Consider the following 115179-nt stretch of genomic DNA (forward strand, 5'->3'; position numbering starts at 1 on the left):
TTCCAACATGCTATTGAATCGTTCGGTCTGGCCATCCGTTTGGGATGGTAACTTGAGGACATCCGGAGATTGGAACCCAGGAGCTTGAACAACTCTCCCAAAAATAGTCCCGTGAAACGAGGATCACGGTCACTAACTATACTTTGAGGCAATCTCCAATATTTCACAACATGCCTAAAGAACATCGTGGTTGTTTCTTCAGCGATGCACGCCTTAGGGGGGGAAATAAAAGTCACATATTTCGAGAATTGATCGATCCACAATGACAAGGATCGCACTTAACGCCCCTACCTTCGGTAACCCAGAGATAAAATCCATCGAAATACTCTCCCATGGCAGTGTTGGCACTGATAGCGGATTTAGCACCCCTCCGTCCTGGCTTCTGTTTCTCTCCCTTATCTTGTTGGCAAATGAGGCAGGTCTTCGTATACTCCATCACGTCATCCTTCATTTTAGGCCAGTAATAACTCCGCTTCAATAGACATAAAGTTCTATGCCATCCCGGGTAACTCGCCCACAAGGTATTATGGCACTTTTGTAGGAGAATCTTCCTCAATCATGTCGCCTTCGGAACAGAGATCCGATGTCCCTTCGTGAATAGAAGTCCATCTTCCATCCAAAACTCACGAGTCTTCAACTCTAAAACCAGCTGTTTCAGAGTTCTCGCCATTGAGTCTTGGTCGAGGTGTTCTTTCGCCTTAGTTCGAATATCTATGACAACTGTAGTAGTGGACAAGTGAGCAATCATATGCAGTGTAGACAAGACACACCTACGGCTCAGGGCATCAGCGACCTATTCGCTGCTCCCGGTCAATAAATGAACTTCACATCGAACTCCGCTAACAACTCTTGCCATCTAGCTTTTCGGCTGTTGAGCTTAGGTTGAGTCAAGAAGTGGGATGCCGCGGTGTTATCAGTCTTGGCGACGAACCTCGGTCCCAAGAGATAGTGTCTCCATCCTCGCAAGTAATGAACAATAGCGAAGAGTTCTTTCTCTTGAACAGCATACCGAGTCTCGGCCCCATTCAACTTTCTACTCTCAAAGGCCACTGGGTGACCCTCTTGGAGGAGTACTCCCCCAAGGGCATAATCAGACGCATCCGTCTCTATTTCAAAGGGTTGTGTGATATCCGGCAGTGCTAGTACGAGCTCTTGCGTCACCCCTTCCTTGAGCCTCTCAAAGACCTTTTTCCTGTCGATAGACCACTCCCACTTGATATCCTTTTTCAGTAAATCGGTTAGGGGACGACTATTTTTGAATACTCTCGAATGAATCTCCGATAGTAGTTTGCTAGCCCCAAGAAAGAGCGAAGCTCAGACACGTTTCTTGGGGTGCCCCAGTCCTTGATGGCTGTAATCTTATTCGGATCCATTCTAAGTCTCCATTTTCCCACGATGTGGCCGAGGAAATTGACTTCTGGTTGGCCAAACTCACACTTCTCCTTTTTGACAAATAAATGATTGTCTCGTAGTTTTGCGAACACCAGTCTCAAGTGTTGTACATGTTCAGCCAAAGAGCGACTATACACAATGATATCATCCAGGTACACCACCATACTAACCATTCGAAAGACCCATATCTCGTCACACAAGCTGTCTTCATTTTATCTCCTTCGACAATTCGAACTTGATGATAACCAGATCTCAGATCTAACTTGGTGAAGTACACAGCACCCTGTAACTGATTGAACAAGTCCGCTACCAGAGGAATGGGGTAGCGATTGCTCACTGTCAACTTGTTTAAGGCCCGATAGTCGATACACAATCTCAGACTACCGTCCCGTTTCTTTTGAAAGAGCACGGGGGCGTTACGACGGAAGTTTGTCAAAAGGGTCTTCCGGGAATGGAAAAAGTAAACACAGAGGTACCATATGTAGAAACTTGAAATGAGGGATACCATGTGTAATATGCCAAAGTTCGAGGGTACCATGGAAAATTTCCGTTTTCTGAATGATTACATAATACTTATAACTTATATAGTTATATAGATGAGGGAAAATACACTTAAAAGACTAAAATACCCTCCTAGCTAATAATACAATGCGCATGATGCTGTATTGTAATTTATTTAGATTTTTATAAATTTAATTTGTTAAATGGTAATGTTTAGAATTTTAAATTTTAACCGTCGCTAAATTTTTATATAAATATCCTTGCATTTAGATAAGTATATTTTATAATAATTTTAATTAGTAAACCCGTGTTATTTTGTACGCTACGAATTTAAAATTAGCTTACTTAAAATGATAGTATTACTTAAAAGTAGTGACAGATCTTGAAGTAAATAATAAAGGGGGTCAATGTTTCAGTTACTGATTTTATGTGTGAATATTTAACACAATCATCAGCTCAAGGGGGCCGACTCATAATTTTTCACGGTAATATGAAAAATCAGCGGAAAAGTCGGAGACTAGATCCCCTTCCCATATCACCAAAGTCGTCCACTACCTAGAAGAGTAGAAGACCGTCAAGGCGTCAAGACACCCGATAACATTTAGAACCAAAACATAACGAGTGTTGTGTACTTGTATTGTTGAGTACGCCGGTCCGTTTCCGGAATGCAAAAACGATGCAGGCAGTTCACCTTGCGTCTTCCCTCAATTTCTCCCCATTTTCATCCTCAATTACAAATTCATGGCGATTACCCCAATCTCATCCACCACATTCAATCTCAAATTTCAACCACCTCAATCTTCAACGCCCTAATCTTCGTTTCTCCAATCCAAAATACGCTCGCTTTCGGATAATTGCTTCCGCGGCTACAAAAGCTGATTATTATACTACTTTGAATGTCCGTAGAAATGCTACTTTGGATGAAATTAAGTCCTCTTATCGCAAGTTAGCTCGCAAGGTTCGTTTCTTTTACATTCATCTTTCTAGTATTCTCTCCGTCCCAATCATTTCTTTACCTTTAATTTAAATATTAATCGCAAATAATGTACTCCCTCCGCCCCCAATCATTTGTTTGCCTTTACCTCCTTGTTAAGAATATGAAAGGTAAAAAATGAATGAGACGCCTCCTTCCCAATCATTTGCTTACTTTCAATTAAAACATTACTCCGTCCACTCATTTGTTTACCTTTGATTAAAAAACCCCGGCTAAGAATATAAAGGGAGTAAAAGGTAAACAAATGAATGGAATAAAAGGAGTAACAATTTTGTTTCTGTTGAATTTGTGTGTGTTTTTCGCCGAAGCAAATCATCTATCATTTGTTTTATTCAGCGGATTTCAATTTCGGCGAAAAATGTATGCAACTGTAATATACTGCAAATGAATTATGATATGCGAGAGTGATTAAATCAGAATAAAATGTATTTTGCATAAGTTCAACGAAAACTTGAGTGTGCTTTAGTTCTAGGGTGCCGAGATATTGTGGATAGTTGCAAAACTCGTGTGTGCTTAGTTCAAGGAAAACGCCCGTACTATTGCGGGCACTAGCGGAGCCAGGATTGAACTCAGCTGGAGGGGCGAACGGTAATGGTGTAAGGGGAACTCGATTTTTTTTTTGGAAAATTGTAACTAAAATCTTTGAAATTTCTCACCGTCAGCCCCCCCAGCTCCACCACTGATTGTGGGTAGTCGCAAGACTTTTGTGCAATATTGCATTAGGGCGTGTCATACGGTCATGTGTGTAAGTAGATACATCTGTAATTTTGTGGACAGTATAGTACTATATGCAGCTAGCATCTTAATTCTTAGTCCCCATTCTGCGTTCTTAGTTCCAGAGTTGTGTCACGCGTATCTCTCGTGTATTGAATGCTTCAGTTCTATAAGTTCTAAGATTCTCTGGGTTGTTGGAAAGAGTTGTTGATAGGAGTGGTGAAATGACAATACTGAACGTCTGAACTAATGATTTAGTGGTTTATTATTTACAGTACCATCCAGATACAAGTAAAACACCTGGTTCTGAGGAGAAATTCAAGGAAATCAGTGCTGCATATGAGGTACTTTTAATTCTTAGTCTTGGAGAAATTTGATTGTTTGATATCTTAGAGAAAGAGATGTGTTGATTTGGTAGGATTTCATTCCAGTGAGCTTTACTCAGTGTGCTCTTTAATTTATACTAAAATGCTATCACAAAATTTGTTTATTTTCCAAATTTTACGATTTCTTCTTTTCCCAAGATCTGTTACTTTGACATTTCATCATTCTAAGTGAAAATTTTAATGTTTCCTAAACATAGTCTTCCTTGACACTTCGACACCATTTCATGTCCGACACTTAAGTCACAGTACATAGCTTGGAATTTACTCCAACATTGTGTATTCGAATATTTACACTGATGTTGGGAGAGCATTTAAGATGGAAAAACGCACTTTTTGTCACACTCTTTTGGAAATTTGCAACCTCCCAAATGTCGTTGACCCATAGGTGTAAACAAATGATACAGTGTATGTGGGGGTATTTCTTCTGTAAAATTCTTCTGAAACAAAAAAAAAATGCTTCCTTGTTATGCTCATATCCTTATTCCCTACATCAGTTTCGAAAACAAAGCTTCTATTGAATTTTTGCTCTTTTTGTGTTGACAATGTTGCTTGGCGAAATTAATGTTGAGCACTTTTGCCAAGGTGATCCATTATAAACATCTCTTGTGAGATGTGACTATTAAATAGGTATGGTGATGTCACATTCATTCTTGTAGATGTCTGTGAACTTATGTGTATGTGCCTCTTTATGGTTAGAGTTGATGGGGGAAAATACTTGCTTGGTCTTAGGGTAGGGGGTTGTAGAGCGCTTACAAGTTACACACTTACACTACCTAAGCTTGGGATGACAGAAGTTGAATTTGAAAGAAAACTTTGCATCAAAGCATTAACTAACATTGAAAAATATTGAAGAGATACAAATTCAAGTTATAGAAACATTATGTTTATATGACTGTATCGTTTTCCTTATTGATTTATCTAATGTAGTCGGGCCTCTTCATCTCAAAATAAAAATTATTGAGGTGGTACTTTCTTTGTGTGCAATTTTAGGGCTGAGCAAAAAATCCGATTATCCAAACCGATCCGATATCCGATCCGAAGTTTTGGATATCCGATCCAAAAGCTAAGTTTGGATCGGATATCCGATCCGAAATCTTTGGTTTTGGTTTGGATATGGATATTAGTATTAAAACATTTGGATATCCGATCCGATCCGAAACTATAGTTTTCTTGTATAATTTCGAGAAAATACAATTTTATCTGATACAACAACTTAATTAAAGTTTAAATATTAGAGAAATATGTAAGTGGTACTTCAATTTTATGTCGAGAAAATTGGAGTAAGAATACTAAAGAAAATCATCATGTAAGACGATGAATATGATCGTGTTTCAAACTTAATTTTAAAGTAAATTCCAAAATATGGATATCCGAACATTGGATACCCGTAACATTTGGTTTGGATATGGATATCTGACTTCAGAAATTTCTAATATGGATATCCAATCCGAACTAGCACTTTGGAGCGGATATCCAATCCGTGCTCTGCCCTAGTGTGCATTCACTTGAATGAGGAATCATGTTTGGTCTTTTGATTGAACGGGATTTGTTGATCAAATGGGTTTCTGAAACCCAACTTGGTTGTCTACTTATCTAAATATATTTTTGTAGAAGATATAACTATAATTGTTGGAAAATAAGGGTAAACAACTAAACACTGCAGTGAAGGTCTCCATTATCATGTTAAATGTGATTGCCAAATGAATGTTCAGTATTCATTCTTCAAATTTTAACAGTTATCTAGCTTAGTGGAGTTATGGAAGATAAATTTGACTCAGCCCAAGTTTTCTGGATTGAAATCATAGCTGTGATCACCTTCCATGCCAATACGAATAAATCATTAACGTCTGAAATGTAACTGAAGGGCTTAACATTTCAACCAAACAAAAGCAACATATCCTAGTTCTTATTATTCTGATGTGTTGTTGTACCTGCTATTCTTATCCTTATTTGTGCTTGTTCTGAACTTTACTAGTACAAGCTTTCAATTTTTGAAAGTAAAACACTGTGCTCATATGTATTTTGCCACCTTATTCTTCATAATTTCATATACGGAGTATGTTTTTAGAGCCATCACGTTTGAATGAACCTTGATATAGGACTGTTAATAGTTTGGTGTTATATGTATATTGAATGGTAGATTGTGAACATGAATGTTTAAATCAATTTGCATCTTCTCTTTTTATGGACTTGCATTTTTTCTTCTTCTATAGATTAGGTGGCAGATTTCAATTAGTGTAATTGTCTAAGTTTGTCCCCTTTATTATCCTTTTAGTAAAGAGCTTTTTGTAGGTATTATCTAATGAAGAGAAAAGAGGCTTATATGACCGCTTTGGTGAGGCAGGTCTACAGGGGGAGTTCAGTGGCCCAAGTTTTACCGAGCAAGAAGTAAGATTCACCTTGTCAGTATTAATCTTTAGTCTTCATGTTTGAGGTATTAGTTTTGCAACATACCACATGCATGCATTCATAGTTTTGTAGGTCTTAAAGCACTGAGTCCTTCATTGAAAGGACTTGCTAAGGGGCATCCACAATGGTTGTTTCATTTAGCGAATTGGATTTATATAAGAAGCTCTTGAGAATGTTTCCATTGATGGTCACTCCATACGCAGGGGTAGGTTATTCACATAGAAGTTGCTTATTGTAGGCTTTTAATAGATTTGGTTTTGAAACTGATACTCTGAGATGATTGGCAATAGGTAGAATTTGAAGTGGAGTTTCTACAATTGTTCATGTCCTAAGTACTTATAGGACACTATATGAGCAAAAGACATCAATTATATTACACAAACTAATGTCTTTACGTTGGCTAGAAATTTCTTTTCGGTTTTGCAAATTTCCTGTTATGTTGAGAAGAGGAATGAGATGTTCGCAGATGTAAGATTTGAGCGACAGGGAGTTGGGTTGAAATTACAAAGTGGAAGGGATATATTACTATTGTTTACCACATTTGTAAGATCAGACAGGCTGAATTGTTGCTCATGGTGAATCTCTCCACTCAGAGCGATTGTTTTTCATTTTTGGTGTCACACATAATTCCCTTCTTTTATACTACTGGACCCATGGTAAAAGAATGAGACATCTCTTGCAGTCATAGTTGCAGTAGCGGTTGCAAAGTGAAAAGAAAGCGTTTGGATGCCATGAATGTAACATAACACATCGCCACCGATGTGACCGTATTCTAAAAAAATTTCACCAAATAAAGGGAAAATGTTCGAATGTCTCAAAACGATTTGATTCCTAATTCTTAATTCCTATATGGTCTATCACTCTATCTCAAACAACACGTAAGGGTGTTAACTTCATCCTATAAATGAACTAAACACTTGTTAGATGAATCAAAACCTTGGTTTGATACCTGATTACAGTCGCATACCAATCTGTGAACCAAAAACCACCATAATGACTTCTCTGCCATAGAAGTCTACGTAATCCTGCCCAAGCTTCCTTGTCAGTTGTAGGTGTTGGTCTGTCATGGCTTTTGTTGTCTCTTTTTTCTCTCTTTTCGGTGTATATATTCTGCTCTTAATTAATGATGCTTTAGACGTTCTTATAAGTAAACGCACATAATCTTTCTGTGGTTAATGTGCTGCTGACTGTTTTATTGTGTACCTGACTCATTCATTAGGTGGACCCTTTTGAAGTGTTTGATTCAATTTTTGGTGACACAAATGGTTTCTTTGGAGGTGAAGGCATTGGTCAAAGCAGGCAGAATCTTGATATCTGGTAATGGTTGTATGCGAATATTTCCTATTTTAAGAGTCAGTTGGAAGCAGCCTCTCTGTAATCACACAAGGGAGGAAAGTTTATTGTACACATGAGACATGACCATCCTAACGGGGATTCGAGCAGGAGCTTCTAGAACACTACTATAACTCCTAGTTTGATTGAGTTGGAATCGTCCAGATAGGGCACTCTGAAATTTGATATACAGCATGAAATTCAGAACCAAAACCGTATAACATATTCTGATGTTTTCCTTGAGAATATGGAACAATAAGTAGTTACTACCGTTTTCCATACATTTAAGTTTCACCCTCTTTATTGTCTTTTTTAACAACTCCTATTCTTAATGGCTTATCCCTCATCAGCTTAATCACTCTCCGCTCCAAAAAAGATGTGGTTCAATATATATAGACGGGTATCCTTTGTCAATTTCATGTGAGGGGTGATTTATATTGGAATTTTAACCCCCTATTATATCCTAGTATCCTACCACTTTCATTTGTTAAATTTTCTGTTCATTGAAGAAAGTATGCTTGTGTTGTCCTTTTGATTTAGTTTTGTACGTTTCCCTCCTTGTTTCTCTCACACTGTCTTGATACATACCTTAATTTTAAATATAATCCATTTTTCATTCTTATATAGGTCTGACATATCACTAACCTTTGAAGAGTCAATTTTTGGAGGAAAGCGAGAAATTGAAGTACCCTGCTTGGAGAGATGTGCTGTATGTGATGGGACAGGTGCCAAATCAACACATGGCATTAAATCATGCTCTGCATGTGGAGGTAGAGGAAGAATCATGAAAAGTCAGAGAACACCATTTGGTGTAGCTTCTCAGGTAATTCTATGATACTGATTGAATGGAAACCCTGTGATGTTCATTTTACATATCAAGTATTGGGAACAGTGCAAGACATATTCTACTCTTTTTACTTATTAATTGCTGCAAATGGATATAATTGCTGCAAATAGATAGGACGGACCGTCTGATATGGATGTTATATGTAGAGTAAATACTGCTAGAAGATGGAGTATAGTATGTATTAATCAAACATAGTGTGAAGGCTTAGAAGATGCAGGCCTACAGGCATCACTCATACTATGGTCTTTTTACCTTGCTTCCTTAGCCTTAATGTAGTATGACGCGCGATTCTGAGTGTAGGTTGTATTTATCCTTTTTTTTATTTGCTGATAGCCTTTTTGACATTCCTAGGGCACCATGGTACTTTCTCCTAATTTTTGGTATTTCTACAAGCATAGTTGCTATGTCAAGAACTTAAGATCCCTTCACATCAACACTAGTGAATCAGGTAACATTCAAGTGTTTTGAGTCTTACTGTAGAACCATGTAGGCAGAACCTGCGTCACTTCTTTAGTAGCTTGTTTTAATGTTTTTCATTAGATATTTGAGCTTCAAATATCTAATGAAAAACATTAAAACAAGCAACTGAAGAAGTGAGGCAGGTTCTGCCTACATGGCTCTACAGTAAGACTCAAAACACTTGAATTACTAATAAATACAAGGTCTTCCTGCCAAAAAAACTCTCTCCCCCTCCTCTCTGAAAAAACCCTGCCTCCATCCATCAAATTCGGGGCTCCCATCGATAATTAATCGATGGTAAGCCCCAAAACTGTTTCATCTTTCAATTAATAGTATGCGTATGTCATTTAATCAATAAGAGTCTCTCTTTTTGGGATCATCGTTTTTCAGTTTTTTCTGTCCTTTATTTCGGGAGTTTTCCAGTTAATCCTGGATTTAGTTTCAATCAAAATATAGACCAAGAGTAATTCGTTGATGGTTCGTCGCACATTACTTCAATGGATACAAGTTATTTGTCAACCATCTATGGAACTAGTAAGAGGTATTTTTCCTTTTACAATTTATCATACGAAGGATCCCCTCATCAAAAGCTGCATGAAGATAGCAATACGAGGCCGAGCCGAATTGTTAGATCATGGTTTGAGATCCCTAGTTTACAAGAAATTTATTTTCTTTGGTTTCTAATAGATTCGTTTTCGATTATAGTTATTCTTTGTAAGTGTCGTATGACGTTCTATTAATGAAATTATTCTTCTATTTCAAAAAAAAGGGACAGGGCCTAAGACCTCTTTGTTCACAAATACATATCCTCTTTCTTTTTTATATTTTTGGATTTTGAGGTGTGCGTTTACCCATGGACGGTTCTAAAAGATGATTCATATCAGCCGACCCCAAATCATTTTAGGATCAAGGCTCTGATGTTGTTGTTGTTGTTGTTTTTGTTGTTGTTGTTGTTGTATTAAGTCGATGGAATCTCAAAATCATCGATATTCTGAAGTATCCTACTATCCATATCCTATCAGGCTTTGTATAGCAGGAAATAACATAACATCAGTCTCATAGTTCCTGTACATAACAATCACTTTTTTGTACCATGCTTTTATGTAATGGTCCTGATGTTGGATACTTGATGTCCTTTTAAATTTAAGGGTATATATGTTTCAGGTCTCAACATGCGTAAGTTGTCAAGGGGAGGGTAGGATTGTGACTGATAAATGCCTGGAATGTGGTGGTTTGGGAAACATCAGATCTATACGAAGGATTGATGTGGTTATCCCACCTGGTGTTGTTGATGGAGCTACTATGCAGCTACGAGGAGAAGGGAATTATGATGGTAACAGGTGCAATCTTGGTTCGCATTTCTGAAGACACATTTACCATCAGATGCATTCATTTTCTTCTGTATGCAATTTGGCTAAGTAGTAAAGCAATAGCTTCATCTAATATTTGCAAGTAGATGGTAAATTAAAGCCACAGTTATCTTATACTTATCTGATAAAGGCAATCAAGTTTCTAAGTAATGGATCTAATCCTGAAATATATCTGCAGCCAGCTTAGATTTATTGTGTTTTTTGGAGGATTAGTAAACCAAGTTCCTTATGAAGTGTTTTTTGGGGGGATTAGTAAACTAAAGCGTATCAAGCAAAAATGTGGCCGTGCCTATGTTGCCTTAAACTCTCAGGGTGTACCTGCAGCAAAACATTTAAATATCTGTTTCGTCTTTTGAAAGTGATTATTTATATGGTTGTATTAGACTCTCAAGTCTCAAGGGAATATAAAAAAGGTAAATGTAGAGATGATGATGTAAGATGGCAGAAAAAGGAAAAAAAAAAATTTACATGTGTGCTATATGGATGCAGGAGAATTTCTGGCGATCTTTATTTGGCTCTTCATGTTGAAGAAAGACGTGGAATATTGAGAGATGGTCTCAATCTCGTCTCCAGAGTCAGTATCACTTACACAGAGGCAATTCTGGGAACTACCATTAAGGTATACTTTTATTAATTTTCAGTGTGTAAAGTGCACATTTTAAATTGATGTACTGTGTGTCCCTATTTTTTTTAGCCTTTGTCTTTCCAATTCATTGTGGTTCACATTTAAGAGTAGAACCACCTAATCAATCCTTATGTTAAAGGTGCAAATATTAGACTGTCGTTTGGAAACTTTCCATGCATTGAGTAAAGCCTTTACCAAATCCTTTACGTGTTTGGGCATGCGCAAAAGTATAGTGTTGCATGTTATGATAATCGACCAATTAAAGGTGATTTTTTACAACTGAGTTTTGCCTTGAATTTATATTATGATTTTATGTCTGGTATGTAAGCAATCACTTTTTTTAACAAGGATATGAACTACTATCCAAGACCACATTACTTCTGGGTTCAAACTAGGGCTAATGAGACGAGACAGCTCGCGAGCTACTCGAGATCGGCTCGGTCAAAGCTCGGCTCGTGCGAGCTTGGCTCGTGCGAGCTCGGCTCGGGCTCGGCTCGAGAGCTTAACGAGTCAAGCCGAGCAAAGGCTGGCTCAACTCGAAAAGCTCGCGAGTGGCTCGAACTTGTGTGATTACATAATATATTGCTCATATTTTATAAAATATTTTATCATGATTATATTTTTGTATCATACATATATCAAATGTCTCGCTGATTTGCCAAATATTTTTACATATAACTTTTGAGCCTTGGTATTGAAAAAATCGAAAGAAAAAAAATAAGAAAATAAACAGTTTTATATAGGCTCAATTTGGGCTCGAGTTTGGCTCGAGCTCGCGTTAAAGCTCGCAAGCTTTATAACGAGCACATTTTTTTCAAGCTCGAGATCGGCTTGAACTCGAGTTTTTGTTCTTGAGCACAAGCCGAGCAAGGCGAAGCTCGGGCTCGGCTCGGCTCGTTAACACTCCTAGTTCAAACACATGTTCACAAAGAAATTTATGAGTGTTATGACCACTTGTAAAATGGGAGAGAAATTGATAAACCTCCCAAGGCTTGGGTCATACACTCATACCTCATGGCGAAGCTCATGAGCATGTGTTTATCATTGGAACCCACAAAAGAAAATTATTTCCATGATTTGAAATCCTTATAAAAGCCCCAGTATAGGCTTTTGAGTACTCCAAATCTATAATTTAAACACACTTTTTCATTGACGAAGAAGATACTCCATAAAACAGAACTAGACGTAAACCATATTAAATCTCTTGGAAGTTTGATAAAATATGTACCCCTTAATATCCCTTGCTCTTGATGTGAAAATGTATAAAAATGAGATCATGAATGCAACTCTAAATTTAGTAAAAATTGCATCAATGATCTTATTTTGGTTGATCAACCACTGAGATCTCCTTCAATACTCATTACCTCCTGACGCGGTAATAGTAATTGGAAAGATAACAAAGAAAATTAACTCATCAAACATAAAATCACCTTCAAAATTTGATCAAAAGGTATCAAAGGTAAAACCAGATTGCTTGTATTAGATTCATCTTTTATAATACTGATGGTCATCTCCTAAGTTTGATTATACACTTGGACCATCTAAAGCAGGTCCAATTGAAAGTGATTCATGGTCGCCTAATTCGTAGTACGCTTACATACATGATACACACTTCTTACATTGTAATACGGATAATTTACACCAAAAGTTTTAATACGACGTAATTCAGATACGAAAATTTCGGTGGAATCGATCCAGGAAGTGAAGGTGCTTTATGATGCTGGTATCTTATACGTGATGGAGTTTATAGTATATACTTTATAGTAAGGAACAATGCAAGCTTATTGTTCCATGCTCATGATTCTATGTTTATTTCTCTAGTGTAGTGTGAAGAAAAAAGAGTCAATAATTGTTTGTGCTTCATGCATTGTATGTTATTACACATTTTTTTTATTATGCCATAATAAGGTTTCGTAAATCTGAACAATAAACGTTTTCAACACCAGGGTAAAACTGTGGATCTTATCTTTGATATGCCAATGAATTCTGTTTAATATAACCCCGGTGTTTTGTAGATTTTGTATTCTCCATATGTAAGATTTATCCATCCAAAATACTCATTTGTATAAAAGAATGTGTATGGCAGAAAATTAGCACAATGGGGACAAGATATTTCACAAATTATAAAAAAAAAAACTCCCCCGTTTCCAGACTTGGTGTTCCCACCAAATGGACAACAAGGAAGAAATTTCTTGGCAGGAAGACCTTGTATTTATGAATATTAAGGAGTTTCTGAAATATTAAGGGTGTTCCCACCCTCTTTTGCTGTGTTTCTTTCTTTCTCCTTCGATTCTGGTTCTCTAAAAGATTTGCTTTATACTTCTAAACTAGTTCTCTCACCTGTAATTATGAAATGCTTTGGAGTATATGTTACAGCTGTCATTGGGGAAGTCTACTTTCTAAAGAGAGACAAAATGGCCTCTGAAAACTGTGTATTTATTAATTTTCCTACCTTTTTTTGTTCTTCGAAATTCCATAATACTTTGGTACATTTTTTTGCAATTAAATAGTGATCTTGCTTGAAGCTATAGCCTAGTAGGAATATATTAACAGAAGTAGAAAAATCTTGGTAGAAGTTTAATTATTACGGAGGACTTCTAGTTCTCTGTTAGTCTGTTCACTATTCTTATTAATGGTCATTGTCGACGCCAAGTGTAGGTCGAAACTGTGGAGGGTTCAAAGGAACTCCAGATTCCTCCCGGAATTCAGCCAGGAGATAAAGTAATATTATCACAATTGGGGGTTCCAAAAAGGCGTGATTCAGGAAGAGGTGATCATGTCTTTATTGTGGATGTTCGAATCCCAAAAACAGTCAGGTTTGGCTCTGCAAATTTTCGTCATTTTAAGTCTCTTTTCTCCCTAGTAGGATCAAGAGTGCCTTCGAGGCATTGGGGTAATTGCTGTAACATTGTTCTTTCTCCTTTTCTGTTAATACTTAACACGTGAAGAAGATGTATGAGAACCCCTCCCAAGAAATAGATGTGGTGAAAGAGCAGGCTTCTATAATTGGCTTATGTAGGAGTCGGTTGAGCATTTACAGATTCATAAGATTGTCTTGTATAACATCAAGGATTCAAGGCTTTCATCTCATGGAAGCTCATAATTTGAATTATGTACTGCCATGGCTAGAAGAGTTTTTGTTTCATAAAATTTCTCTTTGTTTATCCGTTATATTTGCTGAGGCTTTGCTCATTGGTGTCATATTTAACTTGCAATTTCATAATGCCAGTGAAAGGGAACGCAAATTGCTTGAGGAGCTTGCTATTCTGAGGGGTTCATCTGATGACTACACAAATTTTATTCATGGTAGTTTCAATTTGTTCCAAATACAGCGGACTTGGTTTCTACTTTCTTCAGTGTTGAATTGTTTGTTAGATTCTCTTGACACACATTCATTATTTTCTTGAAATTGACAGGCAATCAAAACAGAAGTAACATGACCACGGAGAGGATAAACCATTCATACCAGAAGAGTAAAACTGGTAATTCTGTATGGAATTTGGTGGGACGGCTTTTCCAGTAAGTGCAATATTACTCGCCTTTATTTCTCTCATTTAGTAGGTAGCTTATTGTCAGTGTGTAAGGTTGCCATACTTGGTTCTGTTGGTTAGTTCTAGTCGTCTCCATGCATACTTCACCAGTTCACCTGCATAAAAATATAAAATAACTGGGGATCAGCTAAATTTTGTGCACTATAGTCTATATTTGAGGAAGCCGTGTCTGACATTTCGTCTGACCGAGAATAAAAAATTTGAATGTATGGGCATATTAGAGTTCCATATCCATAGGAAGGTGCAGGTTCCTAGATATATAAAATTTAAAATGCTAGCAAAATTTTATTCAGCTGTCTTTAAAATTGATTATACTAGTTTTTAACGAGATTATAAAGCAAGACGTTCAAATTCATCCATCAGGATCAGTTTGGGAAGGTGAAATACTTGCCATATTAAATCCAGTTGGTCGTACAAAGATAAAATGGGGGAATGAAATACGGAAACAATCTGAATAATTCGTAGTTAGTCATCACTAAACAAACACTTTAGTGAACTCAGTGAGTGAACTAAACTGTTCAGTTGCTTGCTTAGTAAGGTTATTACTTATTACTCTCTTCTCCATTTCTGCAATTCTCATAACACTACACTACTACAGGAACACTTATTAATTTGCATGAAGAAATGAAAAAAGTTGGTTTGATTGAACCAGAATTTCTTATTGTGAACATTCTGTGCCGGAACAGCAAGGCAAATTGGTGGTGCTTTAGGTTTATTTATTGATATTTTATGTTTTGGTGAGGAATTGGTCTTGCATAAAAAGCTTCAAAAGAACTCCGCACGGGTGGTTGCTATGATATTCTTGCTGCGGGAACTATTAGAATCGTGGGTATTATTACTTATTAGGGAGTTCGACGGAATAACTTATGTGCCATGTTCTTCACCTTGATGACAAGGGTTACTTTGTGGGGGGAAGGAGGGTATGGTATGAGTTTGTATATTCGTCACAACTAATGCTAGGTTTTATTTTGATAAAGCCCTGGTGTCATATTTTCACGAGTTAATCCCGACCATTGTTCATATTTTGCAGGGGAAGGGACTCACGAAAAGGCTTTGCATCCGCAACTATGTCTATGCCACCGTCATTATGGAGGCATGGCGGGATGGATCCCTGGTTTTCAAGTCCGTGGGTTGTTTTCTTTTTGCTCAACTTTGTATTCGCAATAATATCTAATCTTACTCGCAAATGCTCCCAAAGCAGTAAAAAGAGTAATCACCCTTCGGGTGGTCATAGAACGTTGTACTGACCTATCATGTAGTAAATCACTTTTCAATTTTCACCATCCTTCATTTTCACTGCAAATTGATCTTTGAGCTACATATGTCGAGCGGTATCATAGACACAAAATAATGACTTTTTTCCTTTGTTTGAATATGACCCTTGTTCACATGCAGGCGTATATAGACCTGACAAAACAACCCGAAATAATTTGCCTGCATACTGTATAAGTTTACAATATGGCTAATTCAGATAAAAGATCCCTAGAACATGAAGTCGGACTTTGATTATCATCGTTTACTTCCATCTGCAAAACTACTTGACGATCACATCCTATATCTAAATTTTTTTAGGTTAAAGAGTACGAGAAGTCTTCCAACTGAATAAAAAGGCAGCCCGGTGCACGATGGCGTCCCCGCTAGGCAAGGGAGAGAATAATAAGTCTTCCAACTGAATATATCGATAAATTTACAACAATCTGTGCATTAATTTTATCAAATTCTGCAGTATGTAACTAATCATCTTCCTTCCTCTAATGAAGAAACGGATATAGAATTTACAGAAAATTCTTCCAAAACGCTGCTCCCAGTCACAGTAGTCTTGGAACTACTGGGATTAGTATTAGTAAAAGCAGAAGAGGTAGTATTTTTCCCAAGCCAACGGCGACCATGAACCCCAGGTTTTCCGGGTTGAGGTAATGTGAATGAGTCACTGCAAAGCTTCAGATGGACAGAGCTCATGGTAGGCCTATCAGAAACCGTCGCCTGGCAACATAGCAGACCAAGCTGAATGCACATTGCTGCTTCGTCCGGGTTGCACTTGGCAAGGGTTGCATCAACCAATTCCAGCGCCTTTCCTTCTTGGTAGAGCATCCACGTCTGCAGAGAATTTAACATGCGAGAAGTTAACAAACAAAAGACACAAATTATCGTGTGTCGATAGCAATAGCGAATCCAGAAAAATTTCTTTCCGGGGTCCTGATTAATATTTAAAATCTATATACACATAAAAAAGTTATAAATTTATTTTTTTAGCCTGAAAATTAGACAAAACACGCAAAAAAAATTCTGTTTCCGGTGTTCGCGCACCCCGGAATGATCTTAGTAGATCCGCCGCTGGTCGATAGTCAGTTTAACAGTGAAAATGAACTGATCAATATGAAATGCTTCACAGACTTTCACAGAACTTACATATCTTAAGAGATCTGCCTTCTCTGCACCAAGTTGGTCGGCAAAGTTTTTTCGTCCGCTCACTAACTCGAGCATCAAAATTCCAAAACTGAAGACATCTGACTTCACGGACAAGTATCCATGCATTGCATATTCAGGAGCCATGTAGCCACTGCATTCAAAGGTACAGTTTCATATTCAGATTTTCCAACAACATACCAACTACGACAAAAAAACAATCGCAGTTAAATTAACAGCTTTTTTTTCCTAAAGGAAGTGTCAACAAAATAACTTACTAAGTACCAGAAATCTTAAAAGTATCCAAATGTGTGCCATCACCGGGAAATAACCTGGCCAACCCAAAATCCGATATCTTAGGATTTAAATCCTTATCTAGCAAAATATTGCTGGCCTTAACATCTCTATGAATAATCCTCTCCGGAGCTTCTTCGTGGAGGTAAAGAAGTCCTCGAGCTATTCCAATAATTATTCTATACCGTTTAGCCCAATCTAGGGCTACTGATTTATCTTTATCTGTGAAAATACAGTACATTAGCTTCATACTGAGTAGTTAGTTTCAAGTAATTTAGATTTTGCAGAAAGTTTTAGAGCCTAGAAATTCTTACTAAATAGAAAATAATCAAGGCTTTTATTTGGCAGATACTCATACACCAGCATTTTTTCATCTCCGTCTATACAGCAGCCGAGCAAAGTCACCAAGTTTTTATGTTGAGTCCTTAGCAGTAGTTTCACTTCATTGGTGAACTCCGTCAGGCCTTGTCTTGAATACACTGACAGCTTTTTCACTGCTATTTCCCGTCCATCGGGTATGAATCCCTGATGATAATAATAACTAGATTTTAAGGTTGCAGCTTGTATTTATTTTGGAAACCCGGACAATATGGCGGCACAAGGATTAAGGAGTAAAGAAACTTAAAACTTAAAAAAGAACTCATATCAGAAGAAAGCAGGAGAATGCAGAACCTAAACTGTTAAATTATGGTGCTCAGCCAAAAGTGCAGAACATCTTTAAGCACTACTGTTAGAAGTATTGCTTCAAAAGAATCTTTTTTATCCCACATTGATAAATTATGTTGGACTAATATAGTTTATAAGTGATCACCTATGTTGAACTACTAGATGTGTAGTGGTAAAGGGACCATACCACCACACACGCGCACACGCCCGGCCGGGCTCTGCGCTGGTTTTCCTAGACAGATTAATTGCACATCTAGATCCTTCCTTTAACCCTGGGGTTGGTTGCCAAGAGGGGCAAATACAACTTTAGGGCAGTGATTCCTATCACGCGACTTGTATCTTTGCCGGTTCTGTAAGTTTTGGTCGGGACTACAACCGAGTATGCTCCATACAGCTTAATACAGTCAAGGGTACAACCGAGTATGCTCCATACAGCTTAATACAGTCAATGGAGCATAAGGAACATCAGAACAATTCTTACAAATGGAGAAATTTAATTCAATACTATGAAATAAAAGTCATCTTGCTTCAAACAGCTTAAGATGTACTAATACTTGATACTTCGAATCTAAGGAGTTTACTCACCATTATTTTCAAATTTCCTTGTACATCACTCACAAATACGATAATCTATCATATTTGACCCGTTTTAAGTTTAAGATGGATATTCCTGTCTTAAATAAGAATTTGTGTAAAAAATTATAGAAGGGTTGAAGGACAGCAACATAAAATAGTACCTTGTGCCAATCATTAGTTTGCATTTTACAATTTAAATAAAAGCTAAACAAATAAATGAAACGGAGTTGAGAATACCTTATAAACAGGGCCAAAACCGCCACGACCCAACAAATTCAAGTCGGAGAAGAAATTAGTAGCATTCTGAAGAGTAGTGAAGGAGAAGAACAAATCAGAATTGTCGAGAGCTTCAGTAGACACAGAATCATGACGGAATTTGTTGTTTATGCAATCCCATAATCTAGATAAAACTACCCCCATTTTTCTATATTTTTTGTTTATGCAATCCCATAATAATACCGTAAAAATTTCCTCCAATTTATTGTGTATAACCGCGTTTGGACTTTGATATTCTTGCCGTACTGTTTATCATATGTTTCAGCAATTAATAATGTTCAGTTGTTCTAGTTAGGTGCTGACTAATTACTTAATTACTCTAACTACTGGTTAAGGGTCCACCTTTTGACCGAAGTCAAGAATTCGATTTTCATTGAGTTAAAATATAACCTTGTTGATACTTGATAGGCGATCTATAAACACCACTTTAAATATTCATAGAAGTCGGTGGTCTATCCTGACCTTAAAATGAGTAAGACTTACCCTTAAACCTAAACTTTTTTTTAATGTAAAAAATAAAATAAAAAAAAGTAGATTCTATGTCAGTATACTAATAATAATCTCAAAGGTTGGAAGTTGATATGAAATGATAAGATGATGAAATGTTGAAAGGTCAATTTGACCAAAGGCTGCGTGTCTTTCTGTTGTGGCTGGACGTTACCAAATCATGAATTTGGTCAAGCAATCCTCCAGCAGAATTTATTCCGTTGAATGACTTGAATCGTTGATAATCCGAAATGTCTATGTCTCCATAATCAATGAGGATTTTCTGTCTCATTTAGTGTCCCATTTGGTGTCCTACTAGCTTCTAACACCTCAATAAATTAACAAATATATTGTAATATTTTATTTTGCCACAAGTGATGTGTCGAAATGTAAGTGGTGTGACACACACAATGGGACACAAAAGTGGGACAGAGGATCCTCACTGATCCACAATAGTCTCTAATAGGGATGAGAATGAATTAGATGGGTTTTGTTGTTTAAAGCAATTAACTTTTTTATTGGATTACCGATTCATATCTAAAATTAAAAATTATAAGCAATTCAATATATTTTTCACAAAACCATGCCGATCCATAGTATAATCTAAAACTCGATCTTTAACTTAATTTGACTATATAAAAGTTCACTTAATATGACAAAAAAAATGAAGTTTTTAGTTTCTAGTTCAATCGGGTTTGGGTGTGAGTGGATCAGTAATGGATTTGGTTCGGATTTTCCAATAGTGAATTTGATATGAAATTTTTAAGACTAAATTATCAATTATACCCACGTTTAATTCCATTTTTTATACTTACTCCCACGTCAAATTTTTTTAATGATTTACACCCGAATTAATTGCTCAGTTTATATTTTGCACCCAATAACATTTTCAGGCCATATCTCCGTCAAAACAATAATTTTACGACGATTTTGCCCTTCCTTCTTTTATTAAACATTCTTTCTCCTCATTCATCTTCTTCTTTATCCTTCTCCCTCATTTTCCCCAATTTAATTTTCCCCAATTTGATTTTCCCCAATTTTATTTTCCCCATTGATATGGTGGGCTTCTGACTTAAATACGACTAGTATGGATGCCCGGCTTCGCCCGGGTTGCCTCTATTTAGCATTAAAATATATTTTCAATTAACTAAAACTACTTTAAAGTTTCACAACTCATAAATTTATTATTAACATATTTTTCTATGATAGAGAGTATATCTTAAAATTATAATGAAATAAATTATGAGACAAATTCACAACTCCCGCTATTAATATTTTACTTAAATCGATTGTTTAGCTAATTGTTCATATATACTTTCTTTTGTTCTTAGTATTGTTGTTTTTATTACATTCGTTATTATTACTAACTAACATAATTTTTTTTTTACTCTTTAAGTATCTAATGAGTGATTACTATATCCAAGGTTACTTTTATTACTCTCACTACTCGAAATAAATATATTACATATATGCATTAAATTAATTCAGTCGAAATAATTATGGAATATTATATTTTTTGGAAATCTAGCTTAATTTATTTACCTTTTTATAGTTTACAAAATATAATGTACTTTTTAGTAGTTTCCAAAATATAATATACTCGAAATAAATATATTTGTTTATGTTAATGTAATTAACATCTTTATACTAATTAATACCATAAGTGGGGCATATTTATTTTAAGGAAAATCACCATATATCGGTGTTCTCTAAATTCATACTTCAACCAAAACTATATAATATTTACATTGAAGTCCCTTGTTTAGGTCCATCGCACGGTGCTAGTAATTTAAAACTATATAGTATAATTAATTTGTATAGATTTATTTAATTACATTGAAGTCCCTTGGTTTCTGGAATTAATATATAGTATTGATTGGTATGGTGGTATTGTCGATTGGGCATTGGTATTTACATCCAGCTATGTTCTTTGACGGGGATTCAGTGCTTGGATGCCATTATGTTGAGTTCTTTGACGTATTTGGCAAGGCATTTAATACCACTCTCAAGGGAATAGTTGATCGAAAGAATTTACAGGGCAATAAAATTGATGTGATTATTACCACATTCTCACCGCACCATTTTGAAGGAGACTGAGATACTTTTGGTGTTTGCCCTAGAACAAAGCCATTCACGGAAGGCGAGAAGGTTCTTGAAGGTATGGATGCTAATATGAGGAAATTAATAGGGAAAATCAAATTGGGGAAAATCAATGAGGAAAATCAAATTGGCAAAAATGAGGGAGAAGGATAACGAAGAGGATGAATGAGGGGAAAGAATGTTTAATAAAAGAAGGAAGGGCAAAAACGTCATAAAATTATTGTTTTGACGGGAATATGGCCTGAAAATGGTATTGGGTGCAAAATATAACCTGAGCAATTAAGTTGGGCGTAAATCATTAAAAAAAATTGACGTGGGAGTAAGTATAAAAAAGTGGATTAAGCTTGGTTGTAATTGATAATTTACTCAATTTTTAAATAGTAGATCGAGTATGAGTTTTAAAAAACTCTTTTTTGATTAGATTTTTTCTTTTCACATTGATTTGGTTTTGACCTCAATTGTCATTTGCCGTTAATAAACGTCTCGTTCGCCTTGCATCTGTTCATTGTTCCCTAGTTCTAGTCCCTAACATATATCATTTGTACAATCTTCAAAATTTATTTCCCTCGGTTTTGTTGGTGGTATTGTGAATGTTGTTTATATACTCCTTATATTAATTGAGTGGTGATTTTCGCAGTTTATATTTTACTCATTTTAGTACACTTTTGACAATTTCCCTCTTCTCATTTCCCCCTCATGTCCTGGTGTACTACTTCCAAATGAAAAAAAGAAAAAAGAGAAAAACTCCTATATACAGTACAACCACCATCAATCAAGTCCAATTACCACTAAACACCACCAGTCCACACTCCACCACCACCCAACCTACTGTCGAATCTCCGCATGCCTGTCAGCCACCATGCACCGCCATAGTCAGACCAACCTTTGCCGGAACACCGACCATTGTCGTTCACCCTTACCACCACCCTCGCCGCCAAACCCACCACCACCCAACAACCCCAAACTAAAATTTCTTACAAAAACCATAAAAAAACATTGACTCAATTGATAATTCGAAATTAATGAATTAAAAACTAATTCTATAGACAAATTATCACCTAGAGACTATAATTGAAGGGATTGTTTATTTGATAAAATTGTTTTTGTTCCGGGTGTAATTCCAGAGCAGTTATTTGTTACCACACGTGCTTGTAGAATGACGTCTTTGATTGAATCCTCCTTTCGGATTTCCTGAAACAATGAACAAACTGAGGGCTCGGCTTTGTACCGAGCGAACTCACTCCGACGCTCAAGTCAGTAAACTTAAAAGGATTAAGTCGTATGTTACTTGGCGAAGTATGTATTGTAGAGAGATAAGGAAGATATTACCAGATTATGAGGTGTTTAGGTTATTTTTCGGATCCTTTCCTCAATGAGGGTTGAGGAGTATTTATAGACTTTCACCTTTTGTCACGTAGTGGCCAAGTGGCCAAGTGGCTAGTAGGTGGAAAGACTGATCTACCCTCGGCCGAGGGACCCATGGCAGGCCGGCGGGCCCTGCTGACTCGCCGCCGAGGGGTCTTGGATATGAGTTCGCGGATATGTGCCCTACCGGCTAGTTGTCCCAGCCTGAGGCACAAGAGACAGCCGACAGTGCGTCGGTTAGGCTGTCTAAGTCGTTGACTTGCTGTAGATATCTTTGACCTTGCTCAATATGTTGACTCGGTCAGCGGGTGCAGAATATGCCCCATCAATTTGCCCCCAGCGTAGTCTATGCCGTGGTATGGACCTTCGATGAGTGTTGAGCGTATTCTGCGCAAGTTTTGGTCAAATTTCTGCCCCCCCCGGCTTCTTCTACCTCGGCTTGGTTCTGCTTAGGCCGTACCGTATCATATCCCCCCTCCACATGGATGTGTAATGGACATCAGATGTGGAAAAGAAAGTGGCGCTGGCCGAGACCGAGGTTGTGAGTGCCGTGTGCTTTTGATTGCCCCCAGCCGGCGCTGCCAAGCTTGGTTGAATCAGCGGGCCGTTGGGCAAGTAGATACCAAGGAGCGTTTTGAAGAAGATACGTCGATTGGCATTCTGTCAAGGAGTGTGTTGAAGAAGCTTTGTAACTGTTTGTCGATTGGCATTCCATGGCTGCATGCTTGTGTAGACACCTCGTTTCTGCACCTCTCGCAAACCACCCGGTGATGATTGGGCCGCATGTTTGGTTCGCGGAACGATTAGTGACAGTTCGTAAGATTATCGTCAAGTGATTGCTCAAATATTAATGTCAACCTCTTAAAAGTCATCTACGTCCCGATACGGTCGTTTTGGCAGTAATTAGAGTACATTGAGTCCGGTCAAAAACCGTCTCCATTTTCTGATAACTGTTAAATCCCGAGTCAGAATGTTCTGGAATGTTCCGGATATTTCTATTCCATATTTCTCAAATTTTATCTTTTGGCAAATAATATCCCGTAATATTTACATAAAATATTTAAAGATAATCGAATTATTTCCGTCCTACCATAACTCAAACGCGGAAATCTTTCTTAAGCAGGAGGAAACCTCCTGGGAATAGACGCAGCAGGTGCTGCGCCTCTTCCAAGAGACGCATGTGGCTCGCTGCGCCTCTTCCCAGTGCCCTCTTTGCATGATTTACGTATCTTTTTCATATCTTTCCGAGATTCACTTCCAAAGAGTCTCCGAAACCCTATTCCTTCACGTGATTAGTATAAATAGGAGCTTTCGTTCCTCATATTTCTCACGCGAGTGTCCGCCCTTCTCTTCTCCCTTTGCATTCTAGACTTTGTTCTTACTAATTGGCGCCTACGTGCTTGGACTTCCGACCACGTAAGCTCGGATCTTTCCGGGTACCAGCCTCTCCGTTGCATGACCGACCAATTTGACCACTACACTCAATCAATCTAATTAATCAACTTGTTAAATCGTTTTCCTCTTTCGAGGGCACTCTTTCCTTGCATTCGCGTCGAGCATCACTAATCGATCTTCTTAGTTCTTCTCGTTCCGTCAACATGTAAGTCTGAGGGTGTATTAATCTCTCTTTTATTTATTGTATTTTAATTATTGTATAACAATTGTAAGGTTTATGTCGAAAACACCATTAAAACCGATTTCTAAAACCGTCTTTAAAACCTTTTTTGCGGATTTCCGGTGAGGAGAGACGTCGAGAAAAGACGCAGCAACCGCTGCGCCTCTTGAAGGAGCGCAGCACTGCTGCGCCTCTTCGTGAGGCCGCCGCAGATTCGCTTCTTTTCTTCTTCCTCCGTCCCTCGTAATTCGTCTCAAATTTATTTCTTTTGTTTTGTTCGTCTGTTAATTCGTTCACATGATAGTTTAATAATTCATATGTATATTATCCGTCATCATTAACATGTTTAAATCGTCATAAATCCGACTCAAATCCCTAATAATCAATATTTGCGGGTTTTCGTCATTAAATTCAATTCGAGTTTTAGATATTCAATTCGTTCATATTGGGTTTCTGGGATTCATTGTTGATATATTTTCACCTGTTTGTTCATTAATCCGTCGTCGTTCATCATGTTGAGTTATTAATTCGTTTAGTTAGTTAGTTTAATTAATCATTCATTAACATCGACCCTTCACATAATTAATCCGTCTTATTTCCGTTTTAACCATGTTTTACTGTTTTATGACCTCAATCATATGTAAATAATTCATTAATCACTTTCATCCGAGTCTAAAATCGAAATCAATCCATTAATTTACCAATTAACATTAACGGTTTGCGATTCGGCTACGACGAGAACTCACCCTTGGAACAGGACGCAAGAATCGCTGCGCCTCTTCCAAAGGGCGATGTCGTCTGCGCTGTTCGTGGTGAATTCTGTTCCTGAACTCCTTTTCTGCTTTGACCTAGTTTAATTAGCTACGTATTAATCAACTATTATCCGTAATATCACGCTAATTCCTGTTCGTTAATTTATTCTTCTATTCTTTTATTCTTTTTTATCAAATCATCCGTTTTAAAGGTACTTTCGACATAAATCGCCTTTTCCAATGTAATTATTGTAGTTTATATTTCATATTATTATTATTTCATATCATTTGTATGCTTCACATGTAAATGAACCTTAAATCCCAACTTCGACATTAATTGTTTGCTAATTACATGTCAACCGACTTAATCTAATTCTCACATGCTAGGATTAATCTAATGGATGTTGCATTGCATGCATATAGCCGACGATATATCGAGTACGAATAACTTCCCTAATCATTAGTAGAGGCCGCTATCGAGGCGGGCGGGATTAGGTGTTCGATCAAAAGAGCTTCCTAATACGTACCCTCACCCCTTACTCCAGATCTCCGTGAGCACCCGTGTTCATTGGCATCCACGAGAGTCATTCTAGACATAGAATGCTAAGGGTAACGATTGCTTAGTGTTCATGTCACTACTTTGTGTCTTGACATGACACGAGGTATTCGAACGGTTCCAATTTCCCATAAAAATTGGTGGCGACTCCATACAAAATGCAAACGCTTGTTTTCGAGCCTTTTCACCAAGCGCCCCCGTGGGCGGCCCGCTGTCCACAGCTTGACATGTGTCTCGTTGCTGATTGGTTGACGTTTCATGGGCTTTGCCCTGATTGGTCCGTCTTCGTGGGCTTTGCTCTATAAATAGAGCACTATGCCCCTTAATTTTCGCACAAAGTTCAACTTCTCAAAAATTTTTCTTTCTTAGATTTTCAAGGGTTTCTTTCTCTCCTAATCTTCAGAGTCGTTACTTCAGCGTAGCACTTTTTCCAAGGTAAACAAACAAATTTTTCAACTTTTAATTGTTTAAGCTTCTTTGTTGTGAACATGTCTTCTGCTGATGCCGGACCTAGTAAACCTGCGCCGGGGGGTTCCCCGACGCGTCTTGATGAAGAGGAGGCACTAGCCGCCGTTCCAATAAGGTCTGGGGGCCCTAGGTCTCCTTCTCCTGAAGTTGATCCAAAAGCTCTGGAGGATTGGGAGGATGATGATGATGATGATGACGGTGATGATGTTGAAAGGACTCGTCCTAATGAGGAGAGGCCGTACATCATGGATCACGGCGACGCCTGTAAGGTCTGCCCTGACCGTGCTTGGACCCACAAGTTTGCCAGTTGTTCTGGTCCTGACGTTTTCGAACGTCACTTCTCCTTCGGCAGGGAGTATAGTATTGTTATTCCTGCGGAAGGTCAGGCGGTCTGTTGCCCTCCTTCGGGCTGCATCGGCGTATACATCAGGCACCTGGAGTACGGGCTCCGGTTTCCGCTGAATGAGCACGTTATGGCCATAATTAAAGCCATGAACGTCGCCGTGGCCCAACTGCACCCGTTGGCCATTAGGACTATAGTCGGCTTTGTGTGGCTCTGCCTTTTCAAGGGGGAGGTGCCGACGGTGAACTTATTCCGCCGGCTTCATCACCTTCGGCCGTCGGCCCCTGGTCGCGTTGGGTGGTACATCGTGCAGACGGAGCCGGGTTACGTCTCCGTTGATAAGCTTTCTTCCTGCAAGGACTGGAAAGATCGGTGGGTGTACGTTGAGGTTCCGGAGGATTATCCACTGCCCCGGTCCTTCCAGCACCAAGTCAATTTGCGGTGCGAGAGTAAGGCGGAGCATGACAAATGGGTCTCCCGGAGTAAGCTTAAGATGGACGCTAGCAAGGTCTCTCTTAATTTGGATGAGAAGCGGGCGATGAGGCTGTTTGAGGCGGAGAAGAATGGGGTGCCGAAGGGATGGATGCCCCCGACGCAGATCATTCTTCAGGATGAGCTGCTCTGTCACGTCGGCCTCATACCGGCCCTCGAACGGAGTGAGTGGGGTCGGTGTGAGGCCCATCTCTGCTTTTAATGTTTCTGTTTTTTGAACTTCGATTTATTTCTTTCACTTAACTCTTGCTTTGTTTCCTTTGCAGACCATTTCGGCCCGGACCTGTCTGAAGATATCCTTAGGAGAATGGGGCTTGCCAAGGACAAGACAGTTGTTAATTTGCATCCTAAGGCTCAGACCCGTGATCGCAGAACGCCGCCAAATGATCTCATGGATCAGCAGCTGAAGGTCCTAGATGTGAAGGCGGCCCAGACGAAGGTTGCTGGTAACATGCCGCGCCGAACGCGGAAAACAAAGCCTTTGGCGGCGACGGCGTCGACATCAGTTCCACCTCCCATCCCTTCAGTCCAGAAAGAGACGGTGGAGGTCGTTGATATTACCGCCGAGGAGGTGGTCACCTTGGCAGTGGAATCTCCTCTCTTCCGCAGGAGGAAAGAGCCTACCGCTGCCGCTGATGCTTCTGCTTCTACTGCTGCTGCTGCTGCTACTGCTGCCGGCAAGGAAATGCGTCCTCCGACCAAGAAGGCCAAGCCTGGTACAGATCTATCCTGTGGCTCAGACTTAGCCGGTTCATTAGGCGTTCCTGATGACAGGCTCTCTGGCATGTCCATGTATGTTGACACGGATGCTTTGATTGAATTTTTTGTAGATCAACCGCCGTCGTCACCGGGCACACTTGTTGAACGGCGTGCGAGAAGAAAACTGCGAGCAGCAAGTGGTCAAGATGCCACCGTCGTCACCTCCTTCCCTCAGCCTACCCCCATCCAGATTAGGTCGGAGGGCCTAAGTTTGGCCAGGATGCTGTCGAAGTGGGCTGATACGGCCGGTGCTCTTATTGTGGAGCAAGAGAAGGCCATTGCTGAAGCTGCCCCACAGCTCGAGCGGCTCAGGCTTGAACTCGACGCTGCGAACAAGGAAGCTGAGAGGGCCAAGGCTGAGGCTGCGGAGGCAGTCCGTGCTGAGAGAAAACTTAGGGAGGACGCTGAAAAGGCAGTCCTCGCTGAGAGAGCCAAGGCCGAGGCTGCGGCGGCTAAAGCTGCTAAGCTGCTGGAGGGGCGTGACCACCTTCAGAAAGTCGCTGACTTTAATGCTCTGAAGAGGGACGAATGGAAGGGCATGTTTCAGGCCCAGGGGAAGGTGGTCCGGAATAAGGATGCTATCATCGCCCAGAGGGAGGAGGACATTGAGACGCTCCAAACCGTTATCCTCCCTAACATGTGCGCCCAGTACCGGGACCTGGCCGAGGAGGCCGCCAGGGAGGTGATAGGGGAGCTCTTTCTTGATGGCTCCTTTCCGTGGCAAAAATTCGACGAGCTGTTCGATGATAAGCTCGAAGCTAGTGAGAAGGCCGCGGAGGCGAAAGCTGCTGAGGAGGCAAAGGTGAAGAAGGAGGAAGAGGAGGCCGCAGAGAAGGCAGTCCTTGCTGAGAAGGCGAAGGCGGCCAAGGAAGAAGCTGAGAGAATGAAGGCGGTGAGGTCGCCGAGGTCAAGCTTCCAAGACGCTTTCTGGTCGCCTACAAAAGATGATCTTGCCGACGTCGGCGATGGCGGGCGGGCAGCGAGAACGAGCATAGGGAGACGGGCGGTTGTCACCGGGTTCCCCGGCATCTCGGATAGTTTCATTGTTCGGGGCCAATTATTAAGCCTTTCCTCCCTACCATCTTTTGGCGCTTAAATGATATGTCTGTAACCTTTTGCTCTTCTTTTCCTTGTTTTTTGTAAAGCTTTGGTAGGTTGTGCTTTGGCTTATCCCTATGGGGACGGCCGTCGTATGTATTCTCCTCACTTGTAATCATTTTTAATAAAACTTGTTTTTTTTTTTGGGCCCTCGGCTTTGGCCGGGGCTTTGATCACAATCCTTCACTTGTCTTCTTGCGTTATTAATTGAGCGCTTTTTTCGTTTTTACCTTCGGCCTGGCCGAGGCAGTTAGAATGCGTATCTGTTGTGTTTAACGTTTTTTAAACATGTTGGCATGTTGGTCGCTTCCTCTTTCACTCTCGGTCTGGCCGAGGCGTCCGATTTGCGCTTCCCAACCGCCGCTGTGAACATGTTAGCGTATCGACCGTTGTGTCCCCTGCCAGGCCTTCGGTTGGCCGAGGCGGCTAGAGGTTACGGCGCGACAGCGTTCGTATCTGTAGACATATTGATCGCTTCCTCTGCCAGGCCTTCGGTTGGTCGAGGCGGCTAGAATTGCGTCTCAACTGTACTTATACGTTCCTAAGGCATGTTGGTCGCTTTCGCGAGTATCAAGCTATGTTGGTAGTGATCGCCGTGGCGTCTACTTCTTGGGGTGACTGCCCGACTTGGGCCGTGGCGTCTACCTCGATATGACTACGGAGGGGATAAGCACTTTGATGGAAAACTTGGATGATTCTTAATTAGATATAAACATGCGTTGGGGTGCCAACAATTGTTTTGGACACCTCCGCCGCTATACAAAGTATTTCCTGAGATTGTCAGTGTTCCAATTGCTCATCAAAGGCATACCCTCCATGTCCGTCAGCCGGTATGTACCCGGCCTCATTTCTTCAACCACTTTGTAGGGACCCTCCCAGTTGGCCGTCAATTTACCATGAATGTTTCCTTTGTTGGTGGCGGCCGACTTTCTTAGGACTAGATCCCCTACTTTTAAGTCCCTTTTGTGGACTCTTCGGTTGTAAGCTCTTCTCATTCGGTTTTGATATACTGCTAAGTTGAGGCGTGCTGTATCTCGGCTTTCTTCGACCAGGTCTAGGGAGGTTCTCAGACCTTCGTCATTTTCAACCGGGTTAAAGGTGGCCGTTCTGAATGTCGGCACCGTTGCTTCAATTGGCAGGACTGCCTCGGACCCGTAGACTAAGTGGAATGGTCTGTACCCCGTTGCTTCTTTCTCCGTGGTTCTAAGGGACCACAGGACGCCGGGTAGCTCATCGGCCCATCTTCCCTTTAGGTCTTCAACTTTCTTCTTCAAACCGTTGAGGATTGTTTTATTGGCTGCCTCCGCCTGTCCGTTGCTCTGTGGGTGGCAGACGGAGAAGTATGCAAATTTGATACCAAATTCTTCCAACCAACTCATTATTGTGTCACTCCAAAACTCTCGGCCGTGGTCAAATACCATGACTTGGGGTAACCCAAAACGAGTTATGACATTCTCCCAGATTACCTTTCTTACGGCCGTCGTCGTCTTCGCAGGTACCGCTACAGTTTCAATCCATTTGGTGAAGTAGTCAATGGCGACAATCAAGTACCTTCTTCCTCCGGACGCCGTTGGAAATGGCCCTAGTAGATCCATCCCCCACTGTGCAAAAGGAAGGGGACTAAGCACCGGCTGCAGGTCTCGTGAAGGTGCATGTATCACCGGAGCATGCATTTGACAGTTGTTGCACTTTTTGGTTTTGGCTCTGGAATCCTCAAGCATGGTGGGCCAGAAGTAGCCGGCTCGGAGAGCTTTGTGGGCTAGTGTTCTTGCCCCCATGTGATGACCACAGATGCCTTCGTGAATTTCTGTCAGTATTAGCTCTGCGTCGGCTGGGCCGACACATTTCAAGAGTGGCCTTATAATGGACCTCCTGTATAATTCCCCTTCAATCACCAAGTACCTTGCTGCGATCCTCTTTATCTTCTGTGAGAGGCTGCGGTCCTCCGGTAATTCATTCGTCAGTTTGTACTTCATTATCGGAGTCATCCACGTCGTCTCGGCCTCTATGTCGCCCACCATGCCGACGGTCTCAGTAATGCTTTTGGCATTCCTGATGTCCACCAAGACGGTTCGACCGACATTCTTGATGGTTGAACGGCAAGCTTTGAGAGAGCGTCGGCTCGGTTGTTCTCGACACGGGAACGCATTGTATCCGGAAAGATTTCAATTTTGAAGTGTCGCTTTTACCCTTTCCAGGTATCTTACCATCCCGTCGTCTCGAGTCTCGTACTCTCCTCTGATTTGATTAGCCACTAAAAGTGAATCTGTTTTCAAAATGATGTGCTCCGCCCCGGCAGCTCTAGCTAGCTCGACTCCAGTTATCACCGCCTCGTATTCGGATTCGTTGTTTGAGGCCGAGAAGGTAAATTTCAAGGCGTACTCAAACTCGTCCCCGTTTGGGCTGATGATGAGTATGCCGGCTCCTGAGCTGTTCGCCGTGGAGGACCCGTCGGTGTATAATTCCCATACTCCGGGGTTTTGCTCTTCTTGATATGTGCACTCGGCCAGGAAATCTGCAAGTGCCTGTCCCTTTATCGAGGGACTCGGCTTGTATTGAATGCCGAAGCCGGATAGCTCTACTGCCCATTTTATGAGCCTGCCGGATTGCTCAAATTTTTCCAATGCTTTCTCCAATGGCTGGTCGGTTAAGACCGTCACGGGATGTGCGTCGAAGTAAGGTTTCAGTTTCCTTGCGGCAACGACGAGCAAAGAAAGGTCGCTTTTTCAATCAGCGGGTAATTTCTTTCGGCGGGCAACAACGTATGGCTGACAAAGTAGATTGGGTGTTGCTGTTTGTCTTCTTCCCTGATGATCACGGCACTGACCGTGGCCGAGGTAACTGCTATGTATAGATATAGCGTCTCCCCCAGCATCGGCCTGGACATGGTTGGGAGAGTTTGAAGATGAGCTTTCAGTTGCTTGAACGCTGTGCTCTGTTCCTCCCCCTAGCTGAAGTCTTTATTCCCCTTCAACACCTTGAAGAATGGGGTGCTCTTGTCGGCTGACTGATATAGGGATTTGCCGTCACTTCCCAATCAAAAACAATTTATAAAACCAAATAAAAGTAGTATTTATTCGGGTGTCGAACACGAAGATGGCGGGGGTTAGATACTTGGTTTGTTTAAGTCTTTAGTTTAGTCAAACAAAATAAGATGTTGATTTATCTAAAACTAAGATGCAAACAAGTTAAATTAAACTAAATGGGATTGTATTCAATTGATGGAAGGCTAAGGTCTTTGGGTTCACAAAGGGCAATTAGGGGGAGAAACAAGGTCTAACAAGAAAAGGGTAATAATGGTGGTCAAGGGTTTAAGACTAATTTCTTAGTCACCTTAAGCTCCTCAATAAGTTGTCACTTGATCGAGATGAACTAGCTACAAATAAAGCATAGAGACTACCCAATAGCATGAGCACCAAGACGGATCGAATGCATCAAAGAGATGTTCTAACTTTCATTAAAACTCATCTATAAGCACTTCTAAAACTATCTAATAGCACAATGCACCAAGGTAAGCCAAACATGTTAATGAAATGTCCAATTTTCATTGAGGCATTTCCACAAACACTTCAAATGCATTAAGAGTAGAAACCACATAATCACCCAATTCAAAAGGTTAACAACCCAAATTCATCCCCTTAATTACCCAAATTCCCCCATGACCTTAGATAAGACTACTCACTCATGTTCATGGGTGAGAAATTACCAACAAATTCCAACAAAATACAAGTAAACATTGCAAACATGATAAAGACTAATACTTTTGATGAATAACAATTAAACAACATAAGAAATGTAAACAAATGAAAATAATGTAAACAAAAGATGAGAATTGTACCAACAAAGAGGAAAGTAACAATCTTGGACAATAATGGAAGAATGAATTTCTTCTAATCTTCAAATACAACCCAAAATACTAATTGTATACTAATGAGAAAATGAGGAACTTGAATGAACAAAGGAAGAATTAAACTAATAATTAAAGAAAGATTGCAAATTTTATTGAATGAAAATGAGAGAGGAAATATTAGGGTTCTACCATTGTTGAGAGAAAGATGAACTAATACTAGTCTAATTTTCTAATCTAATTTCCTATATGGTCTAATTGGTAGTAGTCTAATGTGTTGTTTTTATACTACTAGTCTAATTAATAATAATAATAATAATAATAATAATCAAAATCTAATAATAATAATAATATAATAATAATAATCTAATCTCACCTACCAAACATACGACACATTACAAACCCAAAACATAACAAAACAACAAAAAAAAGGGGAAAGGGGAAAACGACAACAGAAAAACGCAGCTACATGGGTCTCAGCCGGCTCACCGGCCGCCGGTTGTGAACCGGCACAAAACCCTCTGTAACTTTGACATGAAATTGATAGGATTTAGAGCCGGTAAGGGTGTCGGCAGACGGTTGACCGTCTGAGAGCCATTTGCTGAATTGTTGCGGATTGAGAGCCGGTGAGGCGGCGGCGGTTGGCGGCTCGAGCCATTTGAGGCGATGGTTGATTGGTGATGGAGAATTGATGGAGGCCGAAGAAGGTGATGAAGGTGGTTGTTGAGCTGCTGCTGCTGTTGATTGTTGATGGAGGTGAATGGTGATGGCGGTCATGGTGGTTGGTCGTGCGTGGTGAAGGTGAGGCAGAGATGAAGGTGGAGACGAGGTGGTTCCAACTGTGGTGGTGTTCATGGTGATGTTGAAATGGTTACGAATGGTGGCGGTTTGTAATGCTGCTGCTGGCGGTTTAATTTGCAGGTAGGAGACGGGTTGATGGAGATATTGATGGTGATCGTTGATGTGGGGTTTGATGGTACTAAAATGGAGGATTGGTTATGGTTTATGGTGAAGGAGGTTAATGGTGGTCGAATTGGTGAAATGGTGCAGATGGTGGATTGATAAAAATGGTGGAGCTCGGATTGGAGCTGTTGATCGAGTAGTGTGAATGGTGGTGAAGGGAGATGCAGGGAGTCATGGTGTCGGGTTGATGCAGAGGAGTGATGGAGGTGTATGAATGTTGAATTGATGATGATGATGAATGGAGATGGCAGGTGAACGGATTTGGGACAACAACAATTGAACACTGCTTGTTGAAGTCAAAATTGGCTTTGACTTTGCTTATCATTTGACTCACCATCTTTTCTTCTATATTTAAATCCATGTTAATTTCCGCCTTGATCCGATTAACTTCTCAAACTCCGTCTTACTTTCCCGTTTCACCTACACATTGAATTAAAATAATAAAATAGTAATAATAATAATACTTATATTATATAAAATCGATTAAATATTAAATAACTAATGAACACCTAATTATTATAAATTAGTGATTAAATGAGCTATTAAACAATTAAGCACACAAAATCGAGTCGGAATAAGCTATAAATGCGGGGCAAAAAGAGACTAAAATACTACTCATCACTGACCGAGAGATAAAACGGGCCAGAGCCGCCATCCTCCCGGTCAACATCATAACCTCTTTTCGATTCCGCGGCTCCGGCAGGTCCAGGATTGCTTGGACTTTCTCTGGATTGGCATCAATTCCCCTGGCGCTGACGAGTACGCCGAGGAACTTACCTGCCCGGACACCGAAGTTGCATTTCATTGGGTTAAGTTTCATCTTGTATTTCCTTAGTGAACAAAATGTCTCGTGTAAATCGGCTAAGTGCTCGCTGTCAGACTTGCTTTTTACAATAGCATCGTCGACGTAAGCCTCAATGTTTCGCCCTTTTTGATTTTGGAACACTTTGTCCACCAGTCTTGTGTAAGTTGCGCCGGTGTTCTTCAAACCGAACGGCATCATTTTATACATGTATGTGCCGTTACTGGTGATGAATGCGCATTTAGGCATGTCTTCCTCGGCCATGAATACCTGATGATACCCTGAGAAGGCGTCCGGCCAGGCTCAAGATAGTGTAGCTGCCGTGGCGTCAATTAAACTATCTATTCGAGGCAAGGGATAGCAATCTTTGGGGCACGCTTTATTAAGATTGGTAAAATCTACACACATCCTCCACGCCCCCGATGACTTCCTCACCATTACAACATTAGCTAACCACTCAGGATAAGTACAAGGCATGATAAAGCCCGCCGCTAGTAATTTATCTACCTCGGCTTTGATGGCCTCATCCTTCTCTACCGAGGAGTTCCTCATCCTTTGCTTGACAGGGCGAGCGGTGGGGAGTACGTTCAGCTTGTGAACAATTACCTCCCGGCTCACGCCTGGCATCTCGGCCGCTGAGTAGGCGAAGACGTCTTTGTTCTTCCTCAGCAGGTCTAGGAGAGCGGCCCTGAATTTTGGCTCCAGGTTGACACCGACGGTTACGGTACGCCCTGGGTCAATTTCCACTTCTTCGGTCTCGGCTCCTTCAACCATGCCGACGGTTGCATCCATGAGGTCGCCCTCCTGTTGTAAGGATGGGCTCTTCCCCTTCTCTGACTTCTTTGCCACTTTGAGGGATTGCATGTTGCACCCTCTGGCAGATATCTGGACGTTGACTACCTCGTCCTTCTCGTCCTTTGAGACGAGCTTATGCGCTTCCCCCCGGTCCGAGACATACATCAGTGTCAGGGCCCGGATGGACATCACTGCATCGGCCTCGCTCAGAGTGACTCGGCCTATGAGAACGTTGTAGGCGGACGAGCCGTCAATGACCACGAACTCAGCTAGGACATTCTTAGCCGCGTTCCCCTCGCCGAACATCACTGGCAGTCTGATTGACCCCAGGGGTACCAGGCGAACCCGGAAAAAGCGTACAACGGATTGGTGCGGGGGCTCAAGTCTTCAACCTTGAGGACCGAGGTTGAGAAAGCACTCCCGAACATGATGTTCGTGTAGGCGCTGTGTCAATCGGGCACCTCTTGACTAGGTGGTTGGCTATGTCCAAGTGGACTACAAGTGGGTCATTTGTGAGGGCGATGACTCACTCGTAATCCTTCTTTCCAATAGTCATATCGGGGATGTTGGAAGCGGGGATCGCTGTTTTGGGCACAAAGTTGATGGCCTGATACAGCTCGTTCAGGTGCCGTTTGTGCCCATGAGCGGACCCACCGTTCTCGTTGCCCCCAATGACAACATGGATTACTCCTATCCGTTTAAAGACGAATTTCTTGTTTGAGCCGCCGGCATCAGTCTTTTGGCCTCTGGTAACATATTTGCCGAGGCTCCCCTTCCGGATCAGTTCTTCAATGGCATTCTTCAGATGCCGGCAGTTGTCAGCTAAGTGTCCGGTGTGGCCGTGGTACTCACAGTACTGGCTCGTGTCACCGTCCCCCCTCGCCTTGGGAGGCCTTTCCCACTTCTGACCCTCGTTCTTGCTCAGGGCGAAGATCTCGGCAGCTGATACAACCAGGGGGGTGTGATCATTGTACCGCTTTTGGTAGTACGGTCCCGAACTCCCCCCGGCGCCCGCCGAGTTCTGTTTCCTGGCGGACCTGTCGGACCGTGACCTATTATTATCACGGCGTCTTTCATCCGGGTTGTCCTCCCGGCGGCTCTTACTCTCTGAGTGCCCGGTCTCGCTGGGGCCTACCCAGGTTTTGTGGTAGTCCTCCAACTTAATGGCTTGATCGGCCATCTTCCTGGCGGAGTCTAAGTTCAGGCCTCCGCACTTGATGAGCTCGTTTTTTAAGTCCCCTCTTGGGAGGCCTTTCATCGTCGTCACGGCCGCCACTCATTGTTCACTCACGAATCTGCTGAACCTTGGCGTCGAACCTCTTCACATAACTTCGGAGAGACTCGCCTCCCTCCTGTTTGATAGTCAGGAGATCCGATGTCTCGACGGCCCTCCTCTTATTGCAAGAATATTGGGCCAAAAATATGTCCCTTAGGTCGCCGTAACAGTATATCGACCCATTGGGTAGCCCCTTGTACCAGCTTTGTGACATCCCATGCAGGGTCGTTGAGAAGACACGGCACCAAACCTCATTAGGCTGCTCCCATACCGACATGTAAGACTCGAAAGCCTCGGCATGGTCGGTTGTGTCGCTTTCTCCTTTGTATGATATGGGTGGCAACTTTAGCTTAGTCGGCACCGGGACCTCTAGGACGTAGGGGTTGAGGGGCTGTCTGACCACGTGTCGAATGACACGCGGCGATCGGCTCCTCGCATCCCTAGTCCGGCTCCTCTCCCCGTGGCGGGAAGGGCTTCTTCTCCGACTCTGGTGAGTCGGGCTTCTTCTCCGACTCTGGTGAGTCGGACTTCTTTCACTCCTCTGGGGCAGGCCTCGTCGGTGCTGCGGCGACGCTGTCCTCCCGCGAGTGCGGGAAGGACTCAGGTCTACCACTAGCACTCTGGGCTCCCCCGGCGTCTTGACAGGGTCGGCTTCCTCCAATGCTCCGTTCAAGTCTCTCGGAGTCACATTTTGGGCCCTAGTCTCCTGTGCGGGTGCCGCCGCTCTTGTCGGAGTGACAGTGTGAGCCGGCGTGCTACCCATTAGGTCCGGAGTAGCCCGGTTGTTGCATCAACCACATGTCCCATGATGGTGACTTGGTCGTGACGCGGTGTATCGGTATTATTGGCATCCCGTACGCGGTTGAATTACTCGGCCGGTGGGGGGCTGCACAACTCCAGAATTGTGGGCGGTATCATCTTGGCAGAATTCGGTTTCGTCGGTCACGAATACTTCTTGTTGTTTCGACATCTTCTTAGCTTTTTGGGTGGGTTTTTGTTTTGTGTTTTTTTGCTTGGGAATGAATGTGACTAGCTTCTAGTATCTTTCCCCACAGACGGCGCCAATTGTTCCGGGTGTAATTTCAGAGCAGTTATTTGTTACCACACGTGCTTGTAGAATGACGTCTTTGATTGAATCCTCATTTCGGATCTCCTGAAACAATGAACAAACTGAGGGCTCGGCTTTGTACCGAGCGAACTCACTCCGACGCTCAAGTCAGTAAACTTAAAAGGATTAAGTCGTATGTTACTTGGCGAAGTATGTATTGTAGAGAGATAAGGAAGATATTACCAGATTATGAGGTGTTTAGGTTATTTTTCGGATCCTTTCCTCAATGAGGGTTGAGGAGTATTTATAGACTTTCACCTTTTGTCACGTAGTGGCCAAGTGGCTAGCAGGTGGAAAGACTGATCTACCCTCGGCCGAGGGACCCATGGCAGGCCGGCGGGCCCTGCTGACTCGCCGCCGAGGGGTCTTGGATATGAGTTCGCGGATATGTGCCCGGTGCTAGTTGTCCCGGCCGAGGCCAAGAGACAGGCCGACAGGCTGCGTCGGTTAGGCTGTCTAAGTCGTTGACTTGCTGTAGATATCTTTGACCTTGCTCAATATGTTGACTCGGTCAGCGGGTGCAGAATATGCCCCATCAATTTTATTAGTAATTGTATAAATTAGGTTTAGAACTCTTTTTTGTTTAGCGGTATGTTATAAAAAAAAATGGGTAAAAAGTATTGAAATGAGTAGAAAACGCACAAACACTAATGAACCATCGACTGCCAACCCCAATGAGATGGAATGTGTACATTTGGACCCATCACTTGTCCTTAAGTAAGGACAAAAGCACAAGGCCTTGTTACTAGGTAGTGGGTGGAATCTCTTATAAACATATCATTAGCTCCTCAATTTCCCGGTGTGGGACAACTTTTCTCTCAATATCTTGGGGTGTTACAAACTCCTCCGCTTAAAGAACACAACGTCCTCGCTGTGCCTTAAGCTGACAGCAGCCAAGCTCAGAATCCTCTCCCGCTAAGTGGGTGACCCGGTACTCCTGACCACAGGCTCACCACACGGTCGCAGGATTGCTTTGATACCATTTATAACAACCTGACCCGCCACTTAGTAACAATGCCTTGTGCTTTTGAGCTTCAGCGAGGACAAATAATGAGCCTAAAGGTACACATCTCATCTTATTGGGGTTGTGTTACGACGGTGGTGGGTCGGGTTGTTATACTCCGAGTCAGACTAAAGGTAACACTTGTTTTTGAGTGGTTTTTGAGGCGGTATTTTGACCGTAGTTTTCGGCATATATACGTGACTTTTTTGTAAAAAAAAATAATTTTTTATGAAAAACTTTTTCATAACAAGTCTCTATATATAAGTTTCGTCTTTCAAAACTTTTATAATTTTTATAATATTTTTAGTCAAAATTTTCAAAATTTGACCAATAAAAAGTGAATGTTACATTTAGGATCGGAGTGAGTACTAAACTGCGACCGCCGATTCACCAATCACACTATGGATCAAGTTTCAACTGAACCACCCCAAGTCCCAACCAAGCAACCAACAAGGTGACGCACGTTCGTCGTACCTTTAATTAAACCATTATTACTCCAGCACTGAGCATCAATCATTTTCTCAATCTCCATCGAAAAATCCCCAATTATCCTATCAATCAATCAACAAAACCCAGACAACTAAACCCTAAAATGTCAAATTCATCAATAATGGTCACCCTTTTCCAACGAACCTTAGACGATTTAATCAAAGGAATCCGTCTCCACACACCCGAAACCTCAACACCATTATCAACCTTCATTTCCAAATCCGTCGAAGAAATCCGTCGCGAAATCAAATCAACGGACCCACATACTAAATCAACCGCACTCCTCAAACTCACTTACTTACACACCCTTTACGGCGTAGACATGTCTTGGGCTGCATTTCATATTGTTGAAGTTATCAGTTTTCCGCAATTCAGCTTCAAAAGAATCGGTTACATGGCCGCAACTGTGTCGTTTAATGAACAAACTGATGTCGTCCTCCTTGTGACTAACCACTTTAGGAAGGACCTCAGTAGTCCGAATGATTTTGAGGTCAATCTTTGCCTACATTGCCTGTCTATTATCGCGACAACTGATTTGTCGCGGGATTTGTGTAATGATGTGTTTGTGTTACTCTCTAGTTCTAGGAGTTTTGTGCGAAAGAAGGCGATTGCCGTCGTCTTGAGGGTTTTCGAGAAGTACCCTGATGGAGTTAAGGTTTGTTTTAAGAGATTAGTTGAGAATTTAGATAGTTCTGATCCTCATTCTTTGTGTGCTGTTGTTGGTGTGTTTTGTGAATTGTGTTCGCGTGATCCTAAAGCTTATTTGCCTTTAGCCCCCGAGTTTTATAGGATTTTGATTGACTGTAAGAATAATTGGGTGTTGATCAAGGTGCTGAAGATTTTTGCTAAGTTGGCACTTTTAGAACCTAGGCTTGCTAATAAGATAGTTGATCCAATTTGCGAGATTATGAGGGGTACTATGGCGAAATCTGTGTTGTTTGAGTGTATTAGGACTGTGGTTGGTAGTTTAAGTGATTGTGAATCTGCTGTTAAGCTTGCGGTTTTGAAGATTAGGGAGTTTTTGAGTGAGGATGATCCCAATTTGAAGTATCTTGGTTTGCAAGTACTTTCGGATCTTGCTGTTAAGCATCCGTGGGCTGTGTCGGAAAATAAGGAGGCTGTTATTAAGTCTCTTAGTGATGTTGATCCTAATATTAAGCTTGCGTCTTTGCATCTTATTATGGCTATGGTGTCTGAGGATAATCTAGCTGAGATTACCAAGGTTTTGATTAGTTACGCCCTTAAGTCAGACCCAGTGTTTTGTAACGAGATACTAAGATCGATACTAGTCATTTGCTCACAGAATTATTATGAGATGGTTTTTGACTTTGATTGGTATGTATCGCTTCTTGGTGATATGGCCAGAATCCCATATTGTCAGACTGGAGAGGAGATTGAGAATCAGCTTGTTGATATTGGTTTGAGGGTAAAGGATGCTAGGCCAGAGCTCGTCAATGTTGGTCGTGATTTGGTTATTGATCCTGCTTTACTCGGTAATCCCTATTTGCACAGGATTTTATGTGCTGCTGCGTGGGTGTCTGGTGAATATGTTGAGTTTTCGAAGAACCCATTTGAACTAATGGAGGCATTGTTGCAACCACGTACTGATTTGTTGCCACCGTCTATTAAAGCTGTTTACATTCAGTCTGCACTTAAAGTTCTGGTCTACTGTCTCCAATCTTATATGTGGGACCAGGATGAGGTAGGACTAGATTCAAAGCCTGTATTGCATGAAAATTCCTCTTTCTGTGCGCCTGACGGAGATTTCTCGTGTCAAGAATCAGTTAATAAGTTGTTGAATCTTACCAAATCCGCCCTGGAGCCACTGTCATGGAACCATGATGTTGAAATACAAGAGAGGTCGAGGAATGTTCTTGGTATTCTAGAATTTTTGAAAGAAGGAATTATTGCCCCTGTTCAGCAAGAAGATAGTAATGGGGTGAAAGACGCTAAGTCCGCAGAAATCACTAAACTGGTTTATGATATGTTTGCTGAAGAAATTGGCCCGGTATCAGTAAATTCTCAAGCAAAAGTTTCTCTACCTGATGATCTTATTCTGAAAGATAACCTTAGTGATTTGGACACAATTTACAGTGACCTGGTACTTAACCCACCGAGTTCTTTCTCTCTCGGTGTTTCTGATTCTACTGAACAAAGTAAAGAGGATATGGATTCGTCATCAAAATCTGAATCTCTGCTATCACAGCACCGCAAAAGGCACGACTTGTATTATCTTTCTCCAGAGAAGGATGAGTCTGTAGTGAATGATTACCCTCCTGCCAATGATCGTAAAGATATGGACAACGAGGTGGATGAACTTGTGAAATTGACAGAGAAAACTCTTCTTACGAGGAAAAAGTCAAAACTTGTAAAAACTAGGCCAGCTGTTGTGAAACTAGATGAGGGTGACAATTTCATACCTACAAAGAAGAAGCTTGAAGCAACTGAGGACTTGCTTTCAGGGGCTGTGAGGGAATTTCTTTTAAATAATGATGAAGTGTCTACTTCATCGAGTCGTAGTGAAGCTGCTAAGGAATATGGTATAAGCAAAGGGAAGGAAAAAGCGGCAAGTAAAATTAAAGACAGATCAGAAATTTCTGAGATTGAAAACCCAAGCTATAGAAGAAGCAAGCATAAAACACATGGTGATGGTGAGAATGATAGCAGAAAAGAAGATAGAAGCCGGAAGGAAAAGAAAAAAAACAGTCACCAACGTCGCAGTAAACACAAAGCACAGCAAGAAAAGGGTAACATTGTTGTACAATCATCGCCAATTCCTGACTTCCTTTTATAGTGAAAGATTCATAACGGTGTTACCTTGTTTGGAAACTAGTGAGCTTCTTTGCACATACTTAGTACTCCTTTGATATTTTTGGTGTGCTATTTTGCTCTATTTTTTCTTTTTCTTGATTTCATCATGTCTTGTTGCTGCTGTTTGATGTATGCGGTGCTTGTTATGTGACTCATGTAACGTATATTGTGAATTATTTTACATGGAAATAATGAATTATAGAAATCATGTTTGGGTGGTTTTCACTATTCATTGCCTTTTTTCGTCTAAATGTTCTCCGTTGCCAATTGTTTTGCCCTTGTTTGTCCGGGGTTTCAAATGATGCCGAGTAGAGAATATGAGTACCTTGGTAGATTTTGAGTAGAATTTCTATATTGAGTGGCACTGTTGTTTAATCTGTTGCAAGATTGCACCAATGCTGTCATGGTTGATACAGTTTCAAGGTGAATTACTCTGTTAGTTTGCTTAAAGAGATGAGCTTGCTAAACATGCACTTGACATTTATTTGTAGTTACTGTTTTTCATAATAATGCTCATTATGTGATGAGTCAGAGGGTTTGATTTTTTTTGCAGTCTTACATGTGACTATGTGAGACTAACCTATTAACCCTATAATTTATCTTTTCCATCCTAATAATTCCTGATTTTCATTGCTCATGTTTGAGAAGGAAATGTTTCTGGAGCACAAACTAGGTGGTCGGCAAATATGTAATGTGGTTTAGAAATGAGTAAGGTAGTAATATTTTGAAACCGTCTCAAGAGAGTCGAGACAAAGCAAACAAAACAGTGTGTGGATTTTGGGAATTTATTCTGGAAACAAAACTATCTATTGATGCTACCACAAACGTTAAAATTTGACATTGGCTACTGTCAAATTTTTTGGTGGATAGCTGCATCTCTAAGTGAAGAGATACAGGACTTATATCGGCTGAGAACTCTTACAAAACCGCTAAAAGAGCTGTCGACTTTCTGGGAATCCGGGAGAATTCGACAGAAATAAAAAGGCATAAAATAACAATTCAGATTGGCTAATCAAAAGCTCTTCTCAACTACCTTGAAAGCTTAAATGGCTCAGCAAAAGCTCCGGGAGGAACTGTTGTCTGACCAAAACTGTAATACTACCATATCTTATTTTGAGACTTTGGCTGCATGTCATGCTTCACAAAATAGTTGTGTATAACACACGATATGATATTTGCAGCCGAGTAGGAGTAAAGCTAACAAAATACGACCACCACAACTTACTAACCTCGGGTTCAACAGAAGAAATTAGGGGCGAACGTGTTCTGCATGATATTAGAGCTCTCATTCTTTCACAAATCTGTATCTGTTGGGGTTTATCGCACCTAGGATACTTGGGCTACAATGAACAAGCATCGGCTATTCAGGACTCGGGAAGTGTGAAGACTATCCTGAAATAACAAAACTGGAAGTGATTTAGCAACGAGAACAGCCTAATAGGGTTGACTGTTGAGGTATGTCTTTCACTTGTTTATTTTTCTGGTTTTGTAAATGCTTATTTTCTGGTTGTTCTCGTTGCTTGTAAACTCACAGTGCTTTTTCATGTCACACTTTCAGTTTGATTTAACCAGGATAGCTATTAACAAAAATAATTGTAGGTTGTAGCTGAAATAATCAGAATTCAGTGTGTGTCGTAATATTCTAGATTGTGCATCGTTTGTATTGTACTACTACAAAGTGTTTCCACACCGTTATAATGTTGAAATTTCCAGGAATATGCTTTCAGCACAAAGCTTTTCGTTGTGCGTCTTTTTTTCTTTTTTAAACGATCATTGTGCAAAATGAATAGTAGACATCGTGAGAGCATGAAGAGCTAGCAGTTTAGGCTTGAAGCAACTTAGGACTTGCTTTCAGGAGCTGTGAGGGAAATTCTTTTAACTAATGAAGAAGTGTCCAATTCCATCTACTCTTAACAAAGCTGCTAAGCAATTTGGTAAAAAAGCTGCCATTAAAACTGAAGACAACTCAGAAATTTTTGAAATCGAAAATCCAAGCTATAGAAGCAGCAAGCATAAAACACATGGTGATGGACTGATGCTGAGAATGTTAATGGTAAAGATCAGAGTCGGAAAGAAAAGAAGAAAAAGCAGCCGTCATCAATTCCCAACTTCCTTCTAAAGTAGAAAGATTCATAACGGTGTTACCTTGTTTGGAAACCAGTGAGCTTCTTTACACCTTAGTACTCCTGTGATATTTGTGGCGAGTTATTCCTGTATTTTTTCGGATTTCATCACTTGTTGTTACTGTTTGATATGGGTGGTGCTTGTTAGGTGATTCATATAACGTGACTAACGTCTATTGTGAATTAATTTACGTAGAAATTATGAATTATGGAGTAGGGATGAAGTTTTGGATGGTTTTCATTGCCTTTCCTCTTCTAAATGTTCTTCATAGCCAATTGTTATGTCCCCGTCTGCCCAGGTTTTCAAATGATGCTGGATGAAGATTATGAATCCTTGGTAGATTTTGAGTAGAAATTCTGTATTGAGTGGTATTGTTGATGAAGTCGTTGGGAGCTTTTGCACTCAAGTTTGTCCAATGCTTTCATAGTTGGCGCATTTTCAAGGTTAACTCCTCTGTTCCGAGTTCTGAAAATTCGCGAGGTATCCTTGATATTTGTTACCAAAAATGACAATGATAAGTTGTATAGAAAATGCCAAAAGTTTTATCTCTATTTTCACTATGTGCCAGAGGTGGCAAACAGGTCGTTCGGGTCTGGTCGTGTCGGGTTCGGGTTAGTCGAATCAATACTTAGCGCGAGCTTGGGCCGGGTCGGGTAAATTCGGTTTAGCTTTCGATTTAATTTCGGATTATCTTTCGGGTCGAGTTGGGTCGAGTCAAATCATGTATTAGGTCGATTCAGGTTACAGGTCATCTCGGGTTGGATTCGGTTTTGGGTTGGCCTTACTTGGGTTACGAGTCGTAATCGAGGCGGGTCGGTTTCTGGTTGCAACATTTTTGGGGCCTGTCGGGTCAGGCTTGCTCGGTTTGGATCGGCTCCATCGAGTCATGTCATACTTGTCAGCTCTACCATATGATAGTATTTAAATCCGTTTTATAGATAAAACGAATATTACGGCTTAAGCAAAACCTATTGAAATTATAAAGTGAATCCTATTTCATAGTGAGTACATTACCAGTCCGTCACAAACTGAAGACGGATAATGTCCTCTCACAAAATGCAAATAGGAGGACAAGTGGGGTATCCATTTTCCCCACTTGCTCTCCCACCTACATTTTATGAGAGGGTCACTATCCGTTTTCAGCTTGTGACGGATAGTGTCCGTCGAGAATTTGTGATTACAAATAGAGCACCAATTTCATGGTCGTCCCTTTCAACTTTAAATCTAATGCTAGAATCAGATAAGAGACGTGTTAAGCTCCCCTACCTTTGTAAAGAGAGAAAATGGCATGCAAAAACAAAATCAAAAGCAAAAGCCAACTCTAATTGGCTATTAATTAAATCATCGATTACAACTTATCAAGTAAGGAATCTATTTTATCGATTTAAATCAGCATTTATATCTCAAACACCAACACTTTCATGTTGTTGGCCGACGACAAACTCAAATTATGGGGCAAAATTCTAAGAGAAAAATTTACGGAGTTGATCTTATTTAGGACGATGTTACATTAATATAGTTGGTAAAAATAATTATTAAAAGAACTTATTTTATGATAAATTTGTCTAAAATCGTCATATATAAACTTTTCAGTTTTAAAATTGCGAATTTAATAGTTTATCCAAGTAAAATAATAGAAAGAAATATTTTTTACAATAATTTGAGTTTTTTCGAAATTTATTATTAAGATTGTTATATGGAGTATATTATTACTAACACGATGGAGTTGGATTTTGTAATCAGGAAACCAAAAATTCTCGATGAAGCCAATTATTAATGAAATTACATAAACTAGTAACAAATCGAAATTTTCTCATTGTTTAGGACAAGATACAAGGAGGGCAATCAACCTTATTAATCCTTTTTAATTCCGTCACTAATTACTCGGAATCGTCAAGAACATATCAAATAACAAAAAAACACACAAAAAAAGAAAATATTTCGTCTGTTCCAGTCATTTGTTTAGCTTTGGTTTTTCACAAAATCAAGAAAAGAGAATATGGTCAATTATTAGATGCCAAGTGGAACAAATTAAGCAAATCAAATTGTCCGTTAAAAATATTTCTAAAATAAAAAGGTAAATAATTAACCGACACATTCCAAAATAGAATAGTTACACGGGTCACTTCATTGCATTGACTTTCAACCCATTTGGCTCATTACATTGTGGAGGCTGCTAACAATTTTAGACCAAGTGAATTAAAATCCTTCACAAATCACAATACTTGGAACTTTCTCATTTTAGAAGCCATCTTTTGTTCCTTTCTTATAACAACATCCTTTAAATTTCATAATTCTTCCTAAAAACCATCTTCATAATTCTCAACAACAATGAAGAACAATCACAATAATCATCATCATCTAACTCGATCTTCTTCGACACACAAACTCCTAAATTCCCAAATTAACCTCAACAACATTATTTCATGTTTCGTCATTTTTGCCTTAGGTATTACCATTGGTAGCACATTCTTTGGACACGACTCGTCTCTGTATTATACTTTTCCGTTCACTCTTAAATTCATTAATAATTTCTCGTCTTCAACATTTTCACCCTCGGATCATATTCGTGTTGTGAAGAATGAAGTTACAAGTATTACGTCCACAATTACATCGAATGTTACTACTACTAGTAATATGACAATATCAATGGAGACAGTAAATTCGTATATGCACACGATGGAGGACGAGGAGTTGTTTTGGAAAGCGTCAATGGTACCGAGAATTGAAGGGAAGGATTATCCGTCAAAGTTTGTAACACCGAAGATTGCCTTCATGTTTTTGGTTAGAGGTCCTTTGCCATTAGCTTTGTTATGGGAAAAGTTTTTTAAAGGAAATGAAGGGCTTTTTTCGATATATGTTCATTCTAGTCCTAATTATAATGGGAGTTTTCCTAAGAACTCTGTTTTTCATGGAAGAAGAGTTCCTAGCAAGGTTAGTGTCACTCTTTACTTTTATTGTTAACGGTTATTTGACGCGTTTTAATCTTTACCAGTTTATAAGCTGACAGAATCATGTTTATAACTTTATACACAACTAAATTCAAGAATGATTTTGAGAATTGTGAATGTCTTTAATTACAAATTAGATTATACTCGTAGTATGATTAATCATTAATTTGATGAATTGATGAATTTTTTTTAGTGTTTTTCTTACTTGAATTGGCTATATTAGGATAGGAAAGTGTCAGTAGTAGCGAATGTTTGTGAGCATAATTCTCTTCTTTGCACTATATTTTGGATCTGGTTTTTACTTAGTCAAGTCATTAGTATATTGTTATGTGTAATAATTGGTTTAGTTAGTTAAGCACAACAAATAAAAAGAATTATTATGTAGAACATAAAGAATTATATTCGGCGTGAAATTTGTGCATGCAAACACTCTTACAGTTCAAGTGTCCAACCATAAATAAAACCTCTATAAGACCCTAGTTTAGCATAGTTATATGCCCCATTTGTCATAATTATTTGTTATTTTTAATAAAATATTTCTCATAGAAATAAAAAAATGGTATACAATAATTGTGACAGAAAAATTATTTATCTTGTCTACAATAGTTGACGATGATGAAGATGCTTTTGGCGACAATAGTTGTTAAAATGGGCGATCAACTTAAAACAGCCCATTTATTAGTTCACTTCAAAGGCTACAAACGACATTACATAATTGTCGCCAAAACACATCTTCATCATCATCATCAACAAATCCTGTCTAATTTTAATAACCATTGTTTTGTTTATCATCATTTTTCTTTCTATTAAATGCGAATTTAAGATTAAATCTTTGTAACCTTGTCACCCTATCTCCCAAAACAGGAAGTCTTGCTTAAGACGGGTCAGAGCAAGTGACGGGTAATGTCACTCACAAAACGGATAGGGGGGACAAGGTGGGGCACCCCCATGTGCTTCCCTCTCTCCTCTATTTGGGTCATTTGTGAGAGAAAATGGTATCCGTCACTCCAAAGTGACGGATACGTGCCGTCACAAATGAGATTTTGTGCTCCCAAAAAGAGCAACCCTAGCTGTAAATTTGTTGGTAACTAGTGGCATCCACCACCCGAAAGTACTGCAAACAGCCCGCCAATAGCGTTGTCGATCATTTGTTGGGTATTGGGTGTGTGGTGAGGGAAAACTATAGAGTTGGATGACTTTTTTTATCCATAATAACGTTGACAATACCATTTTCTAACGGAAAATTAGACGGAAGTAGACCTGTACTCGGGTCGGGTCGGGCGGGCTGGGGGAGGACCGGGCTCTCCTGGTCAGACCCAAGCCAGGCCGGGGGGCTTGGCCGGGCTGGGATATGCTTGACCCGGGCCAAGGGCGGGTTGGGCTTGTGCGCCTTACCAATTTTTTTTTATTTTTTATTTATTTTTGCTAAAATGGTGGGCCGGGCTAGAATTTTAGGACCCGGGCTAGGCCCAAGCCAAGGCGGCCAAGACCGGGCCGGGCCAGGCCAGGCCAAGTTGCATAAAATAACGGGCCAAGGCGGGGCGGGGCGGGTCAGCCCGTGCTGATGGCCAGCTCTAGACGGAAGTAGAGAATGAGGTCCTTAACCGAAAACTCCCATAGTTTAGGTCCTTAAATGAAAAAGATTGCATAGTTCTGAATTCTGATTGTCAACCATTTTTTGGTTTGAAATTAACCAACAAGCAAAGGTGGTAATCCACGGCATATTGTAGTTCTTCTTTTCTAACTATTCCGTCACTTTTTTCCGTTTCAGTTATTTATTTATCTTTAATTAAAATAATATTTACGAAGAATAAAAAGATAAATACTCCGTAAATAAATGATTGGAAAAAAGGAATTATCAATTTCGTTCTCATTTCTTTCTAGTTGTGCTTACATAATTCTCACATTTCTCTTTGTCTATGAAGTGAGTTTGCTAAATAAATAATACTCCCTCCTATTCTCTAACATCTTCCACATTTCTTAAAACGGCAAATTCATTAAGATTTTCCGTTTTCCTTATTTGGCTATTGATGGTTATCAAATTAAACCTCGCAAGTGCACGATTTGTCGTTGTACACTTTTGAGGGGTCGATCCCACAAGGAGTTGCTAGACTACTAATCGTTCTAATTCCCTTGTTTAGCTAAGTCAAACGATAATAGGGTGATGGTAATAATCTAACACTAAACTAGCAAATTAAGAAGCAATTAAACAAGGCAAGTAAAAACAAGCTAAAAGAGATTAAGTTAATCAAATGATAGGAAAGGCTAGAACTCGGTTCTCCCACGACTATTCGTAATTCCACTTAGCAATTCCTTAGGCTAATCTTAAGGGGTAGAAAGGCAAGGGGCCAAGTGGGAGATGACTCTAATTCGCCTACTAACTCCCTCTCGGGCTCATAATAGGACACTAGCTCTACCCACCAACCCCCCTCTCGGGTTCGAAGGTCGGAATCCCTAACTCAACACCCAACTCCCCCAAAAACATGCATTATTTATTTATCTTTAATTAAAATAATATTTATGAAGAATAAAAAGATAAATACTCCGTAAATAAATGATTGGAAAGGAGGATTTATCAACTTCGTTCTCATTTCTTTCTAGTTGTGCTTACATAATTCTCACATTTCTCTTTGTCTATGAAGTGAGCTTACTAAATAAATAATACGAGTATTAATATTAACCATTGTGTAATACTCCGTATAATGTTGGATAATACGAGTAATTAGTAATTCTTCATATGTTGATATTGTCATGTCTTGTGTAAAGGAATAAATGCTTGAGTGCTTGAGTTAGTCTTGATATCTTGGTGGTCTAAGTCGTTGATGCCGGCAAATTCTTGTTTATAACCTTTATAAATGGATAATAATTTAGTTTTCCTGTATACCAAATCAGGCCTTTTGGATACATCAAATACAATTATTTTTGATAAAATGTTTTATGTAAAATGTACATTCAATCACAGTTTACGTGTATATCTTCCCATTACATAATGCATCCCTCTAAATCAAGTTTTTGTTGCTCAATTTAATTAGGTTGTTGAATGGGGAAAATTCAACATGGTGGAAGCAGAACGACGCCTACTCGCAAACGCACTTCTCGACATATCAAACCAACGATTCATCCTCTTATCGGAATCATGTATCCCACTCTACAACTTCTCCACCGTCTACACATACCTTCTAAACACAAACAAAAGCCACGTCGAAGCCTACGATCTAGCAAGTCCAGTCGGACGTGGCCGATACAGCCATCGCATGATGCCAAGCGTAGCACTTTCACAATGGCGAAAAGGGTCTCAATGGTTCGAAATGGACCGTCCTCTCGCAATCGAGGTTATTTCCGATCAAAAGTATTTCCCGTTGTTTAAAAAGTATTGCACACATTCTTGTTACGGAGATGAACATTATTTGCCTACATTTGTTAGCATCAAGTTTTGGCAAAGTAATTCTAATAGAAGTTTAACGTGGGTTAATTGGTCTAGAAATGGGCCTCACCCTGGTGAATTTCAAAGACCGCACGTGACTCCTGCGTTGTTGTTGAAGTTGAGGAGTAATAGCACGTGTGAATATAATGGAGAAAAGACAAATGTTTGCTTTTTATTTGCTAGAAAGTTTATGCCTGGTACTTTAGTTAGGTTATTGAAATTTGGTCCTAAAATTATGAAGTTTAACTGAACTTGTAAATTGTTTTATTTTTTTTTATTTTTTTTGGGTTTTTAATTTTGGTTAAATTAGGGAAGAAATTTGTTTATATGATGTAACTCAATTCTTTTATTGTAAATTTGGCTCGATATTAGGCAATACTCGTATAATCGTATTAAGGTCTTGTTTGACTGTCATACGGGAATTAAATTCCCATGATTTTGCAATACACATGAATTGGCCAATTTATGTGAGTTGCCTAAAACTCGTTTGGTTGACATCTATCATTTATATCAGTTCTTTTCGAACTTTTTAAGTTTTTTTTTTTAAAGTCTTGCTTCACCCCTTATAGTCTTCTTCTGTCCTCCATTTTCAACCTTCTTTTTTTTTTTGATAAAATGTAAGTAATATATCAAAAAGGTAAAAATGGTAACCATACATGGAGAAAGGACCATAAGTCTCTCGGCTTAACTGGTCCACTCCAGACTTAACAATGAGAGTTAGGGAAAGCCACGAAAATCTACACTCAGCCCAAGACTCAGCCCAACCAGGAAACAAACCAAACCATCCTTATTTGGACAACAAATCCAAATTAGGGACAACAAAACCTAATTAAAAATCTTCAAACAACTTCATCTTGCAGTCACTTCTTCGTCTTCAACAAAACCGTGTCTTCACCCAGATCTGCTATTGTTAATGATTCGTTGTAACCAGCGATCTTTGGTACCATTGTTAAGGTCAATGAATCTCAACTTGAGCTCTTCAACATGGTTAAAACGAGCTTATTCGGTCTAACCAGAGTGTGTTCAATTCTGCCCAAATTCCTTTGCCTTCATACATGGTAAATACATGCATTAATAACCGCATTCATCACATCAAACTGCGTTTTTGAGCCTTTAAACCTCAATCGCCATTGAAGAAGATTCGAGTTTAGGATGATGATTCCTATCCAGCGTCCAGAAAGCATGATGATCTCTTGGCTATATGGACAAAGAAAGAACAAATGTGCCATGGTTTCTGTGGCACCCCGACATAAGCAACATGTATCTACCTCACTTATGCCCAATTTGAAAAGTTTGTCATTAATATTCATATTACCGTGTTGATATATCCACGCCATAAAACCGTGTTTGGGGATCGTCCATTTGTTCCATATCAGAGTCTTCCATTTGATTTTTTCCCCTTTATCTCTGAGAAGCTCATACCCTTTGGCAATTGTATATATCTGATTGTTGTTCCATAATTGTTGTTGATATGAATCCTGCAGAAGCATTTTAATTTGACAAATTTTCCTCCAGTACCAACTGGAATTATTAGTAGGAGAATAACTTTGCCAATCTGCCCCTTTTATGTATGTATGATTGACCCATTTGACCCAAAGGATGTCAGATTTTGATGCAATCCACCACACCAATTTTCCAATAGCTGCCTTGTTCCATATAAGATCATTCTTCAGTCCTAGACCCCCCTCATTCTTGGGTTTACAAGCTTTTTCCCAAGAGACTAGAGGAGACTTCATATAATCAGGCCCTCCATCCCATAAGAAATTCCTACATATGGCTTCAATTCTAACAATGACACCAAAAGAGGGCAAAATGAACATCCGAGCCCGAGAATTGTGGAGAGTTTTAAGAACGCTTTCGAACAAAAACCAGTCTTCCAAAGATAGGATAGTTTCCTTGCCCCTGGACAACGTATTCTCTCGACCACCTTGTCTATTAGAGGCCTACAATCAACAGCAGTTAATCTAGTGGTCTTAATAGGGACCCCTAAATATCTGAATGGTAGACTTTCTTCGACCATACCAGACACTTGTAAAATGTCCTGTTTAAGGACATTGTTGACCCCATTAAAATACGCATTAGATTTACCTTTGCTCATATTTAGGCTCGAAGAATCGGAAAACGTGGAGAAAGTTCTCGAGAATAGTCATCATTGAATGAGCATCTCCTTTACGAAAAGGAGTAAATCGTCTCGCAAACATTAAGTGAGTCAGTCTCATTGGTTTGCAGAGAGGGTGAAACCTGAAATCCTTAGTATCAGTAGTATAATCAAGCAGTCTTGTGAGATATTCCATGCAAACAGTGAATAATAAAGGGGATAAGGGATCCCCCTGTCTTAAACCCCTCTGCCCTTTGAAGAAACCAAACACATTCCCATTTAAGTTTAGTGAATTGCTAGGTGTTGTAACACACTCCATTATCCACTTTCTGAACTGATCAGGGAATTTGAGAGCTATAAGCATTTGATTTAAGAATTCCCATTCAATTGTGTCATAGGCTTTTTGAAGATCCATTTTGAAAAGACACCTTGAAGAAACAGCTCTCTTCTCATAAAGTCTAATAATGTCTTGACATATCAAAATATTTTCCATTATGCTCCTTCCATGTATAAAACCCCCTTGATTCTGTGAAACCAGATCAGGCAATACAATGGCTAGCATGTTGCATAAAATTTTTGAAATGCATTTGTAGACAACATTGCAACATGCAATTGGTCTATATTGCAAAACAGATGAGGGTCTTTCCACTTTTGGGATCAGGGTAATCAATGTATTATTAATCTGCTTAAGCAACTGATCGGAATCAAAAAAATCAAGAATTGCATTGCTTATGTCCTCCCCTACAGTCTCCCAAGTATCCTTAAAAAACTTGCTAGAATAACCATCAGGCCCAGGTGCTTTATCATTTGGAATATTGAACATAACCTGTTTAATCTCTTCATGTGTAATTGGCCTCAAAAGTTGCTGCTTGTGTATCTCAGTGCAGGTGCTCCCTCTTTGAACTATGAAACCCTTGACCTCAGTAGTACTAGCTTTAGACCCTAGCAACATCTGGTAATAATCCAGGAATGCTTTCTGGATCCCCTCTTCCTCTGTGTATAGATTAAGTTTGTGATCAGTAATCTGCTGAATATAATTCTTGCTCCTCCTTGATTTAATCATTCCATGGAAATATGAAGTATTAGAGTCTCCCTCCTTCATCCAATGAGCCTTGGCCTTTTGTTTTAAGAAGGCCAACCTTGCTGATTGTAGGTGAATGAAATTCTTATGTGCTTCATGTTCCTGCTTTATCAAGTTCTCATCTCCTGGCTGCAAAACCAATTGTTTTTGAAGCTGATACAGAAGGGTTTGTGCTATGTCAGATTTACTTTCCACATCTGAAAAATGAGACCTGTTAATATTTTTAAGAATTGGTTTTAGCATCTTCAGTTTCCTGACCACACCATACATTTTAGTCCCAGCAATACTCCTATTCCACTGAGTGCTAACACAACTCTGAAAATCAGGAGCACTACTCCACATATTGAAGTACTTGAAAGGCCTATTTGTACCCTGACCTCCCTTAGTCTTACTGATCACACAAGGGGTATGATCAAAATGTCCCTCAGGAAGAAAATTGGCATAGTAATCTGGAAGGTTGACAGTCCATTCATGATTAACAAACACTCTGTCTAGTCTACTGTAAATCCTTGTCTCAAGAGGTTGCTTATTATTCCAAGTGTAAAAAGCACATGTGGCCTTCATATCACTTAAGTTACAGTCATCAATACATTGTTGAAAAGGGATTGCTTCAGCATCTGTAACATTGCCCCCCAACCTCTCATTTGCCATTGTAACACAGTTGAAATCACCACCAACAGACCAAGGAATCTGGATTTGACCTGCCAATCTCCTAAGATTATTCCACAATTCCTCCCTTTCTCCAACTCCATTAAAGGCATATACAAAAGTAATAAACATTTGGAGATGAGTAACCCTATCTGTCACCAACATATGAATATATTGTGCATTATATTCACTACTACAGATACAGGCTATAACAACGGTCAAAAACCGTTGTTATATAAAAAAGCGGACGTTGTTAAAGCGTCCGTTGTAGAAGGTTTTAACAACGGTTAGTTTTCTTAAGGAAACCGTTGTTAAAACTATTAACAACGGTTTTAAGTATAAAAACCCGTTGTGGAAAGTGTGACTCAATTTTGGGGGGAAAGTTATAACAACGGGTTTTAATATACAAAACCGTTGTTATAACTAAAGACAACGGGTTGTTTTAAAATAACCGTTGTTGTTTGTTCTTAAAAAATAAAATAAAAATTAAATTAAATATTACTAGATGCATGCATAATTACGGTCGTTAGAATTCGATGCATGCATTATTACCTGACATCATTGTACATATGAACGGATAATATGGAATGAGAAGGGTTAGTAATAAGATTTGAAGCAACATTATTGAGAGATATGATGATGATGATTATGGCACAACTTCCTAACATATATATTAATTAAAAAGCAAATCAACCCACACATTGCTTAGTATATAAATACATTGCATATCTCAACTAACATTTCCATTATCTCAATATATTCATATCTCCAAACCCTAACTGCTAAAACAAACTCTACTTAATCTTTCAAAACAAACTCAAAAAACTCCAACAAAATGAATGATTTCATCCTTAAGACTCTTACCATGATCGAGAACAACAACAACTTCATCCGCCGGTTCCTCCATATTGAGGAAAGTTTCAGAGCTACCTTGGATGCTCGATCCGCACCGAAGTACGCCAAAGAAGATGGCTTGACGGAGCAAAGAGCAGCGATTGCGGCTATATGACGATATAGCAAATCTTTGAACGGAACCTCCAAATAGCCAAGGAGGAGAGGACGGATACGATAGAGCAGAATAAGATCCTCTATGAATATATAAGAATTGCATTTTTACATATGTATTTTTTTTTTAATTTATGTATTTATAAATATATATATATATATATTAATTATGTTTATCTTACTTCTTCATCTTGCTTCTTCATTGTTTTACTAACTAATTATGTGAACAATACTTAAACAAATAACATAATGGTCGATACAAACACATACATGCAAAAGAAATAAATAGAAAAAGAAAATAATGACGATGAAACTAACAGTGACGGCGAGATTTACCTGATAAATACAGAACGTAATAGACGATGAAATCACAGTGACGGCGAGAAGATAAAGGGACGATGAGAAAGAGAGAAAAAGAGAAAGAGAGTGTGTATGTGTTTTGTGTTTGTTTGTCTGCTGTGTTTGTGTTTGTGTATTAAGGGTTGTGTTTTGTGGCTGCAGCAGACTTCTGTTTGTGTGGTTTATAGTATGGAAAGTATTGACAACGGTTATTAAACAACAACCGTTGTGAAATATGTTTTAACAACGGGTTGTAAAAAACACCCGTTGTTAAATAAGTTTTAACAACGGGTTCCAAAATCAACCGTTGTGATTACTTTTCACTAACTTTGCGCCAATTTTGCGCCAAATTATTAACAACGGTTGTGCATGTGTGACCCGTTGTTAAAACTAATAACAACGGTTTTTATAACCATACCCGTTGTAATTTATTTTAGTAAAATTCGCGCCATACATTCTACAACGTCTATTGTGATTTTCGTGAATACTCGTTGTTAAAGGGGCGTTGTAGTTGCCTGGATTTGTAGTAGTGATTCCAAGAAAAGGACATCATACACACTAGGTTTCCAAAGGACCCATATTCTACCACCCTTATGATATGCAATATTAGTGGACACACACCAGTCTTGAAAGACATTATAAATAATTTTATTGAGTTTTTGAGGCTTAATCTTGGTTTCAAGAAGACCAAACAGCCCAACCTTATTATTAAGCATAAACTTATGTACAAAATTCTGCTTCCCCTCCTTATTCATCCCTCTAATATTCCAGAATCCAAAATTCAACATGGGGATAAGTTAAAAGGATCAATACCAGATATGCCAATGCCTTGTTTAGGGGAACATGACCCTCTTAACACCTCTTTGTATGATGGAGTGAGATTATCATCCTTGTTGACATTTAATATACCCTGTTTAGTAGCCCTAATATGTCTGATAGGCGCTATTGAGCTTGCTGTGGTGTGGACAACGGGGGCCCACGGGGGCGCTTGGGAGGAAAGAGAAACAAGCGTTTGCATTTTTGTTAGAGTCGCCACCAATTTTTATGGGAAATTGGAACCGTTCGAATACCTCATGTCATGTCAAGACATAAAGTAGCGACATGAACACTAAACAATCGTTACCCTTAGCATTCTATGTCTAGAATGACTCTCGTGGATGCCAATGAACACGGGTGCTCACGGAGATCTGGAGTAAGGGGTGAGGGTACGTATTAGGAAGCTCTTTTGATCGAACACCTAATCCCGCCCGCCTCGATAGCGGCCTCTACTAATGATTAGGGAAGTTATTCGTACTCGATATATCGTCGGTTATATGCATGCAATGCAACATCCAAGTTTTAATTCTAACATGTGAAAATTAGGCTAAGTCGGTGAACAATTAATTTAACATACAATTAATGTCAAAGTCGGGATTTAAGTTCAATTACATGTGAGAACATACAAATGATACAAAACAATAAATATTACAATGAAGGAAAATTACAATAATGAAAATTACAATAATTACAATGGGTTAGGCGATTTATGTCGAAAATATCTTTAAAACGGATAATTTGAGAAAATGAATAAAAGAATAAATTAACGAACAGAACAGAAGGCGATAATACGGATAATAGTCAATTATACGTAAGCTAATTAAACTATGTCAAGCAACAACGGAATTCAGGGACAGAATTCAACCCGGAACAGGCGCAGCAGAGCTGCGTCCTTTGGAATAGGCGCGGCGATTCTTCGCGTCATTCTGTTTCGATGGTCAATTCTCGGTGAAGTTTTAATTGCGTGTTGTTAATATCGTTGGTGATTTTAATGATTGATTAAATTATGATATTCGGATGAAAGTGATTAATAGGTTATTTACATGTGAATGATGGTCATAAAACAATAAAACATGGACAAGACGGATGCAAACGAATTAATTACATGAACGAATGATTAATTAATGGATTAAACAAACTAACTAATTAATTAGGTTAAATATGACGAATTGATAACAAATATAATGATGAATACGACAATAAACAGATGAAAATATGTCAAAGATCGAATTCCAGAAACTCAATATGAACAAATCGAATTTCTACAACCCGGATTGAATTTAATGACGAAAACCCGCAAATATTGATTACTTGGGATTTAAGTCGGAATTAATGACGAATAAAACGCGTTAAATTATGATAAATAATATACATGTGAAATTAGTGATATGCTATTGTGACGAAGAATTAACAAACAAACAAACAAATAAGAATTTGACGAATTACAGAGGACGAAGGAAGAAGAAAGGAAGCAGGAACTGCGGCAGCCTCACGAAGAGGCGCAGCAGGAACTGCGCTCCTTCGAAGAGGCGCGGCAGTTGCTGCGTCCTTTCTCGACGGTTTATCTTCTGGAAATCCGTAAAAAGAGGTTTTAAACATGGTTTTAGAAATCGGTTTTAATTGGTACTTTCGACATAAACCTTACAATTGATGATACAAAAAGTAAAATACAATAAATAAAGAAGGATTTACACCCTCAGACTTACATGTTTGACGAAACGAGAAGACTAAGATATCGATTAGTGATGCTCGACGCGAATGTAAAGAAAATGCCCTCGTAAGAGGAAAACGATTAAATTAATTTAATTAAGTTGATTGATGTGGAGTTGGTCAAATTGGTCGGTCATGCAAACGAGGCTGGTACTCAGAAGGATCCGAGCTTACGTGGTCGAATGTTCAAGCACGTAGACGCCAAAAAGTAAGAACAAAGGTCTAGAATTCAAAGCGAGAAGAGAAGGGCGGACACTCGCGTGAGAAATATGAGGAGCGAAGGCTCCTATTTATACTAATCACGTGAAGGATTTAGGGTTTCGGAGACTCTTTGGAAGTGAATCTCGGAAAGATATAAAAAAGATACGAAAATTACGCAGAAAAGGACCTGGGAAGAGGCGCAGCAGACACTGCGTCTCTTGGAAGAGGCGCAGCACCTGCTGCGTCTGTTCCCAAGTGGTTTCCTCCTGCGGAAGAAAGATTTCCGCGTTCAAATTATGGAATAAAGAGATAATTTGGTTTTCCTTAATATTTTATGTGAATATTACGGGAAATTGTTTAACAAAGAATAAAGATTATGAAATATTTATAAAATATGGAATAGAAATATCCGGAACATTCCAGAACATTCTGACTCGAGATTTGACGGTTATCAGAAAATGAAGACGGTTTTAGGCCCGGACTCCAAATGTACTCTAATTACTGTCAAAACGACCGTATTGGCATGTAGATGACAACTAAGAGGTAGACATTAATGTTTGAGCAATCACTTGACGATAAACTTACAAACTGTCACAAATCGTTCCGCGTACCAAACATGCGGCCCAATCATCACCGGGTGGTTTGCGGGAGGTGCAGAAATGAGGTATCTACATGTGGCCAGGTTAATTTTTTGAACAGGAGTGATTTCACTACTCTCCTTTGTCTCCTGTTGTTGTACTTTACTCATGCTTACTATAGTATTCTCCAGGGTAATTGCAGGTTGGGTTGATGGAATGGGCTCCCTTGCAACAATAACCTTCTTCTGTATGGGCTTCCATACCTTCTGGATTGGTTTAGCATGCTGGCCAGGTTTGTTATTTCTGCATTTCTCTTTCTCATGTCCTATTTGTTTACATTGAAGACAAACACTAGGCTTCCATTCATATTCGACATTGATCTCAATGAGATTTTGCTTTTCATCCATGAACTTAATGGAATTTGGGAAAGATTGACCTAGTTTTAGTTCCACCATCACCCTAGCAAAACCAAGTCTGGTTTTTTGATCTGTGGCAGTGTCACTTTTCACATAGGTCCCCACTAAATTGGCTAATTTAGCCAGGCTTTTACCCCAAAATTTCAAAGGTAAATTATGGAGTCTAATCCAAGCAGGAACACTTTTGACCTCTTCTTTAGTCAACTCAATATCAGGTATCCAGGGTTTGATTATCATAGGTTTATTGTCAAAAAGAAAATGTCCACTTCCCAGGTCAGCTTGTTTCATTTCCTCGGTATTAAAGCGTGCTAAAAAAACCCCATTAGGCAAGAATGAGATTTTGTCAACAGTGTACTTACTCCATATGCGTTTCAGGAATCCTTCCAAGACTTGCCAAGGCGGATTAGCACCAACAATAAAGCCATATAATGCCTGCTTCCAGTAATCCAGTTCACCTTGAACGTCCTCAACAGTTAATTGCAACAGATCCTCAGGCTCATCTTCAATAACTTGCAAAAATTTCCGTCTGTGCCTTTGGAACCAAGCACCATCAGGATCTTCTTCATCTCCAGATCCCATTTCCTCATCAATGTCCTCTACCATTCTCTCATTCAATGGAAGCGTGGGGATACCTGTGATATCATGAATCAAACGTTCTTTTTGTCCCTCCTCAACGTTAGGACCTTGTATTTTCTTTAATTTTTCACTTCGTAGAGCATTTGCTGTAACAGATTTTTTATTGCTATGATTATTAGACGAACTCTTTTGTACGGATTCCTTTGCCATTTATGAATAAAAGACAAAAAATTCACAGTCCCTATAGATGACGGCTTCACATCTCTCTTTCTCTCTCTCTCTCTAGGGTTTAAAATAATGTTTAAAATATGAAGCATTTTCAACCTTCATAACAAGTGCAGAGTAAATTATGCATTTCACATTGCCAAACCATCATAACCGGTTGTTTTACCATGTTTCTTTTGTCAGTTATAAAATGTCGGGAGTAATTGATATCGTCACCCCGAGTTCCTCGACGTAAACCTATACGAGGTACAAAGGGTAAAAGTATTAGGCTAATTGAATTTTAAAAATCAAAAAAAATCAACAAGTGTTCGTTGTGTATACACTGCGTGACCAAGCATGTACTATATAACAAGTAAATGATGCAATAATGGCAATATGTACTCCGTATTTAATTCCTGGGTAAGGCGTGAACAATAGGTACTAGAAGTCCAGAGTTCTCACACCATACATGATACTCCGTGTTCAAATTTTTCAAATGGAAAATTGATAGTTACTGATAAACCTACTTTGAGAAAAACTCTACTAGTACTAACTACTAAGTCGTAATAACCGGTGTTCTTCTATGGGCACACCCCTTTAAAACTACTAGACATAAAATTCTGATAGCTTGTTATTCCTCGAATGCGTCATCATAGTCCAGTGAGGGCATTATAGCCGCTTCATTGGATACTAGAGTTCATATTTAATTTATGGGTAAGACAAATTAAATAAAGAGAAATTATTTGTTACGTATTGTATTTTTGTCTTGTAGATGAAGAACGATCCTTATAGATGAAAAATTATGTAGATGAAGAACCCAATAAAATGATGAAGAAATGAAATTACGATGAAGTTACTCTAATGTACATGTAAAGTACTAAATAAACTATTTTCGTGTAAAATACTCCCTCCAATTTCTTGTAATGTTCCCTTATGTTTTTGGCACACGAATTAAGGGTGATAATAAACAATGATATCAAGGACAGCTGAGTTTATGAGATTGGAGAGAGAAGGTCTTGATTAATTAAAGTAAAGAGCTTCTAATTAACTAAAGCCCTTCCCTCCAAAAAAATTAATTTCGTGGGCCATATTTGTAACAACAACTTGCTTTTCATTTCAGTTCATTCAACATTTCCAGAAATCCAAAACAACTTGAATTTCCACAAGTTCCAGATTCTGCAATCTCCATTTCTCATACATTTCCAAACCCAACTAAAAATTTCAGCTTAAATAAACTAACAATCTCTTACATTTAAATCTAAAATTGCAAACCGTTACGTTGAAAATTAGAATTTGAAAATTACAAATTCGTTTAACTTCAGATTTGCATGTGGGGTCATTCTTCATTTCTTGCCTTCCTTGTGAGTTGAGCATTCATCAGAACTGTATAGATCAAGAGGACACACAAGTGGAGCATTATATTCAAAATTGTCACCAAATTTTTATTTTTGCACCATTTTCAAATTTCAGCTCATTTAAATTATTGCGCCAACATCAAGCATTATTTTGTGCAAAGCTAATTTTTACATCAGCTATATATAGAAAGGCTACTGTATTTGACTGTTCATTTATAAGCAAACAAACAAAATTATGCAAATTTATTAAATACAATCAACATTTATGAGTAAACTTCCAAATCCCATTAAATACACAAATGTATAAAACCAGGAACTTGAGTAACTTAGAGAGGCAAAAAATAGTTCAGATTCTACTTGAGAAGTGCAAGAATGGTAAACCAAGAAAGAGGTCAATGTTAGAGGTGGCTGAACAATTTGGAGTTACAAGAAAAACAATCACAAATTTATGGAAGAGAGCAAGGCAGCAAAGAGATGCAAGAGAAGTAATAAATGTCACAAGCAAGATCAAGGGAAAGAAGGTAGACCAAGGATTGTGTTTGATTTGGAGAAGTACAACAGCATTTGATCTGGGTGAAAAAACCACACGACTAAGGGTGGTTGTTGCTATGAATTGTAGTCAATCAATGGTGTCCAAGTGGGTAACTGACAAAGTTATCAGGAGTCATACCAATTCATTAAAACTAGGTTTGACAGATAAAAATAAATTTTCTAGGTTAATTTTTTGTCTTTCCCAGTTATGTTATGATCATATATGCAGTAAAGTCATGTTTAAATTGTAACACCCCGGCCCAAACCGGGTCGGGAGCGGTTACTTATGATAGCTCACCAGACTGTGTACATAGCCCACAGATCAACACGGGTCCTTTATAGCGCATTTTGTCCTCACTCATGCGCATCCCGGAAACCTTCCCAGGAGGTCACCCATCCTAAGACTACTCCCAGCCAAGCACGCTTAACTTTGCAGTTCTTTCGCATGGATAACCATAAAAGAAAGTACACTTTGTTGATATGAGTAGTACTTCCAATCCCTTTAAGCACTAATCATTTAAGCCTATCACTGGACCTCTTCAATTACCGTGGGGTGTTACATAAATTAAAGATCAAAGTAATGTTATGTTATACACATTGATGAAAAATGGTTTTACATGACTAAAGATGGTCAAAGGTACTACTTATCACAAACAGAACCAGATCCTTATAGAAGTGTTCAGTCAAAAACATTCATAGGGAAAGTTATGTTTATGTGTACTGTTGGGAGACCACAGTTTGATGCAAATAATGATGTTATCTTTGATGAAAAGATTGGAATATGACCATTTGTATATATGGAACCAGCCAAAAAGAATTCAAAAAAATAGGGTTGCAGGAACAATGGAGACAAAACTTACAGAATCAATCACTAAACTAGTGGTGAAGGATATGATAATAGGGAAGGTGCTGCAAGAAATCAAGAGGAAGTGGCCAGAAAATGCAAGTAAAACCATTTACATTCAACAAGACAATGTACGTCCCCACATCAAGAACTCTGATGCAGATTTTAGAGAAGCAGCAACAAGTGATGGGTGGAATATACAGTTAGTACAACAATCCTTAAATTCACCTGACATGAATGTCTTGGATTTGGGGTTCTTTAGGGCCATTTAATCACTAAAGACACTCACTAATTCTTACAAATTAGATGAGCTGGTGGGAGCAGTTACTACAGTATTTAACAATCTTGAAGTTATCAAACTAAATTATGTGCTCATTACAATGCAGGGTTGTATGCTAGAGGTGTTACAACTCAGAGGTCACAATAAGTACAAGATACCACATATGCACAAGTCAAAGTTGGCAAAAGAAGGAAGACTCGCACGGTATTTACAGGCAGACTTAAATCTGGTTAAGGATTGCATTAGGTATGTTCAGAATGTAGCAGAAGTAACTGAGATTGCTGAACTTACTGAACTGATAGATTCAGTATCAATAGGTTCACATGAATGAAGCCAACAATCTATGCAAGCAACAAGCTATTTTTGTTAAGTTACGGACACCAACCATCATTTGTTTTGGTTGATTGATGTACTCATTTTGTTGACAAGTGATGTAAACGGCGGAAGAGAGGAAGAATGAGAGATGGCTGCAGGATAGATTTATGGTTAGATGAGAAGTTTCTAGACTATGAAAAGGACGGCAGGGATTATGGCTAAGAAGGTTTAGTATTGGGCTGGGTTAATTAGCTTGTATAGATTAGTATGGGGAGGGGGTAATTAGGCTGGTTAATTGTATAAAATGTGGGCCAATTAGATGGTAAGTCATGTAAATCAGAAAAAGAAACAAGGGCAAGGTTGTAATTTCACAGACGAAAAATTTACTAAATGGGTAAAGAGTGAACAACAATGAAATTGAATAAAAAAAAGGAAAGGAAAACATCACAAAAAATTGGAGGGAGTATATTATACTCCCTCCGACCCAGACGAAAGGTAACATGGTGAAAAATGGGTTATTTAAGAAAAGGGGTAAAAAGGAGGGGCAAAGATTGAAAGATTGGTGAGTGGGCCAGATGGGTAGTGGGTATTATTAAATGGGTTTAGGTGAGTTAAATAAGGAGTTAGTGGGTGGGCCACATGATGACATTTGTGTAAATATAAGGAGGGTATAAGGATTATATTGTCCAAAAATATGCCATTTATAGTATGTTACCTTTGGTATGGTTCGCCCATTTTAGGTAACTGTTACCTTTGGTCTGGGTCGGAGGGAGTATATATAAATTTAGAATTTTAGTTTAGTTAGAGTTATTTTAGTTGAAAATATATAAAATTACATATCTACCCTTACACATTGTCGCAAAACGAAATTTATATTTTATTTTTATGTTTCATTAAATATGATGCGCCTAAATTCAGTGCTACCGGCTGCCCCATATCACCATCCTTCCTTTTTTATTTTATTTTTTGGTAATAACGCAGGCATGCAACATTATGCTTTATATTTATAAATAAACAAATATATACAACAGTTGTCACCATTTGCTCATTATCAACGGCATTTTCCTCGAATAATTGACCTTTTATCATTCTGCACCGACTGCATCAAATTTCAACGAAGAGAGATCGAATAATGGCGGAAGAAGGACAAGTCATCGTATGTGGCTCCCAGGAAGAAGTGACTCTCAATCTTGACAAGGGCCAAAAGGAGCACAAATTGGTAATTCTCTTCTTTTTTAAAAAATTGATGGATTTTTTTGGTAGAATATTTGGGGAAGTATTTATGTTTGTGAACTGTGTTGAATCTAATGTTTTGGGTTTTTTTTTTTTTTTTTTATTTGGTTGATTTTGGTTTGGCTCTCAGTGGTCAACTGTGTTTTTCGTGAAGAATAATTGTGATGTTGTTCACTTGATGTTGATATTATGTGCAATCTCCGGCCCGATCATTTGTTTACGAAAGGTAAATAAATGATCAGGATGGATGGAATAATTTCAACAATTTTAGGGTCTGCCTAGCTAGAAGTTTTTTCAAATCATAGATTTTGGCTGTTGTATTTGATTGTCGTTAAATTGTTGAGTTGGTAATTGGTATACTATGTGTGTGTATGTATATGGTAGTTTAATTAACATTCTCCTGCGAGTCATGTGTAACTAGGGTTTGACTTTTGAGTTTATTAAACGCCATAGATGATGGTTGAGACCCAACTATTATAAATATTCCTATTACGCTCCCTCACTCAAATGTCCGTTGGGCTTGAAGAGTGATTAGTTGTGCACCGGCTCCCCCGTACAGTGTGCCGGGGTTCCACTTCGAGTTTTTGAGGGGTTTTGAGGTTGTCAGGATTCAAACACGTGACCTATGGTCACACTGGCTCTGATTCCATGATAGATGAACCAACTCAACCAAAACCTTAAGTTGATGGTTGAGGTCCAACTATTATAAATATTCCTATTATGGCCATCTATTTCGGTGGCTGATTGGGCGATCAAACCCCGGACTAGCCAACGCCCAACGGGGTGGCCTAGGTGTGAGCACAAGTTGGTGTAATAAAAGTTGAGTGTCGGGTTTCTGTATAAATATAATTACTCCGTTCCAGTCATTTGTTTACCTTTTCATTTGAGGTGTCTCATTCATTTGTTTACCTTTCTATAGTAGGAGTGTTTTTTATGTATAATTTGATCATCCATACGCATCATGATCCACTTGTCATTGAATACACTAATCACAAGTAGTCCCCTCCCATTTCCTTAATAATTGCGCCAAAATCAAAGGTAAACAAATGACCAGGACGAAGGGAGTACATTAAACTAGGTTATATTGACGTGATCATCGGTTTCATTGAGATTGAGGGTCTCATGTGGTAGTGTGTATATAATGACAGGTTATGATTTTTTTCACTGCTTCCTGGTGTGGACCTTGCCGTTTTGTTGCACCAGGTGTGGCTGAATTGGCTAACATGTACCCAAATGTCAGATTTCTCAAGGTTGATGTTGATGATTTGCCGGTACGTTTTTGCTGCTTATTATTTTTTGCAGAGTTTTTAATTATATGTAGTGTTGATGTTTATTGATCGGTTTGCTAATTGTCTCTTGTAGGATGTCGCTCGAGCATGGAATGTAAGAGCTATGCCGACTTTTACTTTCCTGAAAAACGGAGAGAAAGTTGACGAAGTGGTTGGTGCTACCAAAGTTGCACTTGAAGACGCCATTGAAAAGTATTCGGAGGGTTTAGGTGGCACTACATCAACTTCTGCAATATAATAAGCTGGGAGCTTAACAATGGTTTTCTATGAGCATTCTTTACAATACATTTTGTGTGTTTTAAACATGATTTCTCCATTTGTGGCTGTGACATTGAGACTGGGTGTCTTCATGTTGTAATGTTATAACTATATACATTCCTTGTGTTATTGGGCGTCTCATGTGGTTGTGTTACAATCCCTGCGGGCTGCGGCATGTACATCTTAGCAGGTGCTCTAATTTGTGTTATTCAATAAGTCTCCCTTAAGACGATATTATCATCTTAAACTTAAGACGAGTAAGTATCATATTACTTCTGTACTAGGTAGCACGGACACTCCTCTTAATCAGCCGTCCCGTGTCCGACACCGTGTCCTTGGTATTTGGACATCATTCGGGGTGAATGATGTTCTTTAGACGAGAAATAAGTTGTCGAAAGAGATTGATTAGAAGATGACTTTGGGTGGGAAATGAAAATTAGTTATAGGCAAGGCCAAATTTTACCATCACTTATTTAAATTTAATATCAAATAATTTTAGCAAAAAAAAAAATCGAAAGTTTATAACTATAAAATATATATTTTATTAAATTTAAATAACGTATCCCGTGTCCTAAATTTTATAGGATGCTGTGTCACGTATCCGTATCGTGTCCGTCTCCATATCCGTATCCGTTTTAATTCTACCTAACTTATGTATATAAGAATGTACTAATTTGTGTTATTTGAATGCTAGACAAAGTTGGTACTCATCATGTATTTACACACACACTAACGATATGGCCTATGGGTAGATGTCAATGAGTCATATCCTCATCAAACCTAAAAGAATGCTAGACAAACTTAATACTCTACTTGTATTTTCTCGATTCTATTTACCTAAAATAAAAAGGGTATCGATAATCTTATTTTATGAGAGATTTCATGATACTCAAGGCAAATGTAAGGGTTGAAATATATATTCATTTAGGAAAGCAATTCATGATTCTTGCGTTATCCAAGTTTCATTTGCCAATTTGACATTCTGACGGAGTTCCAACCACCATACTGGGGTGTTTAAGGCCATGGGCAACCACGGGCGGCGGAACCGGGCCTCCGCTTTTGTCAACCCCAAATTTACAAGTTTTATTGATAAAATTTAATACAAATCTCGATATATTGTACATGTGCATTCATAGTTAGGGCCTCATATTTTTATGGTGCACCGGGCCTCCATTTACTTTAAGACGCCCCTGCCACCATATATAGCCAACGTATGACGGATCTTCACAAGTTTTTGTTAACTTTAACCAAATAATTGGACTCATTTGACATGTCTATACCCGATCTTTATTTATGAGATAAAAAATCAAAAATCATATTCAAATTAATTAAATAATTGTTTTTTACCTGGTTTCTATGTCTCGGTTATTCATTTATATTTAATCACATAACACTCATAAATAAGTAAAAGATAAACAATTGCTCAAATTTGTTATGGTTCGATTAGAACACCTTCACAAAAAAATGAAAAAAGGTAAATAAATTATTGGAAGGGAGGATTTATCAATATCGTTCTCAATTTTTTCTACTTGAGCTTATATAAATCGCGTACAATCCTAGGCCTGGATGTGGACCATTCACATCCAAACCTAGGTCTGAACGTGTATGTCGAGCTGACAAGTCTGACCCGACCCGAACTGAGCAAACCTGAGAATTTCCAACCCGAAACCGACTCGACTCGACCCGACCCAATGACAACATGTAACCCGATACGACCATGATCAGTGGCCCAAACCCTACCCCGACCCGATAATGACCCGGCCCAAGACTGACTCGAATAAATTGATGACCCGACAATTATTAAGCTTAATACGGAGTATTGATCAAAATTAAGGTGATTAAGTATTTAGATTGATATGTTTGACAAATAATGAAATAATTAAACTAAATAATGGTTAAAAATCTAAATTTAATGGTCAATAATTGAATTAGTGCGATAAAATAACCAGTCCTGATAATGACTCGGCCCGACCCGATACATCATTTGACCTGAAATGACCCGACCCAATAACGAACCAACCCGACCTGAAAGGGTAGGATGACCCATTATGACCCGAACCAACTTGAACTGACCAAACCCGACCCAACTGACCTAATTGCCACCTCTACGTGTTTGTTCCACGTCCAAACCAAACCGTCCGAAAGGGTAGGATGACCCGATATTAGTTGTTAGTTTCAATTTATCTATTAAATTGTTTGCCGATAATTTGATGGAAATGTTTGGGTCAGAAGGGGCAAATTAGAAAATTCATTACATTGTCGACGTTATTTAGTAATTTATCACGTGAAGTAGCAACTCTTAGAAAATTTGATGGAAATGGTTAGTGCTTAGTGTTGAAAAAGCCCAGGAAATGATTCATCTCTTTGAAAACTATTCTAAAGCCCACGTAGCCTAATAACTAGCTTGGTCCATCCGTGAGTGGGTTAATTGGTCTAGAAATGGGCCTCATCCTGGTGAATATAATGGAGAAAAGACAAATGTTTGCTTTTAGCAACTCTCTTATAGACCGTCCAAAGTTAACATATACGGAGTAATTGCATTCATATTTCAATTTTATTTTGATTACTCGATATCTTATAGTGAATACCGACATATTTAAATATACAAGTTATCAAGATAAAGTATTATGTTACCAAAATAATAATAAAAAAAATTACAATTTATTAACTTATTTAGTTGGGCTTTGTGCCATTAGACTAGTCTTTTGCTAAAAATGGTCCTATAGAACAATTAGTGGTTTGCTTTTTATTAGCAAGAAAGTTTGAAATTTGTTTATATTTAACTCAATTCTTTTATTGTAAACAATTTATTAACTTATTTAGCTGGCAAACTTGACTCGACCCAAACAAATCCAAATCGACCCGCTTGGAACCCGGTTTGACATAACCCAACAAATTAACAACCCGAAACCAACCTGACCCAACCCTTTTCGATCTGACATCCGAACCAATGATCAGTGATCCGAACACGAATTTGAACCCAGTCTGACCCGATATGAACTTGACCCCATGTTACCTATTAGATTGATGGCCCGACACTTATTAAGCTTATTATTGATCAAAATGAAAGGGATATAGTGCTTAGTTTGATACGCTTTACTTAATACTCCGTAATAAAGTAACTATTTGTATACGTATATGGTATAATTTGCGTGCAACAATCGGAAGTGTTCCGGGTATAATTCCAGAGCAGATATTTGTTACCACTCGTGGCTTGTAGAATGATGTCCTTGCTTGAATCCTCCTCTCGGTCTCCTGAAACGATGAACAAACTGAGGGCTCGGCTTTGGACCGAGCGAACTCACTCCGACGCTCAAGTCAGTAAACTTAAGAGATAAGTTGTTGTTACTTGGCTAAATGTATATTGTAGAGAGATAAGGAAGATAATACCAGATGAATAGTGATTCTTAGGTTAAATTGTCGATCCTTTCCTCAATGAGGGTTGAGGAGTATTTATAGACTTTCACCTTTTGTCACGTAGTGGCCAAGTGGCCAAGTGGCTAGCAGGTGGAAAGACCGTTCTACCCTCGGCCGATAGACCTATGGCAGGCCGGCCGAGGGTCCTTGGATATGAGTACGCGGATATGTGCCCTACCGGGTTGCCATGCCGAGACCAGGTGACAGCCGATGGCCGCGACGGCTAAGGGTTGTCTAAGTCGTTGACTTGTTGTGGATATCTTTAACCTTGCTCAATATGTTGACTTGGTCAGCGGTGCAGAATATGCCCCATCAATTTGCCCCCAGCGTAGTCTATGCCGTGGTATGGGCTCCGATGTATGTTGAGCGTATATTCTGCGTAAGTATTTTGCAAAATTTTTCTGCATCGGCTTCTTCTACTGCATCGGCTTCTTCTACTTCGGCCTGGTTCTTATTAGGCCGTACCATATCCCCCCTCCACATGGATGTGTAAAGGGCATCCGATGTGGAAAACAAAGTGACGCTGGCCGAGACCAGGGTTGAGAGTGCCGGTTGTTTTTGATTGCCCCCGGCCGGTGCTACCTAGCTTGGTTGATCATGTGGCCGGCGGAGAGCAGATACCTAGGAATTTGTTGAGGAAGGTGAATAGGCGAAGAGATGTGAACGGGCGTGTTGAAGACGCTTGGTCACTGTTGCATTGATTGACGTTCAACTGTTACAACGATTGACATTCCGTGGTTACATGTCCGACACGTGTCTGTTTGCTGATTGGCTGACGCTTCATGGGTTGTGCCCTGATTGGTCCTTCTTCGTGGGCTTTCCCCTATAAATAGGGCAGTTATTCCGTGAAATTGGCCACCAATTTCATTCTCTCCAAAATTTTCTTCTCTCTAAACTTTCAAGGGCTTCTTTCTCTTCAAATCTTCAGAATCGTTGCGTCGGCTAGTGCTTTTCTTCAAGGTAAACAAACAATTTTTCTCAATCTTTATTTTGTTAATTGTTGCTACCATGTCTACTGCTGACGCCGGGACTAGTACTTCTGCGCCGGGGGGTTCCCCGTCGCGTCTCGATGAGGAGGGGATACTAGACGCCATCCCGATAAGGTCTGGGGGCCCTAGGTCTCCTTCTCCCGTAGTTGATCCACCAATTTTGGAGGAATGGGAGGATGAGGATGATGATGCTGATGATGGTGAGAGGACTCCTTCTGATGGTGAGAGGCCGCCTATCCCGGATCATGGCGAGGCCTGCACGACTGGTCTTGACCGTGTCTGGACCAATAAATTCGCCACTGTTCGGTGGGACTCTTTTCTGAGGCCATTTCTCCTTCGGTGAGGGGTACAAAATTGTTATCCCTGAGGAGGGTCAGGCGGTCTGTTGCCCTCCCCCTGGTCATATCGGCGTATATATCAGGCACATGGAGTATGGGCTCCGGTTTCCTTTGAATAAACACGTCATGGCCATCATCAAAGCTATGAACGTCGCTGTGGCCCAACTGCATCCGTTGGCCATGAGGACGATAGTCGGCTTTGTGTGGCTCTGTCTCTTTAGGGGGGAGACCCCTACAGTTAACTTATTCCGCCGGCTTCATCATCTTCGGCCGTCAATCGCCGGTAAAGTGGGGTGGTACAGCGTGCAGACGGAGCCAGGCTACGTCTCCATGTCCAAGCTTACTTCTTGCAAGGACTGGCAACGGCGATGGATGTATGTCCAAGTGCCGGAGGACTACCCATTGCCTCGGTCTTTCCAGAGCCCTGTTTACTTGCGGTGTGAGAACCGGGGAGAGTATGAGGAATGTATCTCCCGGGGTAAGGTTAAGATGGACGCTTCGATGGTCCCTCTTACTGCGGATGAGAAGCGGGCGATGCAGCTGTTCGATGCTGAGAAGGGATGGCTGCCCCCGACTCAGATTATTCTTCAAGATGAGCTGCTTTGCCGCGTCGGCCTCATACCGGCCCTCAACCAGGGTGAGTGGGGTCGGTGTGAGGCCCATCATTGCCTGTTATGTTCCTGTTTCAGAGCTTTGTTTTACTTCTTTTATGTAACTTTTGTTTGATTTCTTGCAGACCGGTTTGGCCAGGATCTGTCTGAGAGGACCTTGAAGAGGTTAGGGCTTGATAAGGACGAGAAGGTCGTTCAACGGCATCCTACGGCTGACGCGCGTGATCGCAGACTGGCTCCCAACGAACTCATGGAGAAGCAGCTGAAGGCATTGGATCCGGCGGCGGCCCATGCACGGGTTCTCGGAGGCGTGCCGAAGAGAGCAAAGAAAGCAGCGTCCAAGTTGGCGACGACGTCAGTGCCGACTCCCTCTCCGACCCCAGCGGTTCAGAAGGAGCATGTGGAGGTCGTCGATATCTCCGGGGAGGTGGTGACCGTTGCGAGGGGCCCTCCTCTTCCAAATAAGAGAAAAGAGCCACCGTCTGCTTCCACCGTTGTCGAGGAGAAGAGTGACTCAGCCGACCCTCCATTCAAGAGGGTCCAGACTGGTACGGATCTAACTTGCGGTTCGGATTTAGCTGGTTCGTTGGACATTCCTGATGACAGACTTTCTGACGTGTCAATGCATGTTGACATGGATGCTCTGTGTAAATTTTTTGTAGATCCACCGTCGGCAGTCGCCGTTCTCACTGATCGGCAATTAGGGAAGCAGCCTGAGAAGGCTATTGAGAAGGCGGGTGATAGAAATGTCATCGTTGACTCCTCAGTTCAGAAGATTCCTCCCACCGAGCTTGTGGCAGAGGGTGCGAGGATATATAAGAGGCTGGCGAAGTGGACCCAACTAGCCGGCTCCCACATCATGGAGCAGGAAAAGGCCATGGCCCAAGCTGGGCCACTGATCGCAAAGCTTAAGCTTGATCTTTCCGCTGCGAAGGGGGAAGCCGGGAAGGCTAAGCTGGATCTCCTTGCTGCCAAGAAGCGTGTGGAGGAAGCTGAGAAGCTGTTAGTGGCCGAGAGGGCCAAAGTTGAGGATGCTGATGCCGCCACCGCCAAGTTGATGGAGGAGCGGGACAGGTATAAGGGCGCTCATGACGCCGTGGTTGCCAAAAGGGAAGAGTGGAAAGATCTGTTCCATACCCAGTCGGAGGCGCACAGGGACACAAGGGCTATCCTTGCTCAAAAGGAGAAGGATATCGAAATGCTTCAAAATGAGCTTATCCCTAAAATGTGCGCCCAATTCCGGGACCAGGCCGAGGAGGCGACCAGGGAGGCAATCAAGAAGCTCTTCCCCGAAGGCTCCTTCCCTTGGGATAAATTTGACCATCTTCTGGATGAGATGGCCGATGCTGCGGAGAAGGCGGAGGCGGCGAAGACGGCTCAGATAGCTGAGGCCAAGGCGGCCTATGATGCAAAGGTGAAGGAGGCCCAAGAGGAGGCTGAGAGGCTAAAGGCACTTGAAGATGTCGAGCCTTCTCCTGAGCCGGCCACCGAAGATGCTTGCTACACCGATGGAGGGCAAGAACAGGCATAGGGAGACGGGCGGTCGTCACCAGACTCACCCGGCATCTCGGATAGCTTTAGCTGTTCGGGGGCCAACTATTGAGCCTTTCCTCCCTGCCATCTTTTGGCGCTTCAAATGATATGCTTGTAATCTTTTGCTTTTCTTTTCCTTGTTTTGTTGTAAAACTCTTGGTAGGTTGTGTTTAGGCTTATCCCTATGGGGACGGCCGTCGTCTGTATCCTTCTTCTAATCATTTTCAATAAAGTTTGTCTTTTTGGCCCTCGGCTTGGCCGGGGTTTTGATCACAATCCTTCACTTATCTTCTTGCGTTATTAATTGAGTGCCTTTGTCTTTACCGTCGGCATGGCCGAGGTAGTTAGAATTCATATCTCAACTGTGTTTAACGTCTTTTTAAACATGTCGGTATATTGGTTGCTTCATCTTTCACTCTCGGTCTTGGCCGAGGCGTCCGATTTGCGCTTCCCAACCGCCGTTTTGGACATGTTATCGGTCGTTGTGTCCCCGTCGCTCTCGGCTTTGGCCGAGGTAATCGGGGTTACGGCTCGATAGCGTTTCTTCTAGCGTATCGGTCGTTGTGTCCCCGTCGCTCTCGGCTTTGGCCGAGGTAATCGGGGTTACGGCTCGATAGCGTTTCTTCTAGCGTATCGGTCGTTGTGTCCCCGTCGCTCTCGGCTTTGGCAGAGGTAATCGGGGGTTACGGCTCGATAGCGTTTTTTTCTAGCGTATCGGTCGTTGTGTCCCCGTCGCTCTCGGCTTTGGCCGAGGTAATCGGGGTTACGGCTCGATAGCGTTTCTTCTAGCGTATCGGTCGTTGTGTCCCCGTCGCTCTCGGCTTTGGCCGAGGTAATCGGGGTTACGGCTCGACAGCGTTTCTTCTAGCGTATCGGTCGTTGTGTCCCCGTCGCTCTCGGCTTTGGCCGAGGTAATCGGGGTTACGGCTCGATAGCGTTTCTTCTAGAGTATCGGTCGTTGTGTCCCCGTCGCTCTCGGCTTTGGCCGAGGTAATCGGGGTTACGGCTCGATAGCGTTTCTTCTAGCCACGGAGGGGATAAACACTTTGATGGAAAATTTGATGATTCTTCATTAGATATAAACACGCGTTGGGGTGCCGCCAATAGTTTTGGACACCTTCGCCGCTATACAAAGTATTTCCTTAGGTTGTCAGTGTTCCAGTGGCTCATCAAGGGCACACCCTCCATGTCTGTCAGCCGGTATGTACCCGGCCTCATCTCTTCAACCACTTTGTAGGGACCCTCCGATTGGCCGTAAGTCAATTTACCGTGAATATTTCCTTTGTTGGTGGCGGCCGACTTTCTTAGGACTAGATCTCCTACTTTTAAGTCCCTTTTGTGGACTCTTCGGTTGTAGGCTCTTCTCATCCGGTTTTGGTATACTGCCAAGTTGAGGCGTGCTGTATCTCGGCTTTCTTCGACCAGGTCTAGGGAGGCTTTCAGGCCTTCCTCATTTTCGACTGGGTTAAAGGTAGCCGTTCTGAATGTTGGCACCGTCGCTTCAATTGGTAGGATCGCCGGACCGTAGACTAAGTGGAAGGGAGTGTACCCCGTTGCTTCTTTCTCCGTGGTCCGAAGGGACCACAGGACGCCGGGTAGTTCATCGGCCCATCTTCCCTTAAGGTCTTCAACTGTCTTCTTCAAACCGTTGAGGATTGTTTTATTGGCTGCCTCCGCCTGCCCGTTGCTCTGTGGGTGGCAGACGGAGGAGTATGCAAACTTGATGTCAAGCTCTTCTAACCAGTTCATTATCAGGTCACTCCAAAACTCTCGGCCGTGGTCAAATACCATGACTTGGGGCAATCCGAAACGAGTTATAACATTTTCCCAGATTACCTTTCTGACGGCCGCTGTGGTCTTTGCCGGTACTGCTACAGCTTCAACCCATTTGGTGAAGTAATCAACGGCGACGATCAAGAACTTTCTTCCTCCGGAGGCCGTTGGAAACGGCCCTAGCATATCCATCCCCCACTGTGCGAAAGGAAGGGGACTAAGCACCGGTTGTAGGTCCCGGGAAGGAGCGTGTATCACCGGGGCATGCATCTGACAGTTCGTGCACTTCTTGGTCTTTGTTCTGGAATCTTCAAGCATGGTGGGCCAGAAGTAGCCGGCTCGGAGAGCTTTGTGGGCTAGTGTTCTTGCCCCCATGTGGTGTCCACAGATGCCTTCGTGGATCTCTGTCAGTATCAGCTCCGCGTCGGCTGGACCGACACATTTCAAGAGTGGTCTTATTACGGACCTTCTGTACAGTTCCCCTTCGAACACCAAGTACCTGGCGGCGATCCTTTTTATCTTGGCCGAGAGATTGCGGTCCTCCGGCAACTCACTTGTAAGTTTGTATTTCATTATCGGAGTCATCCACGTTGTCTCGGTCTCTATGTTGCCCACCATGCCGACGGTCTCAGTGATGCTCTTCGCATTCCTCGATATCTACCAAAGCACGGTTGGTGACATTCTTGATGGTTGAGCTGGCAAGTTTTGAGAGAGCGTCGGCCCGGTTGTTCTCAGATCTGGGAACGCATTGGATTTGGAAAGATTTCAATTTTGCTATGTCAGCTCTCACCCTTTCTAGGTACCTTACCATCCCGTCGTCCCGAGCCTCAAACTCTCCTCTGATTTGGTTAGTAACCAACAGTGAGTCTGTTTTCAACACAATGTGTTCTGCTCCGGCAGCCCTAGCTAGCTCGACTCCGGTTATCACCGCCTCGTATTCGGATTCGTTGTTCGAGGCCGAGAAGGTAAATTTTAAGGCATACTCAAACTCGTCCCCGTTTGGGCTGATGATAAGGATGCCGGCTCCTGAGCTGTTCGTCGTGGAGGAGCCGTCGGTGTAAACCTCCCATACACCTGGGTTTGGTTCTTCTTGATATGTGCATTCGGCCAGGAAATCTGCAAGTGCTTGCCCCTTTATCGAAGGCCTTGGTTTGTCTTCGAATGCCGAAGCCGTGAGAGTTCCACCGCCCATTTGATGAGCCTACCGGATTGTTCGAATTTTTCCAAAGCTTTCTCCAATGGCTGGTCGGTTAGGACCGTCACGGGATGTGCGTCGAAGTAGGGTTTTAACTTCCTCGCGGCAACGACGACGGCGAAGGTCGCTTTTTTTCAATTAGTGGGTAATTTCTCTCGGCGGGCAACAGCGTATGGTTGACAAAGTAGATTGGGTGTTCTTTGTTTGTCTTCTTCCTCGATGATCACGACCGACCGTGGCCGAGGTAATCGCTATGTATAGGTATAGCGTCTCCCCGATCGGCCCGGGACGAGTTGGGAGAGTCCGAAGATGAGCTTTCGATTGCTTGAAAGCGTGCTCTGTTCCTCCCCCCAGCTGAAGTCTTTATTCCCCTTCAACACTTTGAAGAATGGGGTGCTCTTGTCGGCTGACCGAGAGATGAAACGGGCGAGAGCCACCATTCTCCCGGTCAGCATCATAACCTCTTTTCGATTCCTTGGCTCCGGCAGGTCTAGGATTGCTCGGACTTTGTCTGGATTGGCGTCGATGCCTCTGGCACTGACAAGCACACCGAGGAATTTACCTGCCCGGACACCGAAGTTGCATTTCATTGGGTTGAGCTTCATCTTGTATTTCCTTAGTGAACAAAATGTCTCGTGTAAATCGGCCAGGTGCTCGCTGTCAGACTTGCTTTTCACAATAGCATCGTCGACGTAAGCCTCAATGTTTCGCCCTTTTTGATTTTGGAACACTTTGTCCACCAGTCTTGTATACGTTGCGTCGGCGTTCTTCAAACCAAACGGCATCATTTTGTACATGTAAGTGCCGTTAGCGGTGATGAATGCGCATTTAGGCATGTCTTCCTCGGCCATGAATACCTGGTGATACCCCGAGAAGGCGTCCAGCAGGCTCAGCATGGTGTAGCCTGCCGTGGCGTCAATTAAACTATCTATCCGGGGCAAGGGATAACAATCCTTGGGGCACGCTTTATTAAGATTGGTAAAATCTACGCACATCCTCCATGCCCCCGATGACTTCCTTACCATCACAACATTAGCTAACCACTCAGGATAAGTACAAGGCATGATAAAGCCCGCCGCTAGTAATTTATCTACCTCGGCTTTGATGGCCTCATCTTTCTCGGCTGAGGAGTTCCTCATCCTTTGCTTGACAGGGCGAGCGGTGGGGAGTACGTTCAGCTTGTGAATAATTACCTCCCGACTCACGCCTGGCATCTCGGCCGCTGAGTAGGCGAAGACGTCTTTGTTCTTCCTCAGCAGATCTAGGAGAGTGGCCCTGAATCCTGGTTCCAGGTTGACACCGATAGTTACGGTGCGCCCTGGGTCAACTTCTACCTCTTCGGTCTCAGCTCCTTCGACCATGCCGACGGAGTTATTCATGCGTTCGCCCCCCTGTTGCAAGGATGGGCTCTTCCCCTTCTCTGACTCCTTCGCCACTTTGAAGGATTGCATGTTGCACCCTCTGGCAGATACTTGGACATTGACTACCTCATCCTTCTCGTTCTTTGAGACGAGTTTATGCGCTTCCCCCCGGTCCGAGACATACATCAATGTCAGGGCCCGGATGGACATCACTGCGTCGGCCTCACTCAGAGTGACCCGGCCTGTGAGGACGTTGTAGGCAGACGAACCGTCAATGACCACGAACTCAGACATAACGTTATTGGCCGCATTTCCCTCGCCGAACATTACCGGCAACCTGATTGACCCCAGGGGTACCAGGCCGGCCCCAGAAAAGCTGTACAACGGGCTAGTGCAGGGGCTCAAGTCTTCAACCTTCAGACCGAGGCTAAGAAAGCATTCTCCGTACATAATGTTTGTGTAGGCGCCTGTGTCAATTAGGCACCTCTTCACCAAGTGGTTGGCTATGTCCAGGTGGACTGTAAGTGGGTCGCTGTGAGGAGCGACGACTCCCTCGTAGTCCTTCTTCCCAATGGTCATATCGGGGATGTTGGAAGCGGGGGTTGCTATGTTGGGCACAAAGTTGATGGCCTGATATAGTTCATTCAGGTGTCGTTTGTGCCCATGAGCGGACCCACCGTTCTCGTTGCCCCCGATGACGACATGGATTACTCCTATCCGTTCAGAGACGGATTTGCTATTTGACCCGCCGGCATCTGTTTTTTGGCCTCCGGCAACGTATTTGCCGAGGCTCCCCCTCCGGATCAGTTCTTCAATGGCATTTTTCAGATGCCGGCAGTCGTTTGTCAAGTGGCCGGTGTGGCCGTGGTACTCGCAGTACTGGCTCGTGTTACCGTCGCCCCTCGGCCTAGGGGGCCTTTCCCACTTCTGACCCTCGTTTTTGCTCAGGGCGAAGACCTCGGCGGCAGATATGACCAGGGGGGTGTGATCATTGTACCGCTTTCGGTGGTATGGTCACGAACTCTCCCCGGCGCCCGTCGAGTTCTGTTTCCCGGCGGATTTGTCAGGTCATGACCTATTATCGTCACGGCGTCTCTCATCCGGGTTGTCCTCCCGGTGGCTCCTCTTCTCTGAGTACCCAGTCTCGCTGTGGCCTACCCAGGTTTTGTGGTAGTCTTCCACCTTGATGGCCTGGTCGGCCATCTTCCTAGCGGCATCTAGGCCCAAACCCCCGTACTTGATGAGCTCGTCTTTTAAGTCTCCCCTTGGGAGGCCTTTCATCAGTGTGAAAGCCGCCAGCTCGGGATTAATCTCTCGAATCTGCTGAACCTTGTCGTCAAACCTCTTCACATAGCTTCGTAGAGACTCGCCCTCCTCCTGTTTGATAGTTAGGAGGTCCGACGTCTCCACGGCCCTCCTCTTATTGCAAGAGTACTGGGCTAAAAAGGCGTCCCTTAGGTCGGCGTAACAGTATACCGAGCCGTCGGGGAGCCCCTTGTACCAATTTTGAGCCATCCCATGCAAAGTTGTTGGGAAGACTCGGCACCAGACCTCATCGGGCTGCTCCCATACCGACATGTAAGACTCGAAAGCCTCGGCGTGGTCGGTTGGATCACTATCTCCTTTGTATGTGAACGCCGGCAACTTTAGCTTGGTTGGCACGGCGGTTTCAAGGACATAGGCACTGAGGGGCTGTCTGACCACGTGTCGTATGACATGCGGCGATCGGCTCCTCGCATTCCTAGTCCGGCTCCTCTCCTCGTAGCGGGAAGGACTCCTTCTCCGACTCGGGTGAGTCGGGCTTCTTCTCCAACTCTGGCGAGTTGGGCTTCTTTCGCTCCTCCGGGTGTGCCTCGTTTTGTCGGGCGGCGACGCTGTCCTCTCACGAGTGCGAGAAGGACTTAGGTCTACCACGACCACTTTGGGCTCCTCCGGTGTCTTGACAGGTCGCCTTCCCTAGCGCTCCGTTCAAGTTCCTCGGGGTCACATTTTGGGCCCTGGTCTTCTGGACGGGTTCCGCCGCTCTTGTCGGTGTGACAGTGTGAGCCGGCGTGCTACCAATTAAGTCCCAGGAGACCCGGTCTCATTTGCATCAACCACGTGTCCCATGATGGTGACATGGTCGGCGGCAGCGTGGCGATCTGGTATATTTGGCATCCCGAATTCCGGTTGGATTATTCCGACGGTGGAGGGCTGCACAACTCCAGAATTGTGGAAGGTATCATCTTGGTGTAGTTCGGTTTCGTCAGTTACGAATACCTCTTGTTGTTTCGACATCTTCTTAGCTTTTTGGGTGGGTTTTTGTGTTTATTTCTTTTTTGTTTGGGAATGAATGTGACTAGCTTCTAGTGTCTTTCCCCACAGACGGCGCCAATTGTTCCGGGTATAATTCCAGAGCAGATATTTGTTACCACTCGTGGCTTGTAGAATGATGTCCTTGCTTGAATCCTCCTCTCGGTCTCCTGAAACGATGAACAAACTGAGGGCTCGGCTTTGGACCGAGCGAACTCACTCCGACGCTCAAGTCAGTAAACTGAAGAGATAAGTTGTTGTTACTTGGCTAAATGTATATTGTAGAGAGATAAGGAAGATAATACCAGATGAATAGTGATTCTTAGGTTAAATTGTCGATCCTTTCCTCAATGAGGGTTGAGGAGTATTTATAGACTTTCACCTTTTGTCACGTAGTGGCCAAGTGGCCAAGTGGCTAGCAGGTGGAAAGACCGTTCTACCCTCGGCCGATAGACCTATGGCAGGCCGGCCGAGGGTCCTTGGATATGAGTACGCGGATATGTGCCCCTACCGGGCCGGTTGCCATGCCGAGACCAGTGACAAGCCGATGGGTCAGACGGCTAGGCTGTCTAAGTCGTTGACTTGCTGTGGATATCTTTGACCTTGCTCAATATGTTGACTTGGTCAGCGGTGCAGAATATGCCCCATCAGGAAGGTAAATTCTCATTTCAGATGACTTTTTTGTTTGAAATTAAGACAGGCAAAACGAGATAATTTTAGCTATAACATCCTCTATTTACTAAATGAATAGGCATCTTCACAAATTTTCCCTCTAAAAAGCATCTTTCTAAATAAGGTAGCTAATAACAATTATGTATACATTAACTAAGTAAGGAACCTAATAGTTATAATAATTTATTTCATTAAATTATTATTTAACTAAGTAAGGAACCTAATAGTTATAATAATTTATTTCATTAAATTATTATCTTTTCATTAAAATTCATGTTCTTATCAAATTATATTTTTTTGACTAACTCTAATCTATAATCTTTTAATTTAAATATTAAAAAAAATTGTATCAAATTATGAATTACTAAATATTATTTGAGAATAATTTGACTCATACTAGGTAAAATACAAAATTATAACCATTTTAATTACTTTTGAGGCAAAAAATTGAGAAAATTTATAAATTGTTAGTTTTGCGGCATAAAAAATATTTTTTCAAAAATACATTTCAAACATGCTACTAAATTCTCTTAATTAATTTTCAGTTTTAACTTTTTATTTTTCAAAGCAAAATGCATTGACGAGAAAAATGAACAACTAATGAGATATCACTATTATATACTCCGTAACTTAGTAGAAATAAAAATAACTCTATAAGATGTGCATTTAATGCACGGGTCTAACCTAGTTTATTACTAAATGGTTACTTTTTATGATAAAATATTTACATTTTCTCGTCTTACTTATGTTAATATCGTCTTAACGGAGACTTGCTATAATCGGAATAAGACTGGTTACCTACCAAACGTGATTTTATTTTCTGTGGTATTGCCCTATGAGAGTACACGTAGCGGAGTTAGAAATTATAACGCGGTTAACAAAACAAGAGTGATTATATAAATTTGCATAATGACTTAGCCCTAAGTCGTTGCATTATCACTACCTTGCAATCCAAGCACATTACCTGGATCATTCCAACTGTGTTCCTCGAAGCTTCATTTCTTTTGAATTTTCCATTTTATTTAATATTAAAAACTAGTTGACTGACTTTCAATACATTACCAATCCTTTATATAACTTCACAGAATGTACATTATTGATCATTATATTCTTTATTATCACTTTAATTAATTACTACCTTCTCTTTCTATAACAAGAAATCTTACCTACCAACTGAAGTATTATTCCATTTGTGTTTGTAACCAATAGAATCTTAATAACTACCAAAAATACACTACTCTCTTCTTACACAACTAAAATGGCGGCTGCAAAGAGGATTGCTTCTTCTTCCGCTGAAAATGATGATGATCATCAACTCAGAGGGAAACGGCCGAGATCAATACCCTCTTTTGCATCGTATGTTTTCCGTCTCAGTTATTTGTTTATTATTCATTTGAATGAAAATAATGATTGTCTTTAGCATTTTTATGTGTGTGTATAATTTTATTTTTTATTTTGTAAATTTGCAGTGTGATAGGAGAAGTGATGCTTGTGAGATCGTTTCAAGGCCTATGCGATTCCTTGGAACCATTGATAAGACGAGTGGTATAAGTTTTACTTATTTAAGTCTCAACTTTTTTTGTGCAATTCCTGTTAAACTTAACTAGTTACTTGCTTCTTCTTGTACTAATATTTAAATTTAAAACCTGTATTTATGAAATATGGAGTATCTTTTATTTTGATACAAATACGGAGTAACTTTTATTACAAATATCCGTTCTTGGATTTTTTTTATTTTTTATTTTTTTTTGCGAGAGAGAAAACAGTTAATAGAAACTATACAACCAGTTATAGGACAACTAGGGTTGTAGAATCGGAGTATTATAATAAAGTTTTCGGTTTAAATAATTTGAGCTACAATAAAATTTCTCCACACCCACTTAAATATTTAAAAAAAAAATTAAGAAAACTCAGAAAAATTACAGATAAGCTCAGTTAGATACATATTGGTTGTACGGTGACACGGTGTTATTATACCACTTGAGGTATATCGTTATTTATGCTGAAAGAATATACAACATTTATGAAGACGTAAAAGAGAAGGAAAAAAACACGTATTTATATATATCTAGGGCTCTACGCCTACCTTTTTGTTTTCAAATTGAAACATTTAGTTAACATACGTTTTTTTTGTGAATACTAATCTATATATGAGGTTTAGCATTTAATTTATCACTGTTAAGCAATTAGATATGAGGCTTCTTTTTAGACGGTTTATGTGATCTATGGAATTAATTTTGAAGCCCTAATCATACAAACTTGACCAGTGATTAGGAGTTACAGTATATATACTCCGTAGTAAACTTGGTAATCAATATACGATCGAGTATGTGTAGTAATTCAATTTAGATTCAAATATTGTTAAATTAATTGTTGCGATTTTGAGTGAGACTTAACCTCTTCATTACATTACATATTCATTTTAGTTACTCTATTTATTAATCTTTGTTCTTGACTAAGGTTCAATACTACTTGATGGCACCTTGTTACGGAATTATATAATTGTGTATAATATGGTAATTGTGTATTATGATGTGCACACAATACATATATACTGATACAACCGTCACAACCCTAACACCGATTTAGGAAACCAAATATTTACTAAGACACAATTACCATATTATACGACTACCATATTATACACAATTATATATTTCCGTAACACGCATTAACACTTTCCACAAAGAAAAGTTAGATCGCATGCATCCAAATCAAGTTGAATCGGACTCGAAGAGTTAAAGTTGAACACATAAACGCTATTTTGCGTCTAAACAAATTGCCACCTACACATACTTCTATTTTTCTTGATGTTGAAATATTCTTTTTGTAGTCAAAATATTTAGTACTATTTTTCAATAACATATTTTAGTCTCATAAAATGCAAAAGACTCCGACAATATGGTTGAATCTCTCTTGCGTGAAACTCGGTCGCCATAAGTTTAAATGAGTAATTGAATATCATATTGTATGTTTTCTAATTTTTATATATAATGTTACGATTTCACTAAAAATAAATGAAATTAATCGTTACAATACTGAAAAAGTATTCCCGGTGGTATTGCATAAAAATATTAAAATTAAACTAAATTTAACATTATTAATCTAAATTTTTCTGTACTAATTTAATTAATTAAGTGCACCATCTTACTTAATTGTCTACGACCTAATATAATGGACCTATGACAAACAAAACAAACAAGTCTTTCTACCACAAGGTGAAGAGTATGTCAACGTACGTGTCAATGTTAATACGAGTATTTTGTCCTTTATCGATGTTGTTCTTTTGCTCACCTATTTTATATTACCGCGTTTTATTTATTTATTTTGTCTTTATATGCTGATAATTTTATTTAACGCGTAGATTAATCATTAATGTGATTTGGTCTATTTGTATCAAATTAAATAGCACTAGTTAGAATTTGTCCTTTGATCTCTTTTTGGTTAATCAATACTATATATTAATTTCAGAAACCAAGGGACTTCAATGTAATTAAAGAAATCTATACAAATTAATTATACTATATAGTTTAAATCGATAGCACCGTGTGATGGACCTGATAAAGGGACCTTAATGTAAATATTATATAGTTTTGGTTAAAAGTATAATATAAAGATGTCTTGATAAAGAATATTTATGGAAATTACATTAAATTAAAGTAATTAAATTTAGAGAACACAAGAATATAGTGATTTTCCTTAAAATTAACATGCCCCACTTATGAAATTAATTAGTATCATCATAGAATTATACATTAAATTAAATGTAGTAAAAGTAATAGTAGCAGCAACGAGATTAATAAAATTAGCGGTATTAATGTGGGAGTAGTGAGAGTTATAATAATGATAGTGAGAGTAGTGAAAGTAACTACGAATGTAGTGAAAGTAACAGTGGTAACAATGAGAAAAAGTATGAACAATTAAATAACCAATCGACTCAAGGAAATAGTTTATTTATTTAAATATAGGCCGGCTAAAATTAACGGGAATAATGAATTTAACAGAAAAAAATAGAGGAATTAGTAAAAGAAACAATAGTAACCACGAGAGTAGTGAACGTAATAATATTAAGAAAGAATGTCGTGAAAGTAATAATATTAATAGCGGGGTAGTGAACGTGTCTCATAATTTGAAAATAAATTTTACATTTCATCATAATTACAAGATATGCCGTAGAAAAATATATTACAAATAGTAAACGTGTGGGTTAGACAACTCCAACATAGTTTATTTCATTGAAAATAAAATTTAACGATAAATAGAGGTAGCCCGGGCGAAGCCGGACACCAAACCTAGTATTGTCAAAGTTAAAGTTAAACAAACGACCGAGCTGATGGATTACCATATCTAAAACGCGTAGATATTTTTTTTTTTTCGTAGGTGAACGAAGAAGTAGAACGTGGCATACAAAGAAGTATGCGAACAATAACAAGGTCACCATCCCTAAGGATCCAAGCTCGAGAGCCAGCAAGCTTGCGACTAATATTCACCAACACAACTTTACCCATGATTTTCACATGCAACACAATCTTAGACAATAACGGACAACAACTACAACTCATGCTAGTCGAAAAAATAGGCGACCAAATCACCCCTAAAACCCTACCTTATCCTATCAAAATCGAGCTTGTAGCCATTGAGGGCGACTTTCCGTCTCCCATAGACCGCGATACATGGACCCCGGCTGAGTTTAACAAGAAGGTTGTCAGAGAGAGGAATGGGAGACGTCCGCTGCTGTTGAGTAAAGAGGTTAATTATAGTATGAAGAATACGAGTTATTTAAGTGTTGGTGACGTGGAGTTTACGGATAATTCGAGTTGGATACGGAGCAGGAAATTTAAAGTTGGTGCTAGAGTTGTTGTGGAGAGTTGTAATGGTGTTAGAATTCTTGAAGCTGTTACTGATGCTTTCGTTGTTAAGGATCATCGTGGCGTATGTAAGTCCATCTTTTTCAGTTTTTATTTTCTGTTAATGGGAAGAGGGTTAGTACCACCGTCTCACATACCCAAAGAGCGCAAATTCTTATTTCAGACGGGAAAGACAGTCAAATGTAGTCATTTTACAATAAAATGTTACTCCCGGCCTCTACACACCTATTTTTACCCCATTTGCTTTATTGCGGTCTCCAAGACGGCACTTATGTTGATTTTTTTTCGTGAGAGATGTCATGAAAATAAGTGTGAAAACTTTGACCTTCCAAAAGCAAATGAGGTGAAAATAGGTGTGTAGAGAGAGTACTATTTTCTTATAAAATGTTACCAAAGTGATAATTTTAGTTAGAGTAAATTATCAATTACACCCACGCTTAATCCTCATTTTTAAATTAACTCCCACGTCAATTTTTTTTAATAATTTACCCCCAAATTATTTGCTCAGGTTACATTTTGCACCCTTTACCATTTTCCGGCAAAAGAAATGAAGAATTGACAATTTTGCCCCCGCGTCTTGCTTTCTCTTTCTCTATACAACTTTGTATACAAACAATTGATCCATCATTTCCAAACGTCTTGCTTCTTGCTTTCTTTTTCTCTTCTTTCCACCTCATTTTATGGGGTTCTTCATCTAATTTTCCCAAAAAAAATTCCACCAAAAATTTTCCCCAAATCTCCGTCATAATCAAGCAATTGATGAAGATAAAGAACCAATCGAAATTCTAATTGAACCATTCACTAAAGAACGATTAATCATGATTGTTGCGGATCGAAATGCGGTCTGGAGCGAAGAAGGTGTTGAAGGAGTCGTAAAGGACGATATCTAAAGTAGAAATATTACCACTTAATTGGGTCAAGAAGAGGCCTGCTGACCTGCTTACTTCCTTGGGCAGACGCCATATTCACTTTCGGTGAAGATGCAGATACTTGTTTCGTGGACTGAGCCTTACCACGCTCATCCGGAACAAAGACGGGTTTGCTTGAATCCGTATCATTGGGGTTAAGATAAATACGATTGCGAGGGCGATCTCCCCACCACTCGGAAAATTTGTCAGTGACTTGATAACAAAACTTTCGACTATGACCCGACTTTTGACATGCGATACAACAATATTTTGAAGGGACATAGGAAGTGGTACGGTCTGAATGGTCGAACTGCGTCGTGTCAGCTTGCTGCGGTTGGGCCTGTGGCTGGGAGTAGTGGGGCGTGGCCACTTGCCGGGTTTGTTGACGTCGGGGTTTTAGACGGAGTATGCATACACAGATAAGAGAATGAAAGAGATGGGAAAGAGGGGAAACAAGTCAACAGCCTACTTAGTAAAAGAATAAGGGCAAAATCGTCATATTTAAACAAAAAGTTTGAATTTTGACGGAAAATTGGCCTGAAAATGGTAAAGGGTGCAAAATGTAACCTGAACAAATAATTTGGGGGTAAATTATTAAAAAAATTTGACGTGGGAGTTAGTTTAAAAATGTGGATTAAGCGTGGGTGTAATTGATAATTTACTCTTTTAGTTATAACATTTTGTCATTAAATGATTAAATTCTATTAAAAAAATGATGATATTTACTCTGTCTTGGTTCAACTATATGAAGCAAAACTTATTGCAAAGAGAAATATGTAGGGTCCATATTTTATATGTGAGAGGGTGTCCATATTTTATACTCCCTCCAGTACAATCCAAATTGCCTATTTGACTTTTTACGGTTTACGAGACGACACTTTGACCACGTTTTTCTCCATTTATATATTAGTTTTTTATGTCGAAATTATAATTTTCCGAAACCTTTTTTTATAGCAAATTTAAATATGTAAATTTTATGTATAAATTTTAAAATTTTGACTAAATATAATCGACGTCAATATTTAACAAGGTTGACTTTAAAAAATAAATGGGTAGTTTGGATTGGATTGGAGGAAGTATGTGAGAAGGTGGATCAAGTCGGTTCCACCTAGAGTCAAGCCATCAAGACGGCCGATCTCGGCCAAGACGGACCGCCCGCCTAGCCCGCTATTTTATGCAACTGGCTCGAACTGCCCGCCCGCCTTTTCGCCGTTAACCCCGGCTGGCCCGGTCCGAAATTCCTGCCCGGCCTTGGCCCGCCAATTTAGAAAAAATAAAAAATAAAAAAAATAAAATGGTAAGGCCCGCCAGCCCGGCCCGACCTTAGCCCGCCCTGGTCCTGGCCCGGGTCAAGCATATCACAGCCCGGCCCGGCCCGGTCAAGCCCGTCCCTTCCCCCTGGCCTGGCCCGGGTTTGACCAGGAGAGCCCGGCCCGCCCCTGGCCAGCCCGGCCCGGCCCTAGCCCGGCCCGAGTACAGGTCTAGTTCCACCTATTTTCCTAAGAGTTTCTTCCTATTGACTATTGAGTATTACGGAGTATATGTGTTGACGACTCTGATGAACGTTACTCCTACGTTCGTAACAATGCAGCGTACCAAAAACATTATCCACCGAAGCTGAATGACGATGTTTGGCGATTGGAGAAGATCGGAAAAGATGGGACATTCCACAAAAGACTTAGAAATGCAGGCATTTTTACTGTTCAAGATTTCTTAAAATTGTCGGTCGTCGACCCACAGAAGCTGAAATTGGTAATGAAATTATCTTTAATTAAATCCATAAGAAATTACTCCTATATACTCCGTATTATCTTTTCAAATAATTTGCTGTTATCTGTACTAGAATTACGTATAATAAGCATTTACAAATTGATTTGGTGCAGATAATAGGTGAGAGGACTGGAATAACAGAGAGAATGTGGGACACTATATTGAAACATGCAAAGACGTGCGAAATAGGCAACAAGCTATATATCACCCGTGGAAGTAACTTTACGTTGATTTTGGATGCTATATGTCAGACTGTCAGTGTCAAAAGTGATGCCCAACATTCTCAAGATATAACTGCCTGCCTTAAGGTACATGACACATTCTGTAGTTCCCAAGTTTTGTTTGTGACTATTACAGGCTTGTGACGAATGTTGAATCTTAACGTAGAAATTCCGTATCATACATTAACATTCCTATAATGTGGCTATGTTCAGGGTGAAGTTGATCAATTGGTGAAAAACGCTTATGAAAATTGGAATTCCTTAGAGGTGGTGGAGAGGCCCGTTGATACGATATTGCAACAAGCTCAAGGTATGTATTACTCCCTTTCTCCCGTTCATTTATATATATACTCGTATTTATTATTCAATGATTAGGACGGACAGAGTAATAATTAGGTTTGGAATTGAGGTCGTATACACTAATTATGATTGTATGATATGGAATTACATATGTAGTACTACGACTATACGAGTACTAATTTGCATAATAACGTACATTATATGCAGCAATTGCGATGGCTGAATGCAACAATTCGGATTTGATGCAATACGAGGTCGTCTTTGGTGGAATTATTGAAGTTGATAGTAATACTCAAGCTATTAACCAAAATGATGAAATAGGTTTTGGAGATTGGGAAACATCGGATCACATATTCAACTAGGAGTCTCAACAATGCTTAATGTGTTGCAACCGTTGGTTTTGTCTAAGACCGTTTTAACTTAAAACCTCTCACAACATTTTTTTTATTTTTACCTTTTTTTAATTGGGTGTGAAAGTTGTTTTCATTTAAGACGGTCTTAATTGAGAAATTGTGATGTTGTATATACGCCTTCAACAACTCTTTTTTCCCATTTGTATGGTTTCAAGTACAAAGTTATTGTGTTGTTAGCGCTAGGAATATTGTACTCCGTAATTAATTTGTGAAGAATGTTCAGCCCTTTGTTTGCTGATTAAGTTTCCACCTTAACTAGTTCATTTCATTTTTCACGTGTATAATGTAAAACTCTGTGGGTATTATATACCCCTCACATCCAAACCAAAGGTAACAGTTGCTTTATCACACTTATCGAGACACGTTTTGCAACGTGAATACCTTTAGTTACACATTATTAAAAATTATAAAAAATTTGATATTCTTATAGCATTCATGATGATAAATCAAAAAAGATCTCACATGACTATATTTTGTCTTATAGATTAAAAATAATATCAAAGATTCTCTACGACCATGAATAGTGCCAAAAAGCAAGTGTTACCTTTGGTTTGGATGGGAAGAAGTATGTCATTGTCAAGAGCTATAAACCTTCTGATTATTACTACACTAATTAGAGTAATTAGCATCATGTTTGTGTTGGTTATGTGTTGTAGAATCTAAAAGTATTAATTAGTGAGTAGTCTCCTTTCTAGGGGACGATTAATTGTTCCGTGATATGCCTAGTTCACGCATTAGATTCATTATCAACAAGTTATTAAGTAACTAGCTGATGTTAGTTAGCGGGTTTATCCTGCTTACGTTCTAATGGATTTAATTGTTTCTATGACCCTTGACCATCAATGGAAGTTAATTAGATTTGGAATTCATTTACCCTCTATTGACTACTCTAACCAAATTGGATTTAACACGAAAGCGACTAGTGAGAACTGAAAACTCAACGAGGGTGCCTTAGATTTCGATTAGAACCAGTAACCCGTGAGTAGATGGTGGGATAATGATACGTGTGATTCACTCATTGGATATTTTCCTTCAAAGTGGGGTCAAAACTCACACAAAGTGATAAGTTGATTCTTAAATTTGCAAAACTCAACTTAAAACTTTGTCAAGATTAGGGTAAATTATTGGTAGTCTTGAGCGAATCTTGTCTCAAGACTACCAATAATCAATCTTAGCCTTACGCAATTACGTCCTCGATATTCTATACAACCATGTTAATATATCACTCTTTGCAACAAGGAGGTGTTGGACGGTCTAGGCCTGAAAATAGGGGGACTTTGCAACAAAGGGCAAAAAGAGTGCTCCTTGCTAAACGATACCCTCAAATTCTCAATGACACAAGTCGAAAACACTTCAAAAATGATAAGAAAGAAGTGAAAGTTTTTTTTTTTTTTTTTTTTTTTGGCAGCTGTAAAGAAACTTTCTTTACAGCTGCCAGAAAGAAGTGAAAGTTAAAGAAGCTATTCTTGTGAGTGTTGTGAGTTGTGACCTTGTGGAAATAATCAAAGTAAAGAAGTTACCCTTGTGAAAGCCCAAGTGAATAATCTCTTGAACGAACCGCGAGAACATAATGAAATACCCATGGACTAAGCTCAAAGCTCATGACACACACACAAACTTTATCATCTTGCTTTCGAAAAATGTATACAATTCACTGGAACCATATAAGCCATCAGACAAACATTATCATCATTCTTTTTTTTTTTTTTTGTTGGAATCTGAGTATATATATATATATATATATATATATATATATATATATATATATATATATATATATATAGAAGAAGGATCAAGTGAGTCCACCTTTTTTCATTGAGTCCCTAAGTCCTCCTTAGGACCATTGAAAAGATGGGATGAAGGGTTGAGATTGAAAGGAAAAAAGGGGGGATTAATGCTAAAAGGAGAGATTAATGCTAATTTAACACACACTCTCTCTCTCTACCTCACTAATCCACATAATTAAAAACTAATTCAATATATATATCAATTTTTCCCCATCCACTTCTCTCTCATCTCACAAATATCATTACTCTCCCCTCTCTAAAAAACCCAAATAATTCAAAATCCCAAAAAATAAAAAAATTCCCACTGCCTCCAAATAATTCAGAACCCCAAAATTCAAAAAAAACCCAATATTCACCTTCTCCCACCGCCACCTCTCCTCTCCTCTCTTCCCCACCACCACCAGCCACCCTTCTCGGCTCCTCCAACACCGCCATCAACAACCACCACCACCAACAACACATCTCCTTTCAGATCTACCACCACCGACAACAGCCGCCTCACACCCACGAGCCGCCACCGCCGTCTCCTTTTTCTTTCTCCCTGTTTTTTCCAGATCCGAAACCCACAACAGCCGCCTCACACCCACGACAGCCGCCTCACACCACGACAACCGCCTCACACCCACGACAGCCGCCTCACACCACGAGAGCCGCCTCACACCCACGAGCCGCCACACCCGCACCCGCACCCGCACCTACCTTCAGGGGTGTCTAAGGCCACGGGCAATCACGGGCGTGAGAACCGGGCCTCCGCTTTTGCTCACCGGATTACAAGCTTATATTAATGAAATTCAATACAAATATCAAACTATAACAAACTTATGCATTCATATTTGGGGCCTCATTTTCCTGTGTCGCACTGGACCTCCATTTATTTTAAGACGCCCCTGCCTACCTTTCTCTCCTCCTTTGCCGCGGCTGCTACTGTCGCCCTCCACCACCACAACAACCTCCTATTTTCAACACTTCTTCCTACTTTCTCTCTTTCTCGTTTTCTTTCTTTCTTTCTTTTTTTTTTTTTTTTTTTAAGATCTGTTTGAAGTTTTGGTTTGTTTGTTTTTATATATTGGTTTGTTTGTTTTCTTTTTTAAATGTAACAAGTCGTTTGTTTGTTTGTGTTTCTGATTTTTTTTTTTTTTTTTTTTTGATTTTTCTATTAGGCATGTCGTTTCTTTTTCTATGTTTTGGATCTTCTTTTCCTCTTTTTGTCATTGTTTGGCATTAGGATTTGCTGTAGAGTACTACTCAATTTTTTTATTGTATGTTTACAAATTTTCAGATTTCTTTGTAGTGGGCCTGATTTTGTCTTTTTTTTTTTTTTTATTGTTTTTCAATCTTTGGTTTTTGTTTTTAGTTTTAAAAAATTTCAGATCCGTTTTTTTTTTTCAAAATTTCAATTTTTTTTTTGTTTTTTTGTAGTTTTTTTCGAGATCTTTCTTAATGGAGAGTCTCTAGTTGATCTTATCCGTAGATTTAATAAATATATAGTAGATTTTTGAAAAAAAAATCGTATTATTATGATTTTTATTCTTAGATCTAATAAATATATTTATTATTACTCATATTTTTTTACATTTACAATCGTACTTCTTTACATTTACACTCATATTTCTTTACATTTACACGCATTTTTCAGATTTACACTCATATTTCTTTACAATTACACTCATATTACTTTACATTTACACTTCTATCTCTTTACATTTACACTCATTTGAAAAAGACCATATTTTATTAAAGTTATACTCATATTTCTTTACATTTACACTCATATTTCTTTACATTTACACTCATATTACTTTACATTTACACTCATATTACTTTACATTTACACTCATATCTCTTTACATTTACACTCGTTAAAATTATATAAATTTGCACTCATATTTTTGTGGATATGAGTTGGTGGTGGAGGACGGCGGTGGTGGTGTTTGTTGGTAGTCGGACTAAAGTTTTACTCATAAAGGACCAAAGTTCCACTTATAAAGGACCAAAGTCACACTCAAAGGACCAAATTTACACTCTAAAACCTTCAAATTTACACTTAAAATACTACATTTACACTCGTAAGACATCACATTTACACTTGTAAAATGTTAAAATTATATAAATTCAAAATTTTCGTCACAAAAAATAAAAAAAAAATCAAATTTACACTCTTAAAATGTTACATTTACACTCGTAAAACTTTACATTTACACTTGTAAAATGTTAAAATTATATAAATTCAAAATTTCCGTCACAAAAAATCAAATTTACACTCTTAAAAATGTTACATTTACACTCGTAAAACATCACATTTACACTTGTAAAATGTTAAAATTATGTAAATTCAAAATTTCCGTCACAAAAAATCAAATTTACACCCTTAAAATGTTACATTTACACTCGTAAAACATCACATTTACACTTGTAAAATGTTAAAATTATATAAATCCAAAATTTCCGTCACAAAAAATCAAATGTACACTTTTAAAATGTTACATTTACACTCGTAAAACTTCACATTTACACTTGTAAAATGTTAAAATTATATAAATTCAAAATTTCCGTCACAAAAAATCAAATTTACACTCTTAAAAATGTTACATTTACACTCGTAAAACATCACATTTACACTTGTAAAATGTTAAAATTATATAAATTCAAAATTTCCGTCACAAAAAATCAAATTTACACTCTTAAAAATGTTACATTTACACTCGTAAAACTTCACATTTACACTTGTAAAATGTTAAAATTATATAAATTCAAAATTTCCGTCACAAAAAATCAAATGTACACTCTTAAAATGTTACATTTACACTCGTAAAACATCACATTTACACTTGTAAAATGTCATACACTCGTAAAACATCACATTTACACTTGTAAAACTCATACAACATTACATTTACACTTCTGAAATCTTAAACTCAAAACTGATTAATTAGGGGCTAGAGAGAGAAAGAAAAATTAATTAATGTATAGAAATTTGATTAGTGGTAATTTTTTTTGGTAATTTTCAATCTCAACCACCCATCTCAATCCAACCATTCACATTTTTTTCCTTTTCTTTTTAATAGCCCTTAATCAAATGCATCTCAACCATTCATTGAGTCCATCCAAAGGCCCTTAGAGGGACTTATGGACTCAATTTGAGAGGAGGACTCATTAGAACTCCTCTCTCTCTCTCTATATATATATATATATATATATATATATATATATATATATATATATATATAGAGAGAGAGAGAGAGAAGGGTTCTCATAAGGCCCTTATACCTTATGAGGCCCTAAGTCCTTATAAGGACCATAGGATGGAGGGGATGGATGGTGGAGATTAGATCTCAATGAATGGCGTAAATTCTCCTCCTCTAATTAGCTCTCTCATTGCAATTAAACTTGTCACTAATCCATTCTTCACTCATATTATCACAAACTCCTTCCTCACCAAACATTCAGCCCTCATTATCACAAACTCCCCCTCTCTCTCTACATCCTCTCTCATTCTCCTCTCAAAACAAATCTACCCTAATCAAAACAAAAACAAAACAAACAAAAACAAAACAAAATCTTCTCCTCACTCACCAAGCCGACCCACCGGCAACCACCACCACCATTCGCACCCCATACCTTCACCGACAACACCCCAACCACCAACAGCCTGTCGCGCCACGACAACACCACCGCCTCCTGTCGCCCGCCGCTCACGCCGACCACCCTCTCTCCCCCACGACGTCAACACCACAGCAACCTCCGCCCTTTCATCCCCAACACCAAGACACGACAGCCTCCCTCCTCCTCTCCCCTCTGCCGCGGCAGCCTCCTCTTCTTCTTAATTTTTTTTTTGTTGTTGTTGTTGTTTGTTATCGTGTGGTGGTGTTCGTGGGTCGAGTGTTGTGGGTTTCAGATCTTCCTTTTCAGTTATTGTGTCTTGTAGTCGTGTAGTCGTGTAGTCGTAGTCGTAGTCGTGTCCTGAGTCGTGTAGTTGTAGTCCTTTTCAGATCTTACTTTTTTATTTTATGTTTGGGGTTTGTGTCTTGTAGTCGTGTATTCTGTGTTTGTGCATTTCAATTTTTTTTTTTTTTTTTTTTTTTAATTGGTGTTGTTCTCTGTGTGTGGTTTTTTTGATTGTTTATTTGTTTATTTTTTTGTTATTTGGTTTTTTCCCCTTATATTTACGGGTTTTTTGTTAGATTAACGGGTTTTTCTTCCTTGTTGGTTTTAGATTTGTTGATTTTAATTTTTCATATTTATTTGATTTTTATAAAAGTTATAATATTTATGACTAAAGTTATACACTTAAAACATTAAAGTTATACTATTTACGACTAAAGTTATACCCTTAAAACATTAGAGTTATACAATTTACGACTAAAGTTATATCCTTTAAACATTAAAGTTATACTATTTACGACAACAGTTATACATTTTATGACTAAAGTTATACCCTTGAAACATTAAAGTTACAATTTTTATGACTAAAGTTATACATATTCTAAAGTTATACAAAAAATTGGACTAAAGTTATACAAAAATGAACCAAAGTTATACAAAAATAGACTAGAGTTATACAAAAATGCACCAAAGTTATACAAAAAATGGACTAAAGTTATACAAAAAATTGGACTAAAGTTATACAAAAATTGGACTAAAGTTATACAAAAATGAACCAAAGTTATACAAAAATAGACCAGAGTTATACAAAAATGCACCAAAGTTATACAAAAAATGGACTAGAGTTATACAAAAAATTGGACTAAAGTTATACAAAAATTGGACTAAAGTTATAAAAAAAATTGGACTAAAGTTATACAAAAATGAACCAAAGTTATACAAAAATGAACCAAAGTTATACAAAAATAGACCAGAGTTATAAAAAAATGCACCAAAGTTATACAAAAAATGGACTAAAGTTATAAAAAAAATTGGACTAAAGTTATACAAAAATGAACCAAAGTTATACAAAAATGAACCAAAGTTATACAAAAATAGACCAGAGTTATACAAAAATGCACCAAAGTTATACAAAAAATGGACTAAAGTTATACAAAAAATTGGACTAAAGTTATACAAAAATGAACCAAAGTTATACAAAAATGAACCAAAGTTATACAAAAATTGACCAGAGTTATACAAAAATGCACCAAAGTTATACAAAAAATTGGACTAAAGTTATACAAAAATGAACCAAAGTTATACAAAAATGAACCAAAGTTATACAAAAATTGACTAAAGTTAGTCCATATTTGTATAACTTTGGTCCATTTTTGTATAACTTTGGTTCATTTTTGTATAACTTTGGTTCATTTTTGTATAACTTTAGTCCAGTTTTTGTATAACTTTGGTGCATTTTTGTATAACTCTGGTGCATTTTTGTATAACCCTGGTGCATTTTTGTATAACTCTGATGCATTTTTGTATAACTTTGGTTCATTTTTGTATAACTTTAGTCCATTTTTTGTATAACTTTGGTGCATTTTTGTATAACTCTGGTGCATTTTTGTATAACTCTGGTTCATTTTTGTATAACTTTGGTCCATTTTTGTATAACTTTAGTCCTTATTTGTATAACTTTAGCCCATATTTGTATAACTTTAATCCATATTTGTATAACTTTAGTCCATATTTGTATAGCTTTGGTTCATTTTTGTATAACTTTGGTTCATTTTTGTATAACTTTGGTTCATTTTTTTATAACTTTGGTCCAATTTTTTGTATAACTTTGGTCTATTTTTGTATAACTTTGGTTCATTTTTGTATAACTTTACTCCATTTTTGTCTTAGATGAAAAAAAAAGTATCTCACAAAAAAAAAAACGAGATTTAAAACACGAAATCTTAAAAAAAAAAAGTATAACAAGAAGAGATTTAAGAAAATGAATAAAAAATGAGAACTAACAAAATAAAAGACAACTAAAATAAAATAAAAGACAAAAAAAATAATGAATGGAAAAAACAACTCAAAACATACAAATTAACACAAAACGAAAAAAAAAAAAAAAAAAAAAAAAAAAAAAAAAGAGTTTAAAAAAAAAAAAAAAAAAAAAAAAGGCAGCGGCGGTGAGGCGGCGGCGGCGGCGGTGGTGGTGGGTGGTTAGTTGGTGTCGGGTGGGTGGTGGTGAATGAAGATGAGAGGAGTGGGTGATTTATTTGGATTTTTTGATTTATTTGGATTTTTTGGGTTTTTTTATTTATTTGGATTTTTTGGGTTTTTTTTATTTATTTGGGTTTTTTTTTAGAGTTTGAGAGAAGAAAGAAATGAAATGTGTAAGATGAAAGAGAAATGGATGAGTGGAAAACAAATATATAGTAAATTATTGATTAATTAGAGTGGATTAGTGAAGGAGGAGAGAGATGGTGAGATTAGCTTATAAACACACTTTTTTGGGGTTGATCTCATCCCTCCATCTCCCTCCATCCAATGGCTCATAATAGAACTTATGGACTTAATATATCTATGGACCTTAGTTGATCTCTTCTATATATATATATATATATATATATATATATATATATATATAGTGTAAAGATCAAGTGAGTCCACCTCTTACATTTGAGTCCATAAGTCTTCCTTAGAGCCTTTGGATGAGGGAGATGGAGGGCTGAGATTGTAAGCAAAAAAAAGGAGATTAATGTCTAATTAAACACTCTCCCTCTCTACTTTACTAATCCATATTAATTAAAAATTAATCCACTATATAAAATTTATTTTTCCACCCACATCTCTCACATCTCACACAATTATCATCCTCTCATCTCTCTAAAACCCAAATAAATCAAAACCAAAAAAAAAAAAAATCACCACCCACCATCTTCATCTTCCCCTCCTCTCTGCTCTTCACTCCCACCAGCCGACAACCACCACTCCCCCCGGCAACCTCCACGGCTCCACTTCACTACCACAAACCAAAAAAAAAAAAAAAAAAAAAAAAAACTAGATCTGTATATTAAAAAACGAGATCACCACCAACCACCACCTTCTAACCATCACACCACCGTCACTTCTACACAGCCACAACACCACCAACTTCTTCCTCCACCACCACTGGCCCACGCATCACACCACAACACCACCACGATCCCGTCACCACGCACAACTACCACAACTATTCCGCACGCAGCCACCACCAAGTCGCCACCACTACCAGGTTTTTTCAGATCTGGGTTCGTGGTTTCGTGGTGGTTGTGGTACGGTTATGACGTGGTGGTTGTGGTACGTTGGTCGTGGGGGTGAGTGGTTATTGTTATTGTTTTTTATATTGTTCTCCCTGCCATTCATCTCTCGTTTTTCAGCTTTTTTTGTTTTTTTGTTTTTTTGCTTTTTTGGAATTTATTGTAGATTAGTTTATAGTAGATTTTTAGGTGTTGGTTTCACGTGTTGGTTTTATCAGGTTTTAGGTGTAGATTTTTTTGTTACATTGTTTTTTAGGTGTTGTTTTTATCAGATTTGTTATTGTTTGTTTATTTAAATCAAGAAAAATTTGTTGATTTAATTTCTAGTAAAGTTAAAGTTACACTTATCTTTATTTGATATGGTGATAATTTCAGATTTTGTTTCAATTTTCGGTTTTTTTTTTTTTTTTTTTTTTTTTTTTTTTTTTTTTTTAATTTCGAGTTCTAGATCTCGTTTTTTTAGATCTTGTTTTTATTTTTGTGATTTTTTTTTATTTTAGTCTTGCATTTACTAAGTACATCTCATATAATTTGTTAATTTTAATCTTAGATATATTTAAAATGTCGTCTCCTCATTTTTCTTCAATTGTTGTTATATTAGATCGTTTTATTTTAGTCTTAGATCTAATAAATAGATCCAAGGTAAATTGTTGATTTTCATTTTAGATGTGCATTTTTTTCTCCTAAAATTACTCTTTTTTCTGCTAAAATTACACTTTTTTTTGTTAGAATTACACTTTTTTCTACTAGAATTACAATTTTTTTTTTTGCTACAATTACACTTTTTTTTGCTACAATTACACTATTTATGCTAGAATTACTCTTTTTTTTGCGGCTAGAATTAGTCTTTTTTTGCTAGAATTAGTCTTTTTTCTTCTAGAATTACTCTTTTTCCTGCTGCTTTTTTCGGCTAAAATTACTCTTTTTTTCGGCTAAAATTACACTATTTATGCTAGAATTACACTTTTTGTTGTTAGAATTACACTTTTTCTTCATTAAAATTACACTTTTTGTTGTTAGAATTACACTTTTTTCTGTTAGAATCACACTTTTCTTCATTAAAATTACACTTTTTTCTATTAAAATTATACAATACTTTTTTTAGCTAGAATAACACTTTTTTTCTGTTAAAATTACACTTTTCTTCATTAAAATTACACTTTTTTCTGTTAAAATTATACTATACTTGTTTTTGCTAGAATAACACTTTTTTCGGCTAAAATTACAATTTTTGTTGTTAGAATTACACTTTTTGTTGTTAGAATTACACTTTTTTCTGTTAGAATTACACTTACCTCTATTGGACTAATGTTACACTCTCAATGGACTTGGTCATATTCTCATATTCTCATTGGACTAATGTTACACTCTCAATTGACTATGGACTTGGTCATATTCTCATATTCTCATTGGACTAATGTTACACTCTCAATGGACTAAAATTACATTCTCAAGGACTGAAATTATACTTTTATGGACTAAAATAACACTTTTCTGGACTAAAATTACATTCTCCTTGACTAAAAATAACAATCTCATTGGACTGAAATTACATTTACCTGGACTAAAATAACACTTTTTGTCATTAAAATAACACTCGTAAAATGCTAAATTACAATAACTTGTGATAAAATGACAAAAATTCAAAATATTATTCGTTAAAATCACTCGGAAAAGATTGAAGTTAAACTTGTAAAACGCTAAATTCTCGAAAATATTTCTTAAAATTACACTTTTTGCCGTTAGAATTACACTCATAAAATCCTAAAATGTCGAAAACTTGTCTCGAAAAAAAAAAAAAAAAAAAAAACGAAACAAATAAAAACTTGTCTCGGAAAAAAAAAACGAGAAAACCGAAACAGAAAAATGTTAACAAAATTTTCATAAACTTTGAAGTATATGACAAAATATGGTGTTAATTGTGTATGATAATGAATTAGTGAATGTATTATTAAAACTAGAGAGAGAAGTGAATTCATTAGTGTTAAGTGTGTTTTTTGCTTTCAATCTCAACCTTCCACCATGCATGATCCAAGGGTTGTGGGAGGGACTTATGGACTCAAAAAAAAAAGGGACTTAGAAGAACTTTGCTCTATATATATATATATATATATATATATATATATATATATATATATATATATATATATATATATATATATATATATATATATATATATATATATATATATATATATATAGAGAGAGAGAGATTGAATCATGTGAGGCACCCTTCTTAGGGTGAGGCGGCTGGACTCATTCTAAACCATCGGATCTAAAAACTAACAACGCACCAGATAATTCCACGTGTCCCGTACATAACCCAATCTAACAAACACACCTAATACTCACTCAATCATTTACTCCTCTGGCTCCAAGCTCTTCACTTTCTCTCTCTTCATATCGTCTTCGTCTACATTTCGATCGCCATTTTATCACTCAACCTTGGATCACCATTATCAACCTAATTTCTTCTCGGAATTAGGTAATTTTGATAAACTAATTTTCACTTCGATTCATCCGATTTCATTCCGCTGCCATAGCACTAATTTTCGAAAAACTTAATTAATCTATTAAACTTTCGATCAACTAGTTTAATTACTTATTTCCGTTCTTCTTTTGCAGGTTTTGATCGATTTTTCCGCTTCTTCGTATGTACCTTTCCCTTTCTTTACTATTTACTACCTAGATTTCGATTTTTGTTGCTTAATTTGTTAACTTTTGGTCAGAAACTTATTTTATTAGTTTAATTACTTTGTTTCGCTTTTGTTTTAGTATTTTCCTTCACTCGATTTCAATTGATTTCAATGCGTTTCTATTGTGCTTCATTATGCTCGCAAATTGAAGCTTCGTTGTTATTCTTCAGTGTTAGTTATGATCGATTTCATGTAACCTATAGGTTTGTGACGAAACACTCATTACGAAATGTTGAATAATACCTAAGTTTGTTAGTATAAATCAGTCTATGCTGTTGTTTCATAGTTAATTTTAGTAGCTTCACCTCTATTTTGCGAGTTTTTTGGATGCTTGAGTACAAATTTGCGATTACCTTATCGTTCTTTGGATGCTTGAGTACAAATTTGTGATTACCTTATCGTTCTTTGGTATTAATTCTCTCTTTTTCTGTTCATTGTTTTTAACTATATGAAGATATGTGAAGATTTTATGTTGAAAGATGTGAACTTTGTTTTAGTAGCATTCTGCAAATATTTTTATAGGTTTGTGCTTGTTATGATTATTGATGTTGAACGATGTGAACTCTATGGTATTACATATTCTTACTTAAAACGGACATATCCGTTTTAAACTAGAAACCTGTCGAAATCGTTGTTATGTGTTGAATGTCATATAAAAGGTCTACTATTATTCATAGTATCAAAATATAGTTTTATGGACATTCTTGTTACTCAGGTAATGAATGTGTATGCTTTTGCCCATAAGCATGAATTTTGATAGTTAATAGCTCACATGCCTGTGTATAACAGTTCTGTTCCTGAAGAATGCTCTGAGATCTTCTAATCAATACTCAGTTCAGTCTGTTGTGCATAATTCATCAGCTAGTGTTTATTTCTTGTGCATGTTAGAAGACACCAAATTATTTTGGGACTAAGGGTTTGTTACAATGTCTTTTGGGTTTTAGGATCTAAGCAAGCCGATGCTGTTCAACGCGATACGAGGTGACTAACTTACACTTTGAAATAAAGCAAGGATTCTAGACTAGTAAACCTGAAACAAAATTTGCCATCCAACTTGCTTACTTCTTGATGGTAATTCTGCAGCTTTTTCACCTTTGAAGATTAGGCTGGGTGGCTCTTTACAAGACAAAGTCATATAACAAATTAATAAATAATCCTTCATTGATGTTTGGTTTTACTCTAGGGTGTTTACCAATGAAGAGATGAGATGAAACTAATGCCTTCTTCAAGAAAATTGGGTACTTTATTTCTTCTTCATCCTCCTGAAACTTATTACTCCGATTTAGTGGCGAAGCAAGGTGGTTAGTATGTGTTGCTTGTCCTATAAGGAATAATTATGAGCTTTCTACTTAAAATTTGCAATTTTTTTCTTAGTTAAAACAGTTGCATTCCTATTTGTCCCCTAAATTTTCGATATATGTTTAACCTTCTAATTTGGAGCATTTCAACCTCGAACGATTCTTTGGTTACAGGACACTCTTTGTATTTGGATTAAATGCTCTTACTGGATGAGTTTACAACCCTGATGGGTCTCCTTCAGGTGTTTGGGATCCTTTCAATGCCGAATCTCTTACTCGCTACATGGTTGAAAAGGGTTATCCTATTCATGGCTGGGAGCTAGGTATACTCATTTATCTAATCAATTTCCTAGATTCAACTCCATGTTCTAGTCATTTTGGGAACTTCTAAGTTCGGATTGGGTCATTTCCACATCAACAGTATGGTTTTAGTCAATCGGGTTTGATCTCGGTCAATCTTGTGTATCGAAAGTTCAAGCCAAGTAACTGTTAAATGGTTCTCATTCATATACGCGTCAGATAGTTTTTGACTTTTGGGTCAGTCTTGCCATTTCAATTGGGTAGCAGCCGAACAACATACCTGACATCTTCTATATTCAGTTTGTTTGGTTTGCAGGAAATCGGTATGCTAGTGATTTGATTACTCTAAATCACAGGCTGAAAGGGAATTTGCACAATTTGTCCATTACATAGGTCAAAGTCAGTGAATATAAGCTTCTGGTTATATTATATTCAGTCTTTCAATGCTCATATATGTGTATTTCATATGTATACAATATACCTATGTTACTCTCGCTCGTCTTCAAGAAGTGTAGGGTCTGGCTATTTGGTGAAAAGATTCATCTTTTTGGCCGTACTGTTAAGTGTTAAAAAGTGTTGTGTGTGGTGATCATAATATGATTCCTTACCATTCTGTTTCCGTGGTGTCTTGGTGGTCGATTACGTGCTATAGTCTGGCTTTCTGCAGAATGGATCAGAGTATCTTCTTTATTTGTTGCACAGGAAGGACTCGTAACTTGAGAGCAAAGAACGGTATCAAGATACAAAGACCGCAAATTGCAGATTGAGGAGCCATTCACTCCGCCAGTAAAAGTTGAATATACGAAGCTTCTTATCAATGGACAATTTGTGGATTCAGCATCAGGTGAGTTTAGTAACTGGAGGTCTTGTATAAGACCGCTTCATACTAAGATACCGTCGAATCTCACCCCTTTGTAGTCTTGATACGAGACTTTGACCTATGTAATGGACAAATTATGCAAAATCTTATCTGTATAGCTGATCTTCTGAGCAACATACCTGACATCTTCCATAAGACAGTGAATATAAGCTTCTGGTTATAGCTCTTGGATGTTTCTTCGACGCAAACTAGTTTTTAGAATTTCTAAGCAAAACACAACTATAATTTGGATGTTATTACGCACCATATTTACAATCTTCGACCAGGTATTACTGTTTTCAATTATTCATGTTTTCTCAGTTAATACTATTTGAGGTTAAAATCTCTGTTTTGTGCTCTTAGGAGTATATCCACACCTAATAGAAACTTGGAAAGTATTCTCAACCCATCAATTCATGATCAGGAGGCAGCTACATTTTACCAGGTTATGTTAGATATGTTTAAACATTCAGTACTCAATATGCTTACAAAGTGACAAACTTGTTACTAATTTGAAACATTTTACCAGGTTATGTTAGATATGTTTAGACATTCAGTACTCAATATGCGTACAAAGTGACAAACTTGTTACTAATTTGAATTTTTTTGTACCAGAATTAGCCTATTGGAGATGAGCAGATCTGGGGTTGTCGAGATCGAGGGCTGTCATCTATTAGGTTTATGTATCATGTGTTTGTTATTTGTTGATGCATAATTTACTATTTGTGCTATATCATCTATTAGCTCAAAAGGTAGAGCATTGTGCTATTGCGCAAGGTGTAGGTTCGAGTCCTACATAGATGAACAAATATAAATATACAATTATTATATAATTTATCAATATAATCTCTAGGATTCACAGAATAAATTATAAAAAAGTTCATTATAATTATAAAAAAAAAAACTCATTGCGTATAAACTCGTTGCGAATAAATTAAAAAAAAAAACTCATCATAAAAAAAAACTCATCATAAATTTTTTTTTTCCCTTCTAGCTTCACAATATAATCTCTAGGATTCACGAAACAAGGTAGAGGATTCAGAGAATAAATTATAAAAAAAGGTCATTTCAACCATTATGACCACCACCACCACGTGGACCACGACCGCATCCCCGCCCTGCGCAAGAGGGACCGTAGTACTTCTCTCCATCAGCTGGCTTCAAAAACTCATTGATTCACAAAATAAGAAAAACAAGGTCTGAGATTCACAATATTAACTTACAGGTTCACAAAACAAGGTCTAAGATTCACAAAACAAGGTCTGAGATTCACCAAAAAAAAAAAGCAAAATAAGTTAGTTTCAACCACTTATGAAGAATTTTTACAATATTGCCTTCCAGTTTCACAAAACAAGCTGTAAAATTCACAAAATAAGGCCTAAGATTCACAAAATAAGAAAAAGAACAATTAGGTGATTTTAACCACTTATGACCAAGTTTCGGAGTATTATCTTCTAGTTTCACAAAACAAGTTCTAGGATTCACAAAACAATGTCCGAGATTCACAAAAATAAGAAAAAGAGCAATTAGGTGATTTCAACCACTTATGACCAAGTTTCGTAATATTTTCTTCTAGGTTCACAAAACTGGCTCTAAGATTCACAAAACAAGGTTTGAGATTCACAAAATAAGAAAAGAGCAAAATAGGTGATTTCAACCATTTATAACCTAAGTTTCACAAAATCAACTTCTAGTTTCACAATATAAGCTCAAGGATTCACAAAACAAGATCTAGGATTCACAAAATAAGAAATACGAGATACCGCTACTCGCTACTCTGAACATTCTTTTCAAACCAAGTATTAAGCACTTACAGATTCATTACTCAACCAGGTCCCTGAATGATTTCAGTTTGATATCTCCGTCATTGATTTAGTGTTTCACTAAATCAGGTATAGACACAATGAGAGTGAACACTTCGAACAAATTGAGGCTCAAGTTTCACACAATAAGGGCCAAGTTTCACAAAATAGGAAAAATAAGCTTCATGCCACCCACTTATGACCAAGTTTCACAAAACAAGCTTTAAGATTCACAAAACAGACTCTAGGATTCCCAAAATAAGAACAAGAGCAAAATAGCTAGGTGATTTCAACCAATTTATGACCAAGTTTCACAATATTACCTTCTAATTTCACAAAACAAGCCGTAGGATTCACAAAACAAGGTCTAGGCTTCACAAAATAAGAACAAGAACAAAATAGATAATTTCAACCATTTATGACCACGTTTCACAATATTATCTTTTGGTTTCACAATATAAGCTCTAAGATTCACAAAACAAGGTATAGGCTCACAATATAAGCTCTAAGATTCACAAAACAAGGTTTAAGATTCACAAAACAGACTTTAGGATTCACAAAATAAGAACAAGAGCAAAATAGGTGATTTCAACCAATTTATGACCAAGTTTCACAATATTACCTTCTAATTTCACAAAACAAGCCGTAGGATTCACAAAACAGGCTCTAGGATTCACAAAATAAGAACAAGAGCAAAATAGATAGTTTCAACCATTTATGACCACGTTTCACAATATTATCTTTTGGTTTCACAATATAAGCTCTAAGATTCACAAAACAGGGTTTAGGCTTCACAAAATAAGAACAAGAGCAAAATAGATAATTTCAACCATTTATGACGACGTTTCACAATATTACCTTTTAGTTTCACAATATAAGCTCTTAGATTTACAAAATAAAGTCTAAAATTCACAAAACAGGCTCTAAGATTCACAAAATAAGAACAAGAGCAAAATAGGTGATTTCAACCAATTTATGACCAAGTTTCACAATATTACCTTCTAATTTCACAAAACAAGCCGTAGGATTCACAAAACAAGGTCTAGGATTCACAAAATAAGAACAAGAGCAAAATAGATAATTTCAACCATTTATGACCAAGTTTCACAATATTACCTTCTAATTTCACAAAACAAGCCGTAGGATTCACAAAACAGGATCTAGGATTCACAAAATAAGAAAAAGAGCAAAATAGGTGATTTCAACCAATTTATGACCAAGTTTCACATTATTACCTTCTAATTTCACAAAACAAGCCGTAGGATTCACAAAACAGGCTCTAGGATTCACAAAATAAGAACAAGAGCAAAATAGGCTCTAGGATTCACAAAATAAGAAAAATCAAGCAGGGGTTGGGCAGCTAGTTCCTGTTCTGCTGCTAATGCTCTAGCTTTATCACTGTTGAGATTTACTCTTTTCAAATCTGATTCCCCTGTTCTTATCGATTGTCGCTAGGGTACGGTCAAGATACACGATTTACTTACTCTTCTCTGTATTCTATATTATCTCAGTCTCTCTAATCTAATCATCCCAAAGTGTTTTAGCATCGGCGATAATGGTGCGATTCATAAGAACAGGTATTCATCTTGTTCAAATTCACTCTTCTCATTCTCAATCTGGATTTCACTCCACTTTTGTTAATTCTGTTAATCATCATCTTGTTGTTAATGATGATCCCCAATTATTTGTGGATTCTGTTTTACAACAATGGCGATCTGGATTTTCTACATTACCAGCCCTTTGAGCTGAGCCTGATGAACAACAATAGGCATAATGACATAATTATGCCATTAAATATACTAATTGAGTGGAAAATGCAAATATTAAATACTATTAAAAAAGTAGAAATCAAGTACCTGAGGAAGGAAAGTCGTCATTGTGATGTTGTGGTAGCACACATGTACCAGTCGTCATTGTGATGTTGCCGTCACGGAATTCATCAATTGGAATCGATGAACAATCACTGCAATTGATTAGTTTATGGAGCAGATTTGGGTTTGATCGCTGCAATTGATGAATCGTTGTAGCTTGTTGATGAAGAAAATTTGTTTAGATGTTTTGCGTAGAAAAGTTTAGATAGATAAAATATTCAGGCCACATGAAAAATTAGGAAAAATTTGTTTAATATCGGTCCACATTGATCGCCCCAAGTTTAATGAAGGAATTTGGTGGTAGGCCGCCTCGCCATAATTACGGCCTCACCAGGATCCGCCTATATATATATATATATATATATATATAGAGGCGGATCCCGTGAGGCACCTCATTATGGCGAGGCGGCCGGTCTCACCAAATTCCTCATTATGGTGAGGCAAGATCCAGTGAGTCCACCTATATATTTGAGTCCATGAGTCCATAAAACAATATCACGCACTATACAATACAATATCACGAATTTTTTTTTGAAATTTTTATTTTTCAAATTTTTTTTTTTTTTTCAATTTTTTTTTTTCAATTTTTTTTTCGAATTTTTTTTTTTCAAATTTTTTTTTTTTGAATTTTTTTTTTTTTTTTTTTTTTTTTTTTTTTTTTTTTTTTGAATCTCATACCTATTTTGTGAATCTCATACCTTATTCAGTGAATCTTTAAGGCTTGTTTTGTGAAACTTGATCATCATAATTGGTTAAAATCACCTATTTCGCTCTTTTCTTTATTAGGTGAATCTCAGACTTTGTTTTGTGAATCTCAGACCTTGTTCAGTGAATCTTAGAACTTGTTTTGTGAAACTTGGTCATCATAAGTGGTTAAAATCACGTTTTTTCCTCTTTTCCTTATTTTGTGAATCTCATACCTTAGTCAGTGAATCTCAAGACTTGTTTTGTGAAACTTGATCATCATAAGTGGTTAAAAATCACCTATTTTGCCCTTTTCTTTATTAGGTGAATCTCAGACTTTGTTTTGTGAATCTCAGACCTTGTTCGGTGAATCTTAGAGCTTATTTTGTGAAACATGGTCATCATAAGTGGTTAAAATCACGTTTTTTGCTCTTTTCCTTATTTGGTGAATCTCAGACCTTATTTTGTGAATCTCATACTTTATTCAGTGAATCTTAAGGTTTGTTTTGTGAAACTTGATCATCATAAGTGGTTAAAATCACCTATTTTGCTCTTTTCTTTATTAGGTGAATCTCAGACTTTGTTTTGTGAATCTCAGACCTTGTTCAGTGAATCTTAGAGCTTGTTTTGTGAAACTTGGTCATCATAAGTGGTTAAAATCACGTTTCTTGCTCTTTTCCTTATTTGGTGAATCTCAAGCCTTATTTTGTGAATCTCATACCTTATTCAGTGAATCTTAAGGCTTGTTTTGTGAAACTTGATCATCATAAGTGGTTAAAATCATCTATTTTGCTCTTTTCTTTATTAGGTGAATCTGAGACTTTGTTTTGTGAATCTCAGAGCTTGTTCAGTGAATCGTAGAGCTTGTTTTGTGAAACTTGGTCATCATAAGTGGTTAAAATCACGTTTTTTTGCACATCTGAGTACGGATTTCGCTAACTCATCCTCAATGTTAATGTATTTAAGTTTAATACACTAGATTCTTAAATTAACTAGGCTATATGAGATTCGAACTCATACCTTTGTGCAAGATTTGCACATTGCTCTCCCATTTGAGCTAATAGCCGTTAAGATATACGAGTACATAACAAAGATTAAATAAGAGGAACCTTAAGCTAATAGCCTTTAGATATGCAACAATGAAAAGCCTAACCTGCGATTGACTGTCAATGTGATGAACAGCGCGAGATTCATTACCATATGACTCCGTGATTGTAGAACGGGCATCAGGAACGAACTTAAATACAGTTCTATTTCTACCATTTTGCAGCATAAGTACCCGCCTGCCTTCTCTTTTCCAGTTCTATTTCTACCATTTGTATAAGCATCTTCTCAGTTTCTATTTTTGAAACATAGGGGAAACAGATATAGAGGTCAATAAGCAATAGGACAAAAGTTGTCATCAGTTAATTATCAACTTGCACTATAAAATAGCTGCATGAAAGATGGAATTGTGATGGAACTAAAATGAAACAATACCTGAACATTTCCATGTGGATCTCTCTCAAGCAACAACTGGTCTCTAATTGCTTGGGGCAAAAGTTCAAATAGTTGATGAGACTGATCTTTTAGTTTCTTCTTCCACTCTCCACCTTCATCAATAACACCACTTGCTAAAATCTCATTAAGCTCCGCAATTAGCTGTTGGGCCTACAATCCATGCTGGTTTTAATAAACTGTAGATAATAACAGGGCAGACTTTTCGACTGAGGAATGCATAGCTACCTCAGGAATAAAATCAATTACCACAAACCTTTGAACATAATTCATTTCTAAAAAGAAAGCACTTGTTATGAAGAAGCGACTTGCGGACTTTGCACAAACCTCCGCCATTTTTCAAAGATAGTCATTGGTTCAAAAATCACTACAGGAAGTGTGACCATTGACGTTACATCTGCTCCAATATACTTGTGCATCATTTTCCAGTAGTTATTTATGTCCTGTGATAAGTAAAATAGGAAAGATTAGTATGTTAGCCCTCACTCTATGCTTGACAGTAAAGAGTTATCCCACTACAACTCTTTCTGCTAAGTAGATAACATGCTTATTAGAAGGAATATGAGAAATACAGAGATATCCACTATAATTATGTGATAAAGCACCAAGTCATAGACACCTAACACTGGATAGATTTCACTCAATGACTTGGTAAACTGTGTTTAAGTTTGAATTCAAAGCAACGGTTTATCGACTGAATTTTGGAAAGAAGATTCATTAATAAAGGAAATGTTGAGCAAATTCACACTAATGGTCAAATAATGTGGTTATACTCTTATTACTTTTTCTCTTCCCTTCTTTTTAAGGGAAAATAACTGCTAAATTACTTAGATTTTTTCCCTTCATTAAGGATAGCCGGTGTACAAATCAGTCACTTACATAGCAAAGAAGATCTACAATGCTTTACATATATATATATTTATATAGTTTATAAAGAGTGGGCAAATTCCAAAACCTTACTAGATTCACACTTGTTAAAAAAGGACACTTCGGGAAGGATTACCAAGAGCACAATCTTCTGATCTTACTCACACATAATATACTTCTAGGTTCAACATAAGACCTAGGGAAGTTCATTACATTAAGGGGGCGATGAAGTGACATATCAATGGTTCAACATGAAGTTATGAACTGACGTCATCAAATAAAAAATTGTTGCCACATTACCTAAAAGCATGTCCCTCAAGGAGCAAATAATATGTGTTTATGTAAACAAAATGAAAAGCGTATAGCTAACAAATTGAAAAACTCAAGGGTACACCATAGAATATTCTAGAAATTTTGTTAACTAGGCTGTCAAAATCGACCTAGGACGCAAACCATTTTTAAGGTAATGAACCAGGACCAATAGGAAAATGAGTAGTAAATAAAGTACGCTTGAGTATGACAAGATCTGAAACATACATCTTGGTTTTCTTTGTCGTCTTAGTCCAGAATCGCCATCATCGTAACATAAACAAGCAAAGCAAAATCCCCCATAATTCAAGTCTTGCCAATTTGAAACGCAAGTTAATTATATTCAAAAATGATGAGATTTCATTCAACAAGGGATCCAAATTTAGTGAATCTCATCTCAACTTACGATGAAAAGCGGTAGAACGCAATTGAGAACCCCAACCATGATTGGCGAGTATGCCTTAAAATCAGGCCAATAAACTGTATAAGAAGAGTCAATTTAGTATGATGGGTCGGAAAGAAGGAAAATGAGATGACAAAAGGGTCAAAGATAAGATTCTCATACAATTCGCGAATCGCAAATCGAAAACCAGACTTCTCGAAGAAGGTTCACTGGAAACTGTTTGGGGCAATTGTGCCAAGGCTAACTCTCTTCTATTTATCTGCCAACTTCTCCTGCAAAAAGGCATCCTTTCATGTTGATGCATTTTGGAAACGGAATTTTTCGGAAACGTGTGTAGAATTCATGAACCTGATATTATGTAGTAGAAGAGAAATTCACCTGAAATTGACGGGGATGCGCCAATACTTCAATAACGGTGGGGGTGACACTGACCGATAACCTGGTTCAAATTTCTGCATTTGATGGAGACAGAAAACTGAGCTAGCTATAGGAAAGATAACTCTTTAGATTTAGTCTTAGTCGAAAATGGTAGCAAATATATTTACAGGGCCAGTGTTTCCAATGCAATTTCTATTTCTCACGGAGCCCTTGGTTTAGGATAAATTGAGTACTCAACTAAATAGCTCATTAAACTGACTGCGCTTCTCATATTGTATGTATATAGCAAATGGTTGACCAATTTTTTCTGATTACAGGTAATCGAGAAATAGTGTCCTTTCTCGCGACCTTGTCAATTTGTCATAGATTGAAGCCCTTGATGCATCGAAATAACGTCTGTTTTACTGTTAAATATTAAGACATGAACCACGCAAAGCAGCAATGCATACAAACCTGATGCAGCATACAACTAAGATGATTTAAAAATGCAAATCAAACTTAAACAAATCTCAATCTCCAGGACTTCAACTAATATAATTTGACAAAAACATGTAAACTAATCGCCATTGAAAATTTCCTAAAACCGTTGATGGATAATTAGGCGCAAATTCATCCAAAACCGTAAAAATGCAAATCAAACTTGAATAAATCTTAATCTCTAGCACTTCAACTAGTATGATTTGACAAAGCAAGCTAATCAATTGGCAATGAAATTTTCCTACAACAGCAACTAAGGGACAAATACGACTACAGAGATCGATACTTCAGCTCAAATTCATTAAAAATCTGTAATTAAGAGCAAATTACATCATTCAGCTAAGATCAATAAAAAAAATGCAAATTTAAGTTAAAAAATATGGACAACCAATTTCTGTCGAATTCGAGTAAAACGTAACTAGCTCCATATGATCAAACAAGAGGCAGAAAATTATAGCGACAAATCAGTAAAAGTGAATTCCAGCACGATAAATTAGGCTACATCGATAAATAATTAAGCTCAAATCCATTCAAATCAGTAACAACAATGAAAAATTCCAGCACTTCAGCTAATAATTGAACAAATCGACAACGATTTTGACGAAACCGAAAAGGAAAAGGAGAAATTATACCTGTTGACAGATCATGCATGGCATTACTAAACATAGAGAGACTAGAAGATACAGAAGCGAAGAATCCTTTGTTATCTAATCGTTTCTTAGGGCTTGACATCTTGATTGTGATAATTGAGTGAAAATTAGGGGAAAATAATTGAAGAGAATCGGAAACCCTAGAAATTAAGATGTAGAAAATTCAAATAATTGAAATTGAGAAGGCGGTTTCGTTCGTCGTTATTTTTGTTGCTTCCACTTGATGTTTATTTGTAATGGAAAAGTAAATATTGACAGCTTGGTGTTCTAGGACTTTGTTCGCCTTCTGTCTGTTATTAATGGCGAGTGACGACAATAACTAAGTTGAGGAGGATAATGGCGGATAAAAAGCTTAGTAGGAATGGCGGTCGGAAGCTCAACGTTAATGGCGAGTGACGAGAAGAAGATGATGGAGCTGAGTTGAAGAGAGAGAAGGAGACGCAGTAAAATGAGTTGAGTAAATGAAATGTAAGCTGTGCATTTGGTGGATAATATAGGGGACACGTGGCATCATCTGGTGAATCTATAGTTATTAGATCCGACGGTTTAGAATGGGTACAGCTGCCTCACCCTAAGAAGGGTGCCTCACATGATTCAATCTCTATATATATATATATATATATATATATATATAGAGTGAGCATCCCATGAGTCTAGCATCTTAGATGAGTCTAGCATATCAATAAGAACCGTTGGATCAACAAGATCCAACAGCCCTCATTCTTCCACGTCACCCTCTATCAATCTGCAAAATTATAAAACTAAACACTTCTTCTTTCACGTCTCATTATTGTCATAAATTTTATCTCTCTACAAGTATTCTCTCCCCCTCTCTCTCTCTCTAAACACCATAGTCATCAATTATTCAACAAAAAAACGGACGATCTAATTCCTTCAACCGCCTCTTTTTCCAAAAAACATTAAAAATCAAACGAAATTTTTATTAAAATCAAGCGAAGATCTTCAAAAAATTTTAGTTAAGATTATATTAGATCTGTTTATCGCATAAAGAAGAGGTATAAATCGCTCTCAATTTTCGTTATATTTTTACAAAAATTTCGTTGTGATTTATGTTATTTCAGGTTGTTGTTGTTGTTGTTGTTGTTGTTGTTGTTGATGATTGTTATTGTTGTTGTGGTTGTTGTTGATTTTATTGATGATATGAAGAAACTATTAATTGATTTAGGGTTAATGAATTGCTCAAACTGATTAATTGATTTTTCGCCAAAAAATTAGGTTTAATTTGCATGTTGCTTTTGTTGATCATGAATTATATAAATAAACTGTCAATTGATTGTATATATATTCACTTTTTCGAACATAGAAATTGAGAAATTAATTCTAGTTTTTGTTTTCTTAGTTATTAAATTCTGTGATACTTCATGTTCTAATTTTCGCCTAAAAATTAGGGTTAACGATTTATAAAAGCGAGTAATTAATGTACGCTTTTGTGTTTGCGTGGGATTGATTCTTTGTAATAGCGTTCTTGTAATATTACTCTTGCATGATTAACGTAACGATTTCATAAAATCCTCAACTCTTCTTCTTGTAATAGCGTTTCAGTAACATTACTACCGCATATTTAAACCGAACTTGAAATCTTTGTTACAATATTGTATATTTGATGTTATTGGTTTTTTCTCATTAAATTTGATGGTATAACAATTGTCATAAACTCACAAATAATGTTCTTGTAATATTGTTCTTGTAAAATTATGAATAATGATGGACCACAAGCTTCGCATAAGTTTTAGTTATTAATAGTCGAATATTTTGTTTTTAATGTCAGAATATTTGAAGAAGAAAGTTTGAGAAATCAACCAATACAAAAAAGGCGCGCAAAGAGAAGATATACACAAAATGGAGTAAGACTCTGGCTAATCGGTCATGAAGATAGGTGTGAAGAAGGCAACGTTAATGAAGTTGAAATCCTAGTTGAGGCTGTTAACATTATTGTCATATTTTGATGTGTGATTATGATGTATAATTGTAAACTTTTCACATTAATACGATGTGATATTGCAAATCATTTTAGTGGATCAACTGGGCTAGTCTGTTTTCACTTGATTTTTTATTATTGAAGTAATTAAAGTTTGGTCTTTTAACATCAGATCCGTATTATTTTTATGAATGAATGATGTTACAGTAACACAATTACTGTATCAATGTTACAGTAACATTGTCACTTTTAAAATACGAAACATACAACTTTTTCATTACATTTTTGAACTACTTTATACACCGTTTGATATAATACACAAACTAAATAATAATTATTGTAACATTGTTGTCATGTTAGTTTAATGAATTAATGTTTTTACAGTAACATTGTTACAGTAATATTGATATACCATTGAAAAATTAAATATAACGAAGATGTTACTGATAACATGTAACTTTGATTAATGACCAGATATTCTTTGTAACACTATTGTTGTGACGTGGCGAGAATAAGGATTGGTTGTATTGGAATTATGAGGAACGTACAAAGTTATCTAATAAACTAATAAAGCAATAAAGTGGTGTTGACCATACAACAAATAACACAACAATAATGGTAAAAGTGTCCACTATCATTCCAACTTCAATAACATTGCTTTCTTCATGCCTATCTCCATGATTGATTATTCAACGTCTTGCTTTTTTTTTGTATATATTGTATCCTTGTGCGCCTTTTTTTTTGTGTTGGTTGATTTCTCAAACCTTCTTCTTTCTTCAATTCTTCTGACAACCAAAACAAAACATTCGACAATTACTAGATAAACCATATGCGAAAGTCGGTGGTCCATTATTAATGATAATTTCACAGTAACAATATTACAGTAACATCATTACAGTAACATCATTACAGTAACATCATTACAGTAACATCATTGCGAGTTTATGACAATGTTAAACCATCATATTTAATTGAAAAAAATCACATAACATCAAATATACAATGTTGTAAGGATATTTTAAGTTCAATTCATCATGCGAGTTTTAATGTTCTTTATGTAACGCTATTACAAAGATAATGAGGTTTCGTTGATTTTTTTACGAAAACTAATTGAATCCTCACATTTACCGCAATTTCACGAAAACAAATCCAGGTATGAATTTAATAATGTGAAAACCTTAATTTTTTTTACAAACATTTATAACACAAATAATAAACGGTAAATAATATAAAATGATGTTATACCACAAAATAATCCATAAAATCGCAAATTAACACATAAATCAATTACAACAAAGCATGAGAAAACGAAAGATTGTTAGTTTCACCATGACATAGC

General features: G+C 38.5%; 7 protein-coding genes across 9 annotated transcripts; 5 read left to right on the forward strand and 2 right to left on the reverse strand.

The window, feature by feature from the left end:
• Nucleotides 1-2498: 2498 nt before the first annotated feature.
• Nucleotides 2499-16219, forward strand: LOC141652862 (uncharacterized). 2 transcript variants are annotated; one of them, XM_074460470.1, is made up of 12 exons: nucleotides 2503-2851; nucleotides 3877-3945; nucleotides 6280-6375; nucleotides 7616-7713; nucleotides 8356-8551; nucleotides 10199-10374; nucleotides 10894-11023; nucleotides 13688-13845; nucleotides 14259-14335; nucleotides 14446-14548; nucleotides 15611-15702; nucleotides 16153-16219. In XM_074460470.1, exons 1-12 carry the CDS (start codon nucleotides 2570-2572, stop codon nucleotides 16155-16157), a joined length of 1482 nt encoding a protein of 493 aa, XP_074316571.1. In that variant the 5' UTR covers nucleotides 2503-2569; the 3' UTR covers nucleotides 16158-16219. The 2 variants fall into 2 exon arrangements, with proteins under 2 accessions (XP_074316570.1, XP_074316571.1); XM_074460469.1 differs by lacking the exon at nucleotides 16153-16219 and having other exon boundaries at nucleotides 2499-2851; nucleotides 15611-15883.
• LOC141652863 (cysteine-rich receptor-like protein kinase 10) lies at nucleotides 16066-19121 on the reverse strand. 2 transcript variants are annotated; one of them, XR_012547265.1, is made up of 6 exons: nucleotides 18760-19121; nucleotides 17595-17805; nucleotides 17265-17502; nucleotides 16990-17140; nucleotides 16251-16677; nucleotides 16066-16178 (listed from the first exon to the last, which is right to left on the reverse strand). XR_012547265.1 is itself a non-coding variant. In XM_074460471.1 (5 exons), exons 1-5 carry the CDS (start codon nucleotides 18940-18942, stop codon nucleotides 16318-16320), a joined length of 1143 nt encoding a protein of 380 aa, XP_074316572.1. In that variant the 5' UTR covers nucleotides 18943-19121; the 3' UTR covers nucleotides 16232-16317. The 2 variants fall into 2 exon arrangements, 1 of the variants encoding a protein (XP_074316572.1); XM_074460471.1 differs by lacking the exon at nucleotides 16066-16178 and having other exon boundaries at nucleotides 16232-16677.
• A 19924-nt stretch (nucleotides 19122-39045) lies between these two features.
• LOC141652864 (AP-3 complex subunit delta-like) lies at nucleotides 39046-42134 on the forward strand. The gene has a single exon (XM_074460472.1). The coding sequence runs from the start codon at nucleotides 39219-39221 to the stop codon at nucleotides 41907-41909; it is 2691 nt and encodes an 896-aa protein (XP_074316573.1). The 5' UTR covers nucleotides 39046-39218; the 3' UTR covers nucleotides 41910-42134.
• Nucleotides 42135-46306: 4172 nt separating this feature from the next.
• Nucleotides 46307-50704, forward strand: LOC141652045 (glycosyltransferase BC10-like). The gene is made up of 2 exons (XM_074459701.1): nucleotides 46307-46984; nucleotides 50034-50704. Exons 1-2 carry the CDS (start codon nucleotides 46382-46384, stop codon nucleotides 50673-50675), a joined length of 1245 nt encoding a protein of 414 aa, XP_074315802.1. The 5' UTR covers nucleotides 46307-46381; the 3' UTR covers nucleotides 50676-50704.
• An 834-nt stretch (nucleotides 50705-51538) lies between these two features.
• Nucleotides 51539-60103, reverse strand: LOC141651037 (uncharacterized). The gene is made up of 5 exons (XM_074458765.1): nucleotides 58996-60103; nucleotides 52514-54404; nucleotides 52448-52466; nucleotides 51694-52368; nucleotides 51539-51622 (listed from the first exon to the last, which is right to left on the reverse strand). The coding sequence occupies exons 1-5, from the start codon at nucleotides 60101-60103 to the stop codon at nucleotides 51539-51541; spliced, it is 3777 nt and encodes a 1258-aa protein (XP_074314866.1).
• A 4329-nt stretch (nucleotides 60104-64432) lies between these two features.
• On the forward strand, nucleotides 64433-66343 carry LOC141652046 (thioredoxin H1-like). Its single transcript, XM_074459702.1, has 3 exons — nucleotides 64433-64641; nucleotides 65804-65926; nucleotides 66018-66343. The coding sequence occupies exons 1-3, from the start codon at nucleotides 64555-64557 to the stop codon at nucleotides 66180-66182; spliced, it is 375 nt and encodes a 124-aa protein (XP_074315803.1). The 5' UTR covers nucleotides 64433-64554; the 3' UTR covers nucleotides 66183-66343.
• A 15145-nt stretch (nucleotides 66344-81488) lies between these two features.
• Nucleotides 81489-88997, forward strand: LOC141652047 (protein SAR DEFICIENT 1). The gene is made up of 7 exons (XM_074459703.1): nucleotides 81489-81739; nucleotides 81853-81928; nucleotides 84764-85319; nucleotides 87751-87911; nucleotides 88043-88237; nucleotides 88364-88460; nucleotides 88658-88997. The coding sequence occupies exons 1-7, from the start codon at nucleotides 81642-81644 to the stop codon at nucleotides 88810-88812; spliced, it is 1338 nt and encodes a 445-aa protein (XP_074315804.1). The 5' UTR covers nucleotides 81489-81641; the 3' UTR covers nucleotides 88813-88997.
• The last annotated feature ends 26182 nt before the right edge of the window (nucleotides 88998-115179 follow it).

Source organism: Silene latifolia, chromosome 4 (genome assembly GCF_048544455.1).
Source record: "Silene latifolia isolate original U9 population chromosome 4, ASM4854445v1, whole genome shotgun sequence".
In the NCBI taxonomy this organism is placed as follows: Eukaryota; Viridiplantae; Streptophyta; class Magnoliopsida; order Caryophyllales; family Caryophyllaceae; genus Silene; species Silene latifolia.

What these genes read in the sequence shown, in the direction of transcription:
- LOC141651037 (XM_074458765.1), bottom strand. Translation starts at nt 60,103, where the DNA reads ATGGCAAAGGAATCCGTACAAAAGAGTTCGTCTAATAATCATAGCAAT. An exon ending in AAAAATTAACCTGGCCACAT is followed by an intron (nt 54,405 to 58,995) that starts GTAGATACCTCA and finishes TGTTGGTGACAG; the next exon opens with ATAGGGTTACTCATCTCCAA. An exon ending in TCAAATTGGGCATAAGTGAG is followed by an intron (nt 51,623 to 51,693) that starts GTAGATACATGT and finishes TTGTCCATATAG; the next exon opens with CCAAGAGATCATCATGCTTT.
- LOC141652862 (XM_074460469.1), top strand. Translation starts at nt 2,570, where the DNA reads ATGCAGGCAGTTCACCTTGCGTCTTCCCTCAATTTCTCCCCATTTTCA. An exon ending in AAATCAGTGCTGCATATGAG is followed by an intron (nt 3,946 to 6,279) that starts GTACTTTTAATT and finishes AGCTTTTTGTAG; the next exon opens with GTATTATCTAATGAAGAGAA. An exon ending in TTCTGGGAACTACCATTAAG is followed by an intron (nt 11,024 to 13,687) that starts GTATACTTTTAT and finishes CGCCAAGTGTAG; the next exon opens with GTCGAAACTGTGGAGGGTTC.
- LOC141652046 (XM_074459702.1), top strand. Translation starts at nt 64,555, where the DNA reads ATGGCGGAAGAAGGACAAGTCATCGTATGTGGCTCCCAGGAAGAAGTG. An exon ending in GCCAAAAGGAGCACAAATTG is followed by an intron (nt 64,642 to 65,803) that starts GTAATTCTCTTC and finishes ATATAATGACAG; the next exon opens with GTTATGATTTTTTTCACTGC. An exon ending in TTGATGTTGATGATTTGCCG is followed by an intron (nt 65,927 to 66,017) that starts GTACGTTTTTGC and finishes TGTCTCTTGTAG; the next exon opens with GATGTCGCTCGAGCATGGAA.
- LOC141652864 (XM_074460472.1), top strand. Translation starts at nt 39,219, where the DNA reads ATGTCAAATTCATCAATAATGGTCACCCTTTTCCAACGAACCTTAGAC.
- LOC141652047 (XM_074459703.1), top strand. Translation starts at nt 81,642, where the DNA reads ATGGCGGCTGCAAAGAGGATTGCTTCTTCTTCCGCTGAAAATGATGAT. An exon ending in AACCATTGATAAGACGAGTG is followed by an intron (nt 81,929 to 84,763) that starts GTATAAGTTTTA and finishes TTTTTTTCGTAG; the next exon opens with GTGAACGAAGAAGTAGAACG. An exon ending in ATATAACTGCCTGCCTTAAG is followed by an intron (nt 88,238 to 88,363) that starts GTACATGACACA and finishes GGCTATGTTCAG; the next exon opens with GGTGAAGTTGATCAATTGGT.
- LOC141652863 (XM_074460471.1), bottom strand. Translation starts at nt 18,942, where the DNA reads ATGGGGGTAGTTTTATCTAGATTATGGGATTGCATAAACAACAAATTC. An exon ending in GTTTTGGCCCTGTTTATAAG is followed by an intron (nt 17,806 to 18,759) that starts GTATTCTCAACT and finishes TATTATCATCAG; the next exon opens with GGATTCATACCCGATGGACG. An exon ending in TTTAAGATTTCTGGTACTTA is followed by an intron (nt 17,141 to 17,264) that starts GTAAGTTATTTT and finishes CTTTGAATGCAG; the next exon opens with TGGCTACATGGCTCCTGAAT.
- LOC141652045 (XM_074459701.1), top strand. Translation starts at nt 46,382, where the DNA reads ATGAAGAACAATCACAATAATCATCATCATCTAACTCGATCTTCTTCG. An exon ending in GAAGAAGAGTTCCTAGCAAG is followed by an intron (nt 46,985 to 50,033) that starts GTTAGTGTCACT and finishes CAATTTAATTAG; the next exon opens with GTTGTTGAATGGGGAAAATT.